The sequence below is a fragment of the Martes martes genome, assembly GCF_963455335.1.
Source record: "Martes martes genome assembly, chromosome: 4".
Taxonomy (NCBI): Eukaryota; Metazoa; Chordata; class Mammalia; order Carnivora; family Mustelidae; genus Martes; species Martes martes.
This window is the reverse complement of record NC_137891.1, coordinates 78221875-78366053: the sequence shown is the minus strand read 5'-3', so window position 1 is coordinate 78366053 and position 144179 is coordinate 78221875. Positions and strand designations below refer to the sequence as shown.

At 36.6% G+C, this 144179-nt stretch overlaps 1 protein-coding gene across 4 annotated transcripts; it reads right to left on the bottom strand.

Annotated features, from left to right (window-relative positions):
* Positions 1-44747: 44747 nt before the first annotated feature.
* On the bottom strand, positions 44748-138227 carry RB1CC1 (RB1 inducible coiled-coil 1). 4 transcript variants are annotated; one of them, XM_080800067.1, is made up of 24 exons: positions 137851-138227; positions 116055-116169; positions 114777-114898; positions 113427-113553; positions 113089-113259; positions 108438-108640; positions 106657-107083; positions 101525-101695; positions 92797-92981; positions 92444-92630; positions 92277-92358; positions 91960-92021; positions 90111-90214; positions 89495-89621; positions 87506-89406; positions 66539-66704; positions 63422-63530; positions 63084-63324; positions 54759-54813; positions 53715-53762; positions 51171-51229; positions 48920-49056; positions 45832-45902; positions 44748-45017 (listed from the first exon to the last, which is right to left on the bottom strand). In XM_080800067.1, the coding sequence occupies exons 3-24, from the start codon at positions 114845-114847 to the stop codon at positions 44940-44942; spliced, it is 4782 nt and encodes a 1593-aa protein (XP_080656193.1). In that variant the 5' UTR covers positions 114848-114898; positions 116055-116169; positions 137851-138227; the 3' UTR covers positions 44748-44939. The 4 variants fall into 4 exon arrangements, with proteins under 4 accessions (XP_080656193.1, XP_080656194.1, XP_080656195.1 ...); XM_080800068.1 differs by having other exon boundaries at positions 48929-49056; XM_080800069.1 differs by having other exon boundaries at positions 66539-66683.
* Positions 138228-144179: the final 5952 nt, after the last annotated feature.

Genomic DNA, 144179 nt, shown 5'->3' with positions numbered 1-144179 from the left:
TTACGTATGCTTTTGCCTACCTCTTTTCAGTCACATTAAAAATTTATAGTAATTTTCACAAAGCTATTCTATTTTTTGATGCTCAAACAAAACAATTTGGTCAGCTGGAACCTTGTAAGTCATCTCCTTTCTCTTTGACACTCTACAACCATGTGATGTGTCAAGCATCCTTACTCTCTAGCACCAACAAAGATGTCCAGGCCTGTCTTGATTTCCCTGATTCCTTTCAATCAGGGAGAGACATGGAATTGGCCACTCTCCAGGAGGTTTCAGTAGGGATGAGTATCAGATTCCTCCATATGACAAAACATGGCAGATGGGATGACACATCAACAGGGTATCAAAGATCTAAGTTTTAAAGGTCATGAGTTCATGAGGTTGTTTCCAATTTTAACATTACTAAGTCTTTCTTTAGAATCATTTTTAAAATATGTTTTTAATTTCCCCTTCTTAGCTGCCAGCACTTCAGAGTTTTCCTTATATATGTGTATGTACTTGTGATTCATACAATTATATATAGATCAAAGAAAAGAAAGGGTAGGGTGAAAACAGTAAGGCCTCTTATAACTTAAATGAATAAATGATAGGCATATTTATGAACATTCACAGCATTTCCTTTAACTGGTTTTATGAAAACATGCAATTTCTACAAACACGTTTCAGAAATGTTTTTAATTAACAAGTTTGAAGTTAATGAGTTACATTATGGATAGTTAAAGGCTCTATAATAAAACAAACAACAAAAAACCCCTTATCTCTATACAAAATGTCAGGAAAATAAAACAAAGATTCTGTAACCTTATGATAAATGTGACAGCCACTGTTATTTAAAATCATTGAGTTAGACTAAGCAGTCAGGCAACACAAGGCTTTCTGTTTAGTATGCGGAATGGTAAATATTCTGTATTTCTTATCACCTTAGGAAAGAGAAAATACTTTGCAGCCTAGCATCTAAATAAAGAAAAGATATTCAAGGCTGAGGAGATTGGGAAATTGTTTTCCCTCTGTGTAAGACTCCTTGTCCATACTTCACTTTTAATTGAGGCCAGAAAAGAATTAAAAAGTATATTTGTATGACACATTTCCCCCTTGGTGATATAGGCTCCTGATTCCACACTGATGTCTGCTAGAAGAGGTACCAAACTAGGCTTAACGGTGAAGCTACCCTGGATACTTAAAAACACAAGTGATAGTAATGTACACTCTGAACACGTGGGGACTTTAAAGGGGGATATTATTGACTTATTTCAGAATAAGAAATAAAATCAGAAAAAGCTTTAATTTACAAATGTTAGTGCAATTCTCTCTTCCATGTTTAGTCTGAGCTACCTTTACATCACTTTTATGACCCTGAATCAGCAAGTGGCATACTAAGATGATATGAGAGGAAAAGGATATTATTTATAATTATCACACAAGTGCATCATAGTGCATTCCATTCATATTTTTGAGCTGAGATACTCGGACACAAAGAAAAAAATTGTTATATTCTTTGGTGAATGTTTGAATCATTACAAACTTTTATAATATTTATGTCCTATGTTGAGCACACCTAAACGTGCCAAGTGATTGGGTGTAATTCAAAAAGTAAAAGACTAGAATTTCAAAGTATTTAATGAATTTTTATTTTATTTTTTTTAAAGATTTTATTTATTTGTCAGATAGACAGAGAGAGGGAACACAAGTAGGGGGAGTGGCAGGCAGAGGGAGAAGCAGGCTCCCCACTGAGCAGGAAGCCTGATGCCGGGCTCAATCCCAGGATCCTGGGATCATGACCAGAACTGAAGGCAGACACAACTGACTGAGCAACCCAGGCATCCTCTTAATGAAATTTTAAATGTAAAATGTTATACAAGGCAGGGGCGCCTGGGTGGCACAGTGGGTTAAAGCCTCTGCCTTTGGCTCAGGTCATGATCTCAGGGTCCTGGGATCGAGCCCCGCATCGGGCTCTCTGCTCAGCGGGGAGCCTGCTTCCTCCTCTCTCTCTCTCTGCCAGCCTCTCTGCCTACTTGTGATCTCTCTCTGTCAAATAAATAAATAAATTAAAAAAAATGTTATACAAGGCAAAATGAGTTATGAGAAACCCCTCTGATCTTGAAGTGGAAACAAGGTAGTCTATGTTGGACTGTGCTTAAAATAATAAAAATAAGTCATCGTGCATGGTACCAGCAATTTACCAAAGACCAGGGGCTGTTAACTCAAGCAGAGCAGAATATAAGTAACAGTCTAATGTTGTAGTTCCAGAAAATGGGCTCCAAAATCAGTCCACTTGGATCCAAATTCCAGCTCTACCACTTCAAAGCTTTGTGACCTTAGGAAGTATCTGTCTCCTCACCATCAACAGGAATAATAACCCACTTTAAGTGATTGTTATGTCTAGGTTAGACTAAATTTTAGGCTTCTTTAAAATAAACACAAAGGTAAAAATTTCAGGACAACCAGTGGACAGCTGCCATTTGGTCTCTATTTTAGCCTGCTTAGTTAACTGCTCACAGTTTTCGGTCCTCTGCTGGTGCATTAAATAACATTTTCATTTCTTTGGATAGATCTGGATCTTCTGCTTTTGAGGAGGGAGTCACAGAAGGCTTTGACTGCAAGCAGTGTCTGCTTTCAAGAAGGGAGGTGTTCCTATTCTCATAGCATCTCATATGTCTCGGAAGAGTGCACCTGGCTTACCACTTGAGACAATTAACTGTCAACTCTGTTCATTGTAAGCACCACTGGAGCCAGGTTGAAAGCTCTCTTGGGTACCTTGGATTTGCGAACTTTCCTTTCAGGTTACACCTACAGCTTTGCTTCCATATGTGTCCTTTTTGATGGACCTCATATCGCCACCCTTCAGCCAGCAACAGGCTAAATTAGTCCCTCCAAATTCTCCCTTCTAGGACCTCACACTGTACTTAAACACATTAGCAGGTAACTGTTTTGCATATACTGTTTCTCCTAAGACATATCCTAAACTTTTCCAGCCTGCAGAAGGACTATTTACTATTCACTTCACTCAGTATTTTGAACAGAGCTCAAATATGTATTTTGCCAAGGGCTGATTCCACAGAGTAAGAGCAATCAGCATCATTCTTGCCAGTATATTATAAAATGTTAGTTTGGATCTAGGGCAACCTTAGAATGAGAATTTTATTCACCAATAGGTGGCACTGGTGTTTTAATTTCTAGGCAGATTATTGTAGCAGAAAAGCAGTAAACTCCAAAGAAAGTCTGATTTCATTTTCCATTCCTGCATTGCATTTCCGATTTTCTTTTTTAAAAATTTTATTTATTTACTTGAGAGAGAGCATGAAGGCGGGGGGAGTGGCAGAGGCAGAGGCAAAAGGCAACTCCCCACTGAGCAGAGTCCCTGGATGAGGGACTAGATCCCAGAACCCTGGGATCATGACCTGAGCTGAAGGCAAAGGCTTACCAGACTGAGCCACCCAGGCACCCTCCTGCATTGCATTTTCTATCAGCCTCCAGTGTCCTCACAATCTTTCTCAGCTCTGTCTGCTTCTGCCCTAAATAACTGCTGCCTGAACACTTGGAACAGCTTCCTTAGCTCTGCTTCACAGTTTTCAACTCTCTTCCAAGCTACCCCTAGAATTTCTACTGAATCTCATTCTGGCTGGGTCAGTCAGTAAAGGAGGAGTCTCTTGATCTCAGGGTTGTGAGTTCAAACCCCATGTTGGGTGGAAATTACTTTAAAAAAATAGCTGATCTGATCATGTCAGTTCCAAGATCAAACCTGAAGGGACTCCCCATGGCTTACAGTGCCAAATCCAAACAACCAATGGTTTGAGATGTTTTGGTTTCTCAAACTGTTATTGTTTACAATGCTGGTAATTAAAAAAACAAAAAACAAAAACTTTTATTTATCCATTTGAAACGGAGAGAAAAGGTGAGCAAGCATAAGTAGGGGAGAGGGGTGGAGGGAGAGGGAGACAGAGAGAATCCTAAGCAGATTCCCCACTGAGCACAGAGCCCAACCTGGGGCTCAATCTCATAACCCTGAGATCATGACCTGAGCTGAAATCAAGAGCTCGATGTTCAACTGACTGAGTCACCCAGGTGCTCCAAAATTTAAATACTTTTTAAGGACTATTTCCTTGAAGATGTTTCCTCTACCCTTGGGATATTTAAAACAAGAGGGGAATCTACTTAGTGAAAGAAAAATGTCAAATGGTTTTGCCTTCATTTTTTTTAATCTGTCACCAGAAGCATCATTGGTTTGTGAAATATGAACCACAACATTATTCAATGATCACCATTTTCTTTATATCAGGCTATGATCAGCTTGTATGATCTTGGTTGACATCCTGACTTCTGACAGACACTTGAAAATCTATGTAAATTCATTAACTTGACACTTCACAGTGATTTATATACGTGGCTATACTAATCCATTGCATGTTAGTTTTTATAACTTTCAATCCAGAAGATAAACCTTCTGACCTGGTCAGATGATCTTTTTTGCAGCTTAATATAGGCGTTCCTACTCTTCTCAAACTCTAGTGTTTTAAGAACCACCCAGGGATTTTGTGAAAATGAAGTTTCTTGGTTTCCATTTGAAGAAATTCTGATTTGTAGATCTAAGTGTGAGACCCAAGGAACTACTTTTTTTTTTTTTAAAGAAAGTTTTTTTTTTTTAAAGATTTTATTTATTTATTTGACAGAGAGAGATCACAAGTAGGCAGAGAGGCAGGCAGAGAGAGAGAAAGAGGGAAGCAGGCTCCCGGCTGAGCAGAGAGCCCGATGTGGGACTCGATCCCAGGACCCTGAGATCATGACCTGAGCCGAAGGCAGCAGCTTAACCCACTGAGCCACCCAGGCACCCGGAACTACATTTTTAATAAGCAAAAAAATTCTGTGCAGGGAGACACAATTTTTAAAATTTTTGTATTTGTTTTATGTTGAAATCATTGTAAACCTACAAAAAAGTTGTAAAAACAGTACAAAGAATTCCCATACACTGCTTATCTGACTTCCTTAATATTAACCATAACACCATACTACATAGTACATAACCAAACCCAGAAAATTAACATTCATACAACCTTTTTAGCTGATATAGAAACTGGAGTCACTCTTCATTGGTTGTCCTGCTCACATCTTTCCTAGCCTAGGGTACAATCCAGAATTCTGCCTTGCCCTTAGAAGTTGTGTCTCCATACTCGTAATCCAATCCAGGACAGCAACTCAGTCCTTTGTCTTCCATGATCTTGACACTTTTCAGTACTGACCAGTATCTTGTAGAATATACATCAGCTTTAGTTTTTTGATGTCTCCACAAAACCAAATTCTGCTTATCAGTTGTGGCAAGCAGGAAGCACGTGATGTCACTATGTCTCATTACTGCTATTATCTTTGATTGCTTGTCTGCCAAATATCTCCAAGTAAATTCACTAGTTTTCCCATTGTAATTAATAAGTATCTTATGGGGGCGCCTGGGTGGCCCAGTGAGTTAAAACCTCTGCCTTCAGCTGGAGTCATGATCTCAGGGTCCTAGGATGGAGCCCCACGTCAGGCTCTCTGCTCAGCAGGGAGCCTGCTTCCTCCTCTCTCTGCCTGCCTTTCCACCTACTTGTGATCTCTGCCTGTCAAATAAATAAATAAAATCTTAAAAAAATAATAAGTATCTTATGGGGAGATAATTCTTGACCAAATATCTTGCTCCCTATCATATTTTAATTCATTAATTTTAGCAACTGTTGATGACTCTTCATTGCAACAATTATTCTATGTGTTTGTTAAATGTAACTTTTCATTTTTATGTTTTACATATATTTATTGGAAGTATATTTAAGGAACAAAAGTCCATTCTCCCTCATTTATTTACCTGCATATTTGTTTATATTTAGTCAACTCCTTGTTTGTACTTGAGAAACATTCTACTTTGTGTTTACCCAACATTTAGTGAGTTTCTACAAGCAGTTAGGCTTTACTCTAACCTCTGGGACACACAAATGAGTAAGAAATGCTCTTGGGAACATTCTGGTGTATTTCATCAGACCCAGACAGGTTTGATTAGCATAATTTAATTTCCCCAAGCCTGCTCTGTCAGACTGAGTAGATAACTGAACTGATGGTATCCATCAGATGTTCTCAGATTTTCATGAGCATAAGAATTGTCTAGGAAACCTGTGAAACAGGCAGACCCATGCCAAAGAATCTGGCTTGGTATAGCCAGAAAGAGGCCTGGGACTCTGCATTCGTTACTATGGCTCCTCAGTAATTGAGATACAGGTGATCAAAAACCCACCTGAGAATGCCTGCTCCAGACACAAGGACTTCTCATTCACTTTGATGTGGTTTTAATTACAAGTCTTTCCACTTCTTCAAAAGATTCCTTCTTCTAAAGCACTGGTAGAGTTGTTTTATTTAGGATGATCATTTTTCCTGGACACATCAATTTCTCTGCTCAATGGAGAAAAACATTTATGGAGGATGAAAAAACACTGGTTTTCATTCAAGATTGTATCACCAGGACTTGCTAGCCACATTGAAAAAGGTAGTTTTGCTTAATCTTAATCTCTTGGGGCTCTGGATGTCCTGAGGTTTGTTCTATAAGCTCCCTGAAGACCATCATAGAAAAACTGATAAAACACATTATCAGAGCTCAAAATGTTTAAAAAGTTAATGTTTAAGTAGAATCAATAACAGTTTTATGTATGTTTCTATAACTTTGACTTCATTCCTGAGGAGGACCCGAGCTATAGTAAATCAGGAAAGAGAGTCTACTTGAAGTTTTGGTAATGAAAAACTAGTAATTAAAAGCAGCTTCTCTGCTTCCTTGCATGTGAATTTGGGCAACAGCTTCCTCAGCAGAAAAAGCAGGTAAAACTGTTATCTGTTGTGCAAATCTCACAAAGGATGGAAGGGGCTCCATTGAGATCGTGATGTAGGAAACCTTTTTCTGGTTTGTTTCAACTACAGTAACTCACATAAACACTGTTTTGTTATTATGAGTCATAAATTAATTCTTTAGGGAATTAACTTTCATTATTTAGGGTTCTGTGAAGACAGTGCAGTATTACATTCTACTTAGATTTTTAAAAGCTTAAATATGATTGAATAATGGGGCAAATGGCTTTTCTGTCTCAATGGACTATCAATTTACTTGCTGTTTCTAGTTTTATCTTATCCATTCAACAGCAGAAAGAATGTTTATTTATAATAAGTTTTGAGAAATATAGTTTGAAGGATATAAATAGAAATATCATTTATTGCTTTAAAAAAGAAATATTATTTATTGCCTTAAATAATCCATTCACATGATGGTTTATTTCTTATGAATGGACTTGGTGCCACAAGTTCAATTAATGATTTTTTTCTGTGTGAGAGGAATGGTTGAACTGAGAACACAGGGGCAGTCTCCTGCTCTCCTGATGTTGCGGAACATGTTCAGCTTACTATAAAGTTTGTTTAAATTTCAATCTATCTGCTTAAACAGTCTTAAATATAAAATAAACTCAAACCCTTTAAGGAAAAAAGGTTACCTTATTTATCTGCTGATCTCCTTGTAAATCTGAGGGTGTTTAGTATGATGACTTAAACCTAACTGTCCAAGGGAGAATTTTGACAGTTTTATAAGGGAATGAGTTGCTTTCTATTTTATGGCTGGCTTTTTGCCTCTCATCTGTTCCGCATTATTTGGAGGCATCTCGGGGCTGTCCCTACACACTCAGCCCATGGCCAGAGCCTGAGCTGCATTTCTTCTACAGTTTTTGTTTCAGCCTCAACTCTGCCACAAGTAAATCCCAAAGTCATGCCATGGACATTTCTCCTGAGAAGATTTTCCTTCTATGCTCCCTCTCTCACCTGCAATTCTCTTCTGGGTGATTATATATATACATATATGTATATATATAATATGTAATATTATATATTATATTATATGTATATATGTAATTTACTAAGTAATGTAAATTACTGTAATTATTGTAATTAATGTAAATTAATTAATTAATGTAAATTACTAAGTAATTTAGTAATAATATGGCTAAAGAAATACACATATATATGTATATATGTAATATTACATATATACATATATATGTACATATAAACATATACATATATATTACATATATACATATATGTACATATAAACATATACATATATATGTGTGTATTTCTTTAGCCATATTATTACTAAATTACTTTTTCTATTTCTTTAGCCATATTATTACTAAATTACTAAATAATCTTTCCCCTTTTATCACAATGTATAGATGTTTCTGTACTACACATTACTGCCCAGAACCTCAGCATTGAAAGCCCAGACATTTAGTTTGAGACAGCCATTCCTCTGATTTGCTTAGACATTATTTTATTGTAAGGATTTATACCTTTCTCAACTTAGGCCTTCCTCTATTTGTCCAGATTTATGGGGCAGTTATTACTATTTTTCATTGCTCTCAATTCTGTGCCCATATATCAAATATCAATTGCCTTTAAAAAGACACTTGGACTGTCATGTTCCAGAATGTACAAAGTGCTCACATAATGCAAAAGAGAATATGGTAGAATTAGGGTCATGGATGATCTCAGTTTGCCTGGGAAGAGGGGTTTGCTGGAATGTTGGGTTTTCAGTGCCAAAATCAGGAGAGCATGGAAAATGACAAGCACTGGGGAGAATGTGGAGAAATTGGAATCCTTATCCATTGCTGGTGGGATATAAAATGTTAAAGCCACCAGGGAGATAGTATGGTAGTTCCTCAAAGCAAAACAAAACAAAACAAAACATGAAACCAGGGACTCAGACACTTGTATACTAATATTCATAGCAGCATTATTCAAAGGTGGGAACAACTCAAATGTTGATCAACAGATGAATAATATACAAATAAAGGAATATTATTCAACCATAAAAAGGAGTAGATGGGAGTCACATGATACTGCTTGAGATTTTTTTTATTTGTGGGACAGATGAGTTGGTTCTACTTAACAATAACAGTTCAAAGTCACTCTTTTGTTTCATCATCTGCTGGTATAATTCAAAAGGTTAAATTCAGAGCCCCATTGCTGTATGATCTTATATTTTTATCTAGGCATTTCTTAAATGTAACAAAGAAATTCTCAAGTATTATTTTTAAAATTACTTAACTTCCAAAAATGCTTTTAATTTTTTTTAATTTAAATTCAATTTAGTTAACATATACTGTATGACTACTTTCAGGGGGTAGAACTTAGTGATTCATCAGTTGTGTATAACACCCAGTACATTACAAGTGCCCTCCTAAATGCCCATCACTTAATTACCCCATATGGCTTCCCTCCAGCAACCCTCAGTTTGTTTCCTACAGTGAAGAGTCTCTTATGTTTTGCCTCCCTCTCTGTTTTCATTTTATTTTATTTTTCCTTCTCCTTCCACTATGTGCATCTGTTTTGTTTCTTAAACTCCACAGATGGGTGAAATCCTATGGTATTTGTCCTTCTCTGACTGAGTTATTTTGCCTAGCATAATATCCTCTAGTTCCATCCACATTGTTTAAAATGACAAGATTTCATTTGTTGATGGCTGAGTAATATTCCATTATACATATATATGTGACATCTTTATCCATTCATCTGTCAATGGACATCAGGGTTCCTTCCATATTTTGGTTATTGTGGACATTGTTGCTATGAACATTGGGGTGTATATTCCCCTTGAAATCATTATGTTTATCCATCATTTTATCCAACAAGATTGTCATTCACACTAGAAGGAGAGATAAAGAGTTTCCCAGATGAACAAAAACTAAAGGAATTCATGACCACTAAACCAACCTTGCAAGAAATATTAAAGGGAACTCTTTGAGTGGAGGAAAAAGACCAAAAGCAACAAAGACTAGAAAGGAACAGAGAACAAGGAAAGACCACAAATATAGGGAAGTTAAACAATATCCTACTACTGAATGAGTTTTCATTTTTATTTCCTTTCATGTACTTTTTTATTTCTTCTTTAATTTCCTGGTTAATCCACTCAAATCCAACATACAGTAAAAGAATTATTCCCCACAATCAAATAGGACTTAATCCTGGGCTGCACGAGTGGTTTAATGTTTGCAAATCAATCAATAGGATACACCACATTAATAAAGGATAAGAATCATATATCATCACAACAGATGCAGAAAAAGCACTTGACAAAATACAAGATCCATTCTTGATAGAAACCCTCTAGAAAGTAGGGATAGAGGGAACAAACCTCAAAATCATAAAGCCCATATGAGGGGCTTTATGGCTCAGATAGTTAAGCATCTGCCATCAGGTCATGGTCTCTAGGTAGGGGGTTGAAGCCCCACATCGGTCTCCCAGCTCAATGGGGAGTCTGCTTCTCCCTCTGCCTGCTTGTACTCTCTGTCTCTCTCTCTCTCTAAAATGAGTAATAAAGGGCACATGGGTGGCTCAGTTGATTAAGTGACTGCCTTCAGCTCAGGTCATGATCCTGGAGTCCTGGGATCAAGTCCTGCATCGGGCTCCCTGCTTACCAGAGAGTCTGTTTCTCCCTCTGACCCTTCCTCTTCTCATGCGCTCTCTCTCACTCTCATCCTCTCTTTCAAATAAATAAATAAAATCTTTTTAAAAAAGAACAAAAATTTATTAAAAAATAAATAAAATGAGTAATAAAATCTTAAAAAAAAAATAAAGGCCATATGAAAGACCCACAGTTAATATCATCCTTGATGGGGAAAACTGAGAGGGATGTCCATTCCACCACTAGTATTTGACATAATACTGGAAGTCTTAGCTGTAGCAATCAGACAATGAAAGGAAATAAAAGACATCTAGATTAGGAAGGAAGAAGTCAAACTTTCACTATTTGCAGATGACATGATACACTAGGTAGAAAATGAAAGACCACCAAAAAGTCATTAGAACTAATACATGAATTCAGTAAAGTTGTAGGATATAAAATCAATGTACAGAAATCTGTCACATTTCTATTCAGCAATAATGAAGCAGCAGAAAAAGAAATCAAGGAATCAATACCATTTACAGCTGCACCAAAAAACATAAGATACCTAGAAATAAACCTAACCAAAGAAGTAAAAGATCTGTACTCTGGAAACAATAAAATGGTTATGAAAGAAATTAAAGAGGACATAAAGAAATGGAAAAACAGTCCATGCTCATGGATTGGAAAATCAAACATTGTTAAAATGCCTATACTACCTAAAGCAATCTATACATTTAATGCAATCCCTATCAAAATAACACCAGCATTTTTCACAGAGATAGAACAACCTTTAAATTTTATGGAGCCACAAGAGACAATGAATGACCAGAACAATCCTGAAAATGAAAGCAAACCTGGAGACATCCAGACTCAAGACTTTAGGCTACATTACAAAGCTATAGTCATCAAGACAGTATGGTACTGGCACAAAAACAGACACATAGATCAATGGAACAATACAGAATACCCAGAAATGGACCCAAAATTCTATGGTCAACTAAGCTTCAACAAAGCAGGAAAGAATATCCAATGGGAAAAAACAGTCTCTTCAACAAATGATGTTGGAATACTGGACAGCAACATGCAAAAGAATGAAACTGGGTCACTTTGTTATACCACAAATAAAAATAAATTGAAAATGGATGAAAACCTGAATGTGAGACAGGCAACCATCAAAATCCTAGAGAAGAACACAGGCAGAAACCTCTTTGACCTCAGCTCTAACAACTTCTTATTAGACATGTTCCTGGAGGCAAAAGAAACAAAAGCAAAAATGAAATATTGGGGCTTCATCAATATTAAAAAAAAAAAAAAAACTTCTGCACAGTGAAGAAAACAATCAACAGAACTAAATGGGAGAAGATATTTGCAAATGGCATATCTGATAAAGGGTTAGTACCCAACATCTATAACTTATCAAACTCAACACCTAAAAAACAAATAAACCAGTTAAGAAAGGAGCAGAAGATATGAATAGATATTTTTCCAAAGAGGACATACAGATGGCTAACAGACACAAGAAAAGATGCTCAACATTGCTCATTATCAGAGAAAACAAATCAAAACCAGGATGACATTACCACCTCACACCTGTCAGAATGGCTAAAATTAGCAATATAAGAAACAACAGGTATTGGCAAGGGTGTGGAGAAAAGAGAGCCCTCTTGCACTGTTGGTGGGAATGAAAATTGGTGTACCCACTTTGGAAAACAGTATGAAGGTTGCTCAAAAAGTTAAAAATAGAACTATCCTTTGACCCAACAATTGCACCACCAAGTATTTACATGAAGGATGCAAACATACAGATTCAATGGGATACATGCCCTCCAATGTTTATAGCAGTATTATCAACAAAACCCAAACTATGGAAAGAGCCCAATGTCCACTGACTGATGAATGGATAATGAAGATGTGGTAACCATCAGAAGCAATGAAATCTTGCCATTTGCAATGACATGAAGCTACAGTATCCTAAGCAAAGTAAGTCAATCAGAGAGACAAATACCATAAGATTTCACTCATATGTGGAACTTAAGAAACAAAACAGAAGAACATATTGGGTGGGGTGGGGGGAAGAAATAAGGATATAAACTTTAAGAGACTCAACAATAGAGAAGAAACTGAGGGTTAATGGAGGGAGGTGGGTGGAGGATGGGCTAGACAGATGGTGAGTATTAAGGACAATGTTGTGATGAACCCTGATTGTTGTATGTAAGTGATGAATCACTGAATTCTACTCCTGAAACCAATATTATACTTTATCTTAACTAACTAGAACTTAAATAAAAATTAGAAAATAAAATAGTAAAAATATTTGCCAGCAAAGGCTGTTTTGACCCAATCTTCCAACCCATACCCACATTCATAGAAAAATAACAGATTTTCCTTTTTAATTTTATTATTATCATTATTATTATTATTATTTGCAAATAAAAATTTGGGAGCATTTTATTTAATGTGATGAGTGTGTAGTCTTAATAAGATCTTTCAGTCTGGAATACATCAGGGCAATTCTCATATGTCCCATACACTATTATTTATCATATTTTTAAATTTAAATTCAATTAATTAATACATAATTAATACATATATAACAATTAATATATATAATGTATTATTAGTTTCAGAGGTAGAGGGCAGTGATTCATCAGTCTAGTATAATACCCAGTGCTCATTACACAAGCTCTCCTTAATGTCCATCACCCAGTTACCCCATCCGCCCACCCCTTCCCCTCCAGCAACCCCCAGTTTGTTTTCTATGATTAAGAGTCTCTTATGGTTTGTTTCCATCTCTGATTTCATCTTATTTTATTTTTGCCTCCCTTCCACTGTGATCTTTTGTTGTGTTTCTTAAATTCCACGTATCAGTAAGATTATATGATAGTTGTCTTTCTCTGATTGACTTATTTTGCTTAGTATAATATCCTCTAGTTCCATCCATGTCGTTGCAAATGGCAGAATTTCTTTTTTGATGGCTGCATAATATTCCTTGTATATATATACCACATCTTCTTTATCCATTCATCTGTTGATGGACATCTGGGCTCTTTCCATAGTTTGGCTGTTGTCTATAAACATTGGGGTGTAAGTGCCCCTTCGGATTACTACATTTGTATCTTTGGGGTAAATACCTAGTAGTGCAATTGCTAGGTCACAGGGTAGCTCTATTTTCAATGTTATGAAGAACTTCCATACTGTTTTCCAGAGTGACTCTACCAGCTTCCATTTCCACCCACAGTGTAGGGGGTTTCCCCTTCCTCCATATCCTCACCAACATCTGTCATTTCCTGACTTGTTAATTTTAGCCATTCTGACTGGGCTGAGGTGGTATCTCATTGTGGTTTTGATTTGTATTTCCCTGATGAGGAGTGATATGCAGCATTTTGTAATGTTTCTTTTGACCATTTGTATGTCTTCTTTGGAGAAATGTCTGTTCATGCCTTCTGCCCATTTCTTGATTGGATTATTTGGCCTTTGGGTGTTGAGTTTGATAAGTTCTTTATAGATCTTGGATACTAGCCCTTTATCTGATATGTCATTTGCAAATACCTTCTCCAATTCTGTCAGTTGTCTTTTTCTTTTTTTATTATTATTATTCTTTTTTTAAGATTTCATTTATTTATTTGACAGACAGATCACAAGTAGGCAGAGAGGCAGGCAGGGGCGGGGGGGGGGCGGGGGAAGCAGGCTCCCTGCTGAGCAGAGAACCCGATGCAGGGCTCCATCCCAGGACCCTGGAATCATGACCTGAGCTGAAGGCAGAGGCTTTAACCCAGGTGCCCCAGTTGTCTTTTTCTTTTATCAACTGTTTCCTTGGCTGTGCAAAAGCTTTTTATCTTGATGAAATTCCAATACTTCATTTTTGCCTTTGTTTCCTTTGCTGTCGGAAACAGGTCTTACAATAAGTTGCTGCGCCACAGAGATTGTTGCCTGTGTTCTCCTCTAGGATTTTGATGAATTCCTCTCTCACATTGAGGTCTTTCATCCATTTTGAGTCTATTTTTTTAAATAAATTTTTGTACTTTTTTTTCTTTTTAAGATTTTATTTATTTATTCGAGAGAGAGAGAGCATAAGGAGAGGGAGAGTCAGAGGGAGAAGCAGACTCCCTGCCAAGCAGGGAGCCTGATGCAGGACTCAATCCCAGGACTCCAGGATCATGACCTGAGCCAAAGGCAGTCACTTAACTGAGTCACCTAGGCGCCCAATCTTTGAGTCTATTTTTGTGTTGATGTAAGGAAATGGTTGTTTCATTCTTTTGCATGTGGCTGTCAAATTTTCCCACCATCATTTGTTGAAGAGACTGTCTTTTTTCCACTGGATATTCTTTCCTGCTTTGTTAAAGATTAGTTGACCATAGACTTGAGGGTGCATTTTTGGGTTCTTATTCTGTTGCATTAATCTGTGTGTCTGTTTTTGGACCAGTACCATACTGTCTTGATGATCACAGCTTTGTAATAGAGCTTGATGTCCAGCATTGTGATGCCACCAGCTTTGGTTTTCTTTTTCAACGTTCCTCTGGCTATTAGGGGTCTTTTCTGGTTCCATACAAATTTTAGGGTTATTTGTTCCAGCTCTGTGACAAAAGTTGATGGTATTTTGATAGGGATTGCATTGTATGTATAGATTGTTCTAGGTAGCATAGATATTTAAAAATAGTTGTTCTTCCAATCCATGAGCATGGAACACTTTTCCATTTCTTTGTGTCTTCAATTTTGTTCATTGGTGTTCTGTCATTTTCTGAGTACAGATCCTTTGACTCTTTGATTAGGTTTATTCCTAGGTATCTTATGGGTTTTGGTGCAATTGTAAATAGAATCAACTCCTTAATTTCTTTTTCTTCTGTCTTTTTGTTAGTGTATAGAAATGCAACTGATTTCTGTGCATTGATTTAATATTCTGCCACTTTGCTAAATTCCTATATGAGCTCTAACAATTTGGGGGTATAGTCTTTTGGGTTTTTGACATAGAGTATCATATACTCTACAAAGAGTGAGAGTTTGATGTCTTCTTTGCCAGTTCAGATGCCTTTTATTTCTTTTTGTTGTCTGATTGACTAGGACTTCTAGTACTATGTTAAATAGCAGTGGTGATAGTGGACATTCTGCTGTGTTCCTGACTTTAGGGAAAAGCTTTCAATTTTTCCCAATTGAGAATGATATTCGCTGCTGGTTTTTCACAGATGGCTTTTATGGTATTGAGGTATGTTCCCTCTATCTCCTAACTGTGGAGAGTTTCAGTCAAGAAAGCATGCTGCACTTTGTTGAATGCTTTTTCTGCATTTATTGAGAGAATCATATGTTTCTTGTCCTTTCTTTTATTAATATAGTGTATCATGTTGATTGATTTGTGAATGTTGAACCACTTTTGCAGCCCAGGAATAAATCCCACTTAGACAAGGTGAATAATCCTTTGATATACTCTTGGATCCTATTGACTAGTATCTTGGTGAGACTTTTGCATCCATGTTCAACAGAGATATTGGTCTGTAATTCTCCTTTTTTAGTGGGCTGTTTGCCTGGTTTTGGGACCAAGGGAATGCTGGCCTCATAGACTTGGAAGTTTTCCTTCCATTTCTATTTTTTTGAAACAGCTTCAGAAGAGTAGGTATTAATTTTTTTTCAATGTTTGATTAATTTTCCCCTAGGAAACCATCCAGCCCTGGACTCTCGTTCTTTGGGAAATCTTTGATTCCTGTTTCAATTTTTCTTGTTGTTTATGGGTCTGTTCAGGTTTTCTATTTCTTCCTGGTTCAGTTTTTGTAGTTTATACATCTCTAGGGATGCATCCATTTCTTCCAGATTGCCTAATTTGTAAGCATATAGTCGCTCATAATATGTTTATATATATATTTGTATTTCTTTGTTTTTGGTTGTGAGTTCTCCTCTTTCATTCATGAGTTTATTGATTTGGATCCTTTCTCTTTTTCTTTCTGCTAAGTCTGGCCACGGGTCTATTGATCTCATTAATTCCTTCAAAGAACTAGCTCCTAATTTCATTGATCTGTTCTACTGTTCTATTGGTTTCTATTTCATTGATTTTGCTGGGCTTTATTAATTCTCTTCTCCTGCTGGGCTGAGGCTTTCTTTGCTATTCTTTCTACAGCTCCTTTAGGTGTAGGGTTATGCTGTGTATTTGAGACCTTTCTTGTTTCATGAGAAAGGCTTGTATTGCTATATACTTCCCTCTTAGGACTGCCTTTGCTGCATCCCAAAGGATTGAATGGTTCTGTTTTCATTTTCATTTGTTTCTATGAATTTTTTAAATTCTTTAGTTTCCTGGTTGACCCATTCATTCTTTAGTAGGATACTCTTTAGCCTTTATGTATTTGAGATCTTTCCAAATTTCCTCTAGTGATTGAGTCCCAGGTTCAAAGCATTATGGTCTGAAAATATGTGGAGAATGATCCCAATCTTTTGGTACCCATTGAAACCTGATTTGTAACCCGGTGTGTGATCTGTTCTGGAGATTGTCCCATGTGCACTGAGAAGAATATGTATTCTGTTACTTTGGGATGGAATGCTTTGTGTATATCTGTGAAGTGTACAGTCCAGTGTGTCATTCAAAGCCCTTTTTCCTTGTTGATCTTTTGCATAGATGATCTGTCCATCTCAGTGAGTGGGATGATAAAAGTCCCCTACTATTATTGCATTATTATCAATGTGTTTTTAATTTTGTTATTAATTGGTTTATATAATTGGCTGCTGCCATGTTAGAGGCATAAATATTTACAAATGTAAAATCATCTTGTTGGATAGATCCTTTAATTATGATATAGTATATCCATCCTCATCTTTTATTACAGCCTTTGGTCTAAAATCTAATTTGTTTAATAAAAGGATTGCTACCCCAGCTTTCTTTTGATCTCCATTAGCATGATAAATGGATTTCCACCCCCTCACTTTCAGTCTGGAGGTGTCTTTGGGTCTAAAATAAGTTTCTTATAGCAGCATATTGGTGGGTATGGCTTTTTATGCAATCTAATACTCTGTGTCTTTTGATTGAGACATGTACCCCATTTATGAATTTAGAGCTATTGTATTACCTGTAAAGTCACTGTTTCTGTATATTATCTCTGTTCCTTTCTGGTCTATGTTATTTTTGGCCTCTGTCTCTGTCTTTGCTTAATGGATCCCCTTGAATATTTCTTTAGGGTTCATTTAGTGATCATGAATTTCCTTTAATTTGTTTTATTTCTCTATTTTGAATGACATCCTTGCTGGAGAAATTATTCATTGTTGCATATTTTTCTCTTTTAACCCCCTGAATATATCATGCCAGTCCTTTCTGGCCAGCCAGGTATTTGTGGCTAGGTCTTCTGCCAGTCTAATGTCTCTACTCTTATAGATTATGGACCTCATGTCCCAAGCTGCTTTCAAGATTTTTTCTTTGTCTCTGAGATTTGCAAGTTTCACTATTATATATCAGGGTGTTGACATAATTCTATTGATTTTTGAGAGGTTTCTCTGTGCCTCTTGGATTTGAATGCCTGTTTCCCTTCCCCAGATTAAGGAAGTTCTCCATTATAACTTGCTCCAATATACTTTCTGCCCCTCTCTCTTTCCTCTTCTTCTGGGGTCCCAATTATTCTAATATTGTTTCACTTTATGGCATCACTTATCTCTCATATTATCCCCACATGATCCAGTAGTTATCTCTCCTTTTCTCAGTTTCTTTATTTTTCATCATTTTGTCTCCTATATCACTATTTCGCTCTTCTGCCTAATCTATCCTAATGGTTAGACCCTACATTTTTATTGCATCTCATTAATATCCTTTATTTTAAATTGATTAGATTTTAGTTCTTTTACTTCCCCAGAAAGGGTTTCTCTACTATCCACTGTACTTTTTTTTCAAGCCCATCTAGTATCTTTATAGTCATTATGCTGAACCCTATTGTGACATCTTACTTATATCCATACTGATTAGGTCTCTGGCAGTCAGGACTGCCTCTTGTTCTCTTTGTTGAGGTGAATGTTTCTGTCTTGTCATTCTACTGAGAGAAGAATGGATGAACAAAAGAACAAAATACTAAAATGGGAACAATGACCCCAGAGAAATTAACACTGAACAAACCAGTAGAGGCCCAAATCTGGAAAAAAAAATAGAATTAGGGCAATACCTTAGATTCTGGGTGAATTTTGATCTGTTTATTAGAAGAAACTGCATCCCAAAATTGTAAAGAAGGAAAAACTTACACATATACAAAAATAAAATTAAATACAATAAAAGAATAAAATGTAACTGTAAAAAATGAAAATTTTAAGAAGAGTTGATAAAATAAGAAATTGGCTGAAAAAGGAAAGATAAAAATATTAAAATTGAAAGACTAAAGAATCATTGGGAAAAAAAAATCATGAATTCTATATAGTATTTTCCCTTAGTGCTGGAGTTTTGCAGTTCTCTGTGATTGGTAAACTTGGTCTTAGGTGGATGTTTTTGCTGATCTTCTAGAGAAGGGACTGATTATCAGGTGGATTTGCCCCAGGCAGAATTGCACCCTTCTTGACATGGGGCCAGGCTATGTAAGGGACTCTGGATTGCTCTAAGTGTTTTTTGTTCCCTGAAGGCTTTCTGTGCTACCTGAGAGGATGAGAAAATGGTGGTATCCCAGTCTCCAGCCTGCCAAAAGCTCAGGGCCTCGCTCTTCAGTGTGCCATCAAGGAAAAGCAGTCAGTCACTCCTGTCTCCCTGGTCTCTGTCTGCACTCTGTGCTCACCCAGCCTGCGACTGAACATTTCTATCTAAGGTATGCAACCCCATTTCAAATCTCCAAACCCTGCAGACTCCTGTGGCACCCACACCACTCCTACCAGGGGAGAAAAAGGGGTTTCTTGGAGGTTCTGCCACTTGCTGGGCCCCTGCTCGGGGAATGGTTGCCTGACTGTGCCACTGTTAGTAGTATATGGTGACCCTGAGCTGAAAGTCTTCTCCTGGGCTTACTCTGATTTCAGCCAGTTCCCATTCCAATGCCTGGGAACTCTGCTGCACTTAGGCATCCCATCTTCCTGTGACCCTGGTGATCCTGGGGTCCTGAGAGCATACATGCCCCACCTAGGATTCTTCCCTGCTTCATCACCTGAGTGCCTTCAAGCTGGGACATCCCTCTATAGAGCAGACTTCTAAATGTTCTGATTTTGTGCTCCACTTCTACATCACTTTCTGGGAGCCAGCTAATTAATGTTCCCTCTTGTGGCTTATCTTCTGATATATCCCCTCAGATTCACTTCACTGCACCTCTTACTTTGCAGAAAGTGGTTACTTTTCTATTTGTAGAGTTGCATCTTAGATCTCTGGTTGAGTTCCTAGGTGTTCAGAATAAATTGATAGCTATCTAGCTGAATTTCTGGGACTAGATGAAGCTAAGGTCTCCTACTCCTCTACCATCTTGGACTATATCTCTTTATTTCTTTTTTTTTTAAATTGTGTTGTTTTCAAGTGTTTTCTTCCCTTTATCGTCCCCAATAAAAGTCATTGTCACATTATTCAATGTATTGGTTACTTTGTTTCTGTCTTATTCATTTATTTAGTGGAAAATCTCACAAATGTGAAAAGTAAGCTATAAGAACACGTAGAAATGTTCTTTTTTCCTAAATACCAGCAGGTAGAGCAATAATGGTTATCAATAGAGATGTTAAAATGATTTAAGCTCCTTGTTAGCTTCCTATAAAAGACCAACCCTAAGTGCCCTCATTGGCAACCCTGTTGGGACCACTTTCACTCTTGAGAGCTTTTTCTCTATCTTCACTTAATAAACTTCTATTGCTTTACCCACTCTCCACTGTCTGCGAGATTCATTCTTTGACTCCATGAGACAAGAACCTAGCTCTCCAGCTTAACTGTGACCTTTGGTCCCCTCATTGGTCTGCATTCTTTGCAACTTTCAGGGCTTCCTATGTTTGTTTTATCTACAATGCAAAGGGTTTTTAGCCTTACTTTATGGTAGGAAAGAAATGTGTCTACTCTACCTTATTCCAGAACAGGAAGTCTGTGTGATATCATTTTAATCATGCCATTGTCTCAATTTTTTTCTTAAGGTAAATCATCAGGAGGGCTAGTAATAGTATGGCTACAAGATCCTCTTCTGGATTTGAGATTTTGTAATTTGATAGCAAACAGGCAAAACAAGACAAAACTGTTGTGCATTTGATCTGAGAGTTGCTCTAAATTTGGTTCTACTTATCACTAATAGTTAAAAGTTATTCACTGCTTCATTACCTTCTGGTATAATTTGTTAAGCTGATGATTAATTCAAAGCCCTATTTCCTATGAGTTCATATTTTACCATATTTTTAATTTTTTTTTTTAGATTTTATTTATTTATTTGACAGAATCACAAGTAGGCAGAAAGGCAGACAGGCAGAGAGAGAGAGGAGGATGCAGGCTCCCTGCTGAGCAGGGAGCAGGGCTTGATCCCAGGACCCTGAGATCATGACCTGAGCCGAAGGCAGTGGCTTAACCTACTGAGCCACCCAGGCACCCCCATATTTTTAAATTTTTAATAAATAAGTTCTCAAATAATCAGTTTTAAAAGTACCTGCTTTGAAAACCCTTTTATATTTTAACTAACTTCTGGGGTGCACATTAAGGTTTTCAGAATGCCCTAATACGCATTTTTTTTCAATTTTTCCTCAGCCCAGGAAATTAAGCCTCATATAAAGTTAAATTATGTATCCAAATTAATGGTGAAGTTGTGATGCATGAGATAGTTTGTCTCCATATTTGAAGGTTTTCATTATGGGAGATTGTCCCATGAAAGAGAGGTATAAGAAAAGCAACCTCTCACTGCTGAAAGAGTCACAAGACTGAAGAAAATGGCCAACAGGTCCAACTTGTTGAGAAATGTTTATTAAGGGGATTTAGGAACAGAAGCAGGCCCAGGGCAGCCACAGGACAGATCTCCACAACCCCACCATCCTTAAGACCTGTTTTTACAGCCCAGAAAGCTGGAGAATATGCTGAGCAACCAGGCTGCAGGATAATGCTTGAGGGTAAGTTTGTGCTAGAGTCCTAGAAGCAGAGCAAATAAGGATGTTATGTACTTAAGGGTGTGGTTAAACAAAAGGACAGAATGGGGGTGAGGGCTGTGTTCTAGAAGGTTTCAGGTCATGGAACGGTCATCATGGCCAGTTTGTCCAACATGGCGTTGGTCTGGTTCACACAGAGGTATATCGGAACTCTCTGTTTGCCTTCAAGAAGACCTCTGGATTTTCATTCCAAGGAGATATTTAGCAATCAAGGATTATGCAAAGATTAAATGAACTTCCCTGAGTGGTAGTAACTTTTTCCACCTCTGGAGCAATTAAAACATCCCCTGGATATTTCTAGGGAATTCATTTATTTTGCGGATGAGATTTAAGCATTCTTAAGTTTGGTGATGAGGCATTTATGGTTTCTGATATTTTGTGACTTCATACAACTCTGATGATTTAGAATATGTTTGAATTCTAGAATACTGAAGCCAAGGCAAATGTTTGAATTCATGCTTTGCATTTAAATCACAATGGAAGAGATCATATGCCATCCAAAGAAATCTTAAACTAAATTTTGATTTTCCTGAGAAGTTGCCTGTTAATTAAGAGAATAGATTTGAAATTGTTAATTGCAGGAAGACTCCATCAAATATTTATTGTATGAATAAAGTCTGGATAATTAAACATGTACAGAAAATACATATTTGTAGATTTTTCATTCATTATTCCTCACCTTACAGAGAGATTTGGGCTAGATGTATGATAGAAGCTTTGCTGTACTCTGCATGTGAGTATTAGCAAATTTTAAGAAAATAGGGTTAATTTCATTTGCTCTTTTGGTGCCCCAATTATTAAAGCAATTGCCACTTTTATAACCAGTACTCATAGATGTTAAGTACAAGAGAGGAAATAGAGCATCATAAACTTGATTACCAATAACTGAAACACCACACTTACTTTAGCAAGATAATTATTGTTGTTTTCAGTGGGACCATACTCTGACAATTGTGAGGTTTTGCCTAGTCTCACCTTCTGCCACTAGGAAACACGTCCAGGCATATTTTAGAGGAGCAGATGGGCAGTAATAATACATGTTTCCTAAGTAGATCACTCAAAATCTAAATGCTCATTCACTTATTTATTTCCTTAGCATACTTTACAGGAGTTTAGACTACTTGGGTATTGTGGATAGCTCTCTCAATTACTTTTATGAAAGGCATCTCTCATCTATGGGATACAGTTTCAGTTGTTCATATGGGGCCTATTTTTTTCTCTTTCAGCAATTGGTGTTGAGACTAATAGGTTAACATACTTTGGAATGTATATTTAAGGTCTTTTTGTAAATTCATCCTCAGGTTTTATTAGAAATTAGAATGAAAGGAAAAGGACCTTAAGCACTAAAAGTAATTTGGTGTGAAAATATCTTTCAATTGTGATTTATCTCTGTAAATAAGATGTTTTGTCAATACTTCTGGTAAACTAATTTTAAGTATTTTCTCTAAATTAAAAGAAAACTTTAATAGAACAATTTGAATATGTCTGTGAACACGAGCTTGAAAACCACTGGCTTATTATAATTTATGTTTTAAAACATCTTTGGGGGCGCCTGGGTGGCTCAGTGGGTTAAGTCTCTGCCTTCAGCTCAGGTCATGATCTCAGGGTTCTGGGATCAAGTCCCACATCAGGCTCTCTGCTCAGCAGTAAGCCTGCTTCCCCTCTCTCTCTGCCTGTCTCTCTGCCTACTTGTGATCTCTCTCTCTCTGTCAATAAATAAATAAAATCTTTGAAAAAATAAATAAATAAAAATAAAAAAAGATTTTATTTGAGAGAGAGAAAGAGAGAGCATGAGGGGGAGAGGGGCAGAGGGAGAAGCAGACTCCCTAACTGAGCAGGGAGCCCGATGCGGGGCTCAATCCCAGTACCCTGAGATCATGACCTAAGCCAAAGACAGATGCTTAACCACTGGGACTAGCTAGGCACTCCCTATTATATCATATTCTTAATCGATACTCACAAGTAAAAAGTTACTAATATATCACTAAGAGGATTAAGCCACTAATGCTATGTATGAATGCAGAGTAATCTTACTAAAATATATCATAATTTATTCTTTCTATTATCAACATATAAGAATTTGGGGGTAATGTGCTAATTATAGGAAAGATGAAGACATATTAAAATATGTACCTATGCTTGCATAAAGGAGGTGCATGTGGGCATAGAGTGATAGTAGCTAACGACATACCATGTAGATGATGCCAGCATCTTCCAAGCACTATGTATATAAAACTTATAACCTCACAAGCATGCTTTGAATTGTTGATATTACAACTATTCACATTTTCGTTGTGTAGAAGGAAAAGTGAATCATGGAGAGCTGGTCCAAAATCAGGCTCATACTTGGCCGAGGTAGGACTTGAACTGGGCAGTCTGCTCCAGACTTCATGTTTTTACCTCTCAGATGATACTGTTAGTTTCTTCATTCTGCATTAATTTATTTGCTGAAGATAATCATTGAAACCAAATCAAATTTCACTAGTTTTGCCTGTCAGGAGGGTTCTTTTTCCTGATGTGTTTTAGGATGGTACTTGAGAGATTGTTATTAATTTGGCTTTCCTGTCTACAGACAGTACATTTGCATCTCTGCAAAATTAGCAATTAGTTCCTTGGCTTGGCTGCAAGCATTTTTACATAACTGCTAAGATAATAAACAACTCCTACTTTTCCATAAGCAGAGTTATCTGTTGGAATGCAACAGCCACGAAAGGACCAAAATGTTGAATGGCCAGTGATCATCTAAGAATCAGTATTCATCCGTAAGGGCCCTCCCCCACATCCTGCAGGCAGGCACTCAGGGTCATTGTGCATGTTCCCTGCACCACTGGGGCATCTGGAGCCACTTTTACTGAAAGCCAGTATGCTCTCCAGCCTGCAATCACACTGGATGTTAAAGCATTTTTTTTTAAATTTTTTTTTAAGATTTTATTTATTTATCTGATAGAGAGAGTGTTTGATTATATACCATGGGATTGGGGCAGGTAAGGAAAAAGGGAGGTTTCAAAAGGATTTTCAATATGTTAAAGATGACTCAGAGGATATGGAGGCCTTGCCATTGTCAAGTTAAGGTTGTTTTTCCCTCTAGCAAGACATTAACATGAAGATAGTTGGGAACTTCCTGGAGGAGTGTTACACTCTGCCTGCTTCAAGTATCTGTCAAGGGACTGCCAATTATAAGGACTTTATAAGGACAGAAAAGCTATTGCTTTTGTAAGTAAACTGAGGGAGACTCAGGTCTTGCAGAACTGTGGTCTCTACAAGTTAACTGTTCTCACTTTAGGGCAGCCAGGAGTGCCTAAGGAATGTCACATATAGGGGTGCCTGGGTGGCTCAGTGGGTTAAAGCCTCTGCCTTCGGCTCGGGTCATGATCCCAGGGTCCTGGGATCGAGCCCCGCATCGGGCTCTCTGCTCAGCAGGGAGCCTGCTTCCTCCTCTCTCTCTGCCTGCCTCTCTGCCTACTTGTGATCTCTGTCTGTCAAATAAATAAATAAAATCTTAAAAAAAAAAAAAGGAATGTCACATATATCCCATGGGTGGAGGGAGGGTTGTGGGATGTCAGCTTCTGCTTTGTCCTCAGCTTTCCTTCTGTTACCTCATCAAAGGTCAAGCTTGAATCTGTAGGTAATATATCATGATTACTGAAGGTTTTTAAATCACAAACAGAAGTAAAACTAAACATTTTGATGTAACAATTTTGATGGTACTGAGAAATTAAATTTCTCCTGGAAGAGAAATTGATATCCACTAAGAAGTCAGTGGAATTAAAACTAGGAAGGGAACCATCAGAGTAAACAGTCTGTGATTTAGGCCCTGAGGTGCCAACATTTTATTGCTTTAACTTTCTTTTTTGATATATCCTTTTCAAAGGTTAAAAAAGCAGAACAAAACAAAACAGGTTCCAGTGTGTTTAGAGAATTTCCTGGCATCTTTTGAAGTAATTTGACCAATTCATCTATTGATTTTCATAATTTACTTATTAACCTATATTTCTTTTTAGTTGTATAAAATAGTGAGCTCTTACCATCATTATAGAAATAACATTTTTTGGCGAGCTGTTGACCATTTTATTTTGGTTTTTACATTCACTGAAGGTATTTTTTATTAGCATTGATAGGGAAAAACTCTAAGATGGCTGACCAAAACAGCAAAGGAATTCCAGTCCCTGTCTCAAAGCCCTTCTGGGTTCTTCTTTCCTACCTGTTTCCCGCGCACGTGCCGGAAGTACCAAGTATGCAGAAGTAGAAGGGTATAAATCCCCCTCCCTGTTTGTGATTGGGGCTCAGACTTTTGGAGAACAACCCCTTCTGATCCCGCTGGTATTAAATAAACCTCCGATCCTCCAAAATCTCCGAGTGCCACTTGGTTCTTCTGCCAGGAGCCAATTCAGGTTCCACAACAGCATGGGGCAAATCTTACCCTCTTTTCTTTATAATTTCTTCTCTTTGTAAGGTTACAAAGTCTTTCGCCTTTCAGGGTGGGGACAAGTATTTAACTGCATTACTGCTTTTGTTTTTAAATGGTGTCTACAGTTTCTATAACTCATCTGGATGCAATTTTGGGTGAGAAACTAAATTTTTTTTTTTTTTTTAAGCAAGACTGATATCTTCTCTGGCTTATTTATGATGTGTTGATTTGGCTAACCTGGCCTCTTTTCTTTGCTGCTTTATGAAAGGATTCTGTGGATCCAGGTTCTTCATTCCTAAGGTGAAACGTTCAGTGATGGTTTGGCCGAGGGTAGAGAGAGGGGCTGGTGGGCTTGTCTGGAGCCCAGGAAAGAGATGCAAACTGAGGTGTACCTAGGGTTTCATCTATTGCTACCATGCACCCGGACCGTCACCCAGGGAGCCCCCCACTGTGTGAAGGATGGGTGTGCTGGTTTAAGGACCCAGAATAAATCACCCCACTCCTATTAACCTTTTATGGTTATCAAAAATATAAAACTGCCTTTCTTTTCATGCATACACCTCCCAGGCTACAAGCTACATCATGTAATTTGATTTAACTTGAATTTCAAAAAAGGGCAGATCATTTGTTCCAAGCACTGAATCTTTTCTAAGGATGTTGTTAAGCATTGAAGCAAAGCACTTTTTTAAAGTAAGATAATAAAAGCATGGCTTTCCCCTATCTTTTCATTTAAATTCCTCTTTTCTGCCATATTTATCCTGTGAACAGACATAAACAAAGGGTTCTGTTGTCTAAACGTGCAACAGAGGGCACCTGGGCGGCTCAATCATTAAGCACCTGCCTTCAGCTCAGGTCATAGTCCTGGGATTCTGGGATCAAGTCCCGCACTGGGATCCCTGTTCTGAGGGAAGTCTGCTTCTCCCTCTCCCACTTCCCCTGCTTGTGTTCTCTCTCTCACTGTGTCTCTATCTATCAAATACATAAATAAAATCTTTTTTAAAAATGATGGAAAAGAAGTAAACTTGTTTTGGGTACCTCTGCCAGGCACAGTTCTTGCCTTTCTGGAACTCATATAGAGTGACAGGCAGAAAAAACAGGACAATAACTGCAAGATAAAGACACACAATGACTTGGGGTGCCTGGGTGGCTCAGTCAGTTAAGTGTCTGCCTTTGGCTCTGTTATGCCCTAATAATGGGTCCGTGATTAAAGGAGCGAGACTGATACAAAGCGAAGGTCAAGCAAAGCTTTATTTCATGCCTAGCATCAAGAATCAGACCGAACGTTTGGGGCCACACCTCTTACAAGAGAGGGCGACACTTCTCTGTTTCACAATCTAGCTTTTAAGAGCAAAGGCCATGCGGTTGGGCCTGGCCACGCACAGGTGACCAATGAGATTGTAACACACACAGGAAACTCCACAGTAATGCTAGGTGACCGATTGAATTACAATTTACCCTAGAAGACATTTGAACCAGCCTATTACACCTTGATTAGGATTGGCGCCCAAAAGGCTCCCAAAGGGTGGGGGCCCATACTCCTTCATAGCTAGGGAGACAGTATGCAACCCCCCACTGATCGATGTCTCCACCTGGCCTGACCCACCCTTGTATCTGGGCTTTGTTACCTGGAGCTTGTTTCTGGGACTTGTTTTTAAGTGAATCCCCTGGGGGAAGGGGAGTAGGGACAGTTTAAGGGTTAAACAACAAGGTTTTTGTTTAACCTCAATGAAAGCCTCTTGCTAAAATATAAAAATATAAAATAGGTCCTTACAGACTCAGGTCATGATCCTGGGGTTCTGGGATGAAGTCCAGCATCAGGCGTCCTGCTCAGCGGGGAGCCTGCTTCTCACTCTGCACCCTCCACCCCATGCTCTCCCTCTCTCCCTACACCACCCCCAAGATACACAAATACAGACAACAAGTTCAACAGTCTCAAAGACATCTTCCATGTATATTGAATATCTTAAGATACTTGTTCAAATGATGCTTATAGTTTTTGAATTTCGGAGATCAGAGAGAAGATGAGAACAGTCAGATGGGACTGGAAAGAGAGAAGACTGGGAGCACAGCCTCTCCACACCTACCTACTGGCCCACAGTGACTTGCATATAGTAGATAATGAGTGAGGGTGTGAATGAAATAACACTGCTTGTGCTGGAATGTGCAAAGCTGGAAATAGGTGTCAATTTGAGATGAGAGTATTTCCATCTGCCTGCAATAGTTGGATTGGTAATGATGGAAGTCATGGTCCTGATCCTGGGCTAGTCCACCCACTTCTCTAAGCATCAGTGTCCTTATGTTAGCTAGGGTGCAACAGATGTTACTCAATCAGAGGGCTGAAAACCAGCAGCAGAGGGGAAGTGGGGGAAGGGACACAAAAGGGAAGGGATATGTTTTGTTTTGGAGAACCAACAGTTCCAGCCTAGGAGATGAACTGCTGGAAGTTTCACCTGAGAGCCCTGTGCTAGGGGTGTTTCACCCAATAATGCGTCACCCCCACCCCCCTAGGTGAGCAAGTTTGAGTGAGATTGGAGCTGAGAACCTGCATAGAAGTCCCCCTGAATTGTACTGAAGTTACCTTTTACTAATTAGAATACTAAGATCTCCTCCTATGGGTGGAGTTTTCAAGCATTGTTTGAGGATGTGGATGTATGCACTGGTGTATTAATGTGCTAGGCAAGTGTAATTGAACCAAAGTGCCTAATGGAATTTGGTTAAGCTTTGTAACTGTTGTGCAATCTCTCTGCTCTGGGCCTAAGACACTGAGTAGAAGCCTCATGTACTACCCCATAGGGAGGCAGTGCTTTGAGAGCTATTTACCTGTCTCCTCACTTGTCACAAATAGTCAAAAGTTCTTTGGTTTCAGCACTTCCACTCTGTTCAGCACTTGTGTTCAATTTAATGCACCTCAAGTGATGTGGTTTTGGAATATAGGTGAGGTTCAGTGGAGTAAGGTCCGGAGCTGATGACCAAGAAAGAATTCTTGAGATGTCTTTGGTGCGCAATGGTGGTTTATTAAAGCATGGGGATAGGACCTGTGGACAGAAAGAGCTGTTGCCCTGGGGCTGTCAGGAGTGGCTGATTATACACTCAGGAGTTGGGGGAGTAAGGAAAAAGGAGGTTGCAAGAGGGTTTTTGTATGTTAAAGAAGACCCTCAGGATACTGGAGGCTGTCAAGCTAAATTTGTTTTTCCCTCTGGCAAGGCATTAACATTAAGATAGTGGGGGGGGGGGGAGGAGACAAGATGCAGAGGAGTAGAAGGGTGAGATGACATCAGATTGCAGAAGTGCGGTTAGATAGTTATCAAACCATTCTGAACACCTGCAAATCCAACAGGAGATTGAAGACAAGAGCAGCAGTTCCAGAAACAGAAAATCAACCACTTTCTGAAAGGTAGGACATGCAGAGAAGTGAATCCGAAGTAACAGGAAGATAGACCATGGGGGGAGGGGGGGCGGCTCCCAGCAAGAGACAGAGCAATGGAGCACAAAATCAGAACTTTTAAAAGTCTGCTCCACTGAGGGACATGGCTCCAGAGCCTAAGCAGCGGTGGAGCCCTCGTGGGGACAGCGTGGTCTCAGGTCCCTAGGGGTCACAGAAGGATCAGGGGAGTCTGAGTGTAGCAGAGATCACAGATATTAGAGCAGGGAAGCCGGCTACAGAGACGAAGCTGAGGAGTGAGCTCTCAGCTCGGTATTACCTTAAACTGTGATCCGTGGCAGTCAGGCCACTGCTCTTTGAGCAGGGATCCCACAAGTGGCAGATCCAGGAAGACTCACCTTCCTTCTCTGGAGGTAGGAATCTGCTGGGTTTGGAGACTCCAAACAGGACTGTATGCCAGAGACAGAAATGCTCAGTCACAGGTGAAGTGAGCTCAGAGCACTGCTGGAGACCAAGACAGGAGTGATTGATGTCTTTTCTCCAAGGGCACACTAAGGAATGGGGCCCTGAGCTCTTGGCTCCTCTGGGCCAGAGACTGGGAGGCAGCCATTTTCATTCTCATCCGCCAGAGCTCTACGGAAAGCCTACAGGGAATAAAAGTTCCAGAGAGCAAACCAAAGGAGATTACTTAGCCCAGCCCCTGGCAAGGGTGGTGCAATTCCACCTTAGCAAAGACACTTGAGAATCACTACAACAGGCCCTCACCCAGAAAATTAGCAAGAACATCCAGTCAAGACCAAGCTCACTGATCAAGGAGAACAGCAGAATTCCAGAGGAGGGGAAAGCAAAGCATGGAATTCATGGCTTTCTCCCCACGATTCTTTAGTCTTGAAAAGTTAATTAAATTTTTAAAATTTTTTTTCTTATTCTATTTTTTTAACTTTCACTCTTTCCTCTTTTAACGTTTTTTAACAAGTTTATCTTAACAATACCTTTCTTTAAAAAAATCACTTTGAACCTTCATTATTATAGTCATATTTTATCCTTCATTGTATCTAACTTAATTTTTTCATACATATAGGGTTTTTTCTTCTAAAAAAATCTGGGATACAACTTCTTCTAATAGATCAAAATACACTCTAAATCTAGCACAGGGCTTTGTTCCAGTCTCCAACCTGAGCAAATTCTCTTCACTTTCTTTATCTTTCTTTTCCCACCCAACTTATCAACTCCATATACATATATATGTGTGTGTGTGTGTGTATGTATATATATATATATATATATATATATGTTTTGGTGGTTGCTGTTGTTAAAATTTTTTTTAATTTTTTTTGAACTTTTTACCCCCTTTCTTCTCCTCACGATTTGGGATCTCTTCTGATTTGGTTAACACACATTTTTTCTGGGGTCTTTGCCACTCTTTTAGTATTTTATTCTCTCTTTCATATATTCTTACCTGGATAAAATGACAAGGCAGAAAAACTCACCACAAAAAAAAAAAAAAGAAAAAAAAAAAAGACAAGAGGCAGTACTAAAGACTATGGACCTAATCAATACACACATTCGTAATATGTCAGATCAAGAGTTCAGAATGACAATTTTCAAGGTGCTAGCTGGGCTTGAAAAAGACATGGAAGATATTAGAGAAACACTGTCTGGATAAATAAAAGCCCTTTCTGGAGAAATAAAAGAACTAAAATCTAACCAAGTTGAAATAAAAAAAGCTATTAATGAGGTGCAATAAAAAAAGGGAGGCTTTTACTGCTAGGATAAATGAGGCAGAAGAGAAAATTAGTGATATAGAAGACCAAATGATGGAGAATAAAGAAGCTGAGCAAAGGAGAGACGAACAACTACTGGACCACGAGAGTAGAATTTGAGAGATAATTGATACCATAAGACGAAACAATATTAGAATAATTGGGATTCCAGAAGAAGAAGAAGGAGAGGGGGGCAGAGGGTATATTGGAGCAAATTACTGTAGAGAATTTCCCTAATATGGCAAAGGGAACAAACATCAAAATCCAGGAGGCACAGAGAACCCCCCTCAAAATCAATAAGAATAGGCCCACACCCCATCATCTAATAGTAAAACTTATAAGTCTTAGTGACAAAGAAAAAAATTCTGAAAGCAGCCCAGGACAAGAAGTCTGTAATATTAGATTGGCAATAGACTTATCCACAGAGACCTGGCAGGCCAGAAAGAACTGGCATGATATATTCAGAGCACTAAATGAGAAAAAACATGTAGCCAAGAATACTATATCCAGCTAGGCTATCATTGAAAATAGAAGGAGAGATAAAAAACTTCCAGGACAAGCAAAAACTAAAAGAATTTGTAAACACCAAACCAGCTCTAGAGGAAATATTGAAAGCGGTCCTCTAAGCAAAGAGAGAGCCTAAAAGGAGTCGACCAGAAATCAACAGAGACAATATAGAGTAACAGTCACCTTAGAGACAATACAATGGCACTAAATTCATATCTCTCAATAGTTACCCAGAATGTAAATGGGCTAAATGCCCCAATCAAAAGACACAGGGTATCAGAATGGATAAAAAAACAAAACCCATCAATATGCTGCCTACAAGAAACTCATTGTAGACCCAAAGACACCTCCAGAGTTAAAGTGAGAGGGTGGAAAAAAATTTACCATGCTAATGGACATCAAAAGAAAGCTGATGTGGCAATTCTTATATCAGATCAATTAGATTTTAAGCCATAGACTATAATAAGAGATGAGGAAGGACACTATATCATACTCAAAGGATCTGTCCAATAAGAAGATCTAACAGTTGTAAATATCTATGCCCCTAACAGGGGAGCAGCAAACTATATAAACCAATTAATAACAAAATCAAAGAAACACATTGACAATAATACAATAATAGCAGGGGACTTTAACACTCCCCTCACTGAAATGGACAGATCATTCAAGCTAAAGATCAACAAGGAAATAAAGGCCTTAAATGACACACTGGACCACATGGACATCACAGATATATTCAGAACATTCCATCCCAAAACAACAGAATACACATTCTTCTCTAGTGTACATGGAACATTCTCCAGAATAGATCACATCCTGGGTCACAAATCAGGTCTCAACTGGTACCAAAAGATTGGGATCATTCCCTGCATATTTTCAGACCACAATACTCTGAATCTAGAACTCAATCACAAGAGGAAATTTGGAAAGAACCCAAATACATGGAGGCTAAAGATCATCCTACTAATGAATGAATGGCTGAACCAGGAAATTAAAGAAGAATTGCAGAAATTCATGTAAACAAATGATAATGAAAACACAACTGTTCCAAAACCTGTGGGACACAGCAAAGGCGGTCCTGAAAGGAAAATATATAGCTATACAAGCCTTTCTCAAGAAATAAGAAAGGTCTCAAATATATAACCTACAAATATACAAATATACAACACTTAAAAGGAGTTGGAGAAAGAACAGCAAAGAAAGCCTAAACCCAGCAGGAGAAAAGAAATCATAAAGATCAGAGGAGAAATCAATGAAATAGAAACCAAAAGTAAAGTAGAACAAATCAATGAAACTAGAAGCTGGTTTTTTGAAGGATTAGTAAGATTGATAAACCCCTGGCCAGACTTATCAAAAAGAAAAGAGAAAGGACCCAAATAAATAAAATCATGAATGAAAGAAGAGAGATCACAACCAACACCAAAGAAATACAAAGAATTAAAAGAACATATTATGAGCAACTATACACCAGCAAATTTGACAATCTGGAAGAAATGGATGCATTCCTAGAGACATATAAACTACCACAACTGAACCAGAAAGAAACAGAAAACCTGAACAGACCCATAACCAGTAAGGAGATTGAAGCAGTCATCAAAAATCTCCCAGCATGGGAACCTGGGTGGCTCAGTGGGTTAAAGCCTCTGCTTTTGGCTCAGGTCATGATCCCAGGGTCCTGGGATCGAGTCCCGCATCGGGCTCTCTGCTCGGCAGGGAGCCTGCTTCCTCCTCTCCCTCTGCCTGCCTCTGCCTACTTGTGATCTCTGTCTGTCAAATAAATAAATAAAAAAAAATCTAAAAAAAAAAAAAAATCTCCCAACAAACAAGAGCCCAGGGCCAGATGGCTTCCCAGGGGAACTCTACCAAACATTTAAAGAAGAATTAATTCCTATTCTCCTGAAACTGTTCCAAAACATAGAAATGGAAGAAAAACTTCCAAACTCATTTAATGAGGCCAGCATTACCTTGATCCCCAAACCAGACAAAGACCCCTTCAAAAAATAGAATTACAGGCCAATATCCTTGATGAACACAGATGCGAAAATTCTCACCAAAATACTAGCCAATAGGGTCCAACAGTACATTAAAAGGGTTATTCACCACGACCAACTGGGATTTATTTCTGGGCTACCAGGTTGGTTCAACATCTGCAAATCAATCAATGTGATACAATACATTAATAAAAGAAAGAATAGGAACCATATGATACTCCCAATAGATGCTGAAAAAGCATTTGAGAAAGCACAGTATCCTTTCTTGATCAAAACTCTTCATAGTGTAGGGACAGCCAGCATAAGGTCACACATATGCCTTAAGGAAACATGCCTCTACATACATTGTATGTAAGTAAGGCTGAGGATCCTCTTTGTACAGAGATTTTAGTATTATAATGAGGTAAAAGTCATTGTTGGTCATGCCAAGGGCCATCCATGGTCCATCGGTACAGACCAGAGTCAGGGGGTTAGCTCAACACATCTGGGTTGTCTGGGCCAAGTGGAAGTCTCTTCAGGGCGATTGCTATCACCTGATGGGTGGTTTCTGGTTTCATCTGCCAGAGTTAATAGGCAAGTCATAAAGAAGTGCTTAAAGAAAAATGTAAGACAAAGGTTGTGAATACAAGCAGTAAAGTGAGTACAGGAAATCAAGGTCAGGTCTTGGGGTCTAGCTGGTAACACTTCGTTGGAGATATGCATCACAAATATCTTCTTCCAGTCTGTGACTTGCCTTTTTACTCTTTTGGTGGGTTCTTTTGATGAATTACAGTTTTATGTTTCAATGAAATGTAAGGTTTCAATCTTTTAGTTGCTTTTTATGGGTCCAATTTAAGAATTTTTTTGTTTTCCCCAGGGGAAGAATGGGTATTTTTCTGTTTTCTTCAAAGAGCTTTATTATTATATCTTCCACATTTAATTTCATAATCTGTTTCAAATATACTCTCCATGTTTCAAATGCATTTTGTGCATAGTATGCAGGCAAGGTCAATGTTCACTTTATTTTCCATCTGGTAATTTGTAAGAAAACCATCCTTTCCCTACTGAGTTGCAGTAGCTTTGTGGTAAAATAGGTGACTGTATATATGTGAATCTATTTCTGGACCCTGTTTTCTTTTCCATTTTATTCTGTGAGCAGAAACCAGGACTGTATTTGTGAGGCTATAGATAGTAATTTCCCAACATGCTATTTTTAGATTGGACATGAATGCTTTGGCCTTCATAGAGTTCTTTTGATTCTTTTTCCTGACTTACTTTCCATCCCTTTATAAAGACAAAGATGGCAGTGAGCTTCAGGACATGCACTGGCAATGGTGACCCCAGAACTTTTTTACTATAAATTTTATTGTGTTTACTTTTTCTAATAGAAAAAAATTATGTTCCTTAACCCAATACAGAAAAAAAGTACAATAACATGAAAGGAGCCTTTATTTCTCATTATTTATTATTCATTTTCCATATTCCTGACTGAATATGAACACCTACCAGAAATAGTCTACAAATGTTTTGAGATCTCAGAGAAATAACAGTCTTATAATCCAAGATTTGGATTTTCTTATTCTGTGTAAAGAAAATATTGCATCAGTTTATCTTTAAACTTGGCATTTAATATAGTAATTAGTATAGATATTGATGCAATCTCCATATTTGCAATATATATTTTAAATTATGTTTTAATTAGAAAGGTAAATGTTTAGTTCTTGCTTGTGAATGGGAACAGTAATACAAGAAACAATATTTTTCCATACTGTGGCTGTCATATTTTAATAAAATGGAATTCCATATATTCTTCATAAACTGCTAAGTACAAAAAAAATCTCCAGATATAAGTATTGATTATAGTTTCTCTGATGCATCCAGTGGAACGAATATACCAGATTGAATTCTCTGTAAGTCCTCAGTTACTGAACACTTGCTATCTTATGAAAAAAAAATTTTTTTTTTAAAGATTTCATTTATTTATTTGACAGACAGAGATCACAAGTAGGCAGAGAGGCAGGCAGAGAGAGGAGGAAGCAGGCTCCCTGCTGAGCAGAAAGCCCGATGCGGGGCTCGATCCCAGGACCCTGGGATCATGACCTAAGCCCAAGGCAGAGGCTTTAACCCACTGAGCCACCCAGGCGCCCCGAAAAAATTTTTTTTAAAGATTTTATTTATTTGACAGAGACAGAGAGATCACAAGTAGGCAGAGAGAAAAGCAGAGAGAGGGGGAAGCAGGCTCCCTGCAGAGCAGAGAGCCCAATGTGGGGCTCGATCCCAGGACCCTGGGATCATGACCTGAGCTGAAGGCAGAGGCTTAACCCACTAAGCCACCCAGGTGCCCCTTATGAAAATCTCTTAAGTCTATCTCACAATGTACCTGGCTCCCCCTAAAAATACGTTCAGCAATATGTGCAGCTTTAATTCTGAAATTATGGATTTCTCTTTTCTCTTCCCTCTAGATTCACTTGTGCTTCCTCAAAATGTTAGGTGAGCTTTTCTGAGGTCTCATATAATACCAAAACTCATTAATAAATGACAGCTACCTGAATCATTCAGGCAAGGAAGTTTCTGTTAAGAGAATAAACTTAGAATTAGTGGTCATTGTCCCACAGAATCCAATTTTGGCTAATTTGTACTGTGAACAATGTGTAGTTTGTTTGCATTCACAACATATACAAAGTAAAGATGAGAGGGAGCACTTTGTTGCCTGAGGTCTTCAACAAAGACCTTAGTGAAGATAAGCCAAATAGAGCTAGAGGAGATACATTTGAATGAAGTGATACAGCTCATCACTTTACCAGTTCAGTGATTTTTGAAGCATGTAAACTTATGTTACGAAACATTGAAAAGGCAGTTTTGTATCAGTCCCGAAAGGGCTTATTTAAATTTTAAGATGGCTAATGAACTTCTTTTGTATGAAAATGAAAAAATAAATCTAAACCAGTATATACTTTATTCCATTTACTGTGTAATATGATTAGTTCTCTAACATCTTTAATTCCTATGTCAGAAATAATTTTTCACATATGTCATGTTTCTCATGAAAATTATACTTCATTTAGAGAAAAACAGAATTGTCAAAATAAAAATGGCTATATCTAATGAATGATTCAAACTAAAATAGGGATCAAAATGTTTAATTGGTTTTCTAAAATTTTCTAGAAATACATATTCTAAAATTATTTTAATGTATAAAATATGGATATTAGGTCATTTTTAAGTGCTTCTCTACCTTTTCTTTTTCTTTTTTCCCCCCAAGGTTTTTGTTTGTTTGTTTCTTTTTTAAGATTTATGTATTTATTTGACACAGAGAGTGAGATCACAAGTAGGCAGAGAGGCAGGCAGAGAGAGAGGGGGAAGCAGGCTTCCTGCGGAGCAGGGAGCCCGGTGGCAGGCCTCAATCCCAGGGCCCTGAGATCATGACATGACCTGAAGGCAGTGGCTTAACCTACTGAGCCACCCAAGGTGCCCCCCACCCCGAGGTTTTATTTTTAGGTAATCTCTACACCTAATGTGGATCTCGAACTCACAACCCTGACATCAAGAGTTGCAAGCTCTACCAATGGAGCCAGCCAGATGCCCCAAGTGCTGTTCACATTAAGTTTAGAATGGGAATTAAAATTTTATCTGCAAATTCTGTGTTAAAATCTTTATCCCAAGGAAAGATAGAGGGAAGAGAGCAGATATAGTTTTTAGTGCCTCTTTGTATCCCTAAATGCATCAGAGATGTCAGTTGCTACTTCCATCTGAGGTGCCACGGTTTAACTTTTGTGGGATTTTGGTGGTGGGCTGGGGTTAGGGTGGGGTTATATGCCTTTTGTTTGTTTGTTTTTTATAGATTTTATTTATTTGGCAGAGAAAGAGAGAGTGCGTGCGCAAGCAGGGGGAGGGACAGGCTGAGGGAGAGAGAGAAGCAGATTCCCAGCTGAGCAGGGAACCCAACGTGGGCTAGATTCCAGGACCCTGGGATCGTAACCCGAGCTAAAGACAGACACTCAACTGACTGAGCCACCCAGGTGCCCCAATAATAGCACTGATGTAGAAACCTAGGAAGACCACCACCCTACAACCCTAATTAGTGTTTTGAAACCACTTTTGAGTCTTTCTAGGAATGTATAGATATTTGCATGGCACTTTTCAATATGCAAAATACTTTCACTTAATTTCTCTCATTGTGATCATCACAACAAGCTGTAAGGTTAATTTCTTACAGATAACAGAAATTCCTACAGGGAAATTAAGGCTAATTCTGCCCCTTATCAGAATGTCACATTGTGGGGCGCCTGGGTGGCTCAGTGGTTTAAGCCTCTGCCTTCGGCTCAGGTCATGATCTCAGGGTCCTGGGATCGAGCCCCGCATCGGGCTCTCTGCTCGGCAGGAGCCTGCTTCCCCCTCTCTCTGTCTGCCTCTCTGCCTAGCTCTGATTCCTGTCAAATAAATAAAATTAAAAAAAAAAAAAAAGAATGTCACATTGTATCATACCTACAATTCTAAGCAGGAGGATCTGTGTAAAACATTGGAATTTTCCAGAGGAAACAAGTTCTCTAGATGCTTATATTAAAAGACTTATCAAATGAATAAGGATGGCTGTGTTCAAGTCATGTATTTTTGAGCTTCAGCTGTGGATATTGATGATATGGGGCTAGAGATAAATGTGGGTTGGGAGCAGTCCTGAAATTCCAACATGAACAGAAAGTAGTTGACTGCAAGCACTTGACACAGGCAGCTTATGGTGCCCTCGGGGTGCACCATCACTGGAGTTTTATCTTATCAGACCTCAGAATTCCTGTGGTCTACTGGTTCACCCTATTGGATAAGGTTCAGAATTTTTCCTTGGAGCAAAGGTGTATTTCTTTCAAGTACAAAGGCTGGATTCAGATAGACCAACAAAGGTCAATCTTTCAAACTCTTGGTTTCTTGAGCATTATCTTTGAAAATTTGGGCAGCTTCCTGTAGTAGACTAGCAGTTCATACTATTGTAAGAGGCTTCCTACAGAAGGTAATTGACTAAACATATTCCTTGTTTGCTAATGAACTATATCCTTGTGCTGTCTCTTAATTTGTAGAACTTTCTCCAAGAAAGGGCCACAGCGACTGCTCATCACTTTCAGTAAGATCCAACTTTGTTATTATAGTAACCTTGAGTATATGGTTTCCCCCAAAACTTTGAAAAGAACTTGTGAGAAAATACTGTGCGAAGTAATGGTAATAAATTCATTGATATTAGTCATCCTCCATTTCACAATTGTAGCCTTTTAAGGTATGCCACAAGTGCATTAGGAGGCATTTAGCTTTGACCCTCCTAATCAAAGTAAAACGTTTGGGGTTTACTAGTATGTGAATACACAGAATCATCTTGATGTCACACATTATTTAATGGAGATTTTCTGAATTTCATTCTTTTTTTAAAGATTTTATTTGACAGAGAGATAGAGATAGAGAGAGAGAGAGAGAGCGCACGCACAAGTAGGCAGAGCTGCAGGCAGAGGGAAGGGAGAAGCAGACTCTCCACTGAGCAGGAGCCCAATGTGGGGCTCGATCCCAGGGCCCTGGGATCATGACTGGAGCTGAAGGCAGCCGCTTAACCTGAAAGAGCTACCCAGGTGTCCTCTGAACTTTATTGCAGTCATAACCTTGTAATTACAAGCTCTGTAATTAAAATGATTAGAAATAATGAGGTAGTGACCATTGAGGAAGTATTTCAGTATGTCTAAATTGCTGGAATTTTCAAGATTTATATGAAAATCTTGGAATTTCCAATTCCGGTTTGGCGTATTCCAATAAACATCACAAAGAACATATGCAGAGGGAAATCAGGTACCACCTAGAACTTGAGTAAAATGAGAAAAGTTTAAAGAAATAATTCAATAGTCATCTGGAGAAATAGTCCTAGAGGCTGTGGATGTGTGGCTGGGATTTTAAAACGATTAGTCCAATCAGACAAGTATTTGGTTATAGTCTCATGGAGACAGGACTAGAACTTCATCACACTTTTAAAAAAAGCTAACACCTGAACAACTGAAAAAGGCAGTATTGACTACAGGGGTGATGGGAAAGGGAAGCTAGGAAATGCAGCTGGGGGAGACTGGTGAGTAGCATTGAGAAGGTGAGTCCCCACCTTGGACTCCCACAGCTGAACTGTTGTGGCCACCTGAAAGCCAGTTTCTGGCTCACTGGGCTACATTTTGATAATTCTGCTTCCAACAAGGAGCAGAATTCATCTGTTAGTATACTACATTCCCTTGGCAATCATATTACTGTCACAAGTGACAATGGTTTGGGTTTATACAAGAATCACACCCCAGTGACATGGCCTGCCTTCATACAAGGACATGGAAAAGTTAGTACTTACTGAGTCATTCATTCATTTATGGGAAAACGGTTTGAGTGAAGATATTTAGAATACAGAGCAACACAGGCATGCTTGTGAGGTAAGTCATTCAAATCCCAAGAAGACAACTTGGACACACTGTGAAAGTGATTTCTTGACATTCCAGTTATATCCACAAGACTGTACCCACCCACCTCTTAACATTATGAACTAGGAATTATCACGTAGCTCATGGGGTGAGATTTCAACTAACTCTACTGTGAATACCCTATTGATAATGGTAAATAGCCAGTTACTCAATTAATCAAAACTTTTTTGAAAAGCCTCTCCAATGTTTTAAGGAGTGTACAACTGTTCAACACAGAGGTAGTTTGGGAAATACCAGGTACCAAAGTTGGAAGGTGACTTGTCCAGCATCGTAAATCCCTGCAGGCGTCGGGATCAGAGTGATGGCAGAATTCTTGTATAATTTTTGAATGCTCTTATTTCCAGGGTGCAAAATAGGCCACAGTTGTAAATGTTGCTCACTCATGTTTTCTTGCACTCTTCAATGCTACAGGCTAAAATATGTTGCTTTTAAGGATCTAGCTATGTATATTGTTGTATATGAAAACATAAGGACAGAGTATACATTACTAGATCATGTATAAACTTTTTTTTTTAAGTTAATACCTGCATATATGGTGACAGCTCCAGAAATCATACTTCTAAGCAGGTTGAAGAAATAAACTTGTACATAACTGAAATTGATGAGGTAATTCAGGCATCATATACACTTGTGGGATTAGGCTTTACACTTACAGGAGTTAGCTCATTCTTTAAGAAACTAAGCAGTTGATGTTAGAAGCTTTAACTGGTTAAGTAGACATCCAATGATACAGAATTCCAAAGAGAATACAAGTGACACCTACGTGAGTTATTCACTCAGTAATATTACTGACTAGTGGAGGAATTAACTGATGGCATTTCTAAATCAGTCGAAGAAAGGAGTATTACAGCATCAACTGGGAATTAGACTGTCAGAAGCAGTTTTGCTATTAGGTTCCACAAAACATCTTGCAGAAGCAACATAAAACATTTATAAAAATAGCCTCTGAGAGTGCTGGAAATTCCTGAATTGTCCATTTTATAGTGATAGTTCAGCAAGAATGGGGGGATTTCTCCCTCTAGCAGGTCTAGCACCTGCTCTGAAGGGAAAAGATCGGGTGACATCTGTTAAAATGGCTGAACAGCCCAGTATTTTAATGGGGGCACAGACACTAAATAGGCATTGCTAGGTATATTCTTATGTGATGCATACAATTATTGCTTTGATGAGAGCACATGGAGAATTAATCTTGCATTTTGTAGCACTGAGGTTTGCCACTTCTTTCCTTTAACATGGGGGCTGATATTGCTAGTAAGCCTTATTTTAGGGTAGGAATGGATAGATGGAGCTCAAATGAAACGGTATCCAAGTCCGAGACACCTAAAAAGTATGTAAACCAAATAGTTTACAGCTGACTGTAGTCTCATTACCACTATGTTGAGAAGTGTTTGAAAGAATTTCCATCTTACTCATAGATAATAAATTATAGAAAAGTATTTTTAAAATTGGCCAAAGATGGCTTGTTTATATTCTGAGACTATGACTAATATAAAAGCTATTAGTGGACAATGATATTTTTAACTGCTTCCAGTTTTTACTACCAAGTAAAATTCATATTTGTGGAAAATTATTTTAAACATTGAATTTTGTGGCTTTAGACATCATTAAATCACAATCTAGTCTAAAAAATATTTCAAGGATATCTATAACAATTTCTGAATATCAAAGGGTAATAGCTACTTTGCACCTAACTTGAGAAAGAATTGTGATGGTTTAAAAAAGACAATTTTTATCCCCTGCTACTCCTTTGAATGTGAGTTGGTTCTGTTAGTTTGACCAAAAGACAAGTGACAGAATTTGATTTCCCAGCCTCAGACTTTTGCTACTTCTCTTTCAGGAATGCTGCATTGCTTAGAAAGCCAGGGTATTATGATGGAGGCCACATAGGGAACCAAAGTATCCCTGGTGACAACCCCAACTAATCTTTAGACACTTAAGTGAAGGCATTATGGAGCATCTAGCCTAAATTTAGTAAACAGGTGACAACAGCCATGTGAGCAACTAACTGTTTTGGAATGAATAGTCACACAATAAACACTTGATACAGAAATTGGTACCAAAACTGTGGGGCTGTCATAACAAAAGCCTAACATTTGGCACTGCCAGACCAAAGGCCAGAACAGTGAAGGAGTTGTCTGTGAAGGTTGGGAAAGTAGAGAAACTGTTACTGGAAGCTGGAAAGATAAGGACGTATTTTGCAGTAGCCAAACAAATGGCAAAAGTAACAAATGTGTGCTTCTTGCTAAAGTTTCCAAGAAATTGTTCAAAACGACAACTGATTCATTTTAGCAGTGTATAATGAGACATGGGAGAGATGGTTCCAAAATGCAGGTCTCTGGGAAATGTGACTTGATGAAATAAAATATGAAGACACATTTAAAAAAATCAAGGCTCTGGCAATTATACAATAATAGCACAAAAAGAAAAAACAACAGAGAAGCTTCAAATAGACTATGGGCTGTACAAGGAAGGAAATGTAATCATAGCTCAGGACTTGGATCAGCAAACAGTATTTAGAGTCATGACAATGTAAATGCTAGTTGAAAAGTAACAGTAAATTATTGGAAAGAGAGCAGAGAGAGTTCTAATGAAATAACTAAAATTTCATATAAGAAAGTAAACTGACAACAAATTATCAAGTAAATTGCAGTATAGTCATATGATTTGGCATATAAACTAAAAAAGTCTATAAAGTAAAATTTTACCTCTAGTTGGTACAACTGGAAAATAGGACAGGGACTTAGGGGTGCATTAATTTTTTTGAAAGCATGTACATGTCTTATACCATGAAAATTTAAAAAAAAAATGAAAGTCAGGGTTAAGATAATTTTTGTTCATTCTGTTCTTAGCATATGCAGAGGTACCTTTGCAAAAAGAAATTACCCACATATTTCACATGTGCTTGAATTTTACTTGCAGAAAAATATGATTTAAACATTCATCCCTGGAATAAAGATATATTTCTTTTAGAGTCTGAGTAGTGAATTTAACAGCTTTTGACTCTGAAAAAAATCTTTACAATAGCTAATATTTATCCAGTATTTAACATTTTTGAAATTGTTCTAAGTACCTTGTATTAATTTTCATCACTTAACCTTCAAAATAACCTTAGGAGGTAGGTCCTAATAGTATACCATTTTATACATGAGAAAACTGAGGTTCAGTTTAAGTTGCCCAAAGTTAAGGTTAGATCTAGAAATGGAACTCAGGAGTTCTGATGCCCCAAAGCACAATACACACTGACCATAACCATATGAAGGTAAGAACTCAGTGAGTTCTGACTTCCAGGTTTCATTTTTCTTTTTAACTAAGAAAATTGCATTTTCCTTACATGTGTTTTATAAAGGGATATATGAACACTGATAGGATGGATATAAAAGAAGAATAACTAAGAGCAATAAAATCCAACATTAAAGAGGAGCATTAATGAAACGATGGCTTTCATGTGTCAGGCCACTTAGATTCCACAGCACAATGACCACATATTTGTGTGTGTGACGGGCACCAAATAAGTCAATAGTCCATCTGGCAGATTCATTTAGGCTCAACCAAATCTGCTTAACAAAATCATTCTGTATATAAAGTAGTTTATTGCTTTGGTATTTTTTGCATTGAGATTTCATGGAAGGATTGAATAGAAACATGTGAAATCATTTGCTCATTTATTCATTAATATGTTGTCAAATTCAGTTTTCTATACACTATGGTGTTTATTCCATTTTCTGTACTATTAGATATACATATTTAAAAAAATATTTAACTTATTTTTAAGAAGAAATTAAATATTTTCTGAAAAAGAATCATTTAATTATTGTTCTCTAGCAACAAACCTGAAACAAGCCTCATCCAACTCAACTAACTCATTTAAATACCTTTGCTCCATAGCAATTTGTCTATATACCTAGTTTACACAATTCTATTCTACATAACACTGTTTTACCCTGTTACATAGCATATAGTTCAAGAACATTTTTGTAATAAACACGTTTCTCTTTTGATTTGATACAGAACAAGTTTTTTCACACTTCCCAGCAATCACTCAAATATATTAAAAATGTATCCTTCTTTAAAAGGCACACACATTTACAGGTTCAAATCTTTATTGTTTTAAAATTCTACATGTCTTTTACAATACAATACTTTGTTATTTAAATGACCTCTAAATGGTTAATGTACAATGAATATGCTTTTTCTGAAATCAAACCATGAATTACGATTTCATCAATATGACTATTCTAAACCAAATAATAAAGAGGTTGGGAAGTCTCCAGTGCTGCCTTTGAAACTGTCGATAGCACAGACTCTTCCCTTTAGAACCCAGATGACCACTGTTGAAAGTGCTTTTGAAGATTGCTGATTATGGCTGATCTTAACATCAGTCACTCAAATTAAGAGTTTCTTTTTGTTTTGAAACATCAAAGGGCATTTAAAAAAATAAATGAAACAATTTGCTTTAGTAATCTACAGAGGCAAACTCAAAGTTATGATTATCTGCATGCAATAACACTCCTCTTTAAATAGTTTTGAAGAATTTATACATTTTATAAAGAATGTGTTTAAGAGTGCAAGTTTTCTGATATTGATTTCACAAAAGGACAAATGCTGGTAATAATAACTAACATTTAATATCTAAGTTCAAGCTAATGTATATGTAACAGGCAATTAATATGGCTAACCATAAGCCACAATGCAGGGTATGCCCTTTGAGAAAATGAACTAGTTTGGTCCGCATTTCTAGTTATTTGGGTAGAAAAACAAAAACAAAACCATTGTAATTCAGCCAAGGGTTTTGATGAATTTATTGTTCCTAAAACGTAGCCAGTTAAAAAGTAAGTGATATACACCAATGAAGTATATTGTCACGGTGACTTTTGTATAAAAAGATGGCCTGCTGTTTTTGGAGTGATGAATAAGCACTGTAGGACAAATCAGAAAAACGTCACAGAATGTTTAATTTCTTCCATAGATTATACTTTCTTATTCCATGAAACAGCTTTCACTCTGTAGAACTTTGTCCCCAAAGGAACTTTAAATCTGTTTTGTGCCTAAGAAGAGAAGAAAAAGAATCACTTAAATGGGTAAAACCAAATTACAGAGGTGCTGTCCTATCACACTACTCAATGCTAGAGTACTGGGGGCTGAAAAGCATGGGTGAGATAAAGTCTTTATAAAATTATACAAGATCCAGCCCTTACACATGAGAGTATACTGAACCACTAATACTGATGGAAGAAAGAGCTGGTAATCACTGCTCAAGAATATAGTACAAAGGGTGACATATGTCATGATTTTAAGTATCAAAGAACCCTCAAAGCACTGTTTCAAGTTTCATTAGTGTTTTGGAGCAGAGGGGCCCCAAATTACAGTGAATCAGGAAAAATGCTCATTAGATTCCATTGATTCTATAGCATTGACACTGCTGACATTATAGTCACGTACATTTTTAGTCATCAATTTTTTCGCATTCTTTCTTCAATAGGGGTAGCATATGAAAATCCGAAAAAAACAACTCTGCTACAAATAGATTCACTTTTAATCACTAGTTATGCTGTGTTCTTTCTTTTTTTTTTTTTTTTTTTTTTGCACAATAAAACATAATGATTCTAGAACAGAAACTTGCAGTTATTTTCATGTACAGGTTGACGAACTGTTGGTAATCTACCTATATCCACTCTCTAAAGATAAATAACAGATACTTATAAAATAGGTGGTTCACACTCAACTCATTAAATTCAAGGTATTAATGAAATGAGCTAAAGGACAAACCAGTGCCCTACTAACAATTTCTATGTGAAGTAGTATGTGAATCTGAATCTTCTTGATAGTTTCTAGGTTTATATCTTTTGGCATAGTTTTTACCTTTTTGGCTTGACAGTATTCCTTTTCCATTACTTTTCCAAGTACCCAGGGTCTTCTAGATGCACCTGAAGCTGTTGAATGAAATTGTTAATTTGTTTTTAAAAGTGAAGATATAATCACCCATGAAAACATAACTGCCAGAATCAAAACAAATGAAGTTCTCTAAAGTAAAAGAAGGTATAAGACTTTTAATTAAAACAAATCACTAAAATACAAAATGATTTGTAAATCAAAAATGAATTCCTTTTACTTTTCAGCCATAATTTTGGCTTTTTTCACTAAATATGGAAGATAAATCTCTATCACAGAACTAAGAGAGTTCAAGAAATACAAATAATCTAAGCACAAATCATGAACGAATAAATCTAGGAATTCTAAATTAGCTCAACAGTGCCATCTACTGAAAGTGCTAAGGAAGATGACCATGTCCATTTCTGAAAGCAGACAGTTACTCAGACAAAAATTTCTTTTCTAGGTTCAAAGCAAACCACCGCCCTTTTCTTTGGTGTTGGGGGGGAGGTGCTTTGAACACCAGTGCTCAAGGGCAGGAGTTGCATTTGCCTGGCATGCCTTGGCATGGCAGTGTTAACATCATCAGTGCAGAAAAAATGGCAGTTAAAGGGTTAAGAACCAAGTCTGGAAATGCAGTGCTTATGTGAAGGGGAGATGGAAAATGTGGGAGGAGACAGGCTGAAAACAACAGTCCTCATAGAGCCAAAGTGTGACAAGCTAAGAAAAGGAAAGTACTCCATTTTATTTTTAAATTCATCAGAAGATAAGTTTCTAAAAGAGTCGATTTCAAAGGTATTTGGCCAGTAAATTATCTGGTTAGGCTACAGCCTTTGAGATTCCTAAGAAAAGACAAAACTGATTTTTATTCTGTAAACACTATTTGGCAACATATAAATGAAAGATATCACAAGGGGTGCCTAGGTGGCTCAGTTGGTTGAGTGTCTGCCTTTAGCTCATGTCATGATCTTAGGGTCCAGGGACTGAGTCCTGCACTGGGCTCCCTGCTCAGCAGGGAGTCTGCTTCTCCTTCTGCCCCTCCTCACAGTCATGCTTGCTTTTTCTCTCACTCAAAAATAAATAAATAAAATCTTTTTAAAAAATTTTAAAAAGATACCATGAGTAAACTATTAGAAATAAAAATACATAGGTGTATCACATGATAGAAAGATAAAAGTCCCTAAGCCACAGGACATGGAAAATATTCTCAAGAGTAATATAGCACATCACAGACAATCCATGATTTCTGGAAAGAATGACCTAAAACTAAACACTTATGTTTTGTTTGAGGAGTAATAAGTCCCACTGTCATGGGCAAAAAAACACTCTTAATAATCCCCAGGGCAATGACAGAGGGGTAGGGTAGCATCATCCCCAATTGGCATCCTCTGTTCTGTATTTCTTAAAAAAAAAAAAAAAGGGGGGGTGGAGGGGAGAGAAGGCTAGAGTTCCTTGGTAAAGTAAGATTGTTAAATTCTTTTCTCCAAGACCTCTGAGACCCTTTAAAATGGTAATGTGCACTGTAAATCTCTAAGAGTATATAGTGTTTCTTCGATTTATTTTCATTTCATTATTTATTTATTTTTAAAAAGATCTTATTTATTTATTTGACAGAGAGAGACACAGCAAAAGAGGAACACAAGCAGGGGGAGTGGGAGAGGGAGACACAGGCTTCCCGCTGAGCAGGGAGCACAATGAGGGGCTCGATCCCAGGACCCTGGGATCATGACCTGAGCCAAAGGCAGACGCTTAATGCCTGAGCCACCCCCGCACCTTTCATTTAATTTTTTTAAAGATTTACTTATTTGTGAAAGAGGGGCAGAAAGAATGCATGCATATGGAGGGAGAGAGGGAGAGAATCTTCAAGCAGATTCCCCCTGAGCTTGGAGTCCAACATGGGCCCAAGATCACAGCCTGAGCTGAAACCAAGAGTTGCACATTCAATCAACTGCGTCACCAAGATGCCCCCACATGTTTCCTAGATTTAAGCACTAACTCTCCTATGCTTGGGAAATGCATATTGAAATATTTAAAGACAAAGATCCATGATATAACTTAGGCTTATATGGTTCCAGGCAACAAAACAAAACAAGCACCCATTTGTGTATATTTATGTGTTTATACATTTAGACATACACATGTAGAATAAGGCAATGGGGCAAAATGTTAACAATAGCTGAATCTGAGTAAAGGTGTATGGGTCTTTTTTTTTTTTGCTCTGTACTTATCATGCAACTCTTTGGTAAATTTAAAAATCATTTTCAAATAAAAAGCTTAAAGAAATGAGACAAAAGAAACCCACAGAATATCGAAACAATACCAAGTTCACTATTTTCAAGACACAAAACCAGTAAGCTGTAAGGTTATCTTCTCATTTTTCAAAGTTTTACGAAAACTATACAAGTCTATGGACATTCACCAACAGCCATGATGGACTGATTATGTGACATTGGCCTAGTTCAAGAGTTGGTATTTGCCCATGTTGGTTAAGTCACTCCGAAAAGAAACGTCAATGTAAATGGACATATATTCTTATATTTTAATAATTCTATTTAAGCTAAGTATCCCAAGGTTTCTATTCTTCTAAGATCAAAGTAATTATAATAGACATTGTAATTTAGTAAATTTTAACAAAACTATTTTTTAAAAAGCCTTAAAAAATTAAGTATTGACAAGTTTAATGAAAAACGAGGTAGGAGCATAAGATGATAATAAATAAGAAAAGACATTTTACAGTTGGAGAGACTATTTCTTCTAAAAGCGGTCTTTTTTGCCTTTTTAAATAAATGAGTGTGAACTAAGCTTAAATAGGCTGCATTTATATGGGAATTCTGACAATATAATTCTAGGGTATGAGATACTTGACCCAAGGGCACTAAATACACTCTAATTTTGAACTGTCCAGAGTCCAGGAAAATAATCTGTTTAATACTGACTTTATAAAAAACAAAAAAAAATATTAAGCGGAGTTCCTTCTTAGTGATTTAATTCTGTTATACTCAAACAAGAGGGTAGAAAAATCTTTGATATATTCTCTACACTCCAGGTTTAATATTTTAGTTATGGATGTGACACTTACCACCCTCACCTGGTTTGAGATCCAGGGCAGGCAGAGACTCCGAATGCAGAAAATACAAGGTTGGACTAACAGTAAATAACACATAATTGTCATGGCGCTCATCTAGGATGATGAGTACCAAATCTCCAACCTGAAAACTGAATAAAGGAATATAATTTATTGTCCTCAACAGTTACTACCACACTCTTCTGAAAACTTTTAAGTATATATTCTGCAATGTTCAACTCTATATTCAAATATCAATGCATTATTAAAACTCACATTAACACATGATCTTTTTTTTTTTTTTTTTTAACTCTACCCTGCTCCCAGTGGGAGTGCTGGTCATACATAGCACATGTTTAAAGGGTGATGCCCATGACACTCAAAGACCAAATTTTTAAATTTCCAATACTATTGTTTAAAAAAACAAAAGTAATGCTTGGATGAAGGGGAGAAAAAAACACTATGATAGTCACCAATCACAGGAAGAAGACATTCATCTTCATCTTCCATCTTAGAACATGAAACAAATTCCAAGTGAACTTATTTACAGTCACAATGGAAAAGAAAGACTACATACTATTTCTTGTCTCCAGGTGTAGAGTTCTTCAATTTGAAAGAAAAATCTACTGTGCTCAGTTCATGTACTTAATTAGGTTTAAACAGGACAGTGAAAATTAATGCTTTAGAGAGTGAAGGCCCGAAAGAAGGAGCAAGGAAAGAAAGAAAAAGGTACAACTGCCCATATGCTTTAATTGGTTCTGTGTCTTCAGAATCATTTTTAGAATGTTGTTCAAAATATGAACAGGCATTTAAAGTTAATCTTTTGACCTTACTGAATTTATCAGTTCAAGTAGTTTTTTTGATGGAACCTTTGGGGTTTTCTATATAGTACCATGTCATCTGCAAATTAGTGTAAGTTTTACTTCTTCCTTGCTGATTTGGATGCCTTTCATTTCTTCTTCTTGTCTGACTGCTGTAGCTAGGACTTCCAATACTATGTTGAATAAGAGTAGTGATAGTTACCAGAGGGGAGGTGGGTAGCGGCGATGGACGAAATAGGTGATGGAGATTAGGAGTACATTTATCATGATGAGCAGTGAGTAACATACAGAATTGTGGAATCACTATATCGTACACCTTAAACTAATATAACACAGTGTGTTAACTACACTGGAATTAAAAGTAAAAACTTAGGAAAAAAAAAAAGAAAGTTAATCTCAGATTTCATAGTTGTCAAGATAATTTAATTTAGTAGGTCCTATACGTGAAAAATCATCAAAATCACTGGGAAAGCTTTTAAAGGATAATAGTTTTTTCCTTAATTGCTCATCCTACAAATACTTGATGCCTAACTAACAAGATGTGGCAGGAATGGTTTTGGCTAAATACCAGAACACCTTCAAAAAGGTAGACAGGGCCTCTCTTTAGGCAGTTAATTTTTTTTTTTTTCTTTCAAAGCTCATCTCAAAACTGGATTTGATTTGACATGCTGATACATAAAAGCAGATACCAGCTACCTTTCTAACATCACTGAGAAAAGACATAATTCTAATTAGAAGGTGAAGGCCAGAAACCACAGATGTCTGACAACCAAAAATTTAGTTGACAGACCTATTATAGACAAAAATAAAGGGTCTTGTAAAAATATTTAGTTTACTGATTTTTGTATCTGTCCTGATAGGTATAGGATATGTGCTGTTCACGTGTTCATGTGCTGCTGACAATGCTTTTGAAAAAGTTATTACAGAGATCCTCCTTTTAAAATGCCCATGCCAAAAACCAACATATTATGATGGGTAATGGGGTCCTGGAAAGCTGTCTATGAAATTATTCAACTGATAAATAGCATATTATGAATTTGTAGTAGTATATCAATAAAATGAAGTCTGAAAAATAAAAATGAGGAAACAGTACAACTTAAAAAATCTATGTGACTCTCCAACCTAAAATGTAAAAGGAAACAGGATGTAAAAGAGGTGGCATTAGCTGAAAAGTAGAGTCAAAAGGAATATTTATGTATAAATGATAACTGAAGCTGTAATGACTTCGAATATAATGCTAATGTTTCCAAGAATAATTTAGAAAAACTATGCTTTTTAATAAAAAATTTTTACTACCAATGGGTACAAAACACTCAGCTCAATGCACTTGAATCTGAAGGATAACAGCCACTGAAAAATATTTTCATTAACAATTCAATAAATCAATAAATTTAAAAAAATCAATAAATTTATTTCACATGGAAAACAGAAAATATAATACTTACTCTCTAATAGCTATCTTTTCAGAATGCCTTGAGGATACCGAAGACATGCTCTGAGACATCTAAAAAAAAAATGAAGAAAGCTTATGTAATTAAAGCACCACATATATTTATTAGGTTCTTGTTGCAAAAATTTCTTTTGATATCACACATATTCACATCTGTGTCCCAGCTCTTGAGTCCAAATATGATGTTCACTAATGTAATTGCTTTCCTTCAACAATGACTTTCAATGGACAAATTCACCTACATTTTTACATATGGTATTTTCTTAATCAAATTTGGCTGCATTAAAAACTTTAAATATAGAATCGTATTTTATTTATAATTACACAGTTAATATAAAAAATATCACAGAATAGAGACTGACAAGTTTTGGAGAAGCGTTTAACAATTATAACACATCAGTTTCAAATCTTTCATTTTGGTAAAAGAACAAACTAAAAAACTCTTGAGCAAAATCTTATTCAAAGGTCCAATATCTAACTAGGAAAAACAAATATAATACTCCTCTAAATGGGGGTGGGAGAAAAAAGTCCTGAGAGTTGGTAAAGTCCCTCGCTTACCTCCAAGGCAACTTCTGAGAACCCACTATTCCCAGCAAGGGCTAAATAATGAGAGGTGTGACTGTCCTCCATTTCCTCTCCTGATGAGCACAATGGAATGGGACATGCTAGCTGATGTAGTGCTGCCTTAGCTCAGCTGGGACTGCTTGCTCTTCAAAAAGGCTTTAATCCATTATTTATGCCATCACATGATATATGGGACATGTGTCCCATGGTCCTGGGGCCTGAAAGGATGGCAATGATGCCTATATTTCCCAAGCAGAGTGGGTCCATTACACAGTCGTACAAATCAAGGACAGATAAATGAATTTGTTTGTTTAATAAGTCTAATTCTGATGCTCAGAATTTCTTCCACTGCCCTCTGAACATTATCTGGAACGATGCAGGGTCTCATTAGCATTTGGAAACAAAATAAAACGAACAACAACAAATAGTAAACAGAAAGGCCTAAAAGTGTAGTAAATTATCAGAATCATCCAAATGGTTTATATGCTGCCAGTGAAGACAAGTCTGATTGTCCATTTTCCAGACCATATTCAATTTTATTTTGATTTTTAAGTTTTTCATATATTTATTATAAAATAAACGAGGGCTTAGATTTAAGAAAACACTGTGGAAACAGTTGTAAACTGATATGAAAGTATGCTTTACACTGAGTTACCTCTTTGGGTGGGTGTACTCTTTGGATCTAAAGGGCAAAAATCTTTCATTCATAAACACTTCCCAAGTATCGACTGTGTACCAGTTACTAGTCTAGGTGCTAAGAACACAGAAAATGGATTATAATCCTTGCCAGACACAGCTTATATTCTACTGGAAATACTGCATAAAACAGCATTTTTTTTAAAGGTTTTATTTATTTATTTGACAGAGATCACAAGTAGGCAGAGCGGCAGGCAGAGAGAGAGGAAGGGAAGCAGGCTCCCTGCTGAGCAGAGAACTGATGCGGGGCTCGAACCCAGGATCCTGGGATCATGACCTGAGCTGAAGGCAGAGGCTTTAACCCACTGAGCTACCCAGGTGCCCCCATCAAACAGCATATTGAATGATGTCTGGGATAGGCAACTCTTTGTGAACAACAGTTTGCTCTACTTACAAAAAACAGCAAATAGCCTTAAGATTATCTCGGTGATAAATTAATAATTGATTAGAATGGCTACAGACTAACGGACTATATGACCAATGACTGTAGAATTAAAATGTGATTTATACTGTTTGAATTGGGGAAGAAAGGCATATGAAAGAAAGCAGATGTTTCCCTATAAGACAAAATTTTTAAAAAGCTCAATTCTAATCAGTACCTTAAAACTTTTCAAAAGTATTAAACACAGGCCTTAGATTATTCCTATTTTGTTGTAAATTACAATTATTAGAACTTGAAAAATGAAGTAATTGTTTTATTAAAACATGTAAGATCAACTGTATAACTGTTCAAGTAACTGGTTAAGTCTGCAGGTGACAGCAGAGCCAAGATTACTTCAAGACCATATAGTCTCTCATGCAAGGTGTCAAGGTCAAACAGCTTAAGTTAAATTAAAAAAAAGAGAGAAAAAAAGGGGAAGGGCTACAATGTATTAATTATTCACACTTCCATGTGAACATGTTAGTTTTCAAAAGGCCTATGAAGAGTACCTCTAACGTTGTTATGGACTTAAGAATCTTAACTTGATGTTATAAATACACATAATTATGGAATCCTAAGTGATCACAGCTTTTAATCAGAAAACTGCCTTGATTTTATTGATTGATTTTAACATTATATTAGTAAGATAGTCCACTTGGTCAGTTCTATGGCCACAGATAGTAACTCTGAAATAAGGCCATCACTCTCAGAATCAATTCATTAATGACCCACATGGCCCAATGAAACGACTAGAAATAAATTAATCAAGCCATACATATCTCTGATGGTATTTATAGTGAAAGATAATGCAAAACATTTTGAAATGTTAATATCTATTTGGCAAGAAAAATAACTTACCAGTCTTTGATTTAACCGCTTGTTTTCTTCTTCTTTCAACTGTAATGTCTACAGGAGAAAAAAAAGACCCCTGTGGTTTAATCCTGTACCTTCTCAAATTGAAACTTAGTAACTGTCAAAATTTCCTGAATCTTCACATTAATGTTCTGATCTACTATGAAAAATTAGTGAGGATATTCTTTTTAATGGGTCTTTTCCAACTGTTTTAATTATTTACAGGCTTAAGAGAGAGTTAGAATAATTTTAGGTACATTTACCTAGGCCTAGAGTTCTCAGAATTTAACATGCATTAGAATTACTTGTGACACTTGTAAATATGCAGTAAGTAGCTGAGTTCTATTCCCCCAAAGACACTGTGGGGAATAGATATGAGACAGGGATAGGAACAGGTATGACCAAAGAGAAGGATTCTGTAGTTGTAACACACACCCCACCTGATTCTGACAAAGGTGATCACACCCTTTAATTAAAAAAATGTAGAAAATCTTAAAAGCCTAAGGAATGAAAAGTGGTCTGTGAACAAAGATATCTTAACTTTGAATCAAAATTACATATAACCTGGTCGTACAACTGGGAGGAAACCACTACTGCCAATTTTTTCTTGTTCAATTAATCTCTTAAAAATCCCTTTTCTTTATCGTTATTCATATTCTATTTTTGCCCAATTCTAGAAAATATTTACCTTGCTTTTAAATTACATTAAGTTCATAATTATAATGTTCTGTGCATTTTGAACTGTTACTGAATAAAACCATTATTCCATATATTCATTTTATAAAGGACACCAATCTTTCTTACTGATAGAGACTTCAATTATTGGGAAGAAATGAAAAGGAAAGGACTGAAATACTACTGCCAAACATTTAGCCAGTTGGATTAAAAAAAAATGACAGGATTTCTCAAAACGTTAACCATTAAAGTAACCATTAAAAACAAGATTAATTTATAAACACAACTGTGTATGTTTTCAATACAAGGTTAATGTAACTGCATCTCCAGAGTGAACATAGCAAACATTGTATTTCAAGAAAGCAATTTACTTACTCGTTCTAACAGCATTATTCTCTGTTTTTCTTCAGATAGCATATGGATATTTTCTCTAAAAGAGAATGATTTATTTTAGTTTAAGTTGTTTAAAATTCTGAACTTTACATTTTCCAATAAGATTTGGAAATTTTACACTAACTTTAACTATTAATACAGAGCACTTAAAAAATTTAAAGGTTTGTACTAAATTTTCAAAAGCAGCCTATTTAAATTAGGATACATTTCAATGGTATATATTCTTTGTACCAGGTCTTGAACCTAGGTCTATAAACTGTTTGAAACTATAAGCAAAACTTTGTGCATGCATTTTTCTAGAGATAAGGTCTTCTAAATTTTAAGTTTTTTTCCCCCTACTCTTCTTCCTATTTGTGGGGTTAATCTATATTACCAATCAAGTGGTACTTCTTGGGTGGCTTCACCATTAAAACTAGAAACAAAACAAAATGCTACACATCCTTCAGTAAGCTACAGAACTAAAGTTTTATTTTATAAAAAATAATATTTTATTTTATAAAATTTATTTTATTTTTTATTATATTTTTATTTTTATTATATTTTATAAAAAATAAACCAAATATCAATATCAGAAGTACTACTAAATGGCTATAAATGTGCCATGTGTGAATCTGCCCATCACACTAAAATACTCAAAAATTAGAAAAGAAAAAATGTAACAGGGTGTAGGCTTGTACTTTTATTTCTACTATTATTGGGAAATAAAACTGTGAGACATTCAAAGTACAAAATATGATGATTGTGAAAGCAGATCCTCCGCTGAGTTAACTAACACCTCTATCACTTAACTTTTTTGCAAGGCAAGGAGAACACTGAAATTCTACTCTCCTATCACATTTCAAATATACAACACAGTGTTTCACTTACTGTATATATGTATGTATGTATGTGTATATCTGTACCTACATATCCTCAGGTCTTATTCATCTTACAACTGAAAGTATGCACCTTTTCCTCCCACCTCCTGGCAACCACTTTTCTACTCTAGCAGTCTGATTTATTAGGTAAGGATTCTTAGTACGAGGGATACTATGTAGTATTTGTCTTTCTCTGCCTGGCTTATTTCACTGAGCATAATGGCCTCCAGTTTCATCCACACTGTTGCAAAGGGCAGGACTTCCTTCTTTCTTATGGCTGAGTAATAATCCATTATATATTTTTATTCACCATTTTATCTATTCCTCTATCAAGGAATACTTAGGATGCTTCCATACGTTGGCTACTGTGAATAACACTGCAATGAACATGAGAGTACAAGAATCTCTTTGAGATAATGACTTCATTTCCTGTGCATGTATATAACCAGAGATGAGACCGCTGGATCATATGGTGGTTCTAAATTTAATTTCTTGAGGAACCTCCATACTGTTTCTATAGTGGCTGTGCCAGTTTACATTCTCACAAATGGTACATGAGGGCTCCTTCTTCTCCACATCCTTGCCAGCATTTGTTATCTATTGATTGTAATAACAGACATCCTGATAGATAAGAGGTAGCTGTTATCTTGTGGTTTTGATTTGTATTTCCTTGATGATTAGTGACACTGAGGAACTTTTCACATACTTGATGGACATCTGTATGTCATCTTTGAAAAAACATGTTTTTTGCCCACTTTTTAACTGGTTTGTTTCTTTGCTATTGAGTTTTGTGAATTTGTTACATATTTCAGACATTAATAATTTATCAGATATATGATTTGCAAATATCTACTCCCACCCATAGCTGGCCTTTTCATTTTGTTGATGTATAGAAGCTTTTTAATTTGATGTGGCCCCACCTATTTATCTTCGTTGCCTTTGCTTCCAATGAAAAAGCCGAAAATCAATGCCAAGGCCAATGTCAAGGAGCTCACCTCCTGTATTTTCTTCCATGAATTTTACGGTTTCAGGTTATGTTCAAGTATTTAATCCATTTTGAGGTGATTTTTGTATATGATGTTAACACAGGGATCCAATTTCATTCTTTTGTATGTGGCTATCCAGTTTTCCCAGCACAATTTATTGAAGACATTGTCCTCTCCCCATTAGTTTTCCTGGCTACCTTGTCAAATTTTAGTTTCCTAATATGTGGGGAATTATTTCTGGGATCTCCATTCTGTTCCACTGAGCCATGTGTTTATGCCACCTGTCTGATTACCATAGCATTTTAAGACAGTTTGAAATCAGGAAGTGTGAGGTCTCCAGCTTTGTTCCTCTTACTCAAGATTGCTTAGGCTACTCGGTATTTTGTAGTTTCACATGAATTTTAGGATTGCATTTTTCTATTTCTGTGAGAAATGCCACTGGAATTTTGAGAGGGATTACATGAAATCTGCAGATTGCTTTGGTTAATAGACATTTTAAACAGTATTAATCTTGCAATCTAAGAACACAGGATACCTTTCCATTTATTTTTGTGTCTTCTTCAATTTCACCAATTTGTTGTAGTTTTCAATGTACAAATCTTTCACCTCCTTGGTTAAATTTATTCCTAGGTATTTTATTCTTTTTGATGCAATTGTAAATGGGACTGTTTCCTCAAATCTGTTAGTTCACTGTTAGCATATAGAAACACTACTGAGTTCATTCCTGCAACTTTACTGGATTTATGATTAGTTCTAACAGTTTTGGGTGGTCTTTAGGGTTTTCTACATATGTCATATCATCTGCAAAAAGAAAATTTCATTCTTCCTTGCCTGTTCGGGGTTTTTAAAATTTTCTTTTCTTGCCTAATTGCTCTGGCTATGACTTCCAGTGGTGAGAGTGGGCATCTCTGTCTTATTCCTGATCTTAAAAACGTTCAGCTTTGCACTAGTAAGTGGATTTTTCATATGATGTGGGTTTCTCATATATGGCCTTTATTATGCTGAGGTACATTCACTCTATACACCTAACTTTGTTAAGAGTTTTTATCATGAAGGGACACTGGAAATTTTGTCAAATGCTTTTTTTCTTTCATATATTGCAATGATTAAATGATTGTCATCCTTTGTTTTGTTAATGTGGTATATATCACACTAATTTGCAGATATTGAGCTACCCTTGTATATCTGGAATAAATCCCACTTGATCACGATGGATGCTTTTATTTTTTATTTTATTTTTTTATTTATTTGAGAGAGCGAGCGAGCAAGAGAGATCATGAGTGGGCTGAAGGGCAGAGGGAGAAGCAGACTCCCAGCTGAGCAGGGAGCCCGATGAGGGACTTGATCCTGGGACCCTGGGATCATGACCTGAGATGAAGGCAGACGCTTAACTGACTGAGTCACCCAGGCGCCCTGTATGCTCCTTGTAATGTACTGTTGAATTCAGTTTAGTAATATTTTGCTGACGATTTCTGCATCTGTTCATTAGGAATATTGCTCTGGATTTTTCTTGTCCTTCCCTTGTCAGGTTTTGGTATCAGGGTAATGCTGGCTTCATATAATGAGCTCAATGGAGTTCTTTCCTCTTCCACGTTTTATAAGAGTTTCAGGAAGTTTGGTATTAGTTCTTCTTCAAAAAAATGTTTGACAGAATTCACCAGAGAAGGCATCTGGTCCTGGACTTTTCTTTGCTGGGAGGTTTTTGATTACAGATTCAATCTCCTTAACTATTAACTGGCTTGTTGAGATCTTCTCATTCTTCATTATTCAGTCTTGTTTGGTTGTATGTTTCTAGGAATATAACCATGTCTTCTAGATTGTCCAATTTGTTGGGAATAGTTGTACACAGTAATCTCTTATGGCTCTTTGTAGGTCTGGTATTAGTGGTAATGTAGTATTGTAATTTAATGTTTTAAATTCTTTTGCATGTATAATTCACAGATTACATTTTAAGCAACCTGACTGAGGCAGGAATTCTATCTTCTAAATGTTAATTCTTGTAGGAAGAAGCTTTGCCTAACATAAGGTCACAAAGACTCATAATTTTAGCTTTTATATTTAAGTCCATGATCCACTTTGTTAATCTGTTCTGTAAAGTAAATAAAAGATCCAATTTCACTCTTTTCATGTGGATATCCAACTGTCCCGGCACCATTTTTTAAAAAGGCTATTATTTCTCCATGGAATTGTTGTCTTGGCAGCTGTGACCATAATGTAAGGGTTCAACTGACTATAAGGGCTTACTTCTGGACTCTCAATTCTACTTCAATGATTTATAAACATATACATTCACATATACAAACACACAGATACAGATGAGGCTACCACCACCGTCTTGATTGCCCTAGCTTTGTATTAATTTTTGTAATAAGGATGTGTACATTTCTAACTTAATTCTTCTTTGCATATTGTTTTGGTTATTTTGAGTTCACTGCATTTCCATACGAATTTTAGGACCCACTGTCCACTTCTGCAAAAAGGGCATACTTCAATAGCAAATATTGTGCTGAATCTGCACATCACAAGAGTACTGCTACCTCAACAAGATTAATTCCGCCCCCCCTTTTTAAGATTTCATTTTTAAGTAATCTCTACACCCAGTGTAGGGCTTGAACTTACAACCCCAAGATCAAGAGTAGTATGCTCTACCGACTGAGCCACCTAGGTGCTCCAAGATTAAGTCTTCTAATCATGAACATGGGATTTTTTAGGTCTCCAATTTTGTTCAACAATATTTTATAACCTTCAGTGTATAAGTCTTGAACTTCTTTTGTTAAACTTATTAAGTATTTAGACTTTTAGTGAAATTCTTGGGATTGTCAATAACAAGAACATGTTATAGATACAAATAAAGATAGTTTTATTTTTTCCTTTCCAATATGGAATGGATACCTATAATATCTTTCCCTTGCCTGAGTGCCCTTTATAGAAGAACGATCTTTTTCTTCTTAATTTTTAGGGGAAAAGCATTCATTCTTTCATCACTGAGTATGATCTTACTTGTGGGTTTTCTTAGATGCTTTTTATTAAGTTAAGGAAGTTCTCTTCAATTCCTGTTTTACTGAGTGTTTAAATAAAGTATCTCTTTATTGATACTGATAGGGTATATTACATAAACTAATTTTTAAATATTCAGCTAATATTGCATTCCTGGGATAAACCCAGTAAGAATCCCCTTTATGTATTGTTGGATTTGGACTATTAGTATTTTGCTGAGAATATCTGAATCTACAGTTATGAGATATTTTAAGTATTAGAACTGAATTTGATGTGGAGTTTCAAGGGTTCTAAGATTTTAATTCCTAAGGAGTTTAATGCTAGTTCTCATACTGCTTATTTAGAGAAGGAACCTGAAGAATGACTGTTAAACTACTATTTTTAATTTTTCTAAAATAAGCATTTAAAGTTATTTAAAATAACTTTAGAAACACAAACAGGAAATTGAAGGGAAACTCCTAAAGTTGGCTGAAATAAGTGGAAATCCAGCATATTTAACAAGCCAATTAGAAAAGGATCAAGTTGGCATTACTATCCCTTGCTTCAATTTTCTTTCTTTTTCTTAGTTAATCATTGAGGTCTAATAATTGATATGCAAAAATCTGCACATACATTTCATATACACATCTTGATAGGTCTAGACATATGCATACAACATGATATCACCACCACAACCAAGGAACCAGATATATCCATCAAATTAAAAAATTTCTGTGTGTGTGTATAAAAGGAAGAGAGAAATCTTAATGTAACACTTACTAGTCTTTTCCTTATACTTCCCTACTCCACATTCAAAGCAGTCTACTTTAAGAAATGCTACTATGTTAAAAAAAAAAATCTTCAGTCTTTAATACATCTGTAGTATTTTTTGGTATATAACATAAAATATAGGTTACCCTCCACCAATAAGCAACCAGTTATTACTCCAATGTCTCACGTCTTCTTCCAAACTCATTTAAAATGCCATCAATTTCCATACATATCCATGGGTTTACTCAAGACAACCAAATCTGGTAATCTATCTACCTGTGACTTTATCAACAATATATAGAATTATCATCTATAAAGCTTAAGACTGCATCTTCACATCCAGCAGGATAAATTTCTACTCGCTGATATTTTTGAAAGTTATCAACTGTTTTTTTGCACATTTATTTTTCTGTATGAATTTTAACATCCAACATCAAATTTTACCTACTTATCCTGCTGAAGTTTTAAATGGGTATAAATAACTGAATAAATCTGATGAAAAAACAGTATCTTTATAACACTATACTTTCATCATCTTCAACTATCAAGCCTTTTAATACCTTTCATATAGTTCCATAGCTTTTTCCACAAGGGTCTTGCATATTTTTCGTTAAATTCATTACTAACAAATTATTTCCTTATATTTTCATTGGGATCTCACACACACACAAACACATATATATATATTCAAATCAGCTTTTGCTGGTAAATAGATGCAAACTGCTCTATTTTGATATATTTAAGACACACACTCTGATGCAGTCTTACTACTTTTAATAGTCTGTTAGGTCTATGTGGTTTGAAAAGGATATTATCATGATATCATGACAGTTAAGACTTTACTTGCCAATTTTTATTGTTTATTGTCTTGCAGAATGGTGATGGTGACAGCTGGCATTCTGGCATTCTTCCTAAAGTTATGGAAAATGCTTCTAAATGTTTCAACATTGAATATGTTTGCTATGTCTCATGTATACTCTCTCAAACTAACAAAGTTCACTTCTATTCATAGTTTACTAAGTTTTTAATTATTGCATTCCTGAAATACTCCACTGAGTCATGATGATCATCTTAATACTCCATTGTATTTGAAATGCTGGAATTGTCTTGTGGACTTTTTACACTTATATTAACAAATGAGATTAACCTTTATCTTATTCTGTATAATTTTTAAAACCATACCTGCAGTTATGGTTCTATTCATTCCACATATTTACTTGTACCTACTTTTTGCTTGATATTTTATTTATCGTGTCTCATATACTTTTATCAATTTCATTTTCTAATATATATACTTGAGATTATGTAATTCTTCCAGTGTTACCGCCTTCTTAATATCTCTCATTTTTTGATACTTTCATTTAAATAACTAAATTTCCATTTTCTTATCAATACCTGTGTTGAATATACAGGTATTCAGATTTCGAAATGTATAAACTTCTATGTTTGTTACTGATTTTCAATCACTTATGTTTAGTGGATGGAATTGTATCAATATTTAGATCTTTGAGACTTCCTTTGTGATCTGGTATATAGTGAATTTTCTTGACTGTTTCTCTATTGTTTTATTTTTTACTTCACTGTGCCCTGAGAGGAAGCTCTACTGTTAATATGGCTCTGAAAAGTTCTCATTCAATTTTTTTTTTTTTAAGATTTTATTCATTTATCAACAGACAGAGATCACAAGTAAGCAGAGAGGCAGGCAGAGAGAGGGAGAAGCGGGCTCCCCGCTGAACAGAGAGCCCGGTGCAGGGCTCAATCCCAGGACCCTGAGATCATGACCTGAGCTGAAGGCAGAAGCTTAACCCTCTGAGCCACCCAGGCGCCCCTCTCATTCTAGTTTTAATCCATTTTTCATTCATATACAATTGATTGAAGTTACATTTTCAAGCATCTACAAGCTAACAATGAATTGCTTATGGTAAAATTGTGCCCTCTCTAAATATGAGAAGTTTTTCTTAAATTTATAAAAACTATTGTTTTGAATAGCTTATGTATTTTTCCCCTTATCATTTTTCTTTAGGCTCTTCTCATATGTAGAATTGGATCCTTTTTTTTTTTTCCCCCTGAGGTTTTGTCATTAGGTCAATTAACTTTCCACATATTTTGACTTACTTCTGTCATTTACATTTTCTAATTACCATGGGTTTTTAGAGGTTTGTGCCTTGCCTTTTTGAATTAGTTCATTTGCTGTATTTTTCACATATAGTCTTAAAGCCTTGTATCTTTCCAAGACTCAAGTTAACCAGTTTCTACTCCTTTTTTTTAAACCAAATGGAAAGCTGCGTTTTTACTTTTTAAAAAACTCCTCTGCCTTCTCCCACCCAATACACACTCATCAAAATAAATATATTTATTACTATAGTAATGCCTTTTCCTTGAGTTAATGGGCCTCAAAATTTAAAAAGTTCTATAAATAAAAATAGTCTGACACTACTGCAATGATCATTATCTCGGAGGCCTATGAAAAGTCTGGTGCACATAAAAAGTATGATAACAGGTCAAAGTGATTCATATACACACAATCAGCAGTATTAAGATATTTCTCAAATCTACAGCTTAAATGAATTTAAATGGCACAACTTTCAGATATATGGGCTGTGGGCAACCAGTAGTGCTACACGTATTTCCTATCTTGAGTGCTTTCAGCTTAGAGAAGTGCACTAGTGCTGTAAAAGCATGTATCACCTAAGGCAGTTGAAGACATATGTACTTACTGTACAGACATCATGCTTGTCTCCATTGCTGAATCAACTTTTCCTTCATCTTGTGTTTCCATGGCTGATCTCTCTGTTTCACCTAGGAGTTCAGGTGCACAAGCTCCATAAAGTTCTGGGGCTGCAGCTACATATGCTGAAGGAACAAAACTGCTACTACGCAGCTTACTGACTTCTTCTTCAAGTTTTTTCTTTTCCTCAAGCAAACGAGCTCGATCTTCAGATAGTGACTCTATCAAATCTGAAGGCCCCCCAAGTTGAAATAACATTATAAAACATTTCATGTGATTTTTTAATTTTAAACATAAATTAAAAATATATTGTGAAATATTACTAACCTTTATCTCGCTCTTGCTGTTGCATTGTACTTTTCAACTTATCACTAAGATCATTGATTATGTTTTCTTTTTTCATTTTCTCTCTTGTTAAAACAGTGTTAAAATTTGTCTGGAACAAGAGAACGACAACTACTTAAATTACCTGCATGTACACAGCAGCTAGGGCTAAAGAAACTAGCAAATATTTTTGCATGGTGCATTTGTATGTGGAGAAGATAAAGTGCAATTCACAAATGATGTTAATTTTTGATAAGAATGTCCTACTGTGGTAAAAACAATATGACTGGGTTGTCCTGAGGTTCCATATTAAGATATGCTCCAATTTAATACCTTAAAAATGAATTCTATTTTATTTTTAAAGATTTTATTTATTTATTTATTTAACAGAGAGAGAGAGAGAGAGAGAGAGAGAGAGAGATCACAAGTAGGCAGAGAGGGAGAGCTAAGAGAGAGGGGGAAGCAGGCTTCTTGCTGAGCAGAGAGCCCGATGTGGGGCTCGATCCCAGGACCCTGAGATCATGACCTGAGCTGAAGGCAGAGGCTTAACCCACTGAACCACCCAGGTGCCCTGAATTCTATTTTTTCATTATTATCTACATATCTATCAAAGGAAAAGCATTAGCAGATGATTTTAAAATTGGGAAGAAAGGGGCGCCTGGGTGGCTCAGTGGGTTAAAGTCTCTGCCTTCGGCTCAGGTCATGATCCCAGGGTCCTGGGATCGAGCCCCGCATCGGGCTCCCTGCTTGGCGGGGAGCCTGCTTCCCCCTCTCTCTCTGCCTGCCTCTCTGCCTACTTGTGATCTCTGTCAAATAAATAAATTAATAAATATTAATAAATAATAAATAAATAAATAAATAATTTATAAAATAATTTTAATAAATAAAATAAATTTTATTTATTTAATAAATAAAATAAAATAAATAAATTTTATTTATTTAATAAATAAAATAAAATAAATTTATTTATAAAATAAATTTATAAATAAATAAATTAATTAATAAATTAATTAATTAAAAAAATTGGGAAGAAAGAAAACAACAAGTGTTGTTATCCACTTTACTTTTTCTTTAATAATCTTTCTGCTTCTGGAATCTTCCTTTTGTCTTACAGCTAAGTCTTGATTACCACAGTAATATTTTATAGAGATGACTTTATCCCATCTCCTTCTCCTTTCTGGACATTTGCAATAGCCACTGCACATGTAGTTAATAATAACTGGATCTGTTACTCCTTTAATTTCTTATAAAACTTTCCTACTGTGAAACTCATACATCAAAGTGCCTACACAGATCGTATAAGCCCATCTGGCAATTCTAACCACAGTTTCTTTTATAAAGATGACTGAATTGTTAACAATTTCATTTATAAGATCTCCATTAAGATCTTCTTTAAACTTAAAAGCAGTATCTGAATGGTAAATGATCTAAATTGATTCTTCCCATCTGCCCAGCATTTCCAATTCCAAATTTAATAATCTACAATCTTTCAATCAATGCATAACGCCAATAATGCTAAAACTGGGAGATGACTTAGTATGGCACTTTTAGATCAAAATTAGTTAATTCATTAAAGATTGAGTTAAATATCATTTCTAGCCAGAAAGTATACATGAAGATGCCTTGAACATTTATGATGCTAAGCCATTTCTTTTGTTAAGCAATTTCTCCATATATTATGTATGTATAGAAAATTAACAAATATTTATAATAGTTTTAGTCAGTTAATTCATCCCAAATATTTATAACAGCATATTTCAGCCAATTAATCCATCCCTTATTTAATTTTATAAATCAAAAATTGCATATTAGCTCACAAAAGAGCAGAGAAAGAAAGTGAATGGAAGATAGATTTTATATACAGATATAAAACATATGTGTATATAAAATACATATAAGACATATACAAAGGAATTTTTAAAAACAGAGACATCATTAATTATCTCTTCTTTGGTAATTCTTCCTTAAAACTGGTTGCTACTCCACCTCCCTGAACACTTAATTTTGTTGGCTTCCATAAAGCCACACTTTTCCTTTTTCTAGTTATTTTTTCTTATTCCCCCTTTCAGGCTCTTCTTTCTTTCCCCAAGCCTTAAGACTTAAAATAAAAAGTTCCTACAGGTTTTGAACTACACTTCTACACTTTTCTTGAATTCTACAAAGACCTAAATGTAACCACAGGAAAAGGAAAATACCACATATATTGAACAAATGTGTGTATCAACTGCAACATGTTACCTGTTTCAGAAAAGCATTCCTTGGGGTAAAAAAAGCAGGTCATTATTTTCCCTGCCCTGAGCTGTCACAGCAGGCATCCACTGTCCCCACAGCTGCCGGTGTCCGGCAGTTCTCCATTCTTTCTCCCCACCCCAGGAGTACAAATCCAACTGTGGATTTTCTTTATTTTCTCTCCAGGTGCCCGAGGTGAAACACAGCTCCCGAAGAAGGCCACCACCTGGTCCTTAGTGGTCTGTGCCCATTTCCCATGTAAGCTTTACCCTCTCAGCATTCCTCAATATTATTTATAAAGTGAATCAGCAAAATTCAACAGTAGGCCACGATTATGTACCACTAGGCTGTCACATGGATAAAAATTATAGAAAGCATAAGAAATTTGTACAGATCGGCATGTAATTTAGAGTAATAAAACCTGAGAGCTTGGGGGAAAAATTCAAATATCATATGCGAAGTAGTAGAAGCACTTTCATTTTACAAAAAACCTAATCTGAATTGAAAATGCTTTTTTTTTTTTTTTTTTTTTTTAAAGATTTTATTTATTTATTTGACAGACAGAGACCACAAGTAGGCAGAGAGGCAGGCAGAGAGGGAGAGAGGAGGAAGCAGGCTCACCGCCGAGCAGAGAGCCCGATGCGGGGCTCGATCCCAGGACCCTGAGATCATGACCCGAGCCGAAGGCAGAGGGTTTAAACCACTGAGCCACCCAGGCGCCCCTGAAAATGCTTTTATCATGAGGATATTTAATAAATATCACAGGGTCAATGCAGGAAAATCACATCTAAGATATAAGATGCCCTGAGTTACACAAAATAATTATATTTGTTAATTTATGTTTATCTTCTTTAGACCTGAAATAAATGAAACAGGGGTTGGGGAACATACCTGTTGTTCAGCAATCAGAGATGTTCGAACATTTTGCACTTCTTCATTCTTTCTTTTCTCTTGCTCTTCAAGTTGTTCTAGAAACTTTGCTTTTTCTTCCTGAAGCTTTTCTTGAAGTTCAGCAACCAGGCTTGAAGAATCTTCTCTGGTAGATTCAATGGCAAGACTTGAAAATTACATACAGTATTAAATTTTTTTTGAAAATAAGATATAATCATAAATATACCAAATATCACAATTAGTTGGCTATATACCTTCCTTAAACCTAATAGTAATTAATTACTGTTAGAGATAATTCTATGTAATCCTCCACCCTTTTTATCTACTAAGGAAAGGGAAGCAAGTGAAAGGGAAAGTTTAACAGAGATTATATACTGACACCAACATGGTAAATGCCTATAATGATTATATTTGATAATATATTTTAATGATTATATTTGATAAATTCAGGATAACTTGTTTCTACCAGCACTGGGAATGTTTTCAATATAACAAATCAATATGCCTCTCAAGAGCTCTGCTTCAAACGTCAGTTCTGCTAATCCCAGAACTGTAATGCACATGACAGAGAAAGAAGAAAACAAACACATATGTGAGGATCACATACATTGAAAAGTCTTTCTTAATTTTTTAAATAGGTTTTAGTTCATTTTGTTAACAAGTGAACAAATAACACAAAACTAAAAGGGAACTTAAATGTTCACACAGCAAATCTACATATTGATAATTCATATTCACCTCCCTCAAAACTAGCTACCCCCTAAGGGGTTGCGGACAAAACACCAGAGGTAAGAGGAGAAAAAGGAGAAAAAGCCCGAACACAAGTTAGTAAGCATTGTAATTTCTGATATAGAAGTTAATTTTATCTTTCAATCTAATAATCTTTTTAAAAAATTTTTATTAACATATAATGTATTATTTGCACCAGGGGTACAGGTCTATGAATCATCAGGCTTACACATTTCACAGCACTCACCATAGCACATACCCTCCCCAATGTCCATAATGCAACCACCCTCTCCCTACCCCCCACCCCCCAGCAACCCTCAGTTTGTTTTCTAAGATTAAGAGTCTCTTATGGTTTGTCTCCCTCCCGATCCCATCTCATTTCATATTTTCCTTCCCTAACCCCCAACCCCCCCGCCCTGCCTCTCAAATTCCTCATATCAGAGAGATCATGATAACTGCCTTTCTCTGATTTATTTCGCTCAGCATAATACCCTCTAGTTCCATCCACGTCGTTGCAAATGGCAACCTAATAATCTTTTACATCAAAAAAGTTTGCCCATGAAGTAGATAATTAATCCCATCAAAGGAGTTATAAATATGTTAAGCCACAGGAAAGAGGCTGCCATGTTAGCAAATATTCCTAAACTATTTTAGTGACTAAGTCAACTCATTGCTTTAAATGTACATTTACACAATCTTAAATTACACTTTAATGTTTTTGGAATCAGGAAGCATAAAATTTATTTGAAAGAGAGAAAAAAAATAGTGGGGGAAGAAGCACAGGGAGAAGGACAAGCAGACTCTGTGCTGAGGGCTGAGCCCGATGCAGGGCTACATCCCATGACCCTGACATTATGACCCAAACTGAAATCAGAAGTCCAATGCTGAACCAGACACTCAACCTACTGAGCCATCCAGGTGCCCCTTGGAATCAAGAGGCATTTTCTAGTCAATGTGGATACTGAAACTGTTTGCTCTTATTTATTCCTGATATAATTTTGTAATATATAAAATTATCATACTATTAATATTATAACAATTGATAATCATACAAAGAATTGTTGTGATTCTTTCATTCATTCTTCCAACTTTACTAATAAAATCAAGCAATTCATATCAATTTGTTGCCCATTTTCCTCTAAGGGATGGTTTTAAATGGGCAAACATGAAATATGCAGTTAGAGACATATTACCTCTATCAAAGTTTGAGATTTCTTAGTTTACAGAAAGATTTCAATTGGTAAATCACCTAATCCCTTAGGCAGTAGAAAGGATAAGGTAAAAGATTTGTTTTCAAAGTTCTTCCTTTAGGGCTAAAGGAGTATGGAAGGTAAAAATTAGAGCGCAGATGGAAACCTGACAAGCTACATAAATCGAGGTGTTACTCAGGAATCAGAATATAAATATGGACTCAACATACTAACAATAAAGTGTTAAGGATTCAAACTGGTATAGGCAGGGTTTATATATTAGGTTTTCTTCAACACTGCCTAATGTCTACCTTTGGCAAGTAAGAGTTATACTTTGAAGAATTATCTCTACAATTATAGGATAGGTGTGTTGTTACGGGAAAAACAAAAAGCCAGGTTTCAGGCAGGTAGGCAGGGCGACCACAGTGAGGAATGAAGTTAGAGAAGCAGGGGGGAAGCCAGATCACGAACAAAAAGTATTTTGGATTTTCTCAGCAGTACAAGGTAAAGTCATTAAAGAATCTTGTCTAGAGAGAATGACAGAATATAAATTTAGGTTTGTCAAAGACTGTTATGAGGATTTTGGTGAGAATATGGAGCACAATAACAAAGAAAGGAGGAGAGATTTCAGCATGAGAAAGGATGCTAAGAATCCTGTAAGAGAGTGTGGTCTGTGTGTGTGTGTTATGCACAAAGATGGGTAGTATTTGTAATTTCTAGGGGTCTTCTAACTTTGAGCTGCCTGATGCACCTTTACTTCAAGTGTCAGTGCTGTGCTAGGATGAGGCAGGTAGGGGAGAAGACAGTTCTAGGTATACAAGAATGTGCAGACAGTTCTAGGTATACAAGAATGTGCATTTTTTTTTAGATTTAAAGATTATTTATTTATGTATTTGAGAGAGAGTGATAGAGAGCATGAGCCAGGGGAGGAGCAGAAGGAGAGGGAGAAGCTGACTCTCTGTTGAGCAGGAAGCCCGATGTGGGGCTTGATCCCTGGAATACAGGATCATTACCTTTGTAAATACACAATCATTCCAAATACCCAGAACGAGCACATTAAATGATTAGGTATATACTGATTCATAGGGTAAAAGACTTTTGGTGGCAAAAGCAAATAAAGGTGAGCTTAAGACACAAAGAACAATAATCCTACTGTGTTGGGGACGGGGGTTTCTTGTGATTATATATGCTATGTCACACTGAGACTCCTGTTAGAAAAGGTTCCAGGGAACTGTTAGCCACATCATTCTGTTGTATTTTATACTACTCTACAACCTCAAATGGCTCTGTCATCAGGGGGAATTAACCCCAGCAATGGAATAGTAACAGCTAAAGTAAGTTTTGTTTTTTATAGCACCACAGCCATACTTTCTTTGGGGAGTAAGGAGATACGTGTGTGCTGGGTTACCCCCAACCTAAACTTACATAATCCTGTCTTATATTAATATCCCAAAAAGGCCTGGAAATTAGAACTGAAGGAAGCAGATACATTTGTTATCAGTTGGAAGTTTCCATACTCTTACATAGAACCTGAAATAAATCATTTCTGGTTGATAGGTTACCCCACCATTAATAAATTAGTGTATGCTAGCCAAAAGATTCTTTTATACCCAACATTTCTAGAAAATTTGCACTGAATACAAACTAGACTGTCATGATGCCTGAACTATTTCCTACATTATATTAGACTTGGGCCTAGTAAACAAATATTGTTTACTGTGGGTTTTAAACGTTTTTAAGATTAAGTCTGTAAAACTGAAATGCTCTTTCTATACTCACCCAGATCTATATCAACTACTCCCTGGAGGCACAGCTATAAACAGTATAGTAGGCAGATTTGTAACCACAGACACACACACATTCTCTGCACTCATTTTCTTTGTACACAGGTGTATAAGAAAGCCCCTTCCCCTATTAAAAATAATATATACTACTGATTTAATTTTTCCCTAGTTATATGGGAAAAAATATATCTTACTTTAATTTTGCATTTCCTTAATCCCATGTAGACTAAAAACTATTCACATATTGGCTATTTGTATTTCTTCATTGATCTGTTTATTCATATACTCTGTCCATTTTTCTAATGAATACCTTGCCTTTTCCTAACTGATTTCTGGGAGTTCTTTAACATTACAGATACAATTAATACTTTTATTTATATCTTGCTGATGCTTCTCCCACACAGTTGGTCTCTCCATACTGCTTCTGGCATATTCGCAACCAACCAAGTGGTGGAAAGCAGGGAGGTGTGCTGGATCATATCATCATCCCTGCATCATTTCTGCTCAAAGATTTCCACATTCTTTTTCAAGTGTCTCTCCTGCATGATAGAGAAGCCTAGAAACTATGTCAACAAGAACCCCCTTCCCAGTAAGCTCGGAGTTCAAGTTTGCCAATGAAAGATACACACGCAAGATCTGGAATGCTAAGGAAAAGAGAGAGTTTGTCATTCTGTAGAAGTGGCTATGACCAGCTATGTGGGCTGTTCAATTTATGAGGGGTTTCCAAGTGAACTACCTTGATTGGTGTTACAGTAGACAACTGGTGGACATCTCCAAGAAATTGTAGCAAGTTTCTGACTAGCTACCCACTTCTGGTGCTTCAGATGGCTTTGAACCTACAGATTTTCAGGTCTTTGGCAGCAACTCCTTTACCACATCCCTCCCTCAGAACTTCTATGAGTTTGGGAAGACCTAATTCTAATATTAAACCCTTTAATCCTGGAATATTTAAAAGAGATTCTGTTTTCTAAATTCAATTCTGACAGATAGAAATATGATCCTTGGGGAAAAAAGCATAAAGACAGGAATCTGGAATTGATTCTCTGATCTGCTTTGATCTGAAGGCAGTAATGACCTGTCAGTGCAAAATAGAACTCTGGGAGATTAGGGCATTCCATGGCAGAAGAGCTGATACCTATACCTGTGTGGATCAGGTGATTAAGGTGGGAAGGTTTTAGAAATGCCACAGCTGTCCCTACCAATCCCAGCAAGCCTTCCTTGCCAGCAGCAGCAGCCTTTACTCCCTCATCTGAAAAGATTAGTGCCAGTTTGCCTGAGGTTCCCATCTCAACAAGCTGATCCTTCTCAACTGGTTCCCCTACTATTTAATTACTTCCAGACCCATCTCTACTTCCAAATCCCAGATCATAGTGGTGCTGAAAATCTAACCAAGGAGAAACTGCAACTGGAAAATTTTTCATTTATTTTGATAGAAATATAGAAAATATGTATGGGGATAGAGCCAATAGGAATTAGAAAAGGAAAGGCAAACATAATGGTAACTTGGGCCAAAATTATCTGTAGGGATACAATAATCAGAGACTCCAGATTCAATGTTAACAGACTGCTAGATTTATTGCCTGAAACCTGGATGTGATGGCCCACATTAAAGAAAATAAGATGCAAAGACAAGATATTCTACACCACAGGCAAACAAATAATGCCCTGCAGGGCAGATCCAGCTTTTACTTATTGTGTAGTTGAAGTTTTACTGCAAAATAGCCACACCCATTCATTTATATTAACTCACTTTTCTCTTGCTAGTTGAGTAGGATGGATATGAAACCATATCACCTGCAAAGCCTAAAATATTTACAATGTAGTCCTTTACACAAAGTTTGCCAACCAATCTCTGTATCAATGATTCTCAAGGTGTGATCCATAGACCTTAGGGGTGATTAGAAACAGTATCAAGAGATCAGTAAGATCAAAACGACTTTCATAATAATACTTAGATATTTGTCTCTTACACCTTGTTGACATTTGCACATATAAAATCGCTGACACCTAAATATAAAGACAGTAGTGCCAAACCGTACTTTTAGTCATTGTTTCTTTACACCAAAGCACCCAAAGTGGAAAAGAAAAAGGCAGATTTATTTTGGAATATCCATGATATAGTAAGAATTATTATTACTGAATCCTGACCACTGACTATGCACCTTTTTAGTACTCAGCGTAATGAAATGAGTACATATAAAGTCTTTCTGCCACTTACAGAAGTATGTCTATCTCATGGAAAAGTACTTGTATAATTGCTTTGGTGTGTGCTGAATTAGTTACTTTTTCATGCTCTACTATTTCTATTTGGAAAACGACAATCTGGAGCACCTGGGTTGCTCAGTGGGTTAAAGTCTCTGCCTAAAGCTCAGGTCATGATCCCAGGGTTCTGGGATTGAGCCCGGTATTAAGCTCTACATTGGGCTCTCTGCTCAGCAGGGAGCCTGCTTCCTCCTCTCTCTCATGGTTATTTAGATTTGAGTTTTCAACATTTTCTTAAGAATGACCAATGTGAGCTTATTAACTTCAATGAACAAATGACAGAATTTATTACCAATGGTTAAGATGTGATTCTTTAAAAATAAAATTAAAATTTAGAAACCCTGAGGTGCCTGGCTAGCTAAGTTGGTAGAACACGATTCTTGATCTCAGGGCCATGAGTTTGAACCCCCCGGGCATAAAAATTATTTAAAAATAAAACTAGAAAACCAAACAGAAAAAAATTTAGAAAACTTGTACCTGCCACCATGGGCTTGAGAGTTTTGCAGGACTTAAGATCTTTCTCATAAAATTGGTAGGTAGAGTAACACACCTGATTTTTCTTTCAATAAAATATGAGAGTGGGGCGCCTGGGTGGCTCAGTGGGTTAAGCCTCTGCCTTCGGCTCAGGTCATGATCTCAGGGTCCTGGGATCGAGCCCCGCATCAGGGTCTCTGCTAGGTGGGGAGCGTGCTTCTCCCTCTCTCTCTGCCTGCCTCTCTGCCTACTTGTGATCTCGCCGTCTGTCAAATAGATAAATAAAATCTTTAAAAAGAAAAAAATAAAATAAAATATGACGGTATTTACAAGATCTGCGTAACTCAGTGAGCCTGTGTTTTTCAAATGGACAATTCATTGTGATACAAAATTATGCATGAGTAAAATAGCCAAAGTGCAAGAGAGAGTTCAACAGATATTAGCATAAACAGCGTGAAAAAATCTATCTGACAGCTTCATATTCCCTTCTGAAACTTATGTTTAGAACTAATGTTTAAGAACTTATAGTTTATTGAGAGGGAGGAGTCAAGATAGCGGAAGAATTAGAAGGCTGAGATGACAACAAGGAGCAGAAGATCAGCTAGATAGCTTATCCAACCATTCCGAACACCTACAAATCCAACAGGAGATCGAAGAGAAGAAGAGTAGCAATTCTAGAAACAGAAAATCGACCACTTTCTGAAAGGTGGGACCGGCAAAGAAGTGAATCCAAAGCGACGGGAAGATAGACAGCAGGGGAAGGGGCTGGCTCCTGGCAAGTGGCGGAACAATGGAGCACAAAATCAGAACTTAAAGTCTGCTCCACTGAGGGACATCGCTCCAGAGGCCAAGCCGGGGTGAAGCCCACATGGGGACAGTGTGGCCTCAGGTCCCACAGGGTCACAGAAGGATCAGGGGTGTCTGAGTGTCGCAGAGCTCGCACGTATTAGAACGGGGAAGCCGGCTACAGAGACGGAGCCGAGGAATGAGCTCTCAACTCGGGGTTATCTTAAATTGTGATCTGTGGCACAGGTCACTGCTGTGTGAGCAGGGACCCCACAAGATCCAGGGAGAGCCCCCTGGAAGAGCGCAGGGATCTGCTAGGCTTGGAGATTCCAGGCAAGGCTGTGTGCCAGAGACAGAAACGCCTGGTCACAGGCTGGGTGAGCTCAGAGCGCAGCTGGAGGCCAGGGAGATGAGTGATTGAGTGCTTTACTCCGAGGGCGCACTGAGGAGTGGAGCCTAGCTCTTGGCTCCTCTAGGCCAGAGACTGGAAGGCTGCCATTTTCATTCCCGTCCTCCGGAACTCTACAGAAAGCGGTCAGGGAAGAAGAGCTCCGGAAAGCGAACCCGATCAGATTACTTAGCGTGGCCTGTGGTAAGGGCAGTGCAATTCCACCTCCGGCAAAGACACTTGCGAATCACTACAACAGGCCCCTTCCCCAGAAGACCAGCAAGAAATCCAGCCAAGACCAAGTTCACTTACCAAGGAGAACAGCGGAATTCCAGAGGAGGAGAAAGCAAAACATGGAATTCATAGCTTTCTCCCCATGATTCTTAAGTCTTGCAAACTTAATTAATTTTTTTTAATTTTATTTTTTTCTTATGTTAAATTGTTTTAAATTTTTGTTTAACTTTTACTCTTTCCTCTTTTAATGTTTTTTAAACTAGTTTATCTTAACAATACCTTTCATAAAAAAGTTTTATAAAACTTCATTATTATAGTCATATTTTATCCTTCATTGTATTTAACTTTATTTTTTGGATACACATAGGGTTTTTTCTTCTAAAAAAATTTGGGATACAACTTCTTCTAATAGATCAAAATATACCCTAAATCTAGCAGAAATCTTTGCTCTAGTCTCCAGCCTAAGCAAATTCTCTCCACTTTCTTTTTCTTTATACTCCCAACCAACTTATCTAATCAACTCCTTTTTTAGAAATTTTTTTTTTAATTTTCATCTTTAGAAGTCATATTCCATCCCTGTATCATGTTTACCTTTATATATGTTTTTCATTCTTTAAAATTTTGGGAGGTAGTTTCTTCTAAGAGACCAAAATACTCCCAAAATTAAGAGGGTGACCCTGTTCTAGTCACCAGTCTAATATAAATATTTTTTTATACTTTTTCTGTATTTTTAAGAATTTTTTTTTTCTGAACTTTTTATCCCCCACCCCACCTCCCACGATTTGGGGTCTCTTCTGATTTGGTTAAAGCACATTTTCCTGAGGTCTTTGCCAACCTTTTAGTATTTTATTCGCTCCTTCATAAATTCTTATCTGGATAAAAGGACAAGGTGGAAAAACTCACCACAAAAAAAAGAACAACAGGCAGTACTGAAGGCTAGGGACATAATCAATATGGACATTGGTAATATGTTAGATCTAGAGTTCAGAATGATGATTCTCAAGGTGCTAGCCGGGTTCAAAAAAGGCATGGAAGATATTAGAGAAACGCTCTCTGGAGAAATAAAAGCCCTTTGGGGAGAAAAAAAAGAACTAAAATCTAACCAAGTTGAAATAAAAAAAGCTATTAATGAGGTACAATAAAAAAAGGGAGGCTCTTACTGCTAGGAAAAAATGAGGCAGAAGAGAGAATTAGTGATATAGAAGACCAAATGGCAGAAAATAAAGAAGTTGAGCAAAAGACAGACAAAGAATTACTGGACCACGAGGGGAGAATTTGAGAGATAAGCGACACCATAAGATGAAACAATGTTAGAATAATTGGGATTCCAGAAGAAGAAGAAAGAGAGAGGGGAGCAGAAGGTATATTGGAGAGAATTGTTGTAGAGAATTTCCCTAATATGGCAAAGAGAACAAGCATCAAAATCCAGGAGGCGCAGAGAACCCCCCTCAAAATCCGTAAGAATAGGTCCACACCCCATCACCTAATGGTAAAATTTACAACTCTTAGCAACAAAGAGAAAATCCTGAAAGCAGCCCAGGACAAGAAGTCTGTAACATACAATGGTGAAAATATTAGATTGGCAACAGACTTATCCACAGAGACCTAGCAGGCCAGAAAGAACTGGCATGATATATTCAGAGCACTAAATGAGAAAGACATGCAGCCAAGAATACTACATCCAGCTAGGCTATCTTTGAAAATAGAAGGAGAAATAAAAAGCTTCTGGGACAAACAAAAACTAAAAGAACTTGTAAACACCAAACCAGTTCTAAAAGAAATATTGAAAGGGGTCCTCTAAGCAAAGAGAGAGCCTAAAAATAGTAGATCAAAAAGGAACAGAGACAATATACAGTAATAGTCACCCTACAGGCAATACAATGACACTAAATTCTTATCTCTCAATAGTTACCCTGAATGTAAATGGGCTAAATGCCCCAATCAAAAGACACAGGGTATCAGAATGGATAAAAAAAAAAAAAAAAGCCATCAATAACCCAACAAGAAACTCATTTTAGACCCAGAGACCCCTCCAGTGTTAAAGTGAGGAGGTGGAAAACAATTTACCATGCTAATGGACATCAAAAGAAAGCTGGAGTGGCAATCCTTATATCAGATCAATTAGATTTTAAGCCAAAGACTATAATTAAGAGATGAGGAAGGACACTATATCATACCCAAAGGGTCTGTCCAATAAGAAGATCTAACAATTGTAAATATCCATGCCACTAATATAGGAGCAGCCAACTATATAAACCAATTAATAACAAAATCAAAGAAACACATCGACAATAATACAATAGTAGGGGACTTTAACACCCCCTTCACTGAAATGGACAGATCATTCAAGCAAAAGATCAACAAGGAAATAAAGGCCTTAAGTGACACACTGGACCACATGGACATCACAGATATATTCAGAACATTCCATCCCAAAGCAACAGAATATACATTCTTCCATAGTACACATGGAACATTCTCCAGAATAGATCACATCCTGGGCCACAAATCAGGTCTCAACCGGCACCAAAAGATTGGGATCATTCCCTGCATATTTTCAGACCACAATGCAATGAAGCTAGAACTCATTCACAAGAGGAAATTTGGAAAGATCCCAAATACATAGAGACTAAAGAGTATCCTTCTAAAGAATGAATGGGTCAACCAGGAAATTCAAGAATTGAAAAAAATTCATGTAAACAAATGATAATGAAAACGCAACTGTTCCAAAACCTGTGGGACACAGCAAAGGCAGTCCTGAGAGGAAAATATATAGCTATACAAGCCTTTCTGAAGAAACAAGAAAGGTGTCAAATACACAATCTAACCCTACACCTAAAGGAGTTGGAGAAAGAACAACAAAGAAAGCCTAAACCCAGCAGAAGAGAAATCATAAAGATCAGAGCAGAAATCAATGAAATAGAAACAAACAAACAAACAAAAAAACAACAGAACAAATCAACGAAAATAGAAGCTGGTTTTTTGAAGGATTAGTAAGATTGATAAACCCCTGGCCAGACTTATCAAAAAGAAAAAAGAAAGGACCCAAATAAATAAAATCATGAATGAAAGAGAGATCACAACCAACACCAAAGAAATACAAACAATTATAAGAACATATTATGAGCAACTATACACCAGCAAATTTGACAATCTGGAAGAAATGGATGCATTCCTAGAGACATATAAACTACCACAACTGAACCAGGAAGAAACAGAAAACCTGAACAGACCCATAACCAGTAAGGAGATTGAAGCAGTCATCAAAAATCTCCCAACAAACAAGAGCCCAGGGCCAGATGGCTTCCCAGGGGAACTCTACCAAACATTTAAAGAAGAATTAATTCCTATTCTCCTGAAACTGTTCCAAAACACAGAAATGGAAGAAAAACTTCCAAACTCATTTAATGAGGCCAGCATTACCTTGATCCCCAAACCAAAGACCCCATCAAAAAACAGAATTACAGGCCAATATTCTTGATGAACACAGATGCGAAAATTCTCACGAAAATACTAGCCAATAGGGTCCAACAGTACATTAAAAGGGTTATTCACCACGACTAACTGGGATTTATTCCTGGGCTACAAGGTTGGTTCAACATCCGCAAATCAATCAATGTGATACAATACATTAATAAAAGAAAGAATAGGAACCATATGATACTCCCAATAGATGCTGAAAAAGCATTTGAGAAAGCACAGCATCCTTTCTTGATCAAAACTCTTCAAAGTGTAGGGATAGAGGGCACATACCTCAATGTCATCAAAGCCATCTATGAAAAACCCACCACAAATATCATTCTCAATGGAGAAAAACAGAGCTTTTCCGCTAAGGTCAGGAACACGGCAGGGATATCCATTATCACTACTGCTATTCAACATAGTACTAGAAGTCCTAGCCTCAGCAATCAGACAACAAAAAGAAATTAAAGGCATCCAAATCGGCAAAGAAGAAGTCAAACTAGCACTCTATGCAGATGATATGATACTATATGTGGAAAACCCAAAAGACTCCACTCCAAATCTGCTAGAACTTGTACAGGAATTCAGTAAAGTCTCAGGATATAAAATCAATGCACAGAAATCAGTTGCATTTCTTTACACCAACAATAAGACAGAAGAAAGAGAAATTAAGGAGTCAATCCCCCTTACAATGGCACCCAAAACCATAAGACACCTAGGAATAAACCTAACCAAAGAGACAAAGACTCTGCACTCAGAAAACTATAAAGTACTCATGAAAGTAGTTGAGGAAGACACAAAGAAATGGAAAAATGTTCCATGCTCATGGATTTGAAGAAAAAATATTGTGAAAATGTCTATGCCACCTAAAGCAATCTACACATTTAATGCAATCCCTATCAAAATCCCATCCATTTTTTTCAAGGAAATGGAACAAATAATCCTAAAATTTATATGGAACCAGAAAAGACCTTGAATAGCCAAAGGAATATTGAAAAAGAAAGCCAAAGTTGGTGGCATCACAATTCCAGACTTCAAGCTCTATTACAAAGCTGTCATCATTAAGACAGTATGGTACTGGCACAAAAACAGACACATAGATCAATGGAACAGAATAGAGAGCCCAGAAACAGACCCTCAACTCTATGGTCAACTCATCTTTGATAAAGCAGGAAAGAATATCCAATGGAAAAAAGACAGTCTCTTCAACAAATTGTGTTGGGAAAATTGGACAGCCACATGCAGAAAAATGAAACTGGACCATTTTCTTACACCATACACGAAAACAGACTGAAAATGGATGAAGGACCTCAATGTGAAAAAGGAATCCATCAAAATCCTTGAGGAGAACACAGGCAACAACCTCTTCGACCTCAGCCACAGCAACTTCTTCCTAGGAACATCACCAAAGGCAAGGGAAGCAAGGACAAAAATGAACTATTGGGACTTCATCAAGATCAAAAGCTTTTGCACAGCAAAATAAACAGTTAACAAAACCAAAGGACAACTGACAGAATGGGAGAAGGTATTTGCAAAGGACATATCAGGTAAAGGGCTAGTATCCAAAATCTAGAAAGAACTTATCAAACTCAACACCTAAAGAACAAATAACCCAATCAAGAAATGGGCAGAGGACGTGAATAGACATTTCTGCAAAGAAGACATCCAGATAACCAATAGACACAAGAAAACGTGCTCTGCATCACTTGGCATCAGGGAAATACAAATCAAAACCACAATGAGATACTACCTCATGTCAGTCAGAATGGCTAAAATTAACAAGTCAGGAAATGACAGATGCTGGTGAGGATGCGGAGAAAGGGGAACCCTCCTACACTGTTGGTGGGAATGCAAGCTGGTGCAACCACTCTGGAAAACAGCATGAGGCTTCCTCAAAAAATTGAAAATAGAGCTACCCTATGACACAGCAACTGCACTACTGGGAAGGTACCCTAAAGATACAAACGTAGTGATCCAAAGGGGCACGTGCACCCAAATGTTTATAGCAGCAATGTCCACAATAGCCAAACTATGGAAAGAACCTAGATGTCCATCAACAGATGAATTGATAAGGAAGAGGTAGTATACACACACACACACACACACACACACACACACACACACACACACACACACACTGGAATACTATGCAGCCAGCAAAAGAAATGAAATCTTGCCATTTGCAACGACATGGATGGAACTAGAGGGTATTATGCTTAGCGAAGTAAGTCAAGTGGAGAAAGACAACTATCGTATGATCTCCCTGATATGAGGAAGTGGAGATGCAATGCACGGGGCTTGGGGAGTAGGAAAAGAATGAATGAAACAAGATGGGATTGGGAGGCAGACAAACCATAAGAGACTCAAACTGACAAAACAAACTGAGGGGTGCCGTGGGGAGGGGGGAAGGCAGAGGGTGGTGGGGTTACGGACATTGGGGAAGGTATGTGCTATGATGAGTGCTGTGAAATGTGTAAACCTGGTGATTCACAGACCTGTACCCCTGGGGCTAATAAGACATTATATGTTAATAAAAAAATTAAAAATTTAATTAAGAAAAGAAATTATCGTTTATTGGACTTTGACTTAGTATCAAGGAAATGTCCATAAGTATCTGAAAGTTATTGAAATATTCTTCTCTTCCAATTACATGTAAGTAAGAGGGAAATACAAAATGATAGAAGTTGGTGAGAGGGAGACAAAGCGTAACAGATTCTTCACCTCAAGAAACAAACTGAGGGTTGCTGGAGTGTAGAGGGGTGGGGAGGATGGGGTGGCTGGGTGATGGACATCAGGGAGGGTATGTGTTGTGGTGAGTGCAGTGTACTGTGTAAGACTGATGAATTACAGACCTGTACCCCTGAAACAAATAATACATTATATGTTGATTAAAAAAACAAAACAAAACAAACTTCTCTGTAGTACTCTGCAGGACAGGGATAGCAGAGGGAGAGAAAAATCACTGAAATTCAATTAATTTATAATGAGAATGCAGAATTCTGGATTGGTAGAGGCCCATTAGTGGCACTTCACCAGAGACATGATGCAGTACTATTACAAGCAGCAGAGCTAGAGCAGCAATCAGATCTGACCCAGAAAAATCTTTGGCCCTGGCTGTCCAGAGGGCCATAACAGAGGGATGACAAAGGATTATTAAAACTTTTTTTTAATTGTTTTTTAAAAACTCTTGATCACCCCTCACCTAACCCCAACATCTGAGTCATTCATCAACTACAATGCCGAAGTTTTATAATGCTGTCTCCATAGTCTTTAGCATAGGGACCTGTGTCCACTTCTCAGGCTCAGTGCGTATTCTGGTAAAGTAGTTAACCAACGTTTTGGGGACAAATGAATACTGGCTCTGAGGGGGTTCTGATGCCACTGTGGTCTATCAGGAGAGTACTGATAGCCAAGTGGTAAATGGGGTTTGGGTCCAGTGGGTCCTTTATCATGGACAAATGATAAAATGTATCCTTATGTCCAGAATCCAGTGGGATATACATAGAAGTTATTGTTGGAGACTCCTTGTTGGTTCCCTTACTCATGGAACTAAGGAACTATTATGATAAAAAAGCCAAGTAAAATCTCTAAAACAGTCTCTCATTTCATACAATGTAAGGGCAATTTTTATAATGTTCTTATTCAACTTAACTATGTGTCCTATAGAAAATATACAACAATAAGCAATGGATCCTCATAAATTTAATCAGGTAGTGACTCCAAGGAAACTTATTTCACATATGACCTCTCTGTTGGAGTAAATCAACAAGGCCATTACCGCCTGACATGGAGCTAGTGACTTAGTGATTTCTTCCCTCTTCATAATACATACTAGAGGCTGACAAACTTTTTCTAAAGGGAAAAAGTAAACATTTTAGTGAGATCATCTGTCATACCTACTCAACTCTTCCAAAAGCAACCACAGGTAATAAGTAGGTAAAGGAATGGGCATCTGTGTATTCCAATAGAGCTGTGTTTACAAAAACAAGTGATAAGCTGCATTCCCACAGGGCAGTTTGCAACCTCTAGTACAGACCACAAGCAGCAGTTAGATTTTACCTACAACAGCAGCAACTCACTTCCAATGTCTTATCTCTGGATTATACCAGTTCTCTAGTTCTGTTAAAATCTAGTATTCAACACACACAAAACAGATAATCATGTCAAAAAATGGGCAGAAGACATGAACAGACACTTCTCCAATGAAGACATACAAATGGCTATCAGACACCTGAAAAAATGTTCATCATCACTGGCCATCAGGGAGATTCAAATCAAAACCACACTGAGATACCACCTTACACCAGTTAGAATGGCCAAAATTAACAAGACAGGAAACAATGTGTGTTGGAGAGGATGTGGGGAAAGGGGAACACTGGTACACTGTTGGTGGGAATGCAAGTTGGTGCAGCTACTTTGGAAAACAGTGTGAAGATTCCTTAAGAAATTAAAAATAGAGCTTCCCTATGACCCTGCAACTGCATTACTGGGTATTTACCCCAAAGATACAGATGTAGTGAAAAGAAGGGCCATCTGTACCCCAATGTTCATAGCAGCAATGACCAGTCACCAAACTGTGGAAAGAACCAAGATACCCTTCAATGGACGAATGGACAAGGAAGATGTGGTCCATATATACTATGGAGTATACATGCCTCCATCAGAAAGGATGAATACCAACTTCTGTATCAACATGGATGGAACTGGAAGAGATTATGCTGAGTGAAATAAGTCAAGCAGAGAGAGTCAATTATGGTTTCGCTTATTTGTGGAGCATAAGGAATAACAGAGAGGACATGGGGAGCTGGAGAGGAGAAGGGAGTTGGGGGAAATTGGAGGGGTAGACGAACCAGGAGAAACTGTGGACTCTGAAAAACAATCTGAGGGTTTTGGGGGGGGGGGGAGTTGGGTGAGCCTGGTTGGGGGTATTATGGAGCACTGGGTGTGGTGCATAAACAATGAATTCGGAACACTGAATAGAAATTAAAAAAATAAATAAAAATTAAGAAAATTTTAGTTGGCAGGGATACTGGCCTTCATGCTATTCCTCAAAATATCAATACTAATCTGAGAGGGGGTGGGGAAAGGGAAGGAAAAGGTATCATATTAATCCAATACATTTATGGCATTCATGCTCCTTAGGCCGAGTAAATAGGAAGTAGCAACTACCTCAGCTACCAGGTGACGACAAAGGAGTGCCAGAGGATGAGCAATAATGACCATGAAAATTCAGGAGCTTGTCAGTACAGTGAAATTTCTAAGTATTCAGTAGTCCAATCATATGAGATATCCCCTCTAAGGTAAAGGGGCAAGCTACTTTGTAGGTGAGCATCTCTGAATTTTGGAGGCAAAATGTACAGTACAACTGGGAGTGCTGCTCTGACTTAATGAAATAATTCCCTATTCTGTGTAAGGTCCAGGGCAACATGCAAGTTGCTTTGCCCTTTGACCCACACCTCCCAGAAGATGCTTGAAGTGTCTGTAGCGGAAATTAATAACGTATAGAACTTTTGACAAGTCATAAAGGAGAATCACAGTCGAGACCCTTAGAATTTTGAAGTGCATAACTATTTTTCTTTTTTTTTTTTTTAAGATTTTATTTATTTATTTGACAGAGAGATCAAGAGTAGGCAGAGGTGGGGGGAAGCAGGCTACCTGCCAAGCAGAGAGCCTGATGTGGGGCTCGATCCCCACATGAGATCATGACCTGAGCCAAAGGCAGAGGCTTATTAACCCACTGAGCCACCCAGGAGCCCCCATAACTATTTTTCTATTGTAAAGTAGCTTGCCTCTGGGTCCGCAGAGATTGAAAGACTGACCATGGTCTCCCAAGCTACTGTGTCCTGAGCTGCCCATCATAAGGTAATGCTGTCTAGGTCATGAAACCATAAAGTTGGGTATACACGGCAATATACCATCACAAGTTAGATTGGCATACATGAGACCCAACAAAATATGGCACAAGTATGGCACAAACAAGGGCGACTGGGTGGCTCAGTGGGTTAAAGCCTCTGTCTTCGGCTCAGGTCATGATCTCAGCATCCTGGGATCGAGCCCTGCATCGGGCTCTCTGCTCCGCAGGGAGCCTGCTTCCTCCTCTCTCTCTGCCTGCTTCTCTGCCTACTTGTGATCTCTGTCAAATAAATAAATAAAATCTTTAAAAAAAAAAAAAAAAAAAAGTATGGCACAAACAGATCAAGAGATTTCAGGTTCCCAAGGGGCCTTCTCCTGCTACACTGCCTCCTTTCTCTCCATCACGATTCTGACACTGACTGAGTGAAAAAATACTGGCAGGCTTGGTTTCATCATGATTCTGTAAAATATACTGACACGATTTAAAAGTACAGTTGAGGTATTAGAGCCCCACTGAGAAGTGGTTCTAAAGAACAGTAGTGAAGGGAAATCTTCCCACTGGCAATATGTTAAGCAGTGTACCTAAAGTTACTAAAGAGGACAAATGGTCAGGGGCAAAGATTTACAGTGATTCATGGAGACTGGCCAGCCTTTGGGTGGATAGTGAGACTTTAAAGAAACTAGATTGAAATCTGGTGGGAAGATTTCTGGAAAAGAAATAAGGACCAGCCTCTTGAAATGTGCAGTATGAGGATATGTAAGTTCTCTGAATATATTACGTCTGACTGGGAGGAACCTCTTAATAAACAGATGGGCAACCTGAATATTCTGTGAGTATCAATCAGTCCTATTCAAAAGGCTGATGAACAACTGTCTGTACAGGCAGGAAGTGAGGTTACATATAGGCTCAGCAATATGGACTTCTATATATTTAGTAACTAGCAGTGAGCCCCTTGATATTGTAGTGCTCCTCTGGGAGACCAGCCAGCTACTTGGTGGCATGCTGATTACACTGGACTGCTTCTATCAAAGAGAACAGTAAACTATCTTCACAATAACAGTCTATTATTCTCCATATAGAATTACTTTCCATGCCCACAGTATTTCTGCAAAAACTACCATTCCTGAACATACAAAAAGGCTTATTCACTGCTATGATATTCTACTAGAATTGCTTCTGAACATGAAATTTCATTGTACAGTGAAACATATGTAGCTATAGCCTCATGCCCATGGAAATCACTTATCTTACCACAAATGCCAATCACTAAACAGCTGGTTTGATACAACTGTGGATCAAAACATTAAAAACTCATTACAGTACCAGACGGGTTCCCTGCCCAGTGTAGAGCCCAATGCAGGGCTTGAACTCATGATCCTGAGATCAAGACCCGAGTTGAGATCGAGAGTTATACCTTAACCGAATGAGCCACTCAGGCACCCTGTCATTTTGAATGGCTAGAGCAGAGAATGCAGAACATACCCTGAATCAGATTATTACTACGTAAAACTAATTCTCCCACAGTTAGAATATATAGGTTGGAAAACCAACGATAAAAACTGGAATAACACATATGTTAAACTAACTAGAATTTAAATAAAGATTTAATACAAGAAAAAAAATTGGAATAACTATTATTCCAATAAGCCAACAGCAAAAATTTTGCTTCTCATCCCTACAACTTTGGATTGTACCAGTCTGGTTCCCCCAAGAAGAATTCCTTTACCAGGAGATACAACCAGGGTCCCACTCACCTGGAAGCTTAAGCTACCACAGGGTACCTATGGCTCATCACAGCACTGAATCAACACAAAAAGAAGGAAGCTGCAGTTATATATTGATATTTAACTTAACTATCAATGAGAAACGTTGTTCCTAAACAGTAAGGCAGAGGAATATGCCTGGAAGTCAGAAGCTTTTCTAGGGTATCTCTTGGCACTTCCATGTCCACTGATAAACAGTCAAATGAGAAACTACAGCAACTGTATTACAGGAGGAATCATTATTGGCAGTCTCTTCTGGTCAAGTAAAATCAGCTGAGGTAATGTCTAAGGTAAAAAAATAGAAGGAAGCTGTAAATACCTACTAGGGTTATGCGACTAGCTATAGAAATAAAGACTACCACAATTAAGTCTATACATAAGGATGAATTTCTTTTTTTATCCTTATACCGTTCTCTTGGTATCTGAATATGTAGTAAGTATTGTGACAATTGTAATTAAACCTTTATTTCAGTATTTAACCTACAGAATATCAAACAGAGACTGTGTCTGTACAGAAAGAAAAATGAACAGAGTTCTAGGATGGCTGCAATGACATAAGTTATTTGGAAGAATAATTCCTTTGGAAGAGGGTGAGACCATCTGAGGAGATATGAAAGACATAAGCTGAATCATGTCCAACAGAAACATGACATTTTAAGTGTCTTTATTTGGAAGTTCAATATGGGTAAATGAAACAAGAAGGACCCTTGGGTTGGAAGTATATACAGTGCTGGACTGTCATCATCCATCCATCACTCTCATCCCTCTTTTAGAGTCTGATCTGCACTGTACTGCAGAAATGTGTATTTCCCAGAATCCCCTTCTAACTGCAAGTTTGCCAATAAAAAAAATATGTACAAGATTGGAGAGCAGGAAAGCTTGGTGCACCTTGATGAAATTTCACAGGAGCTTCCTGTCAAGTAACTGAGAACTACCCTTTTGTGTTGCAGACTGAGCCACATTACTGGGGCTCTGAAGAGATTCCTGGTTGCTACAGCAATTTTTCAGTGAGCCATGAATAACTCTCAGCTTTGGTGGGTACTTCAGCATCTATTTTCCTGATATTTCACCCAGAGCTTTCCTGATTTTCAGCAGTCATTCCCTTGATCTTAGCTCCCCCAGCTCTCTAAACATTTGTGCAGGCTCTAATTACTGTATTAAACCCTCCAATCCTCCCAGAATACATAAAGAGTTCTTGTTTTCAAAACAGAGTGGGAGGTTTAACCGAATGCCAGTATATGAAAAGTACATAGCAGAGTAATATCACAAGATATTATAAAAGTGATGAGGCAAGAAATAGGTTAAAGTGTACAAGGTATTCAAACCTACAAATATATTCACTGAGAAGAATTAATGACAGAACTAATTGATAATGGTCTAGAAGTTATTCATTAGGCCATAAATCCCATCAATGAAGTTTAAACAGCAGAAATACTGATCAAAAGGTAGTAATATCAGACAGTCACAATATTAAAAATGCAAAAAAAAAAAAAAAAAAAACCCAAAACCATCACCTGGAATTTAAAGACATTATCTTTTGAACCACAGAGGGAATGACCAAAATTGTAATATCAAGGGAATAACAGTGATGAAACATTTAGCCAATTTGGAATTTACTCTTTAATAAGTGAGCACTACTCAGATGAAACTATTATCTTTCACACATACGCTATTTAAAAGTAATGGTAAAGAGTAATTTTCAACAGAAGAAATTAGGTAAAAACACCAATAAACCAAAAAAGGGAAATTGATGAATTAAAAACAAAGAAGCCCTGGAAAACATTTGAAATTTTCAAAAAATAATTTCTCTGAAAATCCAAGATACTCTGCCATTTTTAAAAGCCACTAATGAGCTTATGCAGTCTATTATTTTTTAAATGTTTACAAGAAACACTGAATATAAAGTAAAAGATTTTAGTTTATAAAAATATCTCAATTACTATATTGGCCTACGATAAGGAAGTCAAGGTACTGCGATTATATAAATAATTAAAATTTGAATCACCAATATTTTAATTTTAAATTTTAAAGCAATTCTTACCTCTTTGCTATTTGATTCTCAAGATGTTTAACTTTTTCTAGTAACTCTTTCTCAACAGCATCTCTCTCCAATTTAAACTCTTTTAGGGCAGTGTGAATAGCTTCTTCTTTTTGACAATTAAGCTTCTGAATTAACTGTTCTCTGTCTTGTTCCTGGCTCATGACAAGTTTCTCTTTGTCTTTCTCAAGTTTCTGAATAATGGCTTCATACTTCTCCTCCTGTTGGGTGAATTTTTCATCTTTTTGTTTTTCAAGAGCACTTAATTCTGCGTCCAATTTACTCTGCAGTTCAGCTATTTCTCCTTTCAGGTTTTTTTCTATTTCAAATGCTTGGTGATGCAATGACGTTACTTTGTTTAATTCAGCTTTAAGCATATCAGATTCTTCTTCATGTCTACTAATTAACTCTGAAATGCACTGATCTTTTTCAATTGTCATTAAAGTTCTTAGTTCTGCCAAGCCCACCTGATAGTTTTCATTATTATCCTGAATCCTTTGGTTTAGTTTACTTATCTCTGTTCTCAAATTTTCTGTCTCTTGTTCAAGGAGAGTTTTTAAGGTCTCCTTTTGCTGGGCTCTGCATTCTTCCAGCAAAATTTTTATTTCATCAGTTTCTGCTTCCTTCAATGCAAGTTCAACCTCTAACTTACATCTCATGTCAGACAAATCTGAAACCTTCAGTTTTAGTTCCTGTAGCTGTTGTTCTTTCTCCTGGATAACTGTGGCATGAGACTCTTGTATCTGATCGATTCGTTGTTGATTTTCCTTTTTTAGTTTCTCCAAAGACACTTTATGGTCTGCCATAACTTTCTCAAACTCCTGAGTGTGCCTGACACGGAGAGCATCCTCTAACTCCTTTAGATGACTTTGCTCTAAACACTGAAGTTCTGTCCGTAACAACTGCATCTTCTCATTATTTTCAACATGGAGCTTCTTTAAGTCTTCTAACACTATCTCTCGTGACTGTTTCAGTTCATTAATTTCACAATTTTGAGTGTGCATTATATTTTCCATCTCTAACAACTTCTGATCCTTTTCATTTTGCAAGCAGATGACAGCTTCTTTTTCATGTTTAACCAAAGCAAATTCATTATCTTTATTTTGTAAAACCTCCTCAAGGCATACCAAGTCTCCTTTCAGCTTTTTAATTTTGTTTTCATTTTCTTCACTTTCTTTCATTAGTGCATCAAGTTTGCCTTCATATTCACTTTTTAAAGACTGCAGCTCTTTTTGATGTTTTTCATTTAGTGTTATTTCCAGAGAATATTTTACTTTTTCAATAATGTTTCTTATTTCTAGTGCTGTACATTTTAAAGAATTTGAGAAGTCACACTGTTCTTTCTGTACAAATGTTCTGAAGTGGCAAAGGTCTTCCTTGATGGTTTGTATACTGAAGTGTGAGTCTTGGGCAACAACTCGACATTTTTCCAACTGGACATTTAGAGAAGCATGATCTCCTGTATCCTCTTTACCACATACATTTGTATCCTGCATCCGTCTACTGTCTATCGCATTGATAACAGATGAATAAAGTGATTCCACCATCATTTCTGGACTTTGTGGATCACTTATAGGATTAGGAGATGACAAATTTTCTTCTATTACAAACTCATTTACAGCAGACATAAAATCTGATTCAGGGCTTTCTGCTAATGAATCCAAATCTAATGAAACTTGGTGAATAGTCTGTTCTATGTTTGGATGGGGGATAGTTTCAAAATCAAATGTATGTGCATCAATGCTATCTGGAGATAATTCTTCTAAGGGACATACTGCAGGACATAAGGGATCCTGAACAGTGAGTGGAGGAGGAGTTCTTGGTGAGGTAGTAGTTGCAATTCCTGTTGCACTTTCTATCCTTGGTGACGAAGCCGACTGTGGGGATGTCTGACTCATGGATGCCTGGAAAAGAGAGGGGATAGGCTTACAGAGCTGTAGCAACAAATATTTTGCGCTAATGAAACAAACCATTTGAAAGAACTTAATTTGCCTTTTGTTCACTCAATAGATCTGTAATGGTCTGTGACATTTCATCCAAACTTTGTGCTGCTTTTACCAAATTATGTAGAGCAAGTACATGCTGGTGTAGAGGTTCAAAGTCACAAAGTAAGGGGACCCTGAAACAGAATGCAATATAATTAGATTTGTGATTCCACACTGAAAAGATGGATACCTAAACCAAATATTTCCATCTATGTAAAAAAAAAAAAAAAAAAAATACAGTACCATCATCCCCTTTTAATCGACACCAGAAAATAGCTTAAGAGACCTAAGACATAATCACTGAAGTGATGAATCAGACATCTCCCACGCTATACACAAAGTGAGAATAATTACTAGAAAAAAATTAATTACATGTAAGGCACTAATTTCCTTTATCTTCATTTTCTGATCACTTGCATATTCCCTAGAAACTTCCTAAAGCAGCGTATCAGTCTATCATAAAATATTTCTATATTATGGCATCTCCTGAGACTATTAGTGCTACTTTCCACAGCTCCAAAATAATTAAAATATTTTAAAATAACTAAAGTTAAAAATAATCGTTTCTCGGCCTTTTGGCTAAGATCAAGTGTACTAAAGTTAAAAATACTAATGATATTTACCTGAGGAGTGGCTGAACTTCTGAAGGACAAAATGATTGAAGAAACTGTAAATCCTTTAATGAAATATCTGGAAGTTCACAGTCAAACTTTCGAGGCTTCTGTGTCTGTACAAAAAAAACAAAACAAAACAAAACCCAAAAAACATACAGTACAAATTTATAAATTTTTACTATGATTAATTTCAATATTAACAAAGAAGCAAAAATGCTATAAATCATCTACTGACATTTAAGAAATAGGATAAAATAAAAATGTACTATTCAATGACCAACATGGTATACTATTTTTCTGAGTTGTAAATGACTGGGGATCATAGCTGTTAGTGATCCAACTGCTGTGGCTGTTCCTCCCTTTCTCGTCAGCTTTTAAAAAAGGGGGTAGTGAATACCCAACTTTTGTAGCAACATGGACGGGACTGGAAGAGATTATGCTGAGTGAAATAAGTCAAGCAGAGAGAGTCAATTATCATATGGTTTCACTTATCTGTGAAGCATAACAAATAACATGGAGGACACGGGGAGACAGAGAGGAAAAGGGAGTTGAGGGAAATTGGAAGGGGAGGTGAACCATGAGAGACTATGGACTCTGAAAAACAACCTAAGGGTTTTGAAGGGGCGAGAGTGGGAGGTTGGTGGAGCCAGGTGGTGGGTATTAAGGAGGCCACATATTGCATGGAGCACTGGGTGTGGTGCAAAAACAATGAATACTGTTACGCTGGAAAGAAATAAAAAAAAAAAGAAAAGAAAAGAAAAGAAATGGGGTAGTATCCTATCAACATTAAAGAAACCCATTTGTTTCACCAGCATATGGGTTGTTTCTAAATTTTTCTTTAACTTATAACAAGACCATGAAGATCTCTCTGGCCTTAATCCTACGTCTATTCTTAGCATTTATTAGGATGCCTTGGTGTTTTAATATGGTAAAAAGTTTTTTCCTATGTAACATGTCCTTCCTTGCCTTTCACTTGATCTTTCCATTATTTTCCAAAATAAAAAACTCTCAGTAAATCTCAGTTTCTTTAAAAAAATTACCTGGTAAGTCCTACCATTTCTTTATAATATTGCCAAGAAGTACAACTTTTAAAGTGACTCTAATCATTTCAATCATTACCTAAGCAGATTTAGAGATGTCAAGATGCTCTTCATTAAATGGGGGTCCTAGATATATGAGTGTGGGAAACCCTATTACATCACTCATTTTTAGATATTAAAAGATTCATACATTTAAGGCCTAAGAAATCTTACAGTACAGAAACATGTTTAATAGCTAAGCAAAGCATCTGAAGAGAAAACAAACAAAAAGCCTACAGCATTTCCTAAACTTCTCTGACCCATGAAATCATTTTTTCTCATGAAATAAAATGAATGGTCCCCAGTAATCCTGGTTTAAAAACATTTATTTTTCAGGATTTCAGTGAAGGCCACCTGAAGAGTCACCCTATTCTGATTAGTAAACACAAGAATAAAATGAGGGTGGTGGTGGTGGTGAAGAGAATGAAAAGAGGAGAGGACAAAAGGAAAAGAAAGGACAGGGATGGGGAGATAATGAGGGAAGGGAAAGATAAAGAGAATGAGAGGAGGGCAAAAGACAAAGACAAAATAATAAGACAATCTACTCCTACCAAACAATATCTTAACAGTGTAATATGGCTTATCCTCCTGTGTTATGAAAACTCTTCATCAAAAACTATGAATATACTTTAATAAAGTTTCATGACAAATGGCTTTTAAAACCAAAAACATTTTTATGTTGATAAAAAAAGGTTCTATGTTTCTGAAAATATCTCTACTTCTGAAATAAGGTTTGAATATGTATAAAATTTAGTCATAGTTAGAAAATTAATACATACACAAAAGGACGGGGGCCAGGAGTCCAATCCCCTAAACAGACGATTTCTTAAAAAGGACTTCCCTGTGTAAAGAAATTAACAATATGATCATTTTATAACTGTATTTCAGAGGAAAAAAAATTTCTGGTTTTTGAAAAACAAATTAACAATTCTTCATATTTAAGTTTTAACAATGGATTCAACTTTACAGACCTTAAAAAGAATATTTCTCCAAATTTCAATGGTAACTTAAATCACATAGATGCTATATAATAAGACATTCATATTGACAAATAAAAACATTTTTCATTAAAAATAAATTAGTAAAGAACACTTACTAAATAATTTCCCAAAGGATTCCCTTTTTGACTTTTCAGCTTCATATAATCGCTTTCCATCTTTGACTAAAGCACCAGCCCACTAAGAGAAGGAAAGCTTACGTTAATAATCATACACCAACTCATTAAGGCTCATACACAATGAAAAGAGAATTCAACTTGCATACCTCCCTGTAGTGTTTTATGAACATTTTTCTCCTTACAACCTCAACAACAGCTATGCAGTACATCTGAGGAACTGTACTAAGAGCTTCAACAATTTTGACTCTTTCTAACAGTTCTATTACAAGGCGGAGCAAAGCTTGCAATTTCTCTCCATCTTGATCGGCATGAAGCATTACAAAGCAACACCACCTACAAAATGAAATTGAGACACAAAACTCTATAAAAATAATCTAATCCCAAGTTAACCAACCAATCAAGTATTTCAATATAACAATAAAAGTACTCCATTACTTGGCAGAAATTTTTAAAAAATCACTTTGAAGCATCCAAAATTAGATGTAAGAGAATCACTTACTTCAGTCTGACATGTAGGTTATTTGCTAGTTCCTGTTTGGCAGTGGTACACTTCTGTTTAATATCCAACAGTTTTCTATGATTTTGCAACATAATCATCAACTGATTTGCGTGACTCAGGCACAAATCAGGTAAAACAGATGCATCCTTCAAGTTTTCAGCTCTCATCTGATTAGCTAAAAATCCCTTTGAAAGAAAGTATTTTAAAGGACATTAACCTGGTTTCATGAAAGATATCAACATTCATTTAAGCGGAAAATCTTTGTTAAACATGAACTGTTCTACTTTTAAAGATTTTATTATCTACTATCCTGAATGTAGACATATTCATAAAAAAAGATTATTTTTAAGAACTCTGCTCATCTAGTTGTTTCATTTTCTAGCTAGGAAAAAAAAAAAAAACCCACTCGGAAGATAGAGTAATTTATCCAAGGACAGACAATCTTAATAATTAGAACTAGAATTTATGCGTCTTGACTCCTACTATACCATGGGTCAGTCAGATCATGTATTAAATAAAATATGGTCACTGATTTTAGCCATGAAATAACTGACCTAATCTAACCAATGATATTCAATAGTACTTTGTACCCTTCCCCAAATGAGTAACAATCAATTTACTGCACTTTTTACTAAGAAGTCATTCCTCTCTCCAGTATTTCTGAACTACATTTTGTTCCACTATATATATATATCACTACTCATATTAGAATAACTAAAATGTGTAATTTTATAATACATTTTATTATTTGACAAGAAAAATAACTATTATATTTTTTCTTAGCTATCCTTACTCATTTATTTTCATAGGTGAACTTTGCATCATTCTGCTAAGCAGGGATTGTGTTTAGGATATAAATTAATTTAGACAAATTTAGTTTATAATTAATTTAAAATAACATAGTTGTGTGTACAAAACAAACAAACAAACAAAAAAACCCAACAGCAAAAACTTAAAAAAGGTCCAAAGACATCTTGTTAAGGTTATTACTAAGTGTTTTTATTGTACTTATAGGTTCTTTTTCCTACTGCTTACTGAACAGTTTTTGTGTTACAGGAGTTTTATAATTTGCATGTCCATCTGACAGCCATCCTTACTACTGTAAATAATTATCTGTCTAGGAACTTAACAATATGGCTGGCAATAGCATGTCTTCTAACTTTTTGGCAGTTCTCTCTGTTTCATGTCTTCCTAAATTTCAAGAAAATATTTAAATTTAAATGACATGTACTAAACTCAAAACCATTTAATATCTGAAAATAAAACAATTTCAATAGGAATTTTATATCTTATTTCCTTTTCAATATGCTATATGCTCCACTGTGGCTATATTTTTTTCTGAACTTAAAAATAACTTACTGCTTTTATCAACTGCATTAAAATCTTAATAGGTTCCCACTACTTTTTACTGAATCCAAGGAAAACATATAATCAATCTCCCAAATTAAATTCTAAAGCAATAATGAGGAATTTCCTGACACCAAAAGCACATACATGCCAAAGTTGCCAAAAGAAAAAACGTCTAGGGGCACCTGGGTGGCTCAGTGGGTTAAAGCCTCTGCCTTCGACTCAGATCATGATCCCAGCGTCCTAGGATCGAGCCCCACATTGGGCTCTCTGCTCAGTGGGGAGCCTGCTTCCTCCCTCTCTCTCTCTGCCTGCCTCTCTGACTACTTGTGATCTCTGTCAAAAAAATAAAATAAATTCTTAAAAAAAAAAGAATAGAAAAAACGTTTAAATCTGCTTTCAATAAAATAATTTCTGTATTTGTTAAACCATTCTTAGTGTAATATTTAGACTAAGCAGTAAAATACCTAAGATGTACAAGCTTCTTAAAATAAGTCATCAGAATGAAAAGTACAGCATAGGGAACATAATCAACAATATTGTAATAATGTTTAATGGTGACAGATGATAATTACACTTATCATGTTGAGCAATGAGTAATGTAAAGAATTGTGCAGTCACTTTCTTGTAGACCTAAAAACTAATGTAACACTGTATGTCAACTATACTTCAATTAAAAAAGTTTAAGAAAGTATAAAAATCCCTGATGTCATTTCGTATTAGTGTTTTTTATGTGTAAGTAAGGTTAGATATATACATGATATATAAGTTAAAAAGAAAATTACATAGCTGAGTGAAGATGGAAGGTGAACTTAAACTATACCACATCCTAATTCTGAATTTTTAGTAGGTTATCTAATAAGAATTAAATAATCATGACAACATTCAAAAGAAATCTAACTAGCTCTTAATTACTACAATACTTACAACTCCCCTTAAGATGTATTCTGTGAACTTTTGGTTTAGGGAGCAGATTTCCTGTTATTTTCTTATTTTGTTGATAATCTTTAAAGATAAAAAGATTACTAGAGAAATAATATACATTGAATAAATTTTCAGGGCTCCAGTGTTAACATACCTTCACAGATCTGGTTAAGTTTCTCTGTCAGTTAAGGTAGAAGTGTCTATAAACCTCAAAAGTGTTGTGGTCTTAAAAAAATTACTCTCTTAAAGCTGCCTGAACTGGTCTTTATCATATAAGATATTTAGGCAATAAATCTCCTTCCATTGTCTCATCCCTTCTTTCTCTTTCTCTCTTTTTTTTTTTTTTGAGAAAGAGAGTGCAAGAGAGCAAGTGGGCGGGGGGGCAGAGGGATAGAAGAGAGAAAATCTTCAGCAGGGTCCATGCTCAGTATAGAGCCTGATGTAGGGGCTTGATCTCACAACTTTGAGATCATCACCTGAGCTGAAATCAAGAGTTGTACACTCAACTGAGGTACCCAAGTGCCCCCTTTCCCTTTCCTTTAAGAGTGGTTAGAAGATTTAATTGCTATGTAGCTAGAATGAACTACACAAAATTGTATTTATACAAAATCTAAAATCAACTCCTCAAATTGATTAATCTGAATTTATCTACTTTCACTGACCACATGCTGAAGGAAATACTGATTAAAAAAAAAAAAGAAGAAGAAAATATCTGCGATGGAAAAAAAATACATTAGCTATAATAAAACTAACAGATGAGACATCTGCAAATAATGAAAATGTCCCAGACCAGATTTTTATAGAGAAGTCTAACATTCCATAAACTCAAGGCTACCCTACCCCAAATTCTTGCTCTCTCTCTCTCTCTTTTTTTTTTTAGTGGGGAGGAGAGAGAGAATCTTAAGCAGGCTCCACGCCCAGCTCAAAGCCCAACTCAGGGCTCAATCACATGACCCTGAGATCATGACCTTAGCCAAAATCGAGTCAGACCAGAACCGACTGAGCTAGCCAGGCACCCCTCATTCTGTAAATACTGACTGTGCACTTACTACAGGTAAAGAACCTACAAGGCACTGTGATTAGGGCAGTGAGGAAGAGAGATTAGAATCCTGGTTTCTTGGAGCTTATTTTTTTCTGTTTTTCTTAATTTCTACACCCAATGTGGGACTCAAACTCATGACCACAAGATCAAGAGTCATGGGCTCTTCCAACTGAGCCAGACAGGTGCCCTGGAGCTTATATTCCTAAAGAAGAAATTTCATTAAAAAAAAAAAAAACCCACATAATCACTTAAATGTAATTATGACATAGCCTAAGAAACCTAACCTGCTAAGAAAAAATATATCTGATCTGGTCAAGACTGCAAAATCAGAGAAAACTTGTCTGTGAAAGTGATGTCTCAGTTAAAACCCTTGCCTCTATACATCCCTTGGCAGTCAAACAACATAAAAATATAGGAGTGAAAAGTTGCTCCAACAGCCATGTATACCTAATTTCAACAAGTTATCCCTCATCTCTCATAAGCACGTTTAGAATTATCTTATTATAGCCAATTTCTCTCAAAGCTATTCACTCAGGCAAGCCCAGCTGACATCCCTGGATCACTGGGCCTTGATTTCCATCTATTTTACATATTAATATTTTACATATTCAGTTTTATTCTGAATATGTAATGCACTTATATTGAAGCATATGTAGGAACACTAAAAATATTCACTGAGGAATAATTAAATGAAATTTAATTGCCTCTCAATGTCAAAAAGGATTATACACTGTACTACTTGAGTTATCAATATCCAAGAAAAACATAAACATTTTATTTGAGAGAAAGAGAGCGAGGGAGAAGGAGCTGGGGGAGGGGCAGAGGAAGAGGGAGAAGCAGACTACCTCTTGAATGGGAAGCCTGATGTGGGGCTCAATCCCAGGACCTTGAGATCATAACCTCAGCCAAAGGCAGATGCTTAACCGACTGAAACATCTAGTCCTAAACCCCAGAAAAATCTGTTTTTTTAAAAGTAAGAAGAGTATTATGGTTTAAAAGTTAAATTCTATGAGCTACTGTAACTTAAAACATTAGCAAAAGCTGGGAATAAATTAGGGGGAAAGAAGATGGTTAGACAAGGTACTTCTATGATCATAGGATGCCAAAAAGTAGTTTTCAAATTTTCACAGGAACAGTAAAAGACATATCTACTAAATGTTTTTCAGTTTGGGTTCAAGAAACCCTGGAAGGGTTCAGTCCTGAAAAACAAAAATATAGGAGCAAACAAAAAAAGGATCAAGAAATGCTTTCTCTATTTTTTAAAGAAAATAAAGAAGTACTATTAGGTCTTTTATTAAGCAAATACACTTCCAGGAAAATGACCTATTCTTGTATTACACAACTGCATTTGCTGAATCCAGTGCAGATGAGGATAACATCAGCATCAGATTTTTTCTTTTTAATATAACCAAATGCAAAACCCTTCCTTTTAGCTGCCTGATTATAGTAGAGCTACTATACACATATTCCCCCCACACCCTCACACCAACCCCCCAGAGATTCTTATCTAGATAAGAAAACAGAAGTCCTGGTTTATTCAATCAGAGAAAGAGGTAAAAAGAAATCTGGAGATTTTAAAGGAATAATGAGTTCATTAAATTAAAGACGAAAAAATGACTAATACATCTGACTCCATCAAAATTTAAAATTTCTGTTTAACAATTTTCACAACACTATCAACAAAGAGACAGTATCTGTATTATTTACAATAGACAGGATTATCCAGATTACATATAAAGTAAATTCTTACAGAAACATTAGGATAAAAAAATTGACAAATGAAAATTCAGAGGAAATAGATGGCAAATACTGATATAAGGGAAACTGCTCTTCTCATTAATTACTGGGAGTGTTGACTGATTTTTCCTTTACGGAGGGTATAACATTACTAATTAATATTTAAAATGCACAAAAACACCAGAATCTAGCAATTCAATTACTGAAGATTGTCCCAACATGCACATAATGAGAGATGTACTGGGATATTAAAACAATGTTTGTAACAAGAAAAACTGGAAGCAACCTAAATGACCATCAAAGAAGTCTGGTTAAATAAATTATGTTTGATTCATTCTACTGAGGGCTAAAAAAGAATTACCTTGGAGAAACAACAAAAAAATCAGAAATTCAAAGCTGTCTCAAGTGATGGTAAACTATAATTTAATGATAATGTAGACCAAGCTTCCTATGGCATTTATTACTAAACACCTAAGAAAGCAGTGAAGGAGAAGAACCAGGATCTAGAAGGAGGAAACCTAGGGAGGCCAGTTAAGCAAGGAATTCTTTGCCTAGAGACAAGTGCGATTCCTGAGGAGGAGCCCAAGGCTAAGAATTAAAAAAAGCAATCCTCTGACATTCTCAAGAAGCTATGAAATAAAAAATTGGAGATCAGGGCCAGCCAAAGGAAGTGAAGATGGAAAACACTTTGTATTAGTACCCCAAAAAGCTATATCCTATGGAGTAAAAGTAGACTGGCCATCACAAGGACTGTAAAATCAACTTCCCATCACCTAAATCCCTGAGGTTGGATTAAGATAATGTAAGACTGTGATAGCCCCTACCACATGCAAACAAATTCTCTCCAGAAGTGTTATCTTAAGCTTCATATTTCCTGTTTTTATTTTTTTTTAAGATTTGTCAGAGATAGACAGGGAGAGAGCATGAACAGGGGGAGGAGCAGGCAGAGGGAGAAGCAGGTTCCCTGCTGAGCAAGGAGCCAGATCCCCACCTGAGCTGAAGGCAGATGCTTAACCAACTGAACCATCCAGGCATCCTCTGGGTTTTTCTTATCAAAAATAATTAGGCACATGAAAAGGCAAAACCACATGAATTTAAACTATAGGAAACAACAGAAAATATCCAAAGACACACAGGCACAAGTAAAGGAGTTAACAGATAAAGAGACTTTCAAATTACTACATGGTTAACGTAATCAGAGATGATGGATGAGTCTGAGTATTTTGGTAGATAATTTGAAACTATATAAACAAAAGAACCAAACTGAAATTGTAGGGCTAAAAAAATAAACAAAAATTACATATCAATAAATGGGTTTAATAACAGCTATTCACAGCTAGAAAAAATTAATCTGGGTCGAAAGAAATACCTGGAATAAAGCACAGATGGATATGATGATGGGAAATGCAGGCTATAAGGGTAAATGAAGAGAATGAGATGAAAGGTCTAATACATGTGTAAATGGAATCAATGAATGAGAAGGGAAAGAGCAAGGCAAAGGCAAAATTTGAAGAGAAACTGGCAATTTTCCCAAAAGATATGCCATCATACCACAGCTTCCAGTAGTACTACAAGAGCAATGCAAGGAGAAATACAAAGAAAACCACATTTTGTCATATTATAGTAAAACTGTTAAAAACCAAAGGCAATGTGCTAGAAGTAAATCACGGAAAGCCTAGATTCTATATCCAGAGAAAACATCCTTCAGAAATAAAGGTGATTTAAAGAAATTTTCAAATAACAAAGACTAAATTTTCCACTAAAGGATACTTTAGGATATTCTAATGCCTATCAAACTTATAAGGATGCATGTATTACTTAAAAAGAGCTAATATGGAAGATAAAATAATTTTTAATGATAAGTTTTTAAATGATATATATATGTATATATGTATCATTTTAAGAGAGAGCAAATGACCAGAGGTGATGGGGCAAAGTAGGAGAGATTTTAATCAGGCTCCATCTCCAGCATGGAGCCCGATGTGGGGCTCAATCTCATATCCCTGAGATCATGACCTGAGATGAATTCAAGAGTCAGATGCTTAACTGACTGAGCCACCCAAGTGTCCCCCAAATTTTTAAATTTTATTTTTAAATGATAAAAATAATCCATAGGGCAAAAGCAGAAAGAGAATATAATTGGAAGAAAAATTAGAAATAATAGACTTAAAAACAAATAGTAATTATATTAAATAAATGGACTGAATATTCTTTTTTTAAAAGATTTTATTTATTTATTTGACAGAGAGAAATCACAAGTCAGCAGAGATGCAAGCAGAGAGAGAGGGAGGGAAGCAGGCGCCCCGCTGAGCAGACAGCCCAATGCAGAGCTCTATCCCAGGATCCTGAGATCATGACCTGAGGTGAAGGCAGAGGCTTAACCCCTTGAGCCATCCAGGTACCCCTGGACTGAATATTCTAATCAAAAAATTTCTCAACTTACTTTGAGGCCATCATAAAGTCAATGCCCAACTTGACAAATACATACCGAATGAATAATACATACACACAATATGATTCAGTTTACCAAAGTGTTACACTTAATTCAGAAATACATGAAAAAGACAATATATTATGACCATGTTGAGTTTATTTCAAGAATCCAAGAATGGTTCGAGATTAGAAGCAGACTATAACTTTCTTAATCTGATAAAGGGTTTCTATTAACACAAAGAGAAAAAACTATTAGAAATATTCTAGTTGTGAAATACCACTTTCTATGGATCAAGAATTAAACAATGACATCCACTATCACCTTCTATTCAGCATTGGTACTAGGGGATTCCAAGTCAGTGCAAAAGCACAAGATAAAAGGGTTCAGTTCACAGTAAGGTGGCTGGATCCAAAATCAGGAGAAAAAAAAGAAGAGTAGGAATGACAGATGAATTCACTCAGGAAACTATAAAAATACAATAAATATTTTAAAATTTATTTTAGAAGAATTAAAGCAAGGATATACATGTTTTATCTACCTACCACATACTGTATAATGCCATGCAGGTAAATAAAACATTTATACCCATTTGTATGTTTTAATGTTAAGAACACAATTGGAGGAAAAATACTGGCAGAAGAACATTAAACTAGAAAAGTGTATATTAGAATCAAGATTATGCAAGTCAACTCTTTTGCTGTTTTGCCAGAGTGGATGGAGGACAAAATCATTAGCGTGGCAGAAAATGCCTACAGTAACCACTCTGCAATTCCATCACTTTGTTTTGATTATAAAATCTCTGACAGAGTTCTTAGAACACTGCATTAAATTAGACCTAAAAACCTAAGTATTAGTAATGTGTAAGATTTCACATTTTCCTCCTATCTTTTACAAATCTCATGTATTCTTTTTTAGTTTTCTGAGGGGGGAACAGGAAGTACTCAAATGTTTAGTACAATTGACTGCTTTATCATGTTCTTTCCACATGTTTTTTTCCCCCAGCGGCTGACAGCATTTTCACGGTTTATCTTTCAGTTACTACTTAAAGTGGCCTCAGTTCACTTTATTAAACCTGAACATTAAGAATGTGTCTTCTTCCTTATTACATGCAAACAACACTATTCATTAACAATAATCAAGGATGTGGTAAAAATAATGGTGTATAACAAACTGATACTACACATAAACTACTGGTATAGAGAAACTATGAACTGGTTTTCCTGAGAGAAGACTGAAATGAGTACCTGAGCGAGTTCCTTCTGTTCATTCACCAGTCGGCTGCAGCTAGCAATCATCTGGTCCAGGGCATAAAGCCGGTCTTCAAGTCCTTTAATGGCTTTCATATTCTGATTATCAAGTTTGGCAATAGTTTGACGGCACTCTGCTATAAACGGTCGAATAATCCTTGGATCAAGCTAAATGACAACAGAACATATGAATGAAGTTTTCAGCAAACAATTTAAAATATATTTCTCACCATTTTGATACACAGTTTCAGAGGAAAAAATTTAAAAATATAGAAAAGTAAAAGCATGGGGAATCCTACTTATACTTTCACAAAATTGAGAGCAGGATAATTGTATCAATAAAAAATTACTGATTATATTAGAATACATAATTAGGGATACAGTGCCAGGAGGTACCTGGAGGTATCTTTATTATCAGTCTCTATCTTCTAAAGGAATTTGCTTGATCAACCCAACTTTTTTACTCTTCAATCTCTCCTGTTCCCTGGCTTTATTTCTACAAATTTTCTGGAATTCATGGAACCTAACAAATTTCTCTCAACACTGTTCCCCTTCCCTTGAAAAAATACACTGGTAGTGTTTTTACAGATAGTCTCCATAAAAAACATTCTGTCAAAGATGACCAATGACCTCCTTTCACTTGAGGCTCTTAAACACTGAAGACAATCTTTCACAAACTCTGGAAGTCTGGGGCATTACTTCACTGGTTTCTCTACAGTATCATTCTCTGGCTCCTTTTCCTATCTAATCCATAAATACAGATAATCCAGAAGGACTTTGTGCTTATTAGCCCATCTTTACTATTTTATATGATTTCAACATTAAGCATAATTTCTATGGAGATCCCAACCCTTCTGTAATCACTAATCCTTCTCACAGATTTTCAGCTTGTGTTTCTGACTACCTACTAATATCTCTATGTGAATATCAACCAGTTATCTTCTATTATTATTATCTCATTATAGTTGTCTTCTGTTGAAATCCCTAAATGGCTTCCTTCTGCCCACAATGACATCCAAAAAACAGAGCATATAGTAAAGGCTTCAGTAATTGGATACCACTAAATCTAAGGCCTACATCTTTTCAAACTGAATTACCCATTACATCCAGAAAAGCTCTGTGTTTCTCTAGCTCTGATCTTTCTTCATAATGATCATCCTGCCTAGCTGTTTTCAAGCCCATCTTTGCCTCTACATAAGGGTCCTAGTCAAATACTGCCTCCTTCATGCTTTCTCTGATCACTGCAATTGAAAGACCATAAAATATTCAATGTAGTGTTCAGCACAGAGAGAACATACAAAGGCAGTTAAAACCGAACTATTTTATTGGGATTATCAATAATCCAGTGTAATTAATAAGAGGCTGCATTTGCAACGCTACAAAAAAGTTAACAAAGCCACTACTTAAATATAGGCAGCATTTGCCCAATATAAATGAAAACCTTACATACATTAACATTTTCTCACTTTTCTTAATTTCACTGTAACTAAGTCCAATCTGCACATATTTCTGATCCAAAGTATTATACAAACCTAAGTTTAGCTATAAATCATTAGGGTGATAAAGGGCTAAAAAAGAGGATTAAAATAGATTTGAATTTTTAGCTTGTGCAAAATTACAACTACACATGGACTTTACACAGCAATAATTTAAAGAAAATACAAACCCCAAACCAGGGCTCCTGATTATGATAGTTCTGTATTTCATAATTCATTGAAAGTATAATACAACTATACTGGCAACATGGAAGAGTATTTTGTACATCACTTGAGTAGCAGGTACATAACCTCACTTCCTAAAATCTTATTCTACTTAATATTTTATTTCATTTGTCCACATAGTCTCTGGAGAAATTTTTTTTTTTACAGATTTTATTTCTTTGTCAGAGAGAGAGCTCACATGCACAAGCAGGGGGAGTGGCAGGCAGAGGGAAAAGCAAGTTCTCTGCTGAGCAAGGAGCCTGATGTGGGACTTGATCCCATAACCCTGGGATCATGATCTGAGCTGAAGTCAACTGAACTCAACTGACCAAGTCACTCAGGTATGCCTCTGGAGACATCTTTAAAAATATGTATTTTAAACCACAGAATTCTATTAATAATTATTTAGGAAATTTTCAGTAACTGAACACAGTGCTACACTAATATTTTACTCTTGGGCTTTTCCACTGATATCTAGAAAGATTAATATTATTGTTGTCTTAAAAGATAAGAAACTAGAAATTTTCTTACTCTCTCCATTCTTCCCATCCCACCTCTAAATCCATGCCCACTGCACAGACCAAACAATATTTGAGTAACACACAAAAATCCTGAATGAAATAACTATAAGATTCAATACATTATGCTGGTATTAATCTGAACAGCTTAGAAATGAGCTAAATATGCATATTTCCAATTATTAATCATCAGATATACAAATATTTGCCTTTTATAGTATAACCTAAACTAAAATATCCAAGATTCATTCTAATACGAACACACCATAACCTAAAAAAATATTTGAGTACCCAAAAATCCAGCAACAATTCTAAATTTTACCTGGTGTACGAGGGGGAAAACTAAATAGGTCATGAAAATGCCATCTATTAATTCATCCAAATATTATAAAACAGAGAATTCAACTGATGTATGGATGAGATGAGTAATAAATGAACGGCAGTGCCAGGATTTGAGCCCTTATGATGCCCAATCTTAGGCAAGTTCCATAATGCCTATGTTTTGACTAGTTTCTTGAAAAAGATATTTGATTTAGGCAGTTGAAAATACATGTTACAAATACCACTGAAACTGATTAGTATGTGAAAATGATGGCTTTAAACAGGATTTGCTTTTGTAAGAACATCAAACCTTAGCACCTTTAAAAATTCATTGGCAAAGAGCACTTTCTACTATCAGATAATCAAGTAGGTTAGTTGTTATGGGTTAACTATGTAATAAATGTGAGATAAAAAGGAAGGCATCTCTGGTGAGAGAGAAGTCCTATACTCCCTTTAATCTATCTTTAGAAATGCCATTAGTGGTATTAAGAATAATACATAAAACTACCAAGAGAAGGAAAATATTAATCTAATAAAAAATTTGACAAGTGATATTTATTATTCGGTATATCACATTAATAGATCATTCCACACTGTAAAATACAGGCAGAAATATATAAACAAATATATAAACGAGTTCTTCAAAATGTGTTTTCATTGCTTTTGAACAAAATTTTTTAATCTAACGGGCATGCACAAATGAAAAGAATGCTGTATTATAGAAAGTATTTTACATTATGCTAAACTCATTTTATAACAAGTAACTATAACCAAACAAAAATTTATATTTTGCCTTCAGAATATAATAGCCATGTAATCTATCACAAAGACTTCACATACTCTTGGTATGTACTATGAAAGTAAATATTAACTTAGGTCAAAAATGTGACACCCTAGCAATAATACTATAGCTCACTTCTGTAGATTATTTCTGTAAATATAAATTCTTATAAATTTTCATTAAGTCAGAAAAGGATCACTATTTCTTTTCTCTTATCACGTAAAGCAAATAAAAATTATATGGCTGTGCTGGAATTCATTTAAACATGCTAATGCAAAGCCAATTTCAAGTCCTTTTAAAAGGGGATTTTCCTCATAGTCTATAACCCTATTCTGACTCATGCAGAATTTTATATATATATATTAAATATACATATACACACTTCAATCACCCTAATTACCATCATGTATTAGAATTTTTAGGCTACTAAAATGTCAACATTTTAAACAGGAACACAAGTTTTCATCCCTTTTAGGCAGTAATCTTTGCATAATATATTACATAATTTCATGCCCTGGCAATGTCTTAATTGAAGCTTTCTTTGATGACAATAAGTGGCCAAAAAGAAATTCCTGCTTTAAAGGATGTCATCAAGGAAGTGGAAATTTAAAGAAGAAGAAACCTAGAATTTATTTAAGTTTTCCATTTGGAAAGATATGTGCTATTTTCTAGGCATTCCAGACAATGCACTGCCTTTTTCAATATTCAAAGAACAAGTCTTTTTTTCTAATTAAGTACTCTTTTAAAAAAGGCTAACAATCATGCCAATTATATTTAGACAACTGCAGCCTTCAAAATACTATTTTGTTATTTCTGTATAACTGACTGAGCCACCCAGGCACCCATGGATCATATTTTAAGAGATATTTATTTCCCAGGTCTAAAAGTTTTTAGAAGTGTATCTGGAGAAGTAAATTTAATCCAAAATATGAGCTCACTATAATTACAAAATACAACCAAAAATACAATGTTGAAATTTTGAATTTGAAAATATCTCAGGCAGATCCAGTATTTAAAACTTCTTTTAAAAGTCAGAAATTGATTAGATTAGAAAGATGCACACAGGATTTTCAGGGAGACGAAAATGTTGAGAATCCTCTTTTGGGTGGTGGTTATTCTGTGACCTAACCACTAAAGAACCTGCATATTTCACTGAATATAAATCTTTCTTGCCAAAAAAAATTTTTTAACTGTACAAAACAAAATTTTATCTTTAATATTTTCCAAAAGACCTTGAAAGTTCTATAGCATTTATAAATGTGAGCATCTGATCCATTATTAACTTAAAAATGTGGCAGGCTAGAAGTGGCCAAATATTACCATTTACCTATTGACTTATATTCAGTGAGTGCTCCATGCTTATAGCATAAGAATGAAAACATTAAGACTGCTCAAGTTTTACCTAGAAGATAAAAGAGCCTAACTGTAGGAACAAATTAAAGGATAGGAGATAGTAAAACATCTAAGTAATATTACAAGGACAGAGAGAACTATATTTCAAAGTGCTACCACCAAAATCTATACCATTTGAGCGGACACTTCAACGTTCTGCACTGCAGTAGAAATTTTATGTATATGACCTCTAACAGTTTTCACAAATTTGCTAACTATTCATAAATTAGGTTACAAGTGAAAAGGTTTGATTTGTCCAAGGTTGAAAAGTCTCAACCTAAAGTCTCACATCAAGGCTCAATATTTCTACTGTTAATAATGTGTTGCCATTCTCCCATTATATAAAACATTCAGTACAAATAATATAATTTTGAGTAGCTGAAATGACCCAAGAAATATCAAATTAACATGACTTACTCTGCTCATGGAATCAAAGCATTTCCTGACCAACGATTCCACATCATTAGGTCTATCTTGAACATTTATCCAGTCTAACAAAGAAACATTAAAAAAAGGCAGATCACCGTCTTTAGCATCTACTGAAGTTTCATCCTGCTGGACAGTACTTTGACAAGATTCCCTAATTTCTTTTCCATTTTCAGCATCTGTGGTATCTGGGGCTATATGTTCCACTGACTTGTGAAATGAGGTTAACAAGGATTGGTTAGTTGTTCTAGGCATATCAGGAGAGAGCACCAGTTCAGTGGAGGTTTTCATTTCAGCCTTTTCTGAGCCTTCATGTTCAGGTAAAGAATCCAGTCTTCCCAAACATTCCCTGTAACTATGTCTGGTTAGGCACTCCAACAGTGGAATCTTGGCCATTACTGAAACCGCAGTTCCTAAACTTAAAATACAAAAGAGCTGTCAGTAAAATTATGAGACTGTTTTAGTTAGAGAAATAGCATTTAATTATTATACACACAAAAACTACAACCTCTTTATTATATTATGCATATATAGTCTATGTTCTTTTAAAAAAAACCCAGTTAGACAAAGAAGGCTATCATTAACACATTAAAATACCACTCTCAAGTAAAGGGAGCCAGCTTACACTGAACAAGTGGACACATGGTTTTCATCAAACCTTAAGATATAAAAAATTCAAATTAAAAAAAAGATTTACCCACAGCAGTCCCTTAAAGTATAACTTAAAGTCAAACAAGTATTTTTTGGTAAGTTGAAAGCACAGGATAAAATTAATAATCCCAATAAAGATGGACGTAACTCTCATATTCATTTCACCCTATAGACAGGTAGATCTATGTTGTCAAAAGGCATGCGGAAGATGAACTATCAATGATTTGATTTCTGTAGAACATTTGTGAAATGACTCAGGATTCTATGAGAAAGCAACATATCTAAAAGAACTTCTCAAACAACAGTTACTTGAAAAGACTGTTGTATAAACTCTTTCTAGTCTTAAGTAATCACTCCCTTCCTTCCCAAGATCAGTCCCATTTGCAAGGCTAAAATCTTCTAATTCATACCACAAAATAGAAAAATTTCAATTAATGAAATTCATTTTAATTGAAAAAGATGTTACTTTCCTCCAATTCAATTCAAAGTAACAAAAAATGTAGAAACAAAATAAAAAAATGAATGTCAAAATTGAAAGCATACACACAGACAACAAAGGGCTATATTCATGCTGAATTATTGCTGTACTTTTACATTCAGTATAGCCTTTTTCAAAAACAACCACTGGCTATCAGATGTGCTTATATGAAAGGAACCAGAAAACCATCTAAATGGTTTCTTTCCATCTTAGCAAAGCCTACATCATGGCAATATTTACAAAGGAAAATAAAAATTTCCTTGATTGCTGAATGTTTGAAAACTTTTCCATTTCTGTTAGATGTGTTATGTTTGTATTTTGCCTTTACTTTAATGTAAAATTGGTAGCAGGGCAAGGAGACAAACACACTTGGGTTTGTAAATCATTCAAAAGTATTTTGAGCACTTTACATAAAGAAAACAAGGTATGAAAAAGAAATGTGGGAGATCCATAAAATAGGAGGTGAATAAAATTGAACACAATTTTAAAATTTTAGAGTCTATAAAAGTCATCATAAAAGTCTCAAAAAATGAACAATTATAATAAAGTTATTAGAAATGAAATCACATTTACTGAAACAACTGATAAATTGCAAAGGTATTTCAAACAAACATCTTATTATCCATTTTAATGGCAAACATACTGAGTAAGTTTTAACTTGATGTCTTCTATGGACTGCAGATAATTTGAATAAATACTTTCAAACTTGAAAAGTAGCTTTTGGTAAGAATTTGAACAGTCCTCCAGATTGGCCATAATTGCAGCCCAGCCTTGGTGCTGAAGATGTTCATCATGGACCAGACCTTCACAGAAAGAGCAAAGTTTCTTGGCAACTTCATACATTTCCTGAAAACAAAGAAACACACCAAAAGAAGGTAATGTTTTCAACAGTTAAACGAACTGTGGCATATTCACACAATGGAATACTATGTAGCAATGAATACAAACCATCAATTCATGCAATTACATGAAGAATCTCAGGAACATAATGTTAAATAAACAAAAGAAAACAATGATTCCATCGATTTAAAGTTCTAAAAGAGGCAAAGTAATTTATGGTTTTATGGTTTTAAATTTAAATATGCTTTTAAATTCAGGATATTGGTTTATTTTACAGAAGAGGAATGATGGGTATTGACTGTGAGAAAGCATGAAGTAGGGCTTCTGGGGTGATATTATATTTTAAGATTTCACTTTGTGAAATCTGCACAATCAATGAATTTGCACAAATGAATGTGCAATGATCTGTACATTTTCTAATATGTATGTATCTCACTAAACAAAAATCTATTATTAATTTCACTAATGAAGGTGTCTGAATCTAAGGTCACACCACACTGGAGGTGACCAAATTTAAACTCTGGCAATTTGACTCTAGAAGACCATACTTCTGCCATTATTATAGAGCCTCTAATTCCTATTATAGACCCTCTAATTCTAATTCCTTATAATATGAACTGTCTGACATATTCATTGTTTTGGTTACCACAGCTTTTGAGTACATTCTAAAATCTGAGGAAGATGTATTGTTCCCTCCACCTTTCATTCTTCTTTCTCTTTACTTTCTTAACTATTCCTGAACACTGATCCTTCCCCATAAACATTTTATCTAAAACAAACAAAACAAACAAAAAAATCAAAGTTCCTCCTCACTCCCCAAAGCAAAAAGTGCTTTTTTTTCTCCCTACACCAGTGCTTTCCATGGCAACTTTAAATGCAATTCATTAAGCTAATGAAGAGTATTAAGATTATGACTGTGAATATTAAGAATGATATTAAGAATGTCTTTTTTTAGGGTGTCTGGGTGGCTCAGCTGTTTGAGCATCTGCCTTCAGCTCAGGTCATGATTCTGGGATCCTGGGATGAGTCCTGCATCAGGCTCCCTAGTCAGCGTGCACCCTGCTTCTCCCTCTACCTCTGCCTCTTTCTCTCTTAAATAAAATCTTTAAAAAAAAAAGAGTCTTTTTTTATTTCAGAGGTAGAATTTAGTGATCCATCAGTTGCATATAACATCCAGTGCACATTACTTCAAATGCCCTCCTTAATGCCAATCACCCAATTATCCTTTCTCCCCATCCTCTTCCCCTCCAGTAAGTAACTCTCAGTTTGTTTCCCAGAGTTAAGAGTTTCTTATGGTTTGTCTCCCGCTCCGATTACATCTTGTTTTATTTTTCCCTCCCTTCCTCTACATTCCTGTTTTGTTTCTTAAATTCCACTTTCGAGTGAAATCATATAACTGTCTTTTTCTGACTGACGTATTTCACTTAGCATAATACCCTCTAGTTCCATCCACGTCATTGCAAATGGCAAGATTTCGTTCTTCTTGATAGCTGGGTAATATTCCATTGTAAATATATATCCACATCTTTATCCATTCATCTGTCGATGGACACTTGGGCTCTTTCCATAATCTGATTATTTCTGATAATGTTGCTATAAACAGCACGGTGCATGTGCCCCTTTGAATCACTATGTTTATATCCTTTGGATAAATACCTAGTAGTGCAATTGCTGGGTCGTAAGTAGCTCTATTTTTAACTTTTTGAGGAACCTCCATACTGTTTTCCAGAGTTTAAAATATGTCTTTCCATTGGCCTGTAACTTATGTTTTTCTTTTTTTAAAGATTTTATTTATCTATTTGCTAGAAAGCAAGAGAGCACAAGTAAGGGGAGTGGAAGAGGGAGAGGGGGGAGCAGCTTAGCAGAGAGCCTGGTGTGTGGCTTGATCCCAGGACCCTGGGATCGTGATCTGAACCAAAGGCAGATGCTTAACTGACTGAGACACCTAGGCACCCCTATAATTTATATAACAGAATTTTATATAATTTTTGTTACTACTTAGATTGTAATACATTTCCATTTCCATTCCAAAGCAGGGCCCAGTACTGAGAAATGTGAATATTTATGTATTTACCACATACCCAGCCACCTTACCAAAAGTCTTTCCGATAGATTTTTATTAAATCCTCTTGGTATTCCAAATATACAACCATGTATCACCTAAAATGGATGTTTTTCACTTCTTTTCCATTAATTTTGCCACTTACTTCATTTTCATCTTATTTTAGTGTATTTCTCAGAAGTTCCAAAAGAATACTGAATAGACTGATTCTGATTCATGCAAAAATGGCTCTAATATTTTGTTGATTTAAAAGCTGAATAGCTTCCATATTTGGTCAATTCTACATTTTATTTATTTTGTTGCCTTCTAGAGCTATTTTACTATTAAGAATAGCTGTTAAATTGGGGCGCCTGGGTGACTCAGTGGGTTAAAGCCTCTGCCTTTGGCTCAGGTCATGATCTCAGGGTCCTGGGATCCAGCCCCGCATCGGGCTCTCTGCTCAGCAGGGATCCTGCTTCCTCCTCTCTCTCTGCCTACTTGTGATCTCTCTCTCTCTCTGTGTCAAATAAATAAAATCTTTAAAAATCTTTAAAAAAAAAAAAAGAATAGCTGCTAAATTTTAACACATGCTAAATTTTAACATATCTTCTGGATAATATTAATATGACTCCATGTTTTCTCCTATAAAGTATAGTATTACCGACTGAGGCAATTAGTTACTATTAACACATTTCCAAATACTGAAGCACCCTTGCATCCCTTAATATATCTTTTGCTATTAATATATTACTCTTTTGATACTCTTATGTTGGTTTTATCTGTAAGAAAAAATGAGTATATTCTCCATTTTCAGGATCCAAAATATTAAACATTGGCCCATAAGAGCTTTCTGATTATGAAAGAGACATATTAAAACCTCCCATTTTTTAAAATCTCCCATTTTAAAATTATGATAAATACACATGAAACTTACTGTTTCAACCCATTTTAAGTGTATGGTTCAGAAGCATTAAGTTTTTCACATTGCCAGGCAACCATTACCACTAACCTTCTTCAGAACTTTTTCATCATCCCAAAGTGAAACTGTACCCAATACATAATTAACTCAACCTTCCCCTCACCACTCAGCCTTGGGTAACTATTCTTCTATTTTCTGTCTCTATGAATCTGACTCTTTTAGGTACCTTATATAATTGAGATTGCACAATATCTGTCCTTTTACATTTGGCTTATTTCACTTAGCTTATTTGTCCTCAAGTTTCATCCATATTGTAGTTCATATCAGAACTTTCTTCCTGACAAGGTTAAATAATGTCCCATTGTATGTATGTATATACCACATTCTGTTGATCTATCTAGTCATCCACTGATGGACATTTGGGTTGTTTCTATCATTTGACTACCGGAAATAATTCTGCTATGAATGCTGGTGTTCATCATTATGTTTTATTAAGTTCTCCTGCAATTATTATCATTTAGCCTGTGTTGATAGGAAAATACAGATCTGACTTCTCTTTCTCACAAATTAAATCTTTTATTATAAATTTCACTTTGTTCTGTTTAATGCTTTAACATCCACTTTATCAAGTATCAATACTACCATTTAAATTTTTTGTATGTAGTGGAAAGATAATTTGTTCTCCTCAAGGTCCTAAATATGGGTATGGAAGAAACAATCACATTTTTAAGAGTTAGTTAAGTTTTTTGTTTCTGTCTACTCTAATATAGGTAACTTTATTGATTATAGCAATATTCAGAAGTCATTAACTGCATACCATCATTTAGGAAAGAAGTTGAACAAATCATGTTTAAAACTGCTTTTCCACTCTAAGATCTTAAAACTCCTTGCAAATGCAGAATGACTAACAATGCATGAGTCTGAAAATTTAAAAACCAGACATATTAGCCAGCAAAATATTCCCCCAAAACTTTATTATTATCTTTTTTTCATGCTTCCCCTGTAATTCAGACCACCTTGCTAGCTATTTATTTATTTGAGTATAGTTAACACACAATGCTAGCTTCAGGGGTACAACACTGTGATACAACAACTCTATACCTAGGCTATGTGCAGCACAAGTGTAGCAACCATCTGTCAGCATACAATATTATTACAGTATCACTGACTATATTCTTTATGCTGTACCTTTAATTCCCATTTATTCATTCCATAACTGGAAGCCTGTATCTCCTACTCTCTTCAACTATCCCCCCACTTCCATCCCTCTGGCAACCATCCGTTAGTTCCCTGTGCTATTTAGATTTGAATGCTTTTAGGAACTATCAATTTGTTAGAACATTCACTGATGCCTAAAACAGGCTAATACTTCATGAAAATATTACCAAGTATATGAATAAGACATCATTTTGTTAAGTAACCAATTTTTAATTTTAAATTGTACTAGATATAAATAAGTATAATAATCTCAAAAAACAATTATTTTTATCTTACCACTGCAAGTTGTGTTCTTGAAGCAACAGTGTGAAAAACTGCAGGCATCATAAGAGACTCTTCAACTTTTATTTCCATGTCATTTTCTGTTGAAAAAGTAGTTTTTGGAATAGCAGGTGGACGATCACATAAAATCATTTCTTTGTTGAAAAGAAAAATTGGATTTGTGTCCTACAGAAGTAAAAAAGCAAAAGAAACTGAAGTAAAATGTTATACTGAACATGCACACTGCCCTCAATATATGAAGCAGATAAACCACGTTTGAACGTTGAGTTCCCAATTCCCTAAGTGATGTGAAACTGGAGTATGTTTGTACGAAAGCATTCATGGACACATACCGTCCCAGCACTGTAGGTGCACACTCTTCGATCTGCAGCCATGCATTCTCCTCCATTGACCACCAGCACCTGATGCTGAATAGCAATCTTGTATTTGCTATGAATGGCATGCTTGAGATCTGCCACACTTTAAAAGGGGTGGAGGTAGGGCAAAAAATTAATTATACATACTTCCCAATGACAAACTTTTTACTATCAAAGTAGCACTGTGTAAAAATATTTGATAGATACTAATTTCACTCTAAAAAATTTTCCCCAAAACAGCATAAAATACAAACTTATTTCTGGAATCAGATTCCACAATCATCTGGCTGATCTTAGGTGAATAAATCACCCACGTGGCACAACTAAAAGTGAGTCTATAAAATACAGGCAGTAGACATATTTATTTCTGTGCTCTTTATATAACATAGCAAAAGAATATGCTCAAATTAGCATCAGGTCTGTTAAAGTCCTCAGAACACAGATGTCTGTTAAAATCCTCACATCACATTACACAAACTACATTAAGTATAAACCATAAAATTGCTTCCTTTCCCTACCTTTCAGAAAATCATTCCTTCACAGGAAAAATTATATTTTATAAAAAACAGAATTTTTAAAAAAGAATATAATTTCAAATTCCATTTTTAAAACTAAGATTATTAATTCCACAAATTATTTATAATATTTCCAGTGTCAGATTTGTTTATTCTGTATTGCATTAAGTCTTTGCTCAAAATACAAGTATACAGGAATAGTTGTTACTATTCCCTTCCTTGCTATTTGCCCTAAAAATATATCCTCCCTCCCTGACACTTCTCCCCACATTTCACAAATATAACAACATTCATTAGTCAAATATTTGAATCCCCTACAAAGCTGGAGAATTATTAGGTAGTATGAGTCCTACAAACTTAGTTAAAAATATTAAGCTGATTGTCTTCTTGAACCAACAAACAAAACAACTATTACTGACTTTATTCATACAAGAGAATAAAAACAAATCACCAAAACACCTAGGACTGACACATGTTACTTTATATAGCTAGCAATAATTTCCTTAGCAATGTCCTAGGAAACTTAGAAGGGCAATCAGGTATGAAAACTTCTTCTATTTGACAGTTTTAATTTGAAATAAGTTTGTTTGCTGTGAATAATATATTCACCAAAACAGACAAAGCACAACTTTATGAACTTCAGTATTTTAGTGAAAGATGACAACTATATAAATAATATGCTAAAAGACTTAAGATATTACTAGTCTTATTTTCTTATTTAACAAAGAAATAGTTTTCTGCAAATCGATTACTTTAACTTTTTGCCTACACAAAATACAGAAGTGATGAGATTGAACTAAATACAACTTACGTTTGCACTGTAAGTTCAGTGTCAAATGTCAGGGTAGTTCCAGTGTTAACCAGAAATACATATAACTTCATGATGATTTCTCTGGATTCTGTGAGCTTATACCTCACACTCTGATCCGGTTACTAAAAGAAACAGACAAGAAAAATGGTCACTTATATAAACATAACTACAAACACAAATACCCTCACATAAAACATGTTATTTATGTACTACATAAATAACTAAAAAATAGTTTTTGGTGTCTAAGATGGCTAACTGGACAATTTGGTAAATTTGCTGCTTAAAAAATAAACAGTAATGAGCCTAGTGAAAAGCATAAGTGTTCTAATTAAAAATATTTGTTTTAAGGAAGAGGCCAGCAATCAGAACAAAAATTACGTGTACACTTCACACTGTCCTCATGTACCCTTCTACATTAAGAATTAAAATTAACAATTTGATCAAAGATCTTCCTAACTCAAAAAGTTCTTCCCTGACTGCTTCCTTTTAGCAATAAAAAATTGTCTTGAGGTTAGACTTACTAATAGCAAATAAGAGTAGTCACTACTTGCTAGTTAGGGAAAATGAGTTAATTCCAATTCCTTCTACCAGCTGTCTCTTAATCTAAATTCCACCTCCACTCTGAGTTAGAAATGCTCCATAAGAAACTGTGACCCTAACAGTTATATCATCTCCTTGAGCAGCAGAAAGTGCACAGGTCTAGAAATCAGGATATTTGAAACAACTGCTATTAACTAGCTGTCCAAGTCAAAACCTCATATATAAAATAAACTTCTTCAGGGAACCTAGGTAGTTCAGTCACTTGAGCATCTGACTTGTAGTTTGGGCTGGGGTCATGATATCAAGGTGGTAAGATCAAGCCCTGTGATGAGCTCCACCATCAGGGAGTCTGCTTGAGATTCTCTTTTTCCCTCACTGCCTCCGCCCTTCTCCACCCCTCCCATGTGCATCCTCTCTCTCTCTCTCTCAAGTAAATAAATGTTAAAAAAAAAAAAAAATGAAATAACATAAACTTCCCCACCTACAAGGAACAGACTTAAAATCTAGCATTTTTACAATCAGAGGTAAAAATCCCCCAAATTAATGAAAGCGATGAAAGACAATAAATTAACAGATACTAGAATATATCTTTCCTTATGCTCTTTCCAATGAGCTTCAGAGTAAAATTATCAGGGAAGAAAGAAAAAAATAAATAACATCTTAAAATCAATGTTTCCAACACCAGTTTTTTTTTTAATGCATTAGATGAAAAACTCATGAATTTAGAACTGTACTTACCGTCAGGCACTGTGAAAAGGACTACCACTTTTCTTAAAAAGCAGATTAAAACTGGCTTATGTTTGCTTTGCTTGATATTGGCAACTGAATGGCATTACTGGTTAAACTCAGTGAACTGGAAAAGAAAAATTTCTGGGTTATCATAAAGAGAAATAATTCAGTATATGACAACATATGATTATTGTTCTTTCTTTAAAAATTCCCTTCTGAAAAAGTAATTTCTACTCAATCTCTCTTCCTACCTGCACATTCACTGAAACCATAAGGGTATAACTTTGATCCATACCACTCCATTAAGAGACATAAAAGTCTCTAAAAAACTCTCCAAAACTGCCAAATTCTACAGTTATTTCTTAGTTCTTAAGATATAGTGGTAAAAAAGGGCCTGGCAGCTTTAACCCTAGCAGCATTAAACCCTGAGGCAGGGTTTAATCCTGGCCCCATAACTTGTACATTATCTTGGGCAACCTACTTAATTGTCTTGATTTCTTGTTTTGTAAAATGAATAAAAATGGTACCTGTAGCAGGCAGCCTGTAAAACAGCCCTTCCACCTCTGGGTATCCTGACTCCAATGAAATCCCCACCCCTACTGGGTATGGGCAGGGCCCATGATCTTTTTCTAACCAATGAAATATGGTAAGGTTAATGAAATGTCACATGATTGCTACTTAAGATTATAACATCCATCATGCCAGCTGACTCCCTCCCTTGCCAGCTCTGATGAAGTAATAAGCTGCCATGGAGAGGCCCAGGAGTCAAAAAATTGAAGTTAGCCTCAGCAAGAAGCTGAGAGTCTCAATCAGAAAAGCTGCACGGAACTGGTAACCACTGCTGAGCTTGGAAGCAGATCGCTCCTTGGTTGAGCCTCAGACAAGACCTCAGCTCCAGCAAACACCTTCACTGCAATCTTCTGAGAGACCTTGAGGCAGATGACCCAGCCAACCTATGCCCAGATAATGTGAACTAAAACATTTCTTATTCAGCAAAAGATAATACAGTACCCCACACTGCAGGGGTATTATGAGAATTAAGGGAGAAAAAGTATGAAAAAAAAAAATTTAACATATTAGCCTCATGCTCTGCAGGGAATAAGAATTCAATAAACAGGGCGCCTGGGTGGCTCAGTGGGTTAAGCCTCTGCCTTTGGCTCAGGTAATGATCCCAGGGTCCTGGGATCAAGACCCGCATCGCGCTCTCTGCTCAACAGGGAGCCTGCTTCCCCTTCTTTCTCTGCTGGCCTCTCTGCTTACTTGTGATCTCTCTCTCTCTCTCTGTCAAATAAATAAATAAGATCTTAAATTAAAAAAAAAAAAAAAGAATTCAATAACCCTAGCACCCCTTCTTGGGCTTTTTCCTCTGCCAACTCTCCAGTGTTTGGGTGGGACCTCAGCACCACACTCAAATTCAAAAGTATATTTTATCTTACAAGTTAAAGGAGTTCTTTTGTTTTCTGAAGGATTAGGTAGCTATAAGTATGGTGGCTAAAACAGAAGGAATATTGGTAGCAGAAATGATTCATTAATTCCTTCATTCATCCAAATAGAACACTTATTGGTCTTGTGTGTCAGGACTGTATTTTGTGAACAAAACAGACATGATCTTTGCCCTGATGGAGATCACAGTCCTGAAGTAGAAAAAGAAATTAAACAAAAAGAAAACAAACATGGTATAAGTTGCAATAAATGCAATGTAAGAGGAATGGGGTGGCAAGGACCTAAAAACCTATTTTAGATTTGAGGGAGCAAAGAAGGCCTCTACATAGGTTACATTTAAACAAGTCACACAAATGAGACTAAGACTGTTCTGTAAGGTGGGGTAAAGCAATACAAGAAGATACAACATTTGTGAGCCTAAATATAAAACCCTTATAGTAATCACAACTAAGTTTTTACTTTTCTTTCTAAGTCTTTACTTTTCTTTCCTCTTAAATATTATTTACCCTGTTTTGGTGTAACTTAACACTTAGAAAAAAGTTCAGAAATAGTACAAAAAAAAAAAAAACCTCCCTGGCATGCTTTACCTAGTGTTACCAACTATGTACACTGTGCTCCGTGCCTGCTCCTTTCTTTTTCTCTCTCTATATACATATTCGCTATACACACGATACATTTTTCCTGAACTATCTGAGAATAATCTGCAGACAGAATGTCTCAATATCCATAAATACCTCAGAATATGAGTATCTTAACAGAAAGAATTTTTCTCATACATGACCAAAGTACATTTACCTACTCATCAAATTTAACATAGATCCATATTATCACCTAATCCACCATCTGTACTCAAATTACTGCCCCAATAATACTCTTGACAGTTTTCCTCTCTCGATCTAGGACCCAATTCAATGATAATATTTGGATCTAGGATCCAATTCAGGATAATATTTGATAATATTTTAAATTTAACATCTATTTAATTTCCTTCAATCTAAAACTTCATCCATCTTTTTCTTTTCATGACCTAGGTACAATACTGTTCTCAATCCAATAATCCATCAGAAGCTTCAGAAATGATTATAAAGATGGACTCAGTGCCATTCCCCTGTTCCATAATACTTACAGAAAATGAGGGAAACTGATAAATGCAGCAGCTACTATGTGCTTTAAACAAACACTAATCTCTTTACCTGGCATTCACCCTAAGAAACAGCTCAACGTAAAAACTTCAATAATTGACAATGCTTACAAAAACAGCTGCATGGACAAAACTTACCTGAAAATTAGTCTATATGTGTAATTCATGAATAATGTAAAACAATCTCAAGGACACTTTTTATTGCTGTGGCTCTAGAACCTAGGTTAGTTTGACTCTACTATGTAGGCACTATATAGGCACACTATATAGGCACGCTTGATACTATCTGTCATTTAGCTCATTTCTTTCTTTCTTTTTTTTTAATTTAGCTCATTTCTAAAAGTTCCCAAGTGACATTATGGCAGCATCATTTAGGGAAGCACCTCCTGACCTACCCTGATGTAACATCCCACATTCTCAACCATTATCCATTGTATGAAGCCATCACATTGGCAACTTTAACCAGAAGCATCCCTCTGAATCTTAACTCTCCATGTCCTCATTAATTGTCATCTACCACTCAGGGCCTATGCTAGAACAGCGTAAGAGAAAAATCTAACTAGTGAAACGAATCGTTGTCCCATGGGCCTCACTAGCCCTGGTGCTCTTTATTTATTTGACTAAATAAATAAAGCTTAATGGTAATCCTAAAATTTGATGGAAGCACAAGAGACCCTGAACTTCAAGTAATCTTGAAAAAGAACAAAACTGGAGGTATCACAATCCCAGATTTCAAGATATACTACAAAGCTGTAGTAATCAAAATAGTATGGTACTGGCACAAAACTAGACACACAGATCAACAGAACAGAGTGCTCATAAATAAGCCCATGATTATATGACCAATTAATCTTCAACAAAAGAGGCAAGAATATGCAATGGGAAAAACTCTTTTTGACAAATGCTGCTGGGAAAACTGGACAGCTACACTGAAAAGAATGAAATTGGACCACTTTCCTACACCACACACAAAAACAAACTCAAATGGATTAAGACATATAAATGTGAAACAACAAACTGTAAAAATCCTAGAAAAGAGCACAGGCAGTAATTTCTTTGATATCGGCTATAGCAACTTTTTTTCTAGGTATGTCTCCTGAGACAAGGCAAACAAAAGCAAAAATAAACTATTCAAAGTAAGAAACTTCTGCACAGTGAAGGAAGAAATCAACAAAACTAAAAGACAACCTACGGGATAGGAGAAGATATTTGAAAATGATACTTCTGATAAATGATTACTATCCAAATACATAAAGAACACAAGAAACAGTAAGTGTTGGCAAAGATGTTGAGAAAAAGGAATCCCTATGCACAGTTGGTGGGAACGCAAACTAGTGAAGCCACTGTGGAAAACAGCATGGAGGTTCCTCAAAAAATTAAAAATAAAAATTACTATATGATCCAGTAATTCCACTACTGGGCACTTATAAAATACGAAAATATGATAATTCAAAAAGATAAATGCAACCCAATGTTTATTGCAGCATTATTTACAATAGCCAAGATATGGAAGCAATATAAGTGTCCATCAACAGATGAAGGGATAAAGATGTGGGGTGTATACACACACACACACACACACACACACACACAATTACTCAGCCATAAAAAAGAATGAAATCTTACCATCTGCAACAACATGGATAGATCTAGAGAGAATAAAGCTAAGAGAAAGAAGTCAGAGAAAGACAAATACCATATGATCTCACTCATGTGTGGAATTTAAGAAACAAAACAAGTGAATGAAGAGAGAGAAAAACCAAAAAACAGACTGCTAATTACAGAGAAAAAAAAAAAAAACGATGGTTACCAGAGGGGAGGTGCAGGAGGAGATGGGTGAAACAGCTGAAGGGGATTAAAGAGTACATTTACCATGATAAGCACTGAGTAAAGTGTTGAATTGTTGAGTATCATACACTTAAAACTAACAGAACACTCTATGTTAACTATACTGAAATTGAAATTGAAAAACAAAACCAGAAACATAAAGTAAAAAATAAAAGGGAATAGCGAAAACAAAATAAAAACAAAACAAAAACACACAAAAACAACACAGGCTATGGTTTCCACAGCCACAAAACACTCATATTTATTTCACCTGTCCCAAGTATACAACATAAAATAATCATCAGTAACACTTACTGAGTAATTCATTATGTCAGTCATTATGCTCAGTAATATTATATGCAATAGTTCCCTTATTTTTCATAACATGTAAGATAACCATATTATTAGTTTCTTTTTGGAGTTTAGGGAAGATTCAGAGATCACTCAACTTGTCTAAAGGTAGAAGGTTAGTACATAGGAGATCCAAGAGTTTGAACCCATCTCAGTTTACAACATTCATTCAATAAAATTTCACCTGAGAATCTAGTATGCCCTAGGTGGTGTGTGTGTGTGTGTGTGTGTGTGTGTGTGTGTGTGTGTGTGTGTGTGTGTGTGTGTGTGTGTGTTAATTTTGGATAATAAAACAAACAGTGTGATAAAACTGCCTAGTCTCATGAAGAGTACATCTGACTGGGCAACCTATACAACAAACTCCATGACATCTACTTTCAAAAGAGTAGCTATAAAAATGCAATTATTTGTAATTAAAAGTAATTCTAAAATATATGCTTGCATTTTTCTGCTTTATTCTTTAAAGATATTGATATTGTTGACTTAATAACCACTGATTGTTAACGTGAAATAAAAGCCATACCAGCTACATATCCTCACAATTTCTACTGTGAGAAAGGCTATTATCTCCATCAATCAAATGATAAAACTATGGTTCTAAAAAACTTCAATAATCTCTCAAAGTCATATAGCAAAAACAACCAGAGTTCAAATCTATGGCTGGGTCAAGAAAAAAAGAAGGTCAAGAAGGAAAGAACATGAATGTACTACTAAACACATGTAGTGAATACATTCCATGACTTGCCATTTTGCTGTTCCTGTATAAGTTCCAATACTTGTTTCCCCCACCAATTCTATCACTTTAAAGTCTTCATTTTCTTGAATGCAATATAAAAAAAATTCTAAAAGTAAGTAAGGGGGTGGGATGGCAGAACACTTCCAAATTTGACATGGTAAGGTTTTCAAAGGAAAAATAAGTTGCCCTCCAAGAGCTGATGTGATCTTAGGTTATGGGAGAACAAGATTCCCTTGGGTACACAGATAACATGGTTCCTTGCATGTGGCAAGACTGGAAATTCTTCCATGCTGTGGATCATCTGTGCATGAGGATTCTCTGAAAACTTTATAGCTAGAGAAATGTACACTAAAGAACTTACTATGGTAGCCAAGAAAACATGCCTGAGTGAAATACTCAAAGTGGCCTTTGCTCTGTAAGCCCTTGGGCTGTTTAGACACTGTTCTACAGGAATAAGCAAGTTGGGGAGACCCATTCTACTCCCAGTGCTGCCTTTCCATTACCTGTTTCATCATTTAATCCAAGTATCAAAAGATGGGATCTGACTTTCTCCCCAAAACTGGTAAGTGGGACACCGTTACAACAGAGATTAAGGGTAAACAGCTTAAAAAAAAAAAAAAATCCTATGAATTAGTAAGAAAATCACAAACATCCGCGACAGTGCGTAAGAAAGTAATCCAAATAGGTAACCAATGAGGAAAATAAAAGAAACCTCTTCAGTAATCAAAGAAATATAAATCTGAAAAAGACAATTTTCACCTATTAAATGAGCAAGAGTTTCAGTCTAAGAGTTCTAGACTTTCAATCTAAGAGAAAAGAGATACAATAAAGTAAAAAAAACAAAAAACAAAAAACAAAAAACCTTTAGAGATGTGAGTTTAAACAAAAATTGTTCTCTTTGCATAAAACACATATTTCACACCCCCAGTGAAATGAAGGCAGTGACAATCCTAGAGCAGTAAGTACCCATTTCCCTTGTATAGTAAAGAACTAATCTTATCCAAAGAGAAGTCTGGACTTTATCCTTGGCTAGGAGGAGGGGAACCTGAGGTCTCTAGGATGTCCTATTTGACAGGAATGTCTCTGTTTGGGGGCTTTAGAATAGTATAACAATATGATTTATGACGGGGGCTTTGGGATACACAGTACCAGTTCCCATCTCCAGAAGAAATGGAGACTAAAAGACAGAAGTAGGACCTCCAGAAGAGTTAGAGACTAAAGGTGAGCTACCATGTAAAGATAATAGGACCTCAATAAAAACTCCAGACACCAATGACTCAGGTAAGCTTCTTATATAAAAAATTTCTTATAGAAAAAATTTGAAGTACAGTTGAAGTGTATACAAAATACTTCACTACTTGTGAATAGTGTTAAAAATACTTCTAGTACTGGAATTAATAATAATCTAGTAAAACAATTTGCTGCCAGAATATTTGCTGGCAATTTATTGCTAAATAATCTAGTAAACTAGATAAAGTAAATAATCTACTGAAACAATTTGCTGCTTCCTGGTTATAATCTGACCTAAAGTGAGGGAAAAACAACTGACTTTTATACAGGAAGAGCTTAATAGACCTGGTTTAAATTCTTTTTTTTTTTTTTTTAAGACTTATTATTTATGTTTGAGAAAGAGAGTGCCTGTGAGCAAGCTAGAGTGGGAAGGGGGAAGGGACAAGGAAACTTCCCCCTGAGCAGGGAGACTGACACAGGGCTCCATCCCAGGATCCTGGGATCACGACCTGGGCTGAAGGCCGCTGCTTAACCTACTGAGCCACCCAGGGGTGCCCTGGCTTAAATTCTTACTCTGCTATTTATAGGCTGAGTGAGTTGAGAAAAGTAAAGAAAACATTTTCCTTGCTGGGCTATTGTGGGTGTATCTGTTCTTCAAATTTATAAGACTACAGTTGCAAGAGAAGGGGAAGTAGCAGCAGGAGCTGAGGGGGGAATATCATGGCATATAATTGAAACAAGATTAGGCCATGAGATAACTGATACAAAATGATGGTTACACATGGCTCAATATTCCATTGCCTATTGGTGTTAACTTCCATGAAATGTAAATATAAAAATACAAGAACAAAATAAAACTTACAGAACACTTTCAGAGGTTCCTCACCCCTACAAGAGAAGAAAAATAGTATAGCTAAAAAATCTTGGCTCAATAACCTGGTTTTCTGTATTGGTTATGTTTCTGTTTTTGCTTTTTTGAGCAAAGCTAGGAGTTATTCTCAAAAGCAAGTCCATTCTATAAAAGCCTACTATAAAGAACCTTGTCTGTGCTGAAAACTAACTCCTGATAATGCCTATATAGGGTGCCATGCATGTTAGAAATTACGTGTCCCACACTTTGTGCTATTCATACTGGACAAAAATTTTTTAATTTCATCCCACACCTAGTGGTCATATTTTCTTATGTTGATAGCGAGTTATTGAAATACATTCTCAAAGCAGCTTCTCACTGTGGTGCTAAGAGAATTTCTTTTTCCTAATTTCTCAAAGAGAACTGTGAACGTTGCATACAGCAAATCTCGACATATCATACTTGCAGCGAGTCCATGAACAAGAGAATATACAAGTAATAGGGGCACCTGGGTGGCTCAGTCCTTAAGCGTCTGCCTTCGGCTCAGGACATGATCCCAGGGTCCTGGGATTGAGCCCTGCATCGCATCGGGCTGGGCTCCCTGTTCAGCAGGAGGCCTGCTTCTCCCTCTCCTACTCCCCCTGCTTGTGTTCCCTCTCTCACTGTATCTCTCTCTGTCAAATAAATAAAAATCTTTAAACAAAAATATACAAATAATGTATAATATTTAGGGGCTTTGTGGACAATAATTGCAAATACAATGAAAATCACAACTTCCTATAAGTAAGCACATATATACAGAAATACACAAATCCAACTTTCATGTTACACCAATACCTAATCTATATACAATATAAAGGATATGCAGCACTTTCTTACTCTCAAACTATACCTTCAGCCTTTAATTTTTCAGCAAAAATCACCAGACATGAAAAATAAAATTTACTTTCAAGTTAAAAGAGTTTTCCTGGACTATCACTGCCAGGAGAAGAAATCTGACTTTGAGGATATCCAAAGTGCCTGCCTAGTCAAGATTCTGTTAGAGAAAGTTTATGTACAGGGCTCAAGCCATCTATTTAAGGAAACAGACAAAATTCAATCTCTGTCTTGAAGGGCTGAACAATCTTATGAGGTTAATAAAATGTAACTAACAATTCAAAAAGCCAGACGTGAAAGAAACAGTAAATGTCCTAAAGTTCCACTACTCTTACATGAGCACTCTGTCCTGTTCGATACAAAGGGATATCATATAGATCACCATTTTCCCCATCATCTAAATCTCCTCATAATCCTGCCTGACCTTAAATCACTTAGCTCCTAAATCACTAGAATCTTTTCTAAAAATCTACTCCGTCTTTAGCTGTTACTTCAACTCTGGGTTACTAATTTCTAAGTGATCACATCACAGTTTCACAGCAAGATTTGTTTGGTTCAAGAAAGATTTCTATCCTCATTTAATTTTTTTTTCTATACTTCACATACTGGACACATAGGGTGATGGACGTGAATTTTTGTGTAAGCAAAAGTTCTAATTCAGATTCTACCTGTAAAGTATGGTTTATAAAAATTAATAAAAATTATAAAAATCATTAAATGCTCTAAATGGGTAACAAAATAAACGTGTTCATAATATTTTAAATTATCCTAAGAGAAATATAAAACTTCTATAAAGACTAATTTTGTGCAATCTAAATCAGTTATAAAATTTTATTGAATTAAATGTTCTCCAGACAATCCATGAGTCACATGACTTTATTATCAACTAAAAACTTGTGGAGTTAAAAAAACCTTCTCATCACTACACATCTAGATTTCTGTTTGCTAATGTGTAAAATGGGAATGTTAGCAATACCTGTCTCCTAAAGCTTTTTGGAAAACAACTAAAATATCTATGCAAAGAGCTTAATATTTAGCACAAAGCCAACTGCACATTATAAACTCCAAATTGTTACTTAGGGACAGGCAGTAACTCTTGCTACATAACAGAAACTATTCAAGACCATCTATTGAGAGAATAGACTCTCACAAGCAAAAGTACTCTTAGAATACTACTTGCAGTAAGTAAATAAAACAGTTCAAATAGTTAATTGAGAGAGATCTCATCCAACTAGCTAACTATTGGTAATTTCCTTAGAGCCAAGGTATTCCAAGGCTCTTTAATTTAAAAAAAAAAAAATAGTAATAATCATCTCTACTTTAAACATCTCCGAAGTATTTCTTCTACTGACCTTTTTGGGTTCACCAATGGTAATCAACTTTACCATGTCATATGTGAATAAGTACTCTTTCGTCTCTGTACTCCTCTTTCCCACTTACTCTCAATTAAGCTATCTAATTCAGTGCTTACTACTGCATACCCAAGCTCGACAATAACCTAACTGAGCTCCTTCTACCCAGTGGATTTCATTTCAAATCAACCCTGGAGGACGCCACCAACTAAAAAATCTGAGGTCTTATTTTAATGTCACTTTACTTGTCCCCAACTAAAAACGTTTTATAACATTTACTTGTCTAAACCCCTTGGAGTAAACAATCTAATATTGCCTTTCTGCATCTCGTTAATGAAGCTCCGTATCATTTAAAATGACCTCCTGATGAAAGATGAATAAGCCTTGGTCTTTAGTGTCTTTACTCATGTCACAACACTGCCTCCATTTTGTGACCATGATGTCACTCACAAACATCCTGTTGTAAAGTCTTCACCAATCTACTGGCTGTTAACAATCTTCCTTAAGCACTTAAGGCCCTCAACTTCAAATTTCAGCTAATCAAATATTAGTGTTTATATCCAGAACATAAGTAAATGTCTTGCTCTACATTTTTCCCCATGTGCCAAATGCCTTACATTTCCCAAACTGTATTGTAAACAGCTAGAGAAAACTTGGCCATGCCTTACATCTCTCTTCAAGACAACCACAGTGTCTTCTATACCTAGTACTAAGACATTAGACAGTTAATAAATGAGGTCAAGGCTATGGAGAAGGACTAGAGCAAGAACCACAACTGAGAAATCAGAAATACAAAATGGCTCAAAGAGAATCCACAGGAGTACTTTATTTATAAGAATGTACAATTTAGGGGCACCTGGGTGGCTCAGTGGGTTAAAGCCTCTGCCTTCGGCTCAGGTCATGATCTCAGGATCCTGGGATCCAGCCCCACGTGGGGCTCTCTGCTCAGAAGGGAGCCTGCTTCCCTTTCTCTCTGCCTGCCTCTCTGCCTACTTGTGATCTCTCTATGTCAAATAAATAAAATTTTTTAAAAATCTAAAAAAAAATGTACAATTTATATATCCAACAAAGCTGAATTCACTCCTTGCTATATAATTGTTAAAACATTAAGCAAAAAAAGGGGCATTAGTAATAGTAACCACACACACATTCGGTCATCCTGAAAATGAAGAGAATCCGTCCTGAAATAATACTGGAACAGAAGTAAAATAGATCTAGGTTTTACTCGTTGATTCACATCTTTACTTCTGTGACCTTGAGAGCCTAATTTCACCAAATCTCATTTCCTCACCTAAAAATTGAAAGGGCAGACTGGTCAATTCCTCCAGGTTTTTATAAAATCTCAGACTGATTTACGTTAAACTCGTTCTAACTTGTTTAATGTGCAAGTTTCTAAAGATTTAAAAAAAAAAAGTAAGTTTATGCTATCTCCTTTCAAGGAACTTAGTCACATAAAATGAATATGACACTACAATGCAATACACAATATTATAGAGGTATACAAAAGTTGTATCAAGAAGGAATGGGCAAAAGTTCGCAAAAAGGAAGTGTCGTTTCAAAAAAATACCAAAAACAGGTTATGTAAAATTGAGTTCCTGGTAAAAACCAATGATTTAACCTCCTCGATTACATTTGCTAAAATTTAAGAGGATAAGCTTAGCAAAACACAAATTTCCTTGAAAAAATAAACATTAAAAAGAGCTAACCCTTTCATCAACTTAGGAAGTTGGGATTGCTAATTATGCACATTTTCCCTTAACTTACATAAAATCTATCAAATTTCTAAGTGGATTGCATCTAAATGATCTAGAACTAAATTCTTATATGCAATGGTAAAGTGCCACCATAAAAGTCAACTGCTGCTGAAACAGAAATTAACTTTATGACAAAATTTCAGCCTTAGTACATAAGTACATGGTATTACTTTTCACCAAATAGTCAAGATTTTCTAAAATTTGCCACAATGCTCATTTTCTATATAAAATTCATTTTTATAAAATGAATAGTATGACACAAGCTAGCCCAATTTAAAATTAAAAGCAACAGGTTAGTAACTCAATAATGACAGATTCTCTTAAAATTATTATGTGGTCCTTTGCCTAAAAATGTCTATAGTTTCTGTCCATTAAGCCAGAAATAAGTGGCCATTATAAATACTTATAAATGTACATGCATGTATATTTGGGGAGTGAAACAGACACTACAGGAGAGAACATTTATCAAACATGTCAAACATAGTCTAACCAGTTACTAAAACTGGGATTCTGGCCCACTGATAGATAACTTACGGAACAAAACCGATACAAATATATCTTCATATACACACATGCAGATAAAAAGTAATAGTAGAATTTCAAATTGGGGGAAAGGATAAATGGTTCAAGCAACATTACTATGACAAATGGCTATATATAGCATACAGAAAAATAAACTTTATCAGAAATGCCATCAGTTTTTACCCTTTAGGTTACTTCTATAATGACTGAAATGAACAGTGTTGATTCTTGTTATCTCACAACGAGCACACTGGCAGTTTTAACAAGAACAGAAATCCAGGGAAGTCTGGGTGGCTCAGTCTGTTAAGCATCTGCCTTCAGCTCAGGTCATGATCCTGGGGTCCTGAGTTTGAGTCCTGCATCAGGCTCCTTGCTCAGCAGGGAGCCTCCTTCTCCCTCTGTCTCTGCCTGCTACTCCCCCCCCACCGCTTATGCTCTCCCTCTCTCTGACAAATAAATAAATGAAATCTTAAAAAAAAAAAAAAAAAGAATAGAAATCTGTACAATTTATAAAGAGATTTAATCTGGCAGTATGTATCAAAATTTAAACTGCAAATTAAAATGTACAAACCAACAATTATATCTTTGAAAATCTATTGGAAGCAAATAAACAGACAAGTATACAAAGGCATATATCCAATGAATTATTTTTAACAATGAAAAATCAGAAAGCTGTCAATCATGATTGGTCAAATAAATGATGGTGCAGCTATATGACATTAGTTAGATATTTAAAAATGTTAGCTCGATACATACTGATTAGTGATATATTTATTATTCAGTAAGAAAAACAAGTTACGGTATATGTTATTCTGTTTGTGGATTTTATTAACTAATGGTGAGGAAGTACATGTATATATAAGCATTAAAAAAGTCTGAATCATTAAAAAAGTCTGGACTACATTTTCCAGCTATGTCTCCTGAAGCAAAGGAAACAAAAGCAAAAGTAAACTATTGGGACTCCATCAAAATAAAAACTTCTGGGGGCGCCTGGGTGGCTCAGTGGGTTAAAGCCTCTGCCTTCGGCTCAGGTCATGATCCCAGGGTCCTGGGATCGAGCCCCGCATCGGGCTCTCCGCTCCGTGAAGAGCCTGCTTCCTCCTCTCCCCCTCTCTGCCTGCCTCTCTGCCTACTTGTGATCTCTGTCAAATAAATAAATAAAATCTTTAAAAAAAAATTAAAAAAACAAATAAATAAATAAAATCTTTAAAAAAAAAAAACTTCTGTACAGTGAAGGAGACAATCAACAAAACTAAAAGGCAACTATAGAATGGAAGGTATCTGCAAATGACATATATGATAAAGGGTTAATATCCAAAATATATAAAGAACTTACAAAACTCAACTCCTAAAAAACAAAATAAAAAACAGGCAGAAGACATGAACAGACATTTCTCCAAATAAGACATACAGATGGCCAACTGACACATGAAAAGATGTTCATATCACTTACCATCAGAGAAATGCAAATCAAAAGTACAATGAGATAATATCTCCCACCTGTCAGAATGGCTAAAATCAAAAGCACAAGTAACAAGAGTTGAACAGGATGTAGAAACAAAAGAACACTCCTGCACTGTCTGTGGGAATGCAAACTGGAGTAGCCACTATGGAAAACAGCATGGAGGGAATCCTCAAAGAGTTAAAAACAGAACTACTATTCAGCAATTGCACTACTGGGTATTTACCCCCAAAATATAAAAACACTAATTCAAAGGGATGCATGCCCCCCATGTTTACAACAGCATTATTTACAATAGCTAAATTATGGAAGGAGCCCACATGTCTGTCAATTGATGAAAGGATAAAGATGTGGTATACACAGACAGACAGACAGACACAGACAGACACACACACACACACACCCCACCCAAGATTATTATTCAGCTATGAAAAAGAATGAAATCTTGTCATTTGCAATGACATGGATGGAGCTAGAGAGTATCACAGAAGGACAGAAATACCATATGATTTCAGTCATACGTGGAATTTAAGAAACAAAACAAGTGAAGATAGAGGGGGGAAAAAAGAGAGAAGAAAAACAAGAAATGGATTAACTAAAGAACCGATGGTCACCAGAGGGAAGGGAGTGGGGGAGATGGGTTAAATAGGTGATGGAGATTAGGGAGTACACGTATTGCGATGAGCACTGCATGATACATGGAATCATTGAATCACTATACTGTACATCTGAAACTAATAATACTAGGTTAACTAACTGGAATTATGAACAATTTAACATCAATCTTTTTATAATGGCTATTTCTGGATGCAGGACTTTCATTTTCTCTGATTTCCTTAAAAATCACATTTATAATCAGAGGTAAAGATACTTATTTCAATTTTGAAAAAGAAAAAAGACAACACTTTATGCATCACAAAGATATAAAGAACCTGAAATATGGTGCCCTAGAAGAGTTGGTCCACTAAAAGAACAAGACAATGACCACCATCTGCTGCTCCCATTCTAGCCTCGAATCTGCCATCCCAGTTTAGATAATGCCTTCCGACTCTACATCTTCCCTACATGGCCATTCATATTTAGTTCTCGAACTGTTATCGCTATTACATGTAAGAGGGAAAACAGGACTGTGAAAAGAACATGAGATTGGGAATCAGAGAGCTATATTTAAGTCCTATCCTCACTATTGACTATGTGACCCTGATTAACCTCATCAACCTTAAATTACTTCTTTTTAAATATTTTTTATTAAAAAAAAGATTTTTTACTTTTTTAATTATTATTTTTAAAGATTTTGTTTATTTATTTGATAGAAGACACAGCAAGAGAGGGAACACAAGCAGGGGGAATGGGAAAGGGAGAAGCAGGCTCCCCACTGAGCAGAAAGCCAGGTGCGGAGCTCGATCCCAGGACCCTGGAATCAGGACCCGAGCCAAAGGCAGCCGCTTAATGACTGAGCCACCCAGACGCCTCAAGATTTTTTTTTTAAGTAAGCTTTACACCCAGCATGGGGCTCAAACTCACACTAATTTCAGGAGTTATACGCTCCACAGACTGAGCCAGCCAGGCACTCCTAAACTTAAATTATTTGGACGACAAAAAGACACTCCCAATCTCACGGTTGTTGTGAAAATGTAAAAAATGTAAAGAATCGAAGTATAAACTACAGAGTTATGCAAACTGAAGTGCAATGCAAACATCAGTTACTGTTGTTTAATTCAGATGTCCGTCCCCAGGCACAGGACTAGCACTCACCTGATGCTAAGTATCTCCCATTAGCAATCATGTTGTTACCACAAACTTGACATATCCACATTTCAATTCAGTGCTTTTCCTTTAAAACTGTTCCCCAACTTCTTTTGTCAAAAAAGCTATCATTTTCCTGTTTTTCAGAACTTCAGTTTTTCCTAAAGCCTATCCATTTTTCCTCTAGAGTTCAACCCTTCATTTTCCAATGACATAACCCTTATTTTAGAGCCTGGAAACTTGCTGCCTTTAAGTCTCCATCTTGCTCCAAGTCTTCCCGAGCATTCCTACCGGTTAAAACCACTGTCATCAGGCTGCATCCCTCCTTAAGAATCTTCCCCAGAGCTTCATAGTTGCCTACAGCAGAACATAAATCAATGGCCTACCATGCTCTGTAGCTTGTTTTTTTGCAGCTCTCTTCTGTGACATCAGTATAGTACTTCACAGTTTCACTGAATTTCATTATCTGTCTGCTTCTTTAAGAACGTGAATTTGCCAACTCTGGCTTAAAGCTACATTAACATTTAAAGGGCAGACTTTGAAGCAAGATTTACCCTTACATGAATCCCATCTCTCCCAATGAGGCTCAGACAACCTGTAAACATAGTTTACCATCCACAGACTGAAATGATACCTTTTACAGAGTGTATTTCAGACTCCTTTGCTGTGCAACGACTAAAATAAAAGCTCTAAAGATGGTGGTGATTGTAACTTTAAACTCCAACATTCATGGACTTCATAATTACACCCTAGTTTACCTTTCTAGAAATATCTCCAACCACTTCTTTATAGGAAACTTACATTCTCTCACTTTATATAGCTCTGCCAGATACAAGTCCCCCAATTTCTATTATGAATTTTACTCAGCCAACTATGGTCCAAAAACATGATTCTGTTAGCACTTCTAGTGCTAACCTAACCACAGGTGGCCCACTCTTTTCCCTCTGAATTTACAGAGCTCTTACTACCTATATAAAGTAGTAGGAATTATCAGAGGGAAAAATAATCTCACATCATAGAAGGACATTTGTTCCACCTGGATCCTCTTGGGATACAGTCAGCTATAAATGAGGGGGAGATGGGAGATATCAAACCATCTCCTACACTCGTGAAAAACACTGTCTACCCAATTTATCAACTGGAGATTAATTTACAATTTCTTCTTTGAGAGACAGCCACCATAATGATTAAGTCAACTGTACCAGTTTACTGTCAACTATTCAAAATTTAGAACTAGCTTCCTTAGGGCGCCTGGGTGGCTCAGTGGGTTAAAGCCTCTGCCTTTGGCTCAGGTCATGATCCCAGGGTCCTGGGATCCCGCCCTGCATCGGGCTCTCTGCTCGGCAGGGAGCCTGCTTCCCTTCCTCTCTGCCTACTTGTGATCTCTATCAAATAAATAATAAATAAAATTTAAAAAAAAAAGAAGAACTAGCTTCCTTAAGGAAAAAACAAAGGGAAAAACCTCAATTTCTGACTTCCCAAACTGAACACATTCAATCATTATTCACTCTCTATTTGTTAAATATCCAACATAAGCCAGAAACTGTGCTAAGTGCTGGGATTACAAGTCTCCACAAGTAGCTTTCAGGTCCAGCAGAATAGATAAAATTTGAATGAACTAGGTATGTTGGACCAAAGTTTCATAGAAAAAGAACAAGAGTTAGGAATAATTTTGTCTGATTTGCAATTCTGGAAATTGCAATTTGACCTCACTGAGGGGTAACTGTGTGCTGCATCAATGAAAATGTTCACCACAAATGGAACGTCTAGGTTACCCAGGGGACTGAAAACTGGACTTCAAATCCTCCAAATCAGATTATTTCCATCTGATCTTACCCTTTTTCTCTGCCAAGAGGAAAACAAAAAGAAAAAAAAGAAGAGTAGGTCAGTCATCTTCCTCACATTCCCCCTAAGAGAACTTTTTCCATAGAAGTTCAGAGCCTCCAAAATGAAGCTCCAAGCAGACAAGCAACTTCATATAAGATAGCACCCAAAGAATGCAGACAACAGGAATACTTTTAATAGTCTGGCTTTAGGTTTTTTTTCCTGCGTATACAGAAAAAAAAATGTGTATATACAGACAGTTTGGTTTTACAAAAATGAGAAAACATTATGCATACTGCTATACACCTTGTTTGAGCTGAGTAACATAATATGGGAATCTTTCCATCAATACATATAAATGTATTACACATTTTGCTGTCCTGCCATTCATAAAAATTATGTAAAAATGCATGACTTAGATAACTTGAATTTGGAGTAAGGGTAAACAATCTAAAAAACAAAAGCCCCAATACAGAATATCAATAGATTTGTCATTCTGAATTAGTCTCTTTCACAAAAACTTAATTCCCTTTGTAAGTATTATTGTATTTAAACATGTTTTTTCATACATGCTATGTCATTTGATAACTTCTGCTTATCAGAAATTAAAAAAAAAAGCCATTAAGATGAATTTAAGTCAAGTTTGCTAGAAAACAACTCTCCTGCCTCCAAATTATACCAATTATGGAAGCCACATCCATTTTTTTCTGTACTATTGTCACCAGCTGAAATATAACATCCAGGACTGTGCATGGTATAATTTTTAAGGAATGGCAAGATCAAGTTGTGACACTCCCTTTAAAAGTGAACTCAGGTTTTTTAAACTCCTAATATTCACCTAATTATGTCTAAAGCAAAAGTGTTATAGTTTGATGCTTCATTTTATAATGACTTAGTTTAAAAATGAAATCAAAATTATATATAGCAAATATTGAACTAGCTTAATTCTATTAAACCATATGTAAACATACAGCAATATCAAAAAAAGGATGTGTACAACTCAAATTCGCAAAATAATGGCTAAAACAACCATATATATTAATAATCTGACTAATATTTCAACAGATTTTCTGGATAGTTGCTGATCAATTGTTATGTGTAGAATGAGGGGAAAATAACGTGTATAGGCCCAAACCAGTAACAAGAAATGGAAATGAGTCACAATTATTTTCCTACATTAACATAATTACAAGCCAATAAAATATGAGAATTCAAAAATGCTAAAACATGGGAGTGTGAAGAGTATGGGGTGTCATTCCATAATCCTCAGGGTACTCACTTGAACAGCTGTGAAAGAAACAAACCAATGAAAGAACAAGTGCATGAAGGCACTCACATATTAGGAAAAAGTAATTAAAAAGGACCTCAACTTCACTGAGGGATGGAAAGAAATCTCACCCTCTCAGGGACCACACAACAGAGCTCTGCTTATAGGCAATTAGGTTTATTAGGCTCACAATAATAAACAAATCAGAAATGTGATAATTAAAATTTACATACTTTTATCTACAACAGTAAGTATACCTCTTCAACCTAGCACTCTACAATCTGCTTCTCTAGCAGTATATCTACCCCAGTGTCTGAAAGTAGCCAGCATTTGCAATCTATCTTTTTAAAAATTTCCCATAGTTCAAAATTTCCTACTTTCTTATATACAAAGCTTTACACACAAAGTTCTTACTCATTATTGCAGGAGCTAAAATTATGTATTGCAGGGGTTTAACATTTCTTGAAAATATAAATGAATGTTAGGTACAAGCTGCCTTCTGGCCTTGCTGGGTTTCCTGGAACAAACCTCTATGTCTTTGCAAACGCAGGGTTACAGTACATGACTGTTTCCTTACTATCACCCCCAAACCCTGAGTATCTGTAGAGCCCTATCACCATTCTCAGAGCCCCCTCATTTCTATTACTACACCCTGAGTAACCTTTTCACTTTTTCATGTATATCCCAATTATTTCAGAACCTTCCTATTTACTATTCCTGCTGCCAAGAATGTTCTTGCCCCAGTCACACAGCAGCCTTCTCACTTCTCCTGGGTCTTTATTCCAAAGTTACCAACCAGTGAAAACTTCCCTGGCCACTTATCTAAACCTCCCAATCCTGATACTCATCTCCTCCCTTGTTTTGTGTGTGTGTGTGTGTGTGTGTTGTTTTGTTTTTCTTCCTAACATGTATCTCTTACTCCTTATTTTTCTTGAATGCAGGATTTGGTTTGTTCACTGCCAAATTCCCAACATTTCTTGACCAGTGCCTGGCATGTAGTAGGTACATGATAAATCCTAAGCCAAAATTTGTTGAGGTGGTTAGGACATCTTTTTTTTTTTTTTTAAAGATTTTATTTATTTATTTGACAGACAAAAGATCACAAGTAGGCAGAGAGGCAGGTGCAGGCTCCCTGCCAAGCAGAGAGCCCGATGCGGGACTTGATCCCAGAACCCTGGGACCATGACCTGAGCTGAAAGTAGAGGCTTTTAACCCACTGAGCCACCCAGGCGCCCCTAGGACATCTTTTTAAGGAAAAGTGAAATGACTTATCCATGTCAGATCATGCTTCTAAAAATATCCCCCTACACTCCATAAAAACCCAAATCCCCTTTCATAACTTCTTTCAAACTTGCAATAATGCTCCAAAAGTGTAATTATATTTATATAGGACTCCAATTTCCTATTATAAGGCAAAAACAATTTCTTACATATTCTTATGATCCTTGTAATAACTGGTTCAATGGTCTATTTTAGGTAATAACTGTATGAATGAATATGTGTAGAAAGGGACTGCTAGGTTTTCACTTGAGTTTCTTCAGCCACTATTTACCTATACTACAAACGAGAAGCTTACTTGGGTTAGAGAACAGCATTATCCAAAAAAGAACATTTTACTAGATATTCCTGTTTAAAAAAAACATTTGTTTAAGTTTCATACATCTGCAAAGTAAAGCATATAGCAAGTGTTAAAACGTTTGCTGAATGCATGAAAATTTAAAGACAGTTTCAAAATCAGAAGCCAAATAAAAGCTCTTCTCAAGCTTACACAATAAAAATTTAGGCTCAGAAATGTGGCTTTTCAAAAACAAAGGTCTTGTGTCCTCTGCCCTTCTGGACCTTACGAATTTGATTTGCTAAGAGTCAATCTGCCATACATTCTCAACTTGTATTTGTTAGCAAGGACCAGAAAAATTCTGAGACAAGAGTATTGCTTCACCGTCTTCCCTGTCATCCAACAACACCAGAAGAACCAGGCCAATAATCAATACTAAATTTGACTAACATAAAAGATTTAAAATCGACTAAAAAAAATTACTTTTAAAAAGTGGACTGAGTCCCTATCTAATTTCCATCAACAGATATTTCTTAACATAAATACCAACATAAAGCATCTCTTTTATAAAACTATTTTAGGTTTTAAACACAACCCTAAAATTAAAAAAAAAAAACACACAAACACGACAGGAATGTTACTGAGAAAATGTGTTCATTTAGGCCACATTCTGTTACAACATTAACTACAAAAAGCAAAAATACCTTCCCACCTAGCTTACAACCAAATAACCCCCAAAATAAAATCCTTATGGTACTTCTGCTTCTGATGGTAATATCCTATCAGAATGGGAAAGACCCTCTTTTTATCAAATACCGAATATAATAATGTGATTCCTGATTAAACACAGATTTGTCTATTTAAATAATAAAGTCGTCTCCTCCTAAGTTGCTAACTTTCCAACCCTTCGGATAAATCACACAATCAGCATCAACACACAACCAAGAAACTATACAATAAAAACGATAAGCACATGTTCACAGGGCCCAAATCATTGCTCTACGTATAGTAAACTCGAGGCAAACATTGTTATCTAGCTTAATGACTTAGGCAGTAACGAGACTCTATCAACAGTGAGCACATTAGTCTTCCCTGGTATGCAGGCACACACCACTTCGTGGTATGACCACACTTTAAAGAGTCATGATGGAAAAGACTAGATTACGAAACCATAAACAATAAACATAGTACATCCACCAGGCGGTGGAAGAAACTATTCCCCTCAAAAGCTGCCATTTCTCCTGTTCTCCTGCTTCTACTAAGGAAGTTGTGAAATCCGCAAACACACCCCATCCCAAATCTATCGGTGGGGCTGGCGGAGGCTGAGTCATTCCTAGGAGTAACTTTATACCGATCCTCGCACTCCGGGGTCGGGACAAAGGCATCTCTCCGATCCTCCCGCTGTGCGCTTCTTTCGGTCTCGGCCCAATTCCTCTCTCCGGTTTTTCAAGTCAAAGACAATATTAGGGCTAAGCCCGGCAGTGGTGACGACAAGGGAGGGTACGTCCCGGTGGGTTAGGCGTCCCTCCCCCTCGGCCACTCCCGAAATTCGGCCCGGGGCGCTTACACGGAGGGACCCTGGCGGCCCCGGCCGAGGAAGCCGCAGGTAGGCCTGCACCGGGCGAGCCCTCCCCACACCTCCCGTAGCCCAGTGGCGCTTCGACTCGAACCGCGAGTCTCCTCAGGGGCTGTCGCGCCAGGGAGGCAGCCGCAGGGCAACACCTGCCGCGGCCCGATGCGCCGGGCTCGCCGACTCACAAACCTGCTAGCCGGCGGCGTTCGGCCCGGTGGGGACCCAGGCGTTCCCGGCTCGCCGAGGGGCCCCGGTGCCAGATGGGGGAAGGGGCCACGGGCGGCGACGGCACTTACCTGGCAGCACCTCCTCCTCCGCCGGCGGCAGCAGCAGAGCCAGCAGCCCCTGGCACCATCTTCCGCCACCGCCTCGTTGTCGGCGGCGGCTACCAACCGCCCATCGGGCACCGCCAACCGACACAACCGCCGGTGTCCCAGGTGCCGGTCGCGGCCCCGAACTCCGGGCGGGAGGGAGGGGTCGGGGCGGAGGGGGGACGCTGTAGGCCCCTCGGCTCTGGGTCGGGGGCCGGGGGTCAGGGGGCCGCGGCCAGTCAGAGCCGAGGGGCCGGAACGACTCGGGGACCCCAAGGCAGCGCCGAGGGCTCCGCAGGGCCGCGGACACCGCCGCGGTTGGGTTTGTTATTGTCGACTCCGTCCCTTCCTCCGCGGAGCATGCCGGGAAACGGTGGGCGGGGGGAGGGGTGCGCCGGGCTGCCCTGCCGGCGCAGAGACGCGCGCGCAGGTCCGGAAGTTGGCCGGCACCCGGGAAGAGGGGGGGCGACTCCGCCCATAGTCGCTGTCGGCGGGCCTGTGACTTGGCTGTCCTCTAGTGACCCGAGGAGAACGCTGGGGCGGCCTGTTGCGGTGCGAGCCGTCGTCCGGGCGCGCTTTGCTCCAAGGTGATCTTGACCTTCCTTGCTACAGTGAGCTGGCCTGGACTGGGCCGACCCCACCGAACTTTGGATTAGCCCCAGGTTAAACAACTTATCTCTTTGAACCTGTCGCGGAGGAGCGGGGTCCATGAGGTTCCGTGTGCTCGTCGCCTGCCCGCACACTCGGCCAAGGTCTGTAAGAGGATGACGTACCTGGCTGTGCCGCTGGAAGACTAGACTACCAGCACCTCCATACCCCCACCGCCGGGACTGCGAGCAGCTGATAAGTGTCTCGGGTAACTCTGCAAGTGTGGGGCGGCACAATTTTTCTCAGACCAGGTAAGGCAAAGAAAACATCCAGGAGAGGAGAGAGTTAAGGTTTGGTCGATTGGAATGAAGGTGTAAGCGGCAAGACCACCTCTGTAAATACTGAGTTTGTTCTCGAGTGAGTTAGCATGAGCACTCTAATGGGCGGGAAACAACTTCGGTGGAATCCTGAATTTGTGAAGATGAACACTCACAAGCGATGACTTGAAGCCACAAGGCTTTGAGTGTTAAAATGTGGTTAGCAGAAGTTACACGTAGAATAATTATAAAATACTCTAAATTCCTGTTACATCCAGACATATATGGTACGAGTCAAAGTTTAGAGGTGCTACCAGTGTCAGAGGGCTCTTCAGTTGGGTTTGCTTAAAAATGAGTATTATCACTGTTTTCAATAGCACCAAAACAATAAATACTATTAGGAAGCAAAGTTTGCAGTCCTTCAATTGTCGCGTGGAAACTGACAAAACAAAACATTGAACGACTGGTAAGCATTAGGGATTTTCAGTTTCCTTCACACTTAACCGGTTTCTGAAAGTTATGTTTAAGAAGGACTTCATTTTACCACTTGCTTTTTAATTTTACACTCTTGCATATCCCAGAGAGAATCTTGTCTTTGGCAAGTCATTTCACTTGTTTAGTTTTTTTAGGCTAGAGTTTTAAACACCCAGCAAGATACAGCAGAGAAGTAAAGAGACTAAATTGTTCTTATGCCTTGGGGGAAGGTATGAGCTGGCAAGACTGAAAAAGAAGGGTGCTGGTTTTATTAGTCACAGCATAGTAACCGGCACACAGAAAATAGGTGGTGGAGAGATTTTGCCAGAAAATTGGTAAACAAAACAAACTACTAGGCTTATAAAGAATATAGGGGAGCTTAAACTTCTCTTAGTTACCTTTGACATTCATCTTTACAAATATAATACAGCTTAGAATGTAGAAACATCCCTGAACTATGTGAGTGGTAATCTATTAAATAATAAAGTGTTTTAAATGTTATTTGTCTCTCTGACCTCTTTCTTGGGGGAAAAAAAAATTCACTCCTCATTTTCTCTTAGTCATAGGTTGGAAGAAATGATCAGAAGAGATTGGTTCATACCTTAAAAGTTGACATCTTCAGAGTATAGAGGTTAAGAATTTGTATGTGTTCAGTGTCGTTTCTTAGTGATAAGTGTAAGTGTGTTAAGATTAGCTTTGTTATGTATATGCAGGTATCTGGAGTAAATACTGTATTACAAGTTACTGATACTGCTTATGTCGGTAGTAATAAGTTTCAACAAGTTGCATTTTCTCCTACCAAGGATATTGAAAACCCAATATACTCTCCCTTCCTTAGTAAATTAAACCAGCCAAAATCCCTCATGCAGCATTACTTCTCTATCAAGCTTCTTTGTAGGAAGTCCACGATCTACACCCTCATTTCTGCCTACTATTCTTCTCTCACTGAAATTGCAAACAGGTTAATAGGGACCTCCAAATTATTGTGCTAAGTGGACAGTGCTGATACTTTATTTGAACTTTCTGAAGTATTTTGTATTTTAAATTATTCAATCTTTAATTCTCTTCTGTTTTTCAGTGTCTCCCACTTTGCTGTTATATCTCTGTCCTTTCATTTGGTCCTCTTCCAAATTCTCAAGTAATTGTAATAAGATGTAAATGATGCAGATATTCTCTATGGGAGAAGAGATGAGAGACTTAATCTTGTCCTCATTACATGATTACTTTTTAATTTAATAAACATTTAGGTCTTTTAATAGATTTATAGTGAGGGTAAAAGAAGCTGGTTCTTTTTAGGATTATGTAGGGATTACACAGAATCTGCAGGGAAGCACTGGAAATACTTCAACTCAATTCAGATCTTTAAAATCCTATTTTTCCTTCAGGTCTCCATTTCAGGATCTCTTTCTTCCTTTCTTTCTTTCTTTCTTTCTATCTGTCAGAAAGAGAGAGCTCGCAAGCAAGGGGAGCAATAGGCAGAAGAAGAAGCAGGCCCAGGATCCTGAGATCATGACCCAGACCAAAGGCAGCTGCTTAACCAACTGAGCTGCCCAGGTGTCCCTCAGTGTCACTTTCTCAGGGAGTCCTTCCCTAACATTCCTGTATTTCCTCTAGATTATTATATTTTCTACTATTCATCTAACATGCTGAAATATAGGTCCTTTTTTAATAGAGGAACAGTTTCCTTAATATATGGTTAACAGTGATCTGCATACAAACATTTGTTGACAATGCCCTACACTTTTTTCCCAATCCTTCAGTTTACACTTGGATTCACTTTAGTCTCCATCATTTACTGTATCCAAGACCAATCTGATCTCTGATCATGCCTCTTCCCTAAACATCTTCATGGTTTTTTGTTTTTTTTTTCATCTTCATGGTTTGGTTTTGTATATTGGATACAATTTAAATTTTTTAAGGTAGCATAAGAATCTCTTCATTATGTAGCAACCCATCACTCCAGCTCTATCTCCTGGCACTTTTGCCCTTTACACCTGTGTTTCCTCCAGGAATGTTAATTCCACCTTGTTCCTTTTTCAAAGTCATTTTTTTAAAACAGCTTGGAGACCAATCAGCTTCTAACTTCTGGGCAATATAGTGATCCACACATCCTACTACATTTGCTCCACACCACACAACTATAAATTTTTGTCTCCCCTCTAAGTCTATGAAACTCTTAGGTTTAGAAGCTATGAATTACTAATTTTTAAGTTCCTAGAACTTTCTAGAGAGCTTGGCACAGACTTAGCAATTACTAAAATATTTATATTGAAGATTGAGGAGTTACTATGGAAAATTCCTGTCCTCAAATATCTCAAAGGCTTGTACAGGCGACCATTCAAAAATCACTGTAGTGACAAGTTTAAATTACATTAATTCCTTATCCAGAACAAATCAAGATACTGGGGAGATCTAGTTTACAGCTTAATTTTGTTTACTGCCTGATTTGGGATTTTATTCTGCATGCATTAGATACTTCTCAGCTTTTTGTCATTACACTCATTTTCTTTTAGGTTCTGTTCAAACAGCCAGCAACTGTGATTAACATAATTTGACTTTTTTCAGAGAATGAATCAGTTAGCCATTTTTAAAGGTTAACTCCTTTTAAAAAGTGTTGGATTTTGTTTTTAAGATCATAGCTAATGATGTATAAAACATGGTCATGCACTACTTAGAGGCTTCTGGTACTATGATTATTAAGTTAATGTTTTTAGTACTATTTACAGACATTAAAGCTGCCTTACTCTGTCTGTTGGTACTCACATATTATTAATGATAATGATGATAGTAAACTTGGTGAGTGTTTATCTTCAAAGCTAGTGCTGAGCTTGATGAGCTAGTGAGCAATACTGATTCTAATGCTGCAACACATACAGTACTTCTAGCATGCTTAATTTTTCAACAGATTTAAAGCAGTAGATGGAGATAAAATACTTTCAGTCATTTTTCACATTAAGTTTTTGTCTCATTACTTTGAAGAGCTTTTTAACAAAATGTCCAAAGATAAAGCTGGACTGTCTTTTTTTATCTTTTTAAGTTACTTATTTATTTGAGAGAGGGAGAGTAAGGGAGGGAGAAAGAATCTGAAATAGACTTGGCATTGCACACAGAGCCAAACTCGGGGCTTGATCCCACAACCATGAGATCATGACCTAAGCCGAAACCAAGAGTTGAACATTCCACTGACTGAGCCACCCAGGTGCTCCTCAGCTGGATTGTCTTAAAGCAAATCTTGTCAGTTCTGCAGATATAGATTAGACTGAAACATCAAATGGTGGTAGTTGGATTTCAAATGGTGTCTTTCAAAGATCTTTTATTGTGACCCACATTAAAAAATACATTTTAACATTGTGACCTGGTGCATACATATAGGCCTCTATCGATGAAACCATGTTTTATGAAAATAATAACTTATGATGCACTCAGATTTCATTTTCACTCTGATATTTCCTATTCTATTTTTGTTTCAGTGCTAGTCTTGATCCATAAAATTGACTTTACCACCCTCCAAATAGCTTGAAAGTTCTTAGATTCAATGACATAGGCCTCAAACCTTGAGATTCTTTGCTTCTGATTTTTCCATCAGTTTTTCCTATTTAGACTATATCCCTCTGTAGTGAAGTTTGTGATTATGTTTATTAAAAAAAATAATAATAACCTAATTGAAGCCACTGCGACACTAGTGAGTGTATCTTAGATGACAAACACGGGCTTTACATTTATAAACCTACTTATTTGTCTTAGTAGCTCTATCCAGTTTCTATTAATTTGCCACATATTTACAGATGGGGAAATGAGAATTTAATTTACTGATCCCTTCTAGGTAATGTTCTTCAGCTAGTAACTATTATGGCTAATATATGAGCCCAGCCAATTCAACAGGCTGTATCCAAACACTATACTATGCTGTCCCTTAATTTGGTGGACTCCTGAAGGAGGGGAAAAATTAAAAAATTTTAAGTCTAGCAGTAGGCTATAGAATCTCAGCACTATTAGCATTTTGGGCCATGGGGGCTGTCTTTTATGTTTTAGGATGTTTAACAACATTCCTAACCTCTACCCACTAGAGGCCAGTGGCACCCCCAGTGATGACAACCAAAAGTGACTCTGGACATGTTGTAATGTTCCCAAAGGGACAAAGTCACTCCCTTCCCAGAACCACAGGCAAAAGTATGGTACATCTATATAAAGAAATGCATTGAAGTCTTTAAAAATGTATTTTAGAAAAATATTCAATGACAAAATATTCTAAGTTAAAAATATAGAATTACTGGGGTGCCTGGGTGGCTCAGTGGGTTGGACCTCTGTCTTCGGCTTAGGTCATGATCCCAGGGTCCTGGGATGGAGCCTTGCATAGGGCTCTCTGCTCCGCGGGGAGCCTGCTTCCCCTCTCTCTCTGCCTGCCTCTCTGCCTACTAGTGAGCTCTGTCAAATGAATAAATACAATCTTAAAAATACAGAACTACTGTACTCTTTTTAAGATGTACTTTTTTTTCCCCATATTTTAACATCTCTGAAATCTGGGTGCATTTAACCGTGGGTAGGGTCCTACAGTCTTGTTAACCAACTGCCATTCATCACCTGTTTATTCAAGATATCAAAAAACTAGCTTAGGGAAAAAAAAAAAAACAACTAAAAACAATGGTGGAACATTCTTTTGAACACAAGGTTTCACATAACTTGACTTTTTTAAAAGAATGAGTCACTTTCACAAAAGTTTATGGAGAGATGGGAAAGATGATGAATCAGACATGTTGGACAGCATAATGAAAGGCAGTCTAAAGCATGCCCTGTCCAGAGAATTGCAAAGCCAGTCAGTGCAGGAGTCTGGAACCATGACATTTGCTCCATTATGGATTCACAGGAAATACCTGTTGCAGTGCTTTCACTGGTGAAAAGGATGAGTTGTATGGAAAAACCATCGTATTTTATTTG

What these genes read in the sequence shown, in the direction of transcription:
- RB1CC1 (XM_080800067.1), bottom strand. Translation starts at nt 114,847, where the DNA reads ATGAAGTTATATGTATTTCTGGTTAACACTGGAACTACCCTGACATTT. An exon ending in ACTGAACTTACAGTGCAAAC is followed by an intron (nt 113,554 to 114,776) that starts GTAAGTTGTATT and finishes CCCCTTTTAAAG; the next exon opens with TGTGGCAGATCTCAAGCATG. An exon ending in AACAGAAGGAACTCGCTCAG is followed by an intron (nt 92,982 to 101,524) that starts GTACTCATTTCA and finishes TTTCTTTCAAAG; the next exon opens with GGATTTTTAGCTAATCAGAT.